General features: G+C 39.5%; 1 long non-coding RNA gene across 1 annotated transcript; it reads left to right on the top strand.

Moving 5' to 3' along the window:
- Nucleotides 1-6,157: 6,157 nt before the first annotated feature.
- LOC309660923 lies at nt 6,158-63,281 on the top strand. Its single transcript, XR_014263723.1, has 2 exons — nt 6,158-6,233; nt 38,427-63,281. It is a non-coding gene; the product is annotated as an uncharacterized lncRNA (long non-coding RNA).
- Nucleotides 63,282-121,896: the final 58,615 nt, after the last annotated feature.

Raw genomic sequence — 121,896 nt, 5'->3', positions numbered from 1 at the left:
GGCTGAGAAACTCCATCTTAGGGATAACGTCGTAAAGTTTCTAGTTTATTTGCTCCATATCTGGCCAGAGGCGCAGGGCTGTCCTCTTCTTTCTAAATTGAGAGCAGCTCATTCCTTTGGGCAGATTTGTACTTGGAATCCTTGCTCTTGTCCGAGCACTACTTGGAGTTAATGGTGCACCTGGTTTTATGGCCTTGAGCAGCCTGGCCAGGAAAGAATTTACATTTTTACTGCATTTTCACCTTTTCTTGAAAAGGATGTATTATGTAATCATGGGCAGATGCTTAGAAGATAATAAAAATGATCCAGAATTTGTCATTCAAGCTCACGTTGTTCTTCGGGAGTGGGAAGGAGGGTGTAGGTGGGGGGTGGGCTGGGAAGTGTTTAAGCGAGATCAGCTTATCAGTGTACCTGAGTTTCTTCCTTTCAAACTACCTTTATCCCCACATGGTAGTTAAGACAGAAGCCTCTGGAGTCATATACCCAAGTTTAAGCCCCAGCTCAGGCATTTACTGACTTAGTAACCTTGGAACTTATTTGTGACTCAGTTTCCTCAACTGTTACATGGAGCCATAGCCCTGCCACATACAATTTTGAGGATTAAATGATATGATACATAAGCCATAAAAAAGAGTGAAATATTGCCATTTGCAGCAACATGGATGGACCTAGAGGTTATCATACTAAGTGAAGTAAGTCAGGCAAAGACAAATATCATATGATATCACTTATATGTGGAATCTAAAATATGACACAAATGAACTTATCTACAGAACAGAAACAGACTCACAGACATAGAAGACAAACTTATGGTTACCAAAGAGGAAAGGGGTGGGGAGAGGGATAAATTAGGAGTATGGGATGAACAAGTACAAACTACTATACATAAAATAAAGAAGCAACAAGTATTTACCATATAGCACAGGGAACAATGTTCAGTACCTTGTAATAACCTGTAACGCAAAACAATCTGAAAAAAATATATAACTGAATTGCTTTGCTATACACCTGAAACTAACACAACACTGTAAATCAACTATACTTCAATTAAATATATTATTTGAAATAAAAGCTACAAAAGTTTTCTGATTAAAAAAAATTGTATGATGTATATAAATCACCTGGCACAAAATAGGTGCCCCCAAAACAAAACTGTTATCACTGTAACCTCCCCTGTGCCTTCCTCTTCACCCCCGCACCCCTGCCTCAGGTGAAGCCCTCCTCACCCCTCACCTGTACTGTTGCAATAGCCTCTTAGCTCGGTTCCTTGCCTCCACCTGCCTCAAATCTATCTGGCACATGGCCTGCCCTGCCGTCTTCTGGGCACACTGCTTTTATCAAGTTGTTTACCTGTTCAATCATCTTTAATATTTCCCTTCATCTGTTGCATTAGCCCTGACTTCTCTGCCCTCTTTCCCAATCTCCTGAGACTCAAAGTTGCCCAGACCTTAACTAGCTAAGGATACTTATCACTATTCACCCGCACGCACTCCATTTTTACCACCTCCCCATTTGATTGAACCCTGTCCCCCTTTTATCCCCTGACATATGCTTTCAACTTTCCAGTCTCACCACATTTGCAGGTGCTGCCCCAGCCTGAGTACAGGCTCTTCGCCTTCTCCTGTGTGATTATGTAAATCCGAACTCTACAATGCTGGTCTTGTCGACTCTAGTTAACTTCTTCCTTTGATTTTCAGCTGACACCATTGACTTTTCTGTGAACTGCACACTTGTTTAGGGCATGCTTATCTATGAACAAAGCAGTCCCCCTATCTCAGTGGCTTAGCCCTCAGAGGTTCTTATCTCACTGCTGTCACAACCTAATGTAGGTCTCTATCTACAAGTGTGGGGTCCCTGTGCCCCAGCAGTTACTTAGGGCTCACCTTCTTCCTTATGAAACCAAGGAGGACTCTGTGGGGTTCCTGGGCATGGAAACATTCTTGTCTCCCATTTCTTGTAGGCAAGACTCCAGCCTTCATGACCTTCCCTGAGTTCCAAAGGGCAGATTCGAACAGTTGCTAATCAAGGGAAGAGCAACCAAGAAACCACCTGAGGCAAGATTAAAGGGACCAAAGAAACTCATCAAGATTAGGAGACTGACCACCCGAGACTCTGCGCACACCCTAATCGTATCAGCAACCCTACCCTTGAACTATTGCTATAAAACTCCTCTTCAAAGCATCCCAGGCTGGGAAACACTGTTTTTCAAGGCAGGAGCCTGCTATGTCCCCCTTTGCTTGACAAAGCAATAAAGCTATCCTTTTCTAATTCACCCCAAACTCTCTGAGATTCGATTCAGCACTGGTGCACAGAGAAGCTGAGCTTTCGGCATCAGTGCTGCTATGGTCTGAATGTGTCCCCTCAAAATTTATATGTTCAAATCCTAATTCCCAATGTGATGGTATTAGGACTTGGGGCCTTTGAGAGGTTCTTAGAACATGAGGGTGGAACCCTTGATGCCGAAAACTTGGTCTCTGTGCACTGGTGCCGAATTGAATCTTGGAGACAGAGTTTTGGGTAAAGTAGAAAGGGATAGCTCTATTGCTTTGTCAGGCAAAGGGGTACATTGTGAACTTGTGCCTTTGAAAATTGTGTGTCCCCACCGGGAGGGATATGGTGAGGAGTTTTATAGCAATGGTTCAAGGGTGGGGCTGCTAATAAGGATCAGGGTGTGTGCAGGGCCTGCATTCCTTTAACCTAGCCTCAGGTGGTCTCTTGATGAGCTGTGGTACTCAGTGTTATGAAACTATGACCTTCTCTCTGGAATGAAGAATGTCTCATCAAGTAGTTCATCTTCCATTTGTTGGGGGTTTTAGTTCTGCAGAAGAGTTCAAAGATACTGTTATGTGTATCACTTGAGGTGGAACCAGGATCCTGTCCCAAGGCTGGACTATTGTCTCTTGACTGCTCTTTCTTTGTCTCTACATCCTCTCTGTTCCCAGATCAAAAACTGTTTGAACCTGCGCTTTGGAACTCAGGGAAGGTCAAGAAACGGGGGACACAGAAAGGCTTTCATGCTGAGGAGCCCCATAGGGTCCTGTTCGGTTTCATGCTCATGAATGGGGTAAGTGTTATTTATTTATTTATTTTTAAACATCTTTATTGGAGTATAATTGCTTTACAGTGGTGTGTTAGTTTCTGGTTTATAACAAAGTGAATCAGCTATACATACATACATCCTCATATCCCCTCCCTCTTGTGTCTCCCTCTGACGCTCCCTATCCCACCCCTCTAGTTGGTCACAAAGCAACAAGCTGTTCTCCCTGTACTATGCGGCTTCTTCTCAGTAGCTATCTATTTTACATTTGGTAGTATATATAAATCCAGGCCACTCTCTCACTTCGTCCCAGCTTACCCTTACCCCTACCCGTGTCCTCAAGTTCATTCTCTACGGCTGTGTCTTTATTCCTGTCTTGCCCCTAGGTTCTTCATTTTTTTCTTTTTTTTTTAGATTCCATATATATGTGTTAGCATATGGTATTTGTTTTTCTATTTCTGACTTACTTCACTCTGTATGACAGATTCTAGGTCCATCCACCTCACTACAAATAACTCAATTTTGTTTCTTTTTATGACTGAATAATATTCCATTGTATATATATACCAAATCTTCTTTATCCATTCATCTGTCGATAGACACTTAGGTTGCTTCCATGTCCTGGCAATTGTAAATAGAGCTACAATGAACATCGTGGTACATGATTTTTTTGAATTATGGTTTTCTCAGGGTATATGCCCAGTAGTGGGATTGCTGGGTTGTGTGGAAGTTCTATTTTTAGTTTTTTAAGGAACCTCCGTACTGTTCTCCGCAGTGGCTGTATCAATCTACTTTCCCACCAACAGTGCAAGAGGGTCCCCTTTTCTCCACATCCTCTCCAGCAATTAGTGTTTGTAGATTTTTTGGTGATGGCCATTGGGCCTGGTGTGAGTTGATACCTCATTATAGTTTTAATTTGCATTTCTCTAATGATTAGTGATGTTGAGCATTCATTGTTGGTGATCTGTATGTCTTCTTGAGAGAAATGTCTAAGTCTTCTGCCCATTTTTGATTGGGTTGTTTGTTTTTTTGATATTGAGCTGCATGAGGTGCTTGTATATTTTGGAGATTAATCCTTTCTCAGTTGCTTCATTTGCAAATATTTTCTCCCATTCTGAGGGTTGTCTTATTGTATTGTTTATGGTTTCCTTTGATGTTCGAAAGCTTTTAAGTTTCATTAGGTCCCATTTGTTTATTTTTGTTTTTATTTCCATTTCTCTGGGAAGTGGGTCAAAAAGAATCTTGCTGCGATTTATGTCATAGAGTGTTCTGCCTATGTTTTCTCGAACAGTGTTATGGTGTCTGGCCTTATATTTAGGTCTTTAATCCATTTTGAGTTTATTTTTGTGTATGGTGTTAAGGAGTGTTCTAATTTCATTCTTTTACTGTAGCTGTCCAGTTTTCCCAGCACCACTTATTGAAGAGGTTGTCTTTTCTCTAATGTATATTCTTACCTCCTTTGTCATAGATTAGATGACCATATGTATGTGCATTTAACTGTGGGCTTTCTATTCTGTTGCACTGATCTATATTTCTGTTTTTGTGCCAGTACCATACTGTCTAGATTACTGTGGCTTTGTAGTATAGTCCAAAGTCAGGGAGCCTGATTCTTCCAGCTCCGTTTTTCTTTCTTAAGATTGCTTTGGCTATTCAGGGTCTTTTGTGTTTCCATACAAATTGTGAAATTTTTTGTTCTAATTCTGTGAAAAATTCCATTGGTAGTTTGATAGGGATTGCAATGAATCTGTAGATTGCTTTGGGTAGTATAGTCATTTTCACATTGTTGATTCTTCCAATCCAAGAACATGGTATATCTCTCCATCTGTTTGTATCATCTTTAATTTCTTTTATCAGTGTCCTATAGTTTTCTGCATACAGGACTTTTGTCTCCTTAGGTAGGTTTATTCCTAGGTATTTTATTCTTTTTGTTGCAATGCTAAATGGGAGTGTTTCCTTACTTTCTCTGTCAGATTTTTCATCATTAGTGTAGAGGAATGCAAGAGATTTCTGTGCATTAATTTTGTATCCTGCTACTTTACCAAATTCATTGATTAGCTCTAGTAGTTTTCTGGTAGCATCTTTAGGATTCTCTGTGTATAGTATCATGTCATCTGCAAACTGTGACAGTCTTACTTCTTCTTTTCTAATTTGGTTTCCTTTTATTTCTTTTTCTTCTCTGATTGCTGTGGCTAAAACTTCCAAAACTATGTTGAATAATAGTGGTGAGATTGGACATCCTTGTCTTGTTCCTGCTCTGAGTGGAAATGGTTTCAGTTTTTCACCATTGAGAATGATGTTGGCTGTGGGTTTGTCATATATGGCCTTTATTATGTTGAGGTGAGTTCCCTCTTATGCCTACTTTCTGAAGGGTTTTAACATAAATAGGTGTTGAATTATGTCAAAAGCTTTTTCTGCATCTGTTGAGATGATCATATGGTTTTTCTCCTTCAATTTGTTAATATGGTTTATCACACTGATTGATTTGCATATATAGAAGAATCCTTGCATTCCTGGGGTAAAACCCACTTGATCATGGTTTATGAACCTTTTAATGTGTAGCTGGATTCTGTTGGCTAGTACTTTGTTGAGGATTTTGCATCTATGTTCATCAGTGATATTGGCCTGTAGTCTTCTTTCTTTGTGACATCTTTGTCTGGTTTTGGTATCAGGGTGATGGTGGCCTTGTAGAATGAGTTTGGGAGTGTTCCACCATCTGCTACATTATGGAAGAGCTTGAGAAGGATAGGTGTTAGTTCTTTTCTAAATGTTTGATAGAATTCACCTGTGAAGCCATCTGGTCCTGGGCTTTTGTTTGTTGGAATATTTATTTTTATTTACTTTTATTTTTTATTTTTTTAACATCTTTATTGGAGTATAATTGCGTTGCAATGATGTGTTAGTTTCTGCTTTATAACAAGGTGAATCAGCTATACATAAACATATATCCCCATATCTCCTCCCTCTTGCATCTCCCTCCCTTCCACCCCCCCCCATCCCAACCCTCTGGTGGTCACAAAGCACTGAGCTCATCTCCCTGTGTTATGCAACTGCTTCCCACTAGGTATGTATTTTACTTTTGGTAGTGTATATATGTCCATGCACTCTCTCACTTTGTCCCAGCTTACTCTTCCCCCTCCCCGTGTCCTCAAGTCCATTCTCTATTAAGTCTGCATCTTTATTCCCATCCTGCCCCTAGGTTCTTCATGACCATTTTTTTTTTTTTTAGATTCCATATATATGTGTTAGCATATGGTATTTGTTTTTCTATTTCTAACTTACTTCAGTCTGTATGACAGACTCTAGTTCCATCCACGTCACTACAAATAACTCAATTTTGTTTCTTTTTATGAATGAGTAATATTCCATGTATATATGTACCACATCTTCTTTATCCATTCGTCTGTTGATGGACACTGAGGTTGCTTCCATGTCCTGGCTATTGTAAATAGAGTTGCAATGAACAATGTAGTATATGAATTTTTTGATTTATGGTTTACTCAGGGTATATGACCAGTAGTGGGATTGCTGGGTCATATGGTAGTTCTATTTTTACTTTTGCAAGGAACCTCCATACTGTTCTCCACAGTGGCTGTATCAATTTACATTCTCACAAATAGTGCAAGAGGGTTCCCTTTTCTCCACACCCTCTCCAGCATTTATTGTTTGTAGATTTTTTGATGATGGCCATTCTGACTGGTGTGAGGTGATACCTCATTGTAGTTTTGATTTTCATTTCTCTAATGATTAACTATGTTGAGCATTCTTTCATGCCTTTGTTGGCAATCTGTATATCTTCTTTGGAGAAATGTCTATTTAAGTCTTCTGCCCTTTTTGGATTGGGTTGTTTGTTTTTCTGATATTGAGTTGCATGAGCTGCTTGTAAATTTTGGAGATTATTCCTTTGTCAGTTGCTGCATTTGTAAATATTTTCTCCCATTCTGAAGGTTGACTTTCTGTCTTGTTTATGGTTTCCTTTGATGTTCAAAAGCTTTTAAGTTTCATAAGGTCCCATTTGTTTATTTTTGTTTTTATTTCCATTTCTCTAGGAGGTGGGTCAAAAAGGATCTTGCTGTGATTTATGTCATAAAGTGTTCTACCTATTTTTTCCTCTAAGAGTTTTATAGTATCTGGCCTTACATTTAGGTCTTTAATCCATTTTGAGTTTATATTTATGTATGGTGTTAGGCAGTGTTCTAATTTCATTCTTTTACATGTAGCTGTCAAGTTTTCCCAGCACCACTTATTGAACAGGATGTCTTTCCTCCACTGCATATTCTTGCCTCCTTTATCAAACATAAGGTAACCATATGTGCATGGGTGTATCTCTGGGTTTTCAATCCTGTTTCATGGATGTATATTTCTGTTTTTGTGCCAGTACCATACTGTCTTGATGACTGTAGCTTTGTAGTATAGTCTGAATTCAGGGATCCTGATTCCTCCAGCTCCGTTTTTCTTTCTCAAGATTGCTTTGGCTATTTGGGGTGTGTTTCCATACAAACTGTGAAATTTTTTGTTCCAGTTCTGTGAAAAATGCCAGTGGTAATTTGATAGGGATTGCATTGAATCTGTAGATTGTTTTGGGTAGTAGAGTCATTTTCACAATGTTGATTCTTCCAATCCAAGAACATGGCATATCTCTCCATCTGTTTGTATCACCTTAATGTCTTACATCAGTGTCTTATAATTTTCTACATACAGGTCTTTTGTCTCCTTAGGTAGGTTTATTCCTAGATATATTATTCTTTTTGTTGCAATGCTAGATGGGAGTGTTTCCTTAATTTCTCTTTCAGATTTTTCATCATTAGTGTATAGGAATGCAAGAGATTTCTGTGCCTTAATTTTGTATCCTGCTACTTTACCAAATTCATTGATTAGCTCTAGTAGTTTTATGGTAGCATCTTTAGGATTCTCTATGTATAGTATCATGTCACCTGCAAACAGTGACAGTTTTACTTCTTCTTTTCCAATTTGGATTCCTGTTATTTCTTTTTCTTCTCTGACTGCTGTGGCTAAAACTTCCAAAACTATGTTGAATAATAGTGGTGAGAGTGGGAAACCTTGTCTTCTTCCTGATCTTAGTGGAAATGGTTTCAGTGTTTCACCATTGTGGATGATGTTGGCTGTGTGTTTGTTATATATGGCCTTTATTATGTTGAGGTAAGTTCCATCTATGCCTACTTTCTGGAGAGTTTTTATCATAAATGTGTGTTGAATTTTGTCAAAAGCTTTTCCTGCATCTATTGAGATGATCATATGGTTTTTATTCTTCTGTTTTTTAATATGGGGTATCACATTGATTGATTTGCGTATATTGAAGAATCCTTGCATTCCTAAGATAAACCCCACTTGGTCATTGTGTATGAACCTTTTAATGTGCTGTTGGATTCTGTCTACTAGTATTTTGTTGAGGACTTCTGCATCTATATTCATCAGAGATATTGGCCTGTAGTTTTCTTTCTTTGTGAGATCTTTGGTTTTGATATCAGGGTGATGGTGGCCTCGTAGAATGAGTATGGGAGTGTTCCTCCCTCTGCTATATTTTGGAAGAATTTCAGAAGGATAGGTGTTAGCTCTTCTCTAAATGTTTGATAGAATTCACCTCTGAAGCCATCTGGCCCTGGGCTTTTGTTTGTTGGAAGAATTTAAATCACAGTTTCAATTTCAGTGCTTCTGATTGGTTTGTTTATATTTTCTGTTTCTTCCTGGTTCAATCTCGGAAGGTTGTGCTTTTCTAAGAATTTGTCCATTTCTTCCAGGATGTCCATTTTATTGGCATATAGTTTCTTGTAGTGATCACTCATGATCCTTTGTATTTCTGCACTGTCAGTTTTTATTTCTCCTTTTTCATTTCTAATTCTACTGATATGAGTCTTCTCCCTTTTTTTCTTGATGAGTCTGGCTAATGGTTTATGAATTTTGTTTATCTTCTCAAAGAACCAACTTTTAGTTTTATTGATCTTTCTTTGGTGTTATTTCCTTCATTTCTTTTTCATTTATTTCTGATCTGGTCTTTATGATTTCTTTCCTTCTGCTAACTTTGAGAGTTTTTTTTCCTTCTTTCTCTAATTGGTTTAGGTATAAGGTTAGATTGTTTACTTGAGCTCTTTCTTGTTTCTTGAGGTAGGATTGCATTGGTATAAACTTCCCTCTTAGAACTGCTTTTGCTGCATCCCATAGGTTTGGGTCGTCATGTTTTCATTATCATTTATTTCTAGGTTTTTCTTGATTTCCTCTCTGATTTCTTCAGTGATCTTGTGGTTATTTAGTAGTGTATTGTTTAGTCTCCATGTGTTTGTAGTTTTTACAGATTTTTCCCTCTAATTGATATCTAGTCTCATAGCATTGTGGTCAGAAAATATACTTGATAAGCTTTCAATTTTCTTAAATTCACCAAGGCTTGATTTGTGACCCAAGATATGTTGTATCCTGGAGAATGTTCCATGAGCACTTAAGAAGAAAGTGTGTTCTGTTGTTTTTGGATGGAATGTCCTGTAAATTCAATTAAGTTCATCTTGTTTAATGTATCATTTAAAGCTTATGTTTCCTTATTTATTTTCATTTTGGGTGATCTGTCCATTGGTGAAAGTGGGGTGTTAAAGTCCCCTACTATGACTGTGTTGCTCTCGGTTTCCCCTTTTATGGCTGTTAGCATTTGTCTTATGTATTGAGGTGCTCCTATTTGGGTGCATAAATATTTGCAATAGTTATATCTTCTTCTTGGATTGATCCCTTGATCATTATGCAGTGTCCTTCTTCGTCTCTTGTAACAGTCTTTATTTTAAAGTCTATTTTTTCTGATATGAGAATTGCTACTCCAGCTTTCTTTTGATTTCCATTTGCATGGAGTATCTTTTTCCAACCCCACACTTTCAGTCTGTTTGTGTCCCTAAGTCTGAAGTGTGTCTTTTGTAGATGGCATATATATAGGTCTTGTTTTTGTATCCATTCAGCCAGTCGCTGTCTTTTGGTTGGAACATTTAGTCCATTTACATTTAGGGTAATTATTGATATGTATGTTCCTATTACCATTTTCTTAGTTATTTTGGGTTTGTTATTGTAGGTCTTTTCCTTCTCCTGTGTTTCCGTCCTAGAGAAGTTCCTTTAGCATTTGTTGTAAGGCTGGTTTTGTGGTGCTGAATTCTCTTAGCTTTTGCTTGTCTGTAAAGGTTTTAATTTCTCCATCAAATCTGAATGATATCCTTTCTGGGTAGAGTAATCTTGGCTGTAGTTTTTTCCCTTTCATCACTTGAAATATGTCTTGCCCCTTCCTTCTGGCTTGCAGAATTTCTGCTGAAATATCAGCTGTTAACCTTATGGGGATTCCCTTGTATGTTATTTGTTGTTTTTCCCTGCTGCTTTTAATATTTTTTCTTTATATTTAATTTTTGATAGTTTGATTAATATGTGTATTAGCGTGTTTCTCCTTAGATTTATCCTGTATGGGATTTTCTACGTTTCCTGGACTTGATTGACTGTTTCCTTTCCCATAGTAGGAAAATTTTCAACTATAGTCTCTTCAAATATTTTCTCAGTCCCTTTCTTTTTCTCTTCTTTTACTGGGACCCCTATAATTCAAATATTGGTGCATTTAATGTTGTCCCAGAGATCTCTGAGACTGTCCTCATTTCTTGTTATTCTTTTTTCTTTACTCTGCTCTGCCATGGTTATTTCCACTCTTTTATCTTCCAGGTCACTTATCCCTTCTTCTGCCTCAGTTATTCTGTTATTGATTCCTTCTAGAGAATTTTTAATTTCATTTATTGTGCTGTTCATTATTGTTTGTTTGCTCTTTAATTCTTCTAGGTTCTTGTTAAAAGTTTCTTGTAGTTTCTCCATTCTATTTCCAAGGTTTTGGATCATCTTTACTATCATTACTCTGAATTCTTTTTCAGGTAGACTGCCTATTTCCTCTTCATTTGTTAGGTCTCGTGTGTTTTTACCTTTCTCCCTCATCTGCTGTGTGTTTCTCTGTCTTGTCATTTTGCTTAACTTACCGTGTTTGGGGTGTCCTTTTCATTGGCTGCAGGTTCATAGTTCCCACTGTTTTTAGTGTCTGCCCCCAGTGGCTAAGGTTGTTTCAGTGGTTTGTGTAGGCTTCTTGGTGGAGGGAACTGGTTCCTGTGTTCTGGTGGATGAGGCTGGATCTTGTCTTTTTGGTGGCAGGACCACGTCTGGTGGTGTGTTTTGGGGTGTCTGTGACCTTATTATGATTTTAGGCAGTCTCTCTGCAAATGGGTGGGGTTCTGTTCCAGTCTTGCTTTTTGTTTGGCATAGGGTGTCCAGCACTGTAGCTTGCTGGTCGTTGAGTGGAGCTGGGTCTTAGCATTGAGATGTATATCTCTGCGAGATCATTTGTTGTTTGTTATTACATGCAGCTGGGTGGTCTCTGGTGGACCAATGTCCTGAACTTGGCTCTTCCATCTCAGAGGCACAGTCCTGACACCAGGTCAGAGCACCAAGACCCTGTCAGCCCCACGGCTCAGAAGAAAAGGGAAAAAAAAGAAAGGAAGAAAGAAAAAATAAAATAAAGTTATTAAAATAAAAAATTAAACATAATTATTAAATTGAAAATATTAAAAAGTATAAAAAGAAGAAAAAAAAATGAAAGAAAGAAAGAAGAGAGCAACCAAACCAAAATACAAATCAACCAATGATAACAAGCATTAAAAACTATACTAAAAAAAATAAACAAGAAACAAAAAGGCCAGTCAGAACCCTAGGTCAAATGGTAAAAGCAAAGGTATACAGACAAAATAACAAAAAGAAACATACACATACACACTCACAAAAAGAGGAAAAGGAAAATAAATATATATCTATATATAAAAAAAAGAAAGGAGGAAGAGAACTAACATATCAATTAACAAATCTACCAGTGATAATAAACTCTAAATACTAAACTAAGCTAAACATAAAGCCAGCAACCAATTAGATGCAGAAAGCAATCCCCAAATCTACAGTTGCTCCCAAAGTCCACCGCCTCAATTTTGGGATGATTCGTTGTCTCTTCAGGTGTTCCACAGATGCAGGGTACATCAAGTTGATTGTGGAGACATTACTGCTGGGAGTAATTTCCCTTTCTCTTCTTTGTTCACACAGCTCCTGTGGTTCAGCTTTGGATTTGGCCCCGCCCCTGCATGTAGGTCGCCTGAGGGCATCTGTTCTTCACTCAGACAGGATGGGGTTAAAGGAGCAGCTGATTAGGGTGCTCTGGCTCACTCAGGCCAGGGGAGGGAGGGGTACAGAATGCGGGGTGAGCCTGCTGGGGCAGAGGCTGGCATGACATTTCAACAGCCTGAGGCACGCCAAAACTGTCCCTGGATCATGGGACCCTGGCAGTGGCAGGCTGCACAGGCTCCCAGGAGGGGAGGTGTGGATAGTGACCTGTGCTTGCACACAGGCTTCTTGGTGGCTGCAGCAGCAGCCTTAGTGTTTCATGCCTGTCTCTGGGGTCCGTGGTGATAGCCGCGGCTTGTGCCCGTCTCTGGAGCTTGTTTAGGCAGTGCTCTGAATCCCCTCTCCTCTCGCACCTGGAAACAATGGTTTCTTGCCTCTTAGGCAGGTCCAGACTTTTTCCTGGACTCCTTCCCGGCTGGCTGTGGTGCACTAGCCCCCTTCAGGCTGTGTTTATGCAGCCAACCCCAGTCCTCTCCCCGGGATCCGACCTCCAAAGCCCGAGCCTCAGCTCCTAGCCCCTACCCGTCCCAGCGGGTGATCATACAAGCCTCTCAGGGCAGTGAGTGCTGGTTGGCACCGATCCTCTGTGTGGGAATCTCTCCGCTTTGCCCCCTGCACTCCTGTTGCTGCACTCTCCTCTGTGGCTCCAAAGCTTCTCCCTGCCACCCCCTGTCTCCACCAGTGAAGGAGCTTCCTAGTGTTTGGAAACTTTTCCTCCTTCACAGCTCCCTCCCAGAGGTGCAGGTCCCATCCCTATTCTTTTATCTCTGCTTTTTCTTTTTTGTTTTGCCCTACCCGGGTACGTGGGTAGTTTCTTGCCTTTTGGGAAGTCTGAGGTCTTCTGCCAGCGTTCAGTAGGTGTTCTGTAGGAGTTGTTCCACATGTAGATGTATTTCCGATGTATCTGTGGGGAGGAAGGTGATCTCCATGTCTTACTCCTCTGCCATTGGTAAGTGTTCTTTTAAAAGAGACCCCACAGAGCTTCCTTGCCCCTTCCCCTTCCATGTGAGGACACAACCAGATGTTAGCAGTCTGCAACCTGGAAGACACTGAATCTGCTAGCACCGTGATACTGGACTTAGTCACCAGAACTGTAAGAAATGAATTTCTCTTATTTATAAACCATCCAGTGTCTGGTATTTTGTTAAAGCACCTGACAGACTAAGACATATACTTTCCCAAACGACAAAATTCACTGATGATACTCTCTCAGGGCAGCATTGGCAAGAAGTGAGATGTGATCAGGTTTTCTTTACCTTGGATTCTACAGTGACCTTGGTTGGCATTCTTTGAGGACACAGAGGTGCTGTCTAGTCATGATGAAAATTACATCTGCCATCAGAGAGGATTTTGAGAGGGAAGTAAGGAGATAGATAGAGTGAATAAAGAACTTTACATGTTATCAAGATACAAGTGTTGGGATCTTTTCAAAATACCTCCCCCACAAAATATCTCAGGTCATTTCTGGATGCGTCTTTCTCTTCTGGCTAGGCGGAGAATACATCATGGGGAGTATTGTGGGTTAAATTATGCCTCCCCCAACACCTAATATCTGTGAATGTGATCTTATTTGGAAATAAGGTCTTTGTAGATGTAATTAAGATGAGGTCATATTGGAGTAGGGTGGGCTGTACATAACCCAGTGACTGGTGTCCTTATAAGAAGAGAGAAATTTGGATACAGACATTCAGAGAGGAGAATACAATGCGAAGACAGAGACACAGACACAGCGGGAAGACAGCCATGTGAAGATGGGGCCAAAGATCAGAGTAATGCAGCCAGAAGCCCAGAAACACCAAGGTTTGCCAGCAACACCAGAAGGTGGAAGAAGCAAGAAGGTTTCTTCCCCAGAGACTTCAAAGAAGCATGTCCCTCCAACACCTTGATTTCAAGATGTCTAGCCTCCAGAATGGAGATAATAAATTTCTGTTGTTTAAAGTCTCCCAGTTTGTGGTACAGTTTAATGGCAGCCCCAGGAAACTAACACAGAAAGGCTGTGTCCATTTCACTACGTTTATCCGCCCAAGCCTTGCACAGTGCCTGACTCATGGTCCTCTAGAGATGTTGACTAAACAATTAAGGGACATTCCTTAGGGGCAGGGATTTATCTTTCTCACCCCCAGGTCCCTCTTTCAAAGCACAGTGGAGCACTTGGTTCAGTGAGCTGGTTCAATCATGAGTTCTCCTTGACTGCTGATTGAGGTGAGCTGGGAATTAGGAGTGATGGGTTCCCCAATACCTAGGGATGCCAAACAATTAGCCTCCTCCCTCCGGGTGCCCATAGGTCTGAAACCAGCCTTTCTAGGATACCTGGGAGAGTGTGGGGGATGTAATAATCATGTCTTTTCATTCTATATTTTTTCCAACTTTGTTGAGAAGTAATTAACAAAGGCAATTTTATATATTTGTTCTATATATTTGATGTTTTGACATCCTGGGGCTCTGCTGACTATTGAGGGACTACCCTTCCCAGAGACAGCTAATTCCTAGAGATAACTGGCCTGTGAGTGAGTCTTTCCTATGCAAACCAGCCAATCCACAGGCTAGACCACCAACCATCCTCTTTATCGGGCTCTCACACTCCAGGCCACTTTCCCTGTGCTAATCACCCCAGATCAGGTACCAGATTACTACGGAGAGCTCTCATGCCCCAGAACCCACTGGAATTCTTCAAACTAGCCAGTCCTAAACCTGCTCACTCTGCCTCACTGATTCTTTCCTGTGGAAAGCACAATAGAGGCACTTGCCCACAGTCCCCCTCTCCCCTCTGCCTCCTGATTGGCTGTGGTGCTTCCCTGCATGGTCCTGTGTGGGTGCATGAGAATGGTGAGTAAACTTCCTCCTTCATGACAGTCATTTCTGTGTTGGTGTGTTTTGCCATATCTGGTCAAAAAAAATCCTGGGTACCCATTAAAAAAGAGGGGTTGGGGAATGCCTGGAATCCAGAAAGAATGGGGTCTGAGGAGAGAGCAGATTTGGTGAGAGGGGAGGCTGCAGGGATGATCAGGAATCAGATCCCTGATATGGCAGGGATGAGAGAAGATAGCCAGAGACCATCGGGCCACTGGGAAGCTCTATAGACAGAACCTGGGGTGATGAACCAGACACCTAGGCTGTGAATCAGCCCTGTGTGCAGGCATGACTGCTGTGGACATCTGTGTTTCTCCACAGGAGGCACATAAGACCCTTGTGCACATCTTTTGTGACAGCAATAAGGGGTGGGTGGGTTGTGGCTGAGAAGCCAGGGTCCCTCTCCACCAGCAGGTTTTTAGGGCAATAACTCAGAGAGAATGTGGAGGCTGACAGTACGATTTCAGAGAGAAAACCAGGCCAAGTCCTTGGAGAGTAACAGGAAGCCAGTTCGGGCCCCCTAAGCAGTTCTGGCAACCTTATCTGTCAAAAGAAGGCATCTCTGTGCTGCTAGAGTGGCAACCTGCCCTCCTGAGGGCTCTAAGCACTGCCCCCCACCCCCAAAATGAAAGGACTGGCCTGACACCTTCAATCAATTCCCCTTTACCTCTTCTCTTCCTTAGGGAGGAAAATCATCTGTTTTGCAGTCTCCCCCCATCCAGCTGCAGCATCCATTGATTTCTGTAGTTGTTTATGCAAGTTGATATAGGCACTGAAGGAGAATGACCCGCAACTCAGAAGTCCTGAACTTGAGAGAGGAGTTCAGACTCTTAAGAGTGACAACTTTGGTTGTCAGTTTTTAAAGGGCCAGGTCCTATAGGATACAGTGCACAGATACTGTTTGAGGGATGCATAGTTATTTTGATTTAATTCTTGTATGCCTTTTGTATCATCCCCCAAACAAAGTCCTCTTCCTGATTATTTATTCATCAGACTACATGGTGGCACAATGTTCCATCATACATCGTAGCTTATTTACAGGCTATTAAGAGAGGAAAGGTACAGACATAACAACAAGTAAAGGTCAAATCATAGCATCTCAGGTTTGGAATAACCATTATATAGGTTTTTGTGACTTATAAAACGTTTTCTCCTTTATTATCTAGTTCAATTTTTATATGGAATCAGACTTTTATGTATTAGGAATTTGAGCCTCAGAGAGAACATCATTCAGCAAATATCCACTGGGCATCCCCTTTGGGCCTGGTACTAGTCTAGGTGCTGGGGATCCAGTGTGACTGAAAGAGATGAGCTCCCAGCCTTCATTGGCACTTATTCACAGCTGAAAATGGACTTGAATCCAAATCTGCAACAGGATGGGTTTCCAAGGCTGTGTGCAGTAGACCTCTGCAACTTGCTAGCTGTGTGATTCTGAGAAAATTACTGAACTTCCTTGAGGCTCCATGTATTCATTTGTAAAATAAAGATAATTGTACCTGCCTCAGAGGTTGCTGAGAAGTTTAGAGATTATGGAGGTTAAATTCTTGGCCCACAGTAAAGGCTCTATACAGGACAGTTGTCATGAATGTGCACCAACAGCTATGGAGGTCTGGAACTGGCTGCACTCACTCATTTCCCACTTGGGGATGGGAGTAGAGAAAGCTTCTTAGAAGGGGTTGCCTTGGTCTGAGCAATGAAAGACAAGTTCTTATTCTTGAAAAGCTATCTTTCCCATCAGCTGGAAGGTACTTGATTGATTTCAGTCTGACAAATATTATATAATGAGCTTACTTCCTCACTAGAATTTTTTCCAAAACTTGTGAGTTTAAGTCTCAGCTCAGGGGCTGACCATAGGCTAGTCCACTGCCCATTCTGGGTTTCCATTTTCTCCTCTGTAACACAAATATTGGCAGCAGGCCTGGGTTCTTGGACTTTTCCTGTAGACCAGAGGTGATCCTGGAAGATGCTTCAGGTATTTTCAATACTCCAGGAAGCCTGCTGGATATCTTATAGGTAGATGAAATAGAAGTGCACAGCCTAGGAAAAATGATACTTTTCTTACCATGTCATTCCTTGCTTTAAAATCCTCCAAGCCTCTCCATTCCTTGGAGTGAAGGCATTGTCTTTCCAATGTCCAATGCAGCTCTCCACCATGTCTTCTTCAGCTATCTCTTTGCGTCATCTACAACTCTCTCCTTGGATTCTGCCCAGCTGTACCAGGGCTAGCTCTGCCCCTGACACTAAGCATGTTTTGATGTTCCTGGCTTTGCTTAGAATACTCAACCCCGATATACATATGGCTCACTCGTACTTCCTTTAACCGGCACTTTCTCCGTGAATTCTGGGCTGACCAGTCTATTTTAAGTTACCCCCTAACCACCCCCACCAATGTTCACCATGTCACCCCCATACATATTCATGGATATTGTGCTGACCTTGCTTTCCTTTTTCTAATAACACTTATGACCTTAGAGTACACAATATAATTTACTTATTATTTTCTTATACATTTGTCTTGACTTTACTTTTCCACTAGAATTTGTGCTAATCAAGGACCGGGAATTTTTAAAAACATTTTGTTCACTGTCTTATTCCAAATATCCCAAACAATACCTGGCACATAGTAGGCACTCACTCTAATCATGATCTTTGAATGAATACGTACATTTTGGCTGGGATTCTATTGATCAATTTCAAGTCGATCACTTGAAAGAAATGCTTTTTGGAAAATTTAAATACAAAATGGGGGAAACTAATTATTACTTAATATATATAGTTCGCTTGATAGACAGAATATTTCAAAAGAACATAGGTGAATATTAGTGAAATCATAGACTCTTGGTGGTGAATTTTGTAAATGGATGCTGAAATGGTGAAAAAACACCATTTGAGATCTAAAATGTCATAGAAGTGTGTGGAAGTGTGTTGTGAGAAGTGTCCAGGGGGGTCAGAAGTGGTGCTTTCGGGGGAGCTCATCATATTTAGATCCTATCATATTGAAGTCCCAACACTGAATTCAGTGTCATTGGAGTTTGCTAAGTAAATCTGTGGTTTTGTTTCAAATCAAGCATAAGATTAAAATATTGTCTTAAAATTTTTGTAAACAGAACTAAGTCGTTAAGGGGAAATATTTTTATTATTTAACTAGGTAAGAGAAGCCAGGGAGGCACAGTATTTATGTCCTGATTATCTCTCCCCACCAACTTGCTGCTTATCTCCATGGGAAAACTAGAGGCAATGATTAGAGAATTAAACCTCCCTTACTCACTCATGCGGTGCATACACTAACTTTCCATTTGGTATTTATTTTCCAGATGAAGGAATTTAATTTATTTTTCTTTCTTTCCCTGGGACCCCAATTACCTGACCTAGAGCAGCCTCCAGATTTGGCTGAAAGAAACCTCCTTTTTCATTCTCCTATGGGTTTCGCTCACCTTTGGACAGGTAAAGAAATCTACCAGAGCCTTTAATAAAATTTAATCCTGGGGGCTTCCCTGGTGGTGCAGTGGTTGAGAATCTGCCTGCCAATGCAGGGGACACGGGTTCGAGCCCTGGTCTGGGAAGATCCCACATGCCGCGGAGCGGCTAGGCCCGTGAGCCACAACTACTGAGCCTGCGCGTCTGGAGCCTGTGCTCCGCAACAAGAGAGGCCGTGACGGTGAGAGGCCCGCGCACCGCGATGAAGAGTGGACCCCACTCGCCGCAACTGGAGAAAGCCCTCGCACAGAAACGAAGACCCAACACAGCCAAAAATAAATAAATAAATAAATAAATTAAAAAAAAAAAAAAAAAAATTTAATCCTCATCCACCTTGGACAACAATGGATGGGGAAGCTCCCCATAGTAGGGAAGGGTTCTTTCTTATCCCAGAGACACACCCATCCCTTTGGCCTATTATTATTGTTGCTGCCAACAAAGCTATTTTCAGAGACTTACTTTCACATGTATCCAAGGTAGACCTAAATCCATTCCTTCATTTTCCATGGTTCAACAGAATCAGGCAAGAATGGCCAGCAGAGCTCCAAGGTCACAGAAGAGACTTAACCCCAGAGAGCAGTGCACCACCTGATATTTTGGTTTATAGGATACTTGTTATCTAACAGCAGCCATGGGCTCTTCACAGGCTGTCTCCCAGCTTTGCCCACATTCACACACTTTTCTGAGGCTATTGCCAATTTCTCCCACCTTCCTTCAAGTATGTTGAGATACATCAAAATCTTAGCTAAAGAGAGTGGGTTCAGAAGAAGATGAGCACCCTTTTTCTTGCCCATCTACACCTTACAAGGCTTGGTTTTCTGTACCAGAACCTGTCTCTTCCTTGATGTCTAAAACTGGGAAATATTGGACACTTTAGTAGTGATAATGTATTTATTTCCTCATGTATATGAACTTATTATCTACCCCCAAATAGCAATCTCTCCTAAACACAGTATAACAAGCCCTATCTTCATACACAGGATACTTTTCTGTGCCTCAATTTATCATAAGAAAAATGTAAAATACTTAGAAAAGTGCCAAGCATATAGTTAATGCTATTTAAATTTTACCTGTTACTATAGCTTTAAGATCAAGTAACCCAAATGTAAGCCAGGGCTTTATATGCCCCAGTCTTTGTGGGGAGTTGCTTTCAAAGTAGCACAGACTGCTAACTTAAAAATGATTTAAGATCATTCAGTTCTTTAATTCTGATCTTCAGAAGTGTCCAGAGAATGGAAATAGGTTACCATTAAAAGGATGGAGCCTGTGGTTGCCAAACACATTCTGGGACTGCTCACTGGGTATTGTGTATTCAGACAGCAAGTCCCAGAGCCAAGCTGAAGATGTGTGGTGCTGGTAGAGAAAATAGAAGACAAGTACAGAGACAGAGTAAACCATACATCTTGGAGTAAAGCAAAAACATAGTAATAGCCAACTTATATTCAATGCTTACTAAGTGCTAGATACTTATGCTAAGATCCTTACATGCACTATCTCATTTAATATTCACAGCATCACAAAGAGGTAGTTATATTGATAATATACTAGTAATGTGCTTGCTTTACAAATAAGAATGCTGAAGTTCAGAGAAGTTAACTTACTAAACCGAGGTCACACAGCTTCCAAGTGACAGGGCTGGAAACTCACTCTGAAAATATGTGTGTCGATTCAAGAATTCAATCACCCAGTTAAAAGTCAGGTCATTATAGCATCAACCAGATGCCAAACTCAAAGGGTTGAAGCCGACATAGGGTCAGAAATGGCAAGTATTCATTCATGTAGATCAAGGTGCAGAAAGATTCTTGAAGATGTCGAGTAAACTGTGTTTGCTTCTTTCATACTCATTTTGACATGCTCTTCTGATATTACTGTTGATTCTTAAAGCAGCAATACTCCATGCAATGGCTGGGAAAATATCTTGTAAGTCACAGTATTTGTCTTGTTTGTTTCATTCATTTGTTCTACAAACATTTATCCATATACCATCTATATATCTATTGTTTATTATGACTACAGATTTCAGCATTTTCCCTGTCACCAAGAATCTCGCAGTCCACTGTAGGAGACCAACATTTACAAAATGTAGTTTTTCATGAGAAGGGAAATTTGGTCTGCCTGAGTGTGTGAAGGAAGGCTTCTTGGAGGAAGTGATCCTTGAGATGATTCTTGAAAAAGGAGCAGGAATTTTTCAAGTGCATAAGGGGGAGAGAAGAAAGGATTCCAGGCACAGAAAACCACACTTCCAATATTCTTTCCCCAAACCCACATTGTTATATCCCATCATCTCAAAATGCTTGGTTATTTACTAAATATGCTCCTTGCCAGAGGCAATGATGATTTGCAAAGACAGGATTGATTGATTGGGTTTCAGATTCTCAGGAATCAGGAAGAGTGTGGCATCAATAGTATTTTCCTAGACTTCCAAAACACATGCTAACAATATGCTCCCTCTTCCTGGCTCCAATTCCTGCACAGAGGTAGTCTGACTCTCATATTTCCCTGCCTTGCTTTTGCCTTGGGAATCTAGGATTCAGTAGTTGCTTTTACTTCTCAGACACAATCTTCCTTGGAGCTGCTGCTCCTCTCCATTCCAGCTGACGCCCTTGTCAACTTTGGCAGCTGTCCAAGCTTCATTCTCCCTGCATGGAGAGGTCGAGCATTGCTCTGCAAATTATGCACCAGCCCCTTGATGTTTGGGGAGCTTGTGGACCCATTTTGCTGTGAGGAGGTCAATTATTTAGTGAAGGCAGTGTAAATGATTCACAGGTGATGGTGTGATGGTGTTCCTGGCTTTGGAACAGCCTGTCTTGGGAAGTGTGATTGACTCTGGCATATGGTGGACCTAACTCCCAGGCAGAGCTGGGCACATTTCACCTGTTCCTTCAATCCTGTGGATTCCATGTCCTGGTTCATCCTCAGACAGCATCCCACATTCATAGTCATTATAGTTGAAAATCTATCACCTCATTCGGTACTCAGCTTATTTCTGCATGGGGTGGGGGTTGAAATAATGTGGTCTAGTGAAATAAGCTGGATCCGGACAGATTTGGGTGTGAATTTTGCTTTTTAAACTTTTCTGGAGATCAGTTTTCTTTTATAAATTAGGGGTAATAAAAAAAAAACTTTGAATAGTTAATATCTCCATTTGAATATTTAATGGAAGGTACTTGGCCATGACAGACTCCTTGATGTCCTACTCCACCCCACCCACTGGAGTGGTGTTCCCCATCTTGGGAAATGAGAACCCCTTTTCTCAGCTACTCAGGACTAAGTCCTAGAAGTCATATATGATTCCCATCTCTCCTGCAGCCCCCATTGGTACTCTATTTACTAGTCCTTTCTGTTCTACTTCCAACATGCACCCCCTATTGGATCATCCTCACCAGCAACTCTATTATTCCCCAGCTGAAGCCTCCATCAGTTCAGTTGAGTTATTGAAAAGCCTTCTCATTCTTTTCCCTGCTACTGCCTTCACCACTCCAGCTCTATATCATCTCCACCCAGCAGTCAGGAAGGTCTTTTAAAACTAAAAGGAAATCTTGCCATTTGTGACAACATGGATGAATCTGGAGGACATTATGCTATGTGAAATAAGCCAGTCACAGAAGGAAAAACACTGCATGATTTCATTTACATGAGGTATTTAAAATAAGAAGCTCATAGAAGTGAAGAATAGAAAGGTGGCTGCCAGGAGCTGGGGAAGGGGAGAAGTGGGGAGTTGCTAATTAACAGGTGTAAAGTTTCAGTTGTGAAAGATGAATCAGTGCTACAGATCTGCTGTACATTGTGCGTTTTAGATAACAACACTGTATTGTGCACTTAAAAATCGATTAAAAGGGCAGATCTTATGTTAAATGTTCTTACCACAATTTAAAAAACTAAATAAAAATAAATAAATTGGATCTTACCACTCCCCTGATAATAACCCTCTAATGGCTGCCCCTTACTCTTAAAATAAAGTCCATTGCCTTTCTTTCACCTATAGACTCTACATGACTTGACTCGGGTCTACCTTTTCCTCCTTGATACTGACCACACTGGCCTTGGAATTTCAGGACACTCCAAACATGTTCCCACCTGAGGGCTTTTGCTTTTGCTCTTGCTTTTGCTGCCTCCTCTGCCTGGACTTGGCCTCCTCTGGCTTGGTTGGCTCCATGTCAACATCCAGCTATCTGGAAGAGCAGCCTCTCCTGTCACCATAGCTGGTTTATTTTCTTCATGTTGATTATCCCTACCTTCAGTGATGATGTTCAGCTCCCCACTGGTTTACTAGCTGTCCCTTCCACTAGGAAGGGAGCTCTTTGAAGACCAAATCTTTTGGTCTTACTTACCACGGTAGCCCAAGGGAAGACTGTCAGATAAAATATAGGACAATTTGAATTTAAGTTTGAATTTCAGTTAAACAACAAATACACTTTTAGTATAAAACAATTGCAAAGGGCAGGCTTATACTGAAAAAATTATTTGTTGTCTTTGTATTTTTATTTGCTAAATATGGTAGCCCTAGTCCCAGGGCTTGTCCCAAGGCTGTCACCTCTGTTGATACTTAATAAGTTTTTGTTGAAAGAAAGAAGGAATGAAAAAAAGGAAGAAAGAGAGAAATAAAGAAATGAAAAATGGTCATAAAACAAAACCTGCAGACTGAATTCCTTGTATCTTTGCTGTCATATTCTTAGCATCTTGTAATGCTTGACCTATGACAGGTGCTGAGTAAAAGTGTGCTAAGTGAATAAGGAAGAGTGGGGTATCCAGTGTGTGTTTTCCTTCCATATCACATTATTAGTCTCAATTTGCAGCTGGAGAAATAGGGTTAGACAGCAAGAGCCTTTTCCAAAGTCAAGCAGCTAGGGATAACTTTACTTGAATACATCAGAAAGCAGATCCTGGAAGGTGGCTTAAGTTTTTTTTTTTTTTTTAAATTAAATAATTTTTATTTATTTATTTATTTTTTGGCTGCATTGGGTCTTCGTTGCTGCACACGGGCTTTCTCTAACTGCGGTGAGTGGGGGCTACTCTTTGTTGTGGTGTGCAGGCTTCTCATTGTGGCGGCTTCTCTTTGTGGTGGACCACAGGCTCTAGATGCGTGGGCTTCAGTAGCTGTGGCTCGCGGGCTCTAGAGCGCAGGTCAGTAGTTGTGGCACATGAGTTCAGTTGCTCCACGGCATGTGGGATCTTCCCGGACCAGGGCTTAAACCCATGTCCCCTGCATTGGCAGGCGGATTCTTAACCACTGCGCCACCAGAGAAGTCCCAGTGTGGCTTAAGTTAATGGAGGCTTATTTGCTACTTCTATAAAATAAGCCAGTGTTGAAGTAATCTAGGTCTGGTATGATGGCCTTGAGACCAGGCTTCAATCTTTCTCCTCCATAATCCTCTACAGCCCACTTCTACCTTCAGGTTTACGGCACGGTCCCAAGATGGTTGCAGGAAAAACCAGTGGATGGACGGCCAGTCACCACATTCACATTCCAGGAAAGCAGCAAGCATCAGCAGGTAAGGACAAAAGATCACTCCCCCCTACCCACCCCTTTAAGAATCCTTCCTCAGAGTCCTGTATGACACAATCTCTTGCATCTCATTGGTCAGAACTTTGTCTCATGACCACTGTCAGCTGTAAAGGAGCTGGAAATGTTTTGATTCCAGATGGTCATATGTGCTTTGCTAAAAATGGAGTTTTGTTCTTTAGAGAAGAAGGGAATGATGTTGTAGAGCAAAGAACAACCTCTGTCGCAGCTGGAGAATAGCAGAAAAATTCCTGGCGTATCCTCAGTCTGCTGTACCATATGCTGCTCACCACCCTGTGATAGCTTTCTAAGTGTGGAGAGAGAGGTAGACCCCAGCCTCCTGGCCACAGGTTTTGGAGACTTCCCATATCCTTTTGCTACTGGATCTTCTGTGGCATGGACCAGTGCTTGAGGGGAGTGGGTCAGAGCCTGGGGTGTGGACCTTTGTGTTAATCTGAGACTTTTTCTGTGTTGAAGAGTTTGCAGCACATTCACAGTCTAGAGGGCACTGCAGAGACCCAGAGCAGTTCATGCCTCTTTAGTTTAGAACTAAAATACAGAGACAAAAGTAGGGACAGGATGGTGCTAGGGAGTTAGACCAAAGCAGAGGAATGAGAGGTACCAAGTGTCTGATCCACTGTCCCAGTTTCCCAATAGATCTCAACAGGTTGAAGCAGCAGTCTGAGGATAATAAGACAGAAATGAACAAGAATCAAATAACCTATGCTTGAGTCCCAAAGAAAACCAACAAGATAGACTGATGTGACTTAATACCAGCAGAATCATTGAGGTGTTTCATTGGCAGCAACTTGAGCCATGATGGAATTGGGAGATATTTTGTTCTTCACCGTGGTCAGTAGGAGCACAGAATTGGTGAGGGAGGTGAGGGTCATGCTCTGTTATGTACAGATTAGACCGCACCTGTAACCTTGATTTCGGTTCTGGGCTCTGTACTTCAAGGGAAAAAGATAGACCAGTTTTAAAAGATGAGCAACCAGGGTATGATTGAAGAGCTCCTCTGCCTGTCTGTTTAACATTTTTATCAATCACTTGGGTCATACCTGCTTGTCAAATTTGTGGATTACTCTAGTCTGACAGAGTCAGCAGATACTGTGACTGACAGAATCAGTCAAGAAGAACAATGGACAAAAGTCACCCTATGAAACTGAAAATAGATTAAGGTAAGGTACTGAATTTTGGTCAAGCAATCAACTAAGCAAGAAGGGGATGAAGGAAAGAGGGTCCGCTGAGGTACTATTGTGTCTTAGTGTGTCCAGGGGCCACTGAGTGGTGCCTGCCAAGGGACCTCTGGCCAGTATTGACGTTTGTGACTTTTCCCCAGCTTTGGGGATTCACATACTCCAAGTATTCCAGAGCCTACTGGACTTGGGGATGTGGACCCATGCTAACAATGCTTACAGAAGACTGAGGAATAATAATAACTAATGCAAAATACATTGATTTTCAACATGAAATATTTTTGTTAGGTACTCTATATCTGATATATATATATATATATAATTTTTCCCCCTTTGCAGGAAAACAATTAAGGAGACAAATAATACTCCTAAGGTTTTTTGAGGGAGATGGAATTGAAAAGAGGGATGTGAGTAGTGTGATTTGAATGCTTGATGACATCGTGTTAAAAGAGCCTGATGAATGCTTCTTTCTAATGTGGATGTTCCCACACTGGAAACATAGAGAGCCTCTAGATATGTCAGGTTGCAGGCAACTTTTATAGGCCTTGGAAATCATTTTGTCCTTTAAGGTAACTTGGCAGAGTTCTGTTTTGTCCTTTTATTGTTGATATATACTATAAGTCTTAGGAAACAACAATATTTCTTTCTTTCTCTAGACCTTGAGGTGCATCAGCTTGCCCTTTCTTTTGCTCTGAGGTCCCAGGGTGACCTGGGAAGAAGGACTGACCTTGAAGGGTTAAGCTCATTAATGCTTCATTGCTGTCTACCCCTGGGCATTTCTCTGGAGAAAAAAAAAAATTCCCTGCCCTCCAAATCTGCTATCTTTTAGGTGCAGACTCCCAGACACACTCAATCATTGCCCTGCGCTATTCCAGCCTCCTGGGCACAAATGCAAACAATCCCAAGGCATTGATTTTGACTCTTCCCCATGCTCTTAGTTCCCAGTGTGTGGCCATATGCATTCATTTACCTGTCCAAAGGGATTCCTCCTTCCATCTTCTGTTTATTGATGTTCTTGTCACATCTCCCTTAGGATGTCCCAGTGAGAAGCAGAGGGCACACTCACATTAGGGTAATCTGGGAGGAGTTTAATAAAGGACTATTTACAAAGCTGGGGCAGGGTTTAGGGAAACCACAAAGAATAGCCCAGTACCACGGGGCTATGATATCTATTGGCCATCATAGGTCCGAAGTAGTGGAGAGAGGAAAAAGAGAATCAGGAGACAGAGAGGCCTGTGTGAAATGGACCTTTCAACAAGATCCCTGGCCTTGGCAAAACCAGCCCACGGCAACCCCACAGCAATGGTAAGAAATGCCACACTCTTAACTGCTCTCTCTCTTCCTTCTCATGTTGGTGTGCAACACTGGCCAAACTCTGTTGCAAGTGAGTGGGCAAAGGAGCTCAATGGTGTACTCTGAGGAATTCAGCCTCCCAGGGTATAGCAGAGTGAATAAAAGTGGAGAGTGGATTTAGAGGGGCAAATGAAATAATCCAACAAACCACTGAAAGCCAGACTTTGTTATGAACATTTTTATTTTCTTGGTATCCCATCCTGCACGTAGTAGTTTTGCTATAGTTTGACTATGACTTTCTCTAGGGTGAGAGTCTGATCTTTTTTTTTTAAATTTTTATTTATTTATTTATTTATTTATTTATGGCTGTTTTGGGTCTTTGTTTCTGTGCGAGGGCTTTCTCTAGCTGCGGCAAGCGGGCGCCACTCTTCATCGCGGCGCGCGGGCCTCACCATCGCGGCCTCTCTTGTTGCGGAGCACAGGCTCCAGACGCGCAGGCTCAGCAATTGTGGCTCACGGGCCTAGTCGCTCCGCGGCATGTGGGATCTTCCCAGACCAGGGCTCGAACCCGTGTCCCCTGCATTGGCAGGCAGACTCTCAACCACTGCTCCACCAGGGAAGCCCGAGAGTCTGATCTTTGACTCCTATATTCCAAGGCTCAACCAGTGCCCAAAAGATGCTCCATAAGTGTTTGTGGGATGACTGGTGAGTGAGTCAATGAATGAATGAATGAGCTCAGTGAGCTCAGTGGGGACTTGCGCTTATTTTTAGTTCACTGCTGCAGTCTCTGGAGGCAGCCCTTCCCTGGTCTCACTTGCAGGCCCCTAGGACCAGTTTCTGCAGTTGAATTTCTGTATCACCCTCCTGTACCTGGGGCTGCCCCTCTAGTATGGTTTTGGGATTTTTGTTTCATCGTCGGAGTGCTGAAAAGCAGCCCTTGCCTCAGGCATAGCCTCTGCTCTCTCTCTTTTCAGCAGGCAGGCTTTCTGTGACAGATGCTTAGCTCCTGTCTTCCTACCAGGAAGGTTCCTTGAGGAAACCTTTTCTGCTCACTCTAGGCAGATGAAATTGTTTCTCCCTGACATACTCCCATTTATATGAACTGTTAAACAAACATCGATGTCCTCGTCTGTCATGTTCTAGGCACTGTCTAGGTGGATATGACATAGTTGGACATAAGGACAAAGAGTTGCAATCCAGAGGGAGAGAAGACAAGCAATAGATCATTATTACACAGTGTGATAGGTGATGTTGCAGGAACACAGAGCAGTGTGGGAGTACAGATGAAAAACATCTCATCCAACCTGGAGATTCCAGGAAGTCTTTCTGGAGGGGTTGGCACCTGACCTTGTATGATGGCAATGAGCTAGGCAATGGAAAGTGAGAAATGTGTTCCAAGCCAAGTGAAGACTATGATCAAAATGACAGATGCCTGACACAGCATGATGTGTGCAGGAAATATGAACAAATCTGTACTATTAGTGATAAAGCTGAGGTATGATGGACTGAGATGCAGGTGGTTGGAAGGGCAGGTAGGAGTGAGGCTTTGGAAGACTTGGTGTTATGCTAAGCTTAGGTGTTATCAGGACTGTGGCTAGGGCGAGGTGAGTGAGGCATGTGCTTCAAATGTCACATTTAAAGAGGCTCCAAAAACTTAGCAATCAAGATAAAAATATCAAAATTTTAAGTAAGGACGAATCAGTATCACTGGTTTTTTAATTTTGCCTCAGGATCCAATAAGGCTCAGCATGACACTGTTACTGATCTTGTCTTTATTGCATTAAAGCGTATTTATCTCTTCAACAGATGTTGCCCAAACAATTGTGTATCCACATGCAAAAGAATGAAGTTGGACCCATGCGTCATATCCTACACAAAGATTAGCTGAAAGTATATCTTCATAGTCCTAAATGTAACAGCTAAAACTCTAAAACTCCCAGAAGGAAACACAGGGAATAAATCTTCATGATCATGAGTTAATTAATAATTTCTTAGATATGACAACAAAACCACAAGTGATAAAATAAAAGATTGATAAGTTGGACTTCATCACGTTTAAAAACTTTTGTGCTCCTAAGGATACCATCAAGAAATTGAAAAGACAGCTCAAAGACAGGGACAAAATATGTGCAAATCGTATATTTGTTAAGGGACTTGTATCCAGAATATATAAGGAATGCTTACAACTCAATAATAAAAGAACAAATACCCAAATAAAAAATGAGCAAAGGATTTGAGTAGACATTTCATAAAAGAAGATATATGAATGGCTATAATAAGCATGTGAAAAGTTGCTCAACATCCTTAGTCATTAGCAAAATGGAAATCAAAGCCACAATGAGATAATATTTCACATTCAGTAGAATGACTATAATAAAAAAGACAGAGCATGATAAATACTGATAGGGATATGGAAAAATTGGAACTCTCCTACCTGGCTCATGGTAATGTAAAATAGTGTGCAGCAGCTTTGGAAAACAACTTGGCAGTCCCTCAAAGAGTCAAACAGAGAGATGTCATATGACCTAGCAATTCCATTCCTAGGTATTTTCTCAAGATAAATGAAAACATCTGTCCATAAAAAACTTGTACATGCATGTTGATAGCAGCATTATTCATAGTAAGTAAAAGATAGAAACAGCCCAAATATCCATCCATTTTGTTGAATGGATCAACAAATGAGGCATATCCATACAATGGAATAATATTTGGCCATGAAAAAAGAACGACGTACTGATACACGTTGAAACATAGATGACCCCTGAAAGCATAAGCTAAGTGAAAGAAGCCAGTCACAAAAGACTACATATTATATGATCCCATTTCTATGAAATGTCCAGAATAGGGAAATATAGAGGGGTATAATGTAGTTTAGGTGATTGCTTAGGGCTCGAGGGAGTGGCAAGAGTGCAGAAGAGTGACTATTAATAGGTACAAAGTTACTTTTGGGGTGATAAAACTGTTATAAAATTAGTTGTAAATCAACTATACTCCAGTAAAAATTTTAAAAAACTGCTGTAAAATTAGAAGATGGTAATGGTTGCACAATTTTGTAAATATACCAAACCATTGAATTGTACACTTCAAACAGATGAACTTTTTGGGATGTAAATTAAATCACAATAAAGTTAATATATTTTTCATTTTGATTACTGAGTGTTTTGGCACCTCCTTAAATCTTGTCCCGGGGGGAAAGTGCCTCACTTGTCTCACCCTAGTGCAGGCCCTGGGAGTTAGACTTCATCTTGTTTTCTATAGGAAAACTTTGAAGTGTTTAAAGCAGGGGATGGTCAGGTTTGCCTACTGGACATGTGGCTTTGCTGCAGTGTGGAGGATGGTTAGCGACGACGGGCAATGCCAGAGGCAGGGACCCATCTGGGAGGTAGCTGTGAGAGTTTCTCTCCTGACGCATGAATGTAGCACAGGGTATGTGTATGGAGAGCTGTTTAGGAGGGGAAATGAATGAGCCTGGATTGGGAAAGAGAGGTCTGGGATGCCTCTCAGGCCCCTGGGTTGGGTGACTTGGTCAATCTCAGTACTACTGACCAGCTTTGAACTTGGTTCAGTCTGGGCTGCTTGTGAAGTACCCAGGAGATTATAACCACGAGATCATTGGTATATTGTATTATCTCCTTGTTGAAACCTTGACAGCAGTCTACTGCTCTTAGAGTAAACCTCAGCCTCCCTGCCGTGGCCCCGCAGGCCCTGAATGGGACCTCTGCCCACCTGTCCAGCTCTATCCCATTCACACTCCCTCTCACTCCCTCAGCTCAGCCCCTCAGGCCTCCGTTCTGCTCCTGGAATACGCCAAGGTGAGTCCTCCCTCTGGGACTCAGTACTCAATTCTTCAGTCTGGAATCTTCCCCCAGCTGTTTTTATGGCTGACTCTTTTATTTTTTAGTGTTTCCCTGGACTGTTGTAAGTTCATGAGGCTCCTCAAAGTGCCTTCTCTACTTACCTTTTATATTGTCACTCAGTGTATTAATTTCCTATGGCTGCTGTAACAAATCTCTACAAACTTGCTGAAAATAATACAAATTTATTATCTTACAGTAGGTTGGAAGTTCAACATGGGTCTCACTGGGCTACAATCAAGGTATTGGTGGGTCTGTGTTCCTTTTTCTAAGGAAGAATCCATTTCCTTGCCCTTTCCAGCTTATAGAACCCACTCATGACTCCTTTCTTCCATCTTCAAAGCCAGCAACATTGCATCTCTGGCCATTCTTGTGTAGTCACATTTTTCTCAGACTCTCCTCTTCTGCCTCCTTCCTCCACTTTTAAGGACCCTTGTAATTATACTGGGACGACCTAGATAACCCCAGGTGAATCTATCTTAAGGTCAACTGATTAGCAACCTTAATTCCATCTTCAACCTTATTTCTCATTTGCCATGTAACCTAACATATTCGCAGGTTTTGAGGTTAGGGTGTGGATATAAGCTCATGGGAACCTTTAGCGTGTCAACATAGGTAAAATCTCGAGAGTGGATGAGAGTGTGGAAAAGAATGGTTCTCAAGCACATCTGTTCGTTAGAAGTTGTTCATCTGTTCACATATTTAACAATAAGCATCTCCTTAGTACCAGACACTGTTCCTTTGGGTTATATCCATTCCTTTGGGAGATATTAGACAGACTAAAGATGTTACCCTCCCAGGCCTTACATCTTTTGTAGAGCTTTAAATAATATAGATGCCTGGACCCCATCAGCCACTCTTACAGCCTAACCACTTTGATGAAGATGACAAATCATTAAATGGCAAGTTAGAATTATTTGAATCTAATTTTTCCTACATTTTGACCATCAGTCCAGAGGAAGAGTTTTTTTGGAACAGTGTTTCTAAAACCATCTGTGGTGAAAGACAAATTGGTTTTTAATTTCCAATCCATTTGTGATACTTTTGGAAAATACAAAAAGTAAAAATAAATCACTAGCAAAATGAGAGGTTGCTTGGTTGTCATGGTGTTGTCAAATGCCTGTAAAAGTTCCTAAACACTCTCAATTTCTATACTAATATTGTCATAAGCAAATGACAAATATTTCTCAAAGCAGCCCCAGTCCTGTGTCTCTGACTTAGTCTCAGTTTTTCGTCTGTAAAATGGGAAATACATATGGGAGAGTCATTATGAGGATACAAGTGCATAATGTAAATTACTAAAGTCATTGTCTGGCTTCATAAGTGATAGTTATTAATGCCCATAGATATTATGCTTTAATATTTCTTAATAATCCTGTAATATTCAATTTTTGGTGACATAAAAATCAAATTAGGCATCTTTGCTTCTCCAGCAGAAAGCTGCATCTTGCTGGTTCATCATAAAAACAATGTAGAATTTGAGTATGTGCTTGGGATTTGTTTTTGCCTACAAACAACAATACAGGCAAAACATGCCTTTGAATACTGTTGATGAATAATAATCATTGAGAAACCCCATTTGATTTTTAAACACTAGCCAGATGTTACCCTTCCCCATTGCAAACCGTGCCCACCCTCGGGCCCATTAGACAAAATGCTGGCTGTCACCAGCTGACAAGGTCTGGGGATTGACTCTTTTTAAATAGCCATAAGGTCAAGGGGATTAAACGCTCTCCAGGGAGTCACAGGAAAAGTAGAATGTCAGCATCGCCTTTTTCCCTTGAAGATGGCTCACTGACATTTTCAAAAAGGAAGGGCCATGGCTACCTGTCAGCCCTGAATGGGAAACACAAGGTTAGATGCAAAGTGAGAAGGTCACCCACCACCTGGAGATGCAGCTGTAATTTCATTCGGAGAAGTGTGGGGAATTCTTTTGAGGGCTGGAAAACAAGACAAAGCCTGAAAATGACAGGCGACTTGGCAGAAGAGAGACAGCAAGAACTTTGGCAGGACAGGGTCCTGAGTTTGAATCTCAGCCCCAGTGTTTGCTGATTCTGTGACCTCAGGCTCATTACATAGCCTCGGACAATGGAACCTCCTCTACAGTATCGTCATGGGTGTTAGTGATATAGTATATGAGTGTCTGGAACATAGTGAGTGATCCGTGGAGCCTAACTATTGCTGATCTTGCCTTGGTCACCCAAACAACAAGGTCCACCAAAAATTCGTGTAGCCTCCTTTTTCTGTTTGTCACATCTTTTAAAACCTTTGTACATGGATGACTCTAGTTAATGCTTGTGCGTTACAGGTGCCAGCTGTTTCCTCAATCACACATGCTGACTGTTTTGTCCCTATCTCTATCTAGATACAAAACTTACGGCCTTAACAAGAAATTCAAGTATGCCAAGCATCGTGTGTGTGTGTGTGTGTGTGAAAGACACACACTTCTGTTAAAGACATTGTATTAGGCTTTTGGTCTCCAGAGTCACATTGGGCTAAGATAGATTTAGAAAGCTCAGGTCTCTTCTTTGAGAAGAAAAATGTGGAATAAGAATCTGGTAAGTTTCTTTCACTGAATGGGAATGGCCAATGAGTCTTGCAGAGAGAGGACATAGCCTAATTGGACTTAATCATTTATGGAGGCGCAGTGCTCTGAATTGCCCTTCACTGTCTTGATAAGAAAGCAGAAAGATTCAAAATACTTATGATGCAGTGAGTTAATCAAAGCATGTTGTTAGCTGGCTAATCAGCTTGGGGCAAAGGTGTCAGGTGAAATTAAATTTGCCTCTGCTCTGGGCTCTGTCTCATGTTAGAGCTCAGATAAGAACCATCTGAACTCTGAGAGATGTCAATTGAAATAAAAAAAATTAAAAGAACTTGTTTTTGTGGGCATGGAATCTAACCCTGAAACCCTAAGGACTGAGTTAATACCAGTATTTGTGAAACATGGTTTGGAGAGTTGAAGTTATTGACACATCTATTGAAGTCACTGCCATATTTCAAAAAAATCTGAAATGTCACTGATTGTAAGATCCACCATTCTTCTCCTTACCTCTAAGAAAGAAAAAGAAAAATATTGCCAAGTAATATTAACACATCACCAACTGTAAGATGAAACCTGACTGCAGAGAGATTAAAGTATGAAAAAATATGTGCATCTTAGAATGGGTAAAAACTACTATAGTTTATGGATCCACAACTGAATCCACATAAATTGTTGTTGATTACTTAAGCTGTGAAAAGAACTCACTAAACTTATTTTAATTTGGCTCTACTATGTATTTTGTAGATTTTACCTTAGTCCCTTAGGTCTACTTTTTTCATCCTGCTTCAAGCTGCAGGCAGATAGAAGCTGTGACTTCCCTAGTTGATATCTAAATACTAGAGAAAGTTTTATCCACTGAAGTCCCATCACCTCTGGGATTTCCTCCTCTCTTTTCTCTATCCAAGGTGAAGGCTCATCCCTTCTAGGAATTTTCTTCCTAGGTTTCCTTTGGGGGAACTCCAAATACTTTATCTATTTATATTAAGCAGAGCAAGTTCTTCCTTCCCAGGTCACATTCTTAGATTTATAGAGCAAAGACACTAGGAGTTTAACGAAACAAAGTTCCTTCAGCCAGAAAAATCTATCTTCTTTAGAAAGCAGCAAAGTAAGCATCTAGCTTTGGTTGGGCATGTTCCTTTGGGTCTCACCCCTTAGCTGAAATGTCTTGTCTACTATTTATTCTCAAACAAAAATTCAGGGTCTTTCACAAGGGAGATTCCTGTAATAGCAGCTAAGATAATCTTTCTCCAATGTCATTGTCTCTGTGTATAATGCTATATGTATATGCGTATAAGATTGTGATCAACAAAAGGCAGTCTATCATCCACTTGGGGCTGGTGAAGTAGGGCTACTTGCTACTTTCCTACGTGTAGTGGGGACAGTTCTGGGGAGTAACATCGTTGATTGTTTCAACCTCCTCTCCTAAACCAAATAAATGAGGCTTGTTTGAAAGACAGAAACCACACTATAGTGCGAGGTCCTTTGGTCAGGATGTAGATTTGAATATGGGTAATTTTTGGCTTGACATACTACTGTGATTAATACCACTAGCAGTAAATAGGACTTGAGCCCTTTGTGTGTGTGAAACCCTGGATTATGGAGGAAGAAGCTACTTTAACTCACGTTACACACCAGAAAATAAAACTCAAGGATATAAGTAACCTGCTCAAGGTCACAAAGCATTTTGGAGAAAAATAATGATGATGATGATGAAGGTGAAAATTTTGGTCTTTGAAGACTGTTCTCTCATCCTAGAGTTTGAGTGACTAGGAAGGCCTGGGATTCCTCGCAAGTGGTTGTGAAACAAATTTTGAACAAATCCTGGAATCACAAACTGCTCCCGGAAACCTGGTCCACAAACTGAAGCCAGGTCACAGTGGCTGCAGAATGAAATGGCAGTCCAGGCTTTCTTCTTTGTCGACAATTTCTTCTCTGGAAAGCTGGGGACTCTCTGAGTGAGGAAGACTGACGTTGGCTTTCTGAAGAACTCTTTCAACACTTTGTTTCACTTTCAACTGCACAACCTAGCATAGAACATGCATAAATCCTTCCTTTTCTTTCACAACTATATAGCACATCTCATAATTTAGCAACGGTAAAAATGAGTAAGTACAATTAACGATGTAGTGCGAGACAGTGAGCTTATAACTGGTTATAAGTCAATTGAATCTCGTTATTAGGGAATATAATGACCCTAATTAATATCCTAGTTTTCTGATCTCTCCATAAATCAGGAGGCCATCGCCAGCTCCTTTGCATTCCCAGTTTTAGTGTCGGAGCTGATTCAGGGCTAGCTGGAGCCTACTTTGTTCTTCTTTCTTTCTTTTTTTTTTAACATCTTTATTGGAGTACAATTGCTTTACAATGTTGTGTTAGTTTCTGCCTTATAACAAAGTGAATCAGCTAAATATATACATATATCCCTATATCCCCTCCCTCTTGCGCCTCCCTCCCACCCTCCCTATGTCACCCCTCTAAGTGGTCACAAAGCACCGAGCTGATCTCTCTGTGCTATGCAGCTGCTTCCCACTAGCTATCTATTTTATATTTGGTACTGTATATATGTCAATGCTACTCTCACTTCATCCCAGCTTACCCTTTTCCCTCCCCGTATCCTCAAGTCCATTCTCTACGTCTGCATCTTTATTCCTGTCCTGCCCCTAGGTTCATCAGAATCAATTATTTTTTTTAGATTCCATATATATGTGTTAGCATACGGTATTTGTTTTTCTCTTTCTGACTTACTTCACTCTGTATGACAGACTCGAAGTCCATCCACCTCACTGCAAATAACTCAATTTCATTTCTTTTTATGGCTGAGTAACATTCCATTGTATATATGTGCCACATCTTCTTTATCCATTCATCTGTCAATGGACACTTAGGTTGCTTCCATGTCCTGGCTATTGTAAATAGTGCTGCAATGAGCATTGTGGTACATGACTCTTTTTGAATTATGGTTTTCTCTGGGTATATGCCCAGTAGTAGGATTGCTGAGTCATATGGTAGTTCTATTTTTAGTTTTTTAAGGAACCTCCATACTTTTCTCTATAGTGGCTGTCTTCATGCTGAGGTTAGTCAAGGGATTCCCTTGTGTGGTAGATAAAGAGCAATGGGGTGTGAGTCAGGCCCCCTCCATCCTGGCTGAGTCCCATGTGGGCTTGGGGACAGCTTGGGAACAGCTTGGGAACTGACAGGACCTGAAGACCAGGTGGAATTTGGGAGTAAGAACAAGGAGGAATGGAAATTGACTCTGACCTGGGAAAGTGGGTTTCAACGGGATTTTTGGAGAGGCAACAAAGGAGGAGGAGCAGATTTGGAGACCAAAAATCATGGTTTGGGGTGTTCGGAACCTGAGATATATCCTTTCTTTGTGATATTTCTGTGCTATGGACAATCAGCACTGTACCCTGGGAGAGAGATTTGGTAGGGATCTTGGGGCAGATGAGGGAGAAAAGATGAATGGAAGGCAAGTGGAAAACTTCATGGAGACTTCTGCTTAAGGCTCCTTAGGGTCTCACACTGAAGCCAAATACATCATTGAAAAGGCTGAACAGTGTCACCTCCTATATACACCTTTGTCTGCCGGAAATAATGAAATACACATTCACGATAATAGCCAAAGTCTTGTCTCCAAAGACCTACATTTTGTATTATCTCCTTTTCTCCTGGCAGGAAAAACAGCTCATTTGCTTAATAAGGAAACCATTCTCTCATTTGCCTAAAGACATAAAGCTTCAGGTAAGATGTAGGTTTTTCCTTTACTTTTTCAATATGCCCAGCTGTTGGAATTTGAGTGCCCATTTGGAAAATATGTGATCTAAGATGCATGAGTGTCATAAAAGGGTAGCTTATAGTCCAAAATTAGTAAAATAAAGGTGGGGTGGTTGATTTAGAATTTGTCTGAGTTGAGTGTTAGGGGAGTTAATAAGAGCTTCAGACTGTTTAAAGGTGAAAGTGTTTTAAAAGAAAAGGGAAAGGTCAGCCTGCTCTGCTCCAGTGCTTCTGGTCTCACAATTGTCTCCGAGTGCCTTCCCTTCAGTAGGTAGGGACTTTATCATTATCATTAATGTTAATAACTTCTTATACGTGTAAAGCACTTTATGTGATTTCTGTGATTACATATCCCATGATAATCCTGGGAAGGAGACCTAGCAGGTAATTATTAATCTCCTTTTAAAGGGGGGAAACAGACCCAGAGAGGTTAACTTCTTTGCCCAAGGACATGCATAGAGTAAGTGGCAAAGCTCTGATTACAGTTGTCATACCCCGCCCTTTCCACATCCAGTGCTATTGTTTTCATTCAAGCCTCGTTATTTCTCATTTGGACCATTATAATAGCTAGTAAATTGATGTCCCCACTTTTAGTCATTTGCCTCTTTGATTTACGCTGCAGTAGAGTCACCTTCCCATAACAAGGCTCAAATCATGTTTGTTTTCTTTTTTTGTCTTTTTAAAATTAATTTTTATTGGAGTATAGTTGCCTTACAATGTTGTGTTAGTTTCTACTGTACAGCAAAGTGAATCAGCTCTATGTATACATATATCCCCTCTTTTTTGGGTTTCTTTCTCATTTAGGTCACCACAGAGCACTGAGTAGAGTTCTCTGTGCTATACAGTATGTTCTTATTAGTTATTTGTTTTATACATAGTATCAACAGTATATATATATGTCAGTCCCAACCTCCCAATTCAACCCACCCCCCCTTTTCCCCCTTGGTAACCATACATTTGTTCTCTATGTCTGTGTCTCTATTTCTGCTTTGCAAATAAGATCATCTATACCGTTTTTCTAGATTCCACATATATGTGTTAATATATGATATTTGTTTTTCTCTTTCTGACTTACTTCACTCTGTATGACAGTCTCTAGGTCCATCCACATCTCTACAAATGACCCAACTTCATTCCTTTTAATGGCTGAGTAATATTCCAGTGTATATATATACCACAGCTTCCCTAGCCATTCCTCTGTTGAGGGACATTTAGGTTGCTTCCATGTCCTGGATATTGTAAATAGTGTTTCAATGAACATTGGGGTGCACGTGTCTTTTTGAATTACGGTTTTCTCTGGGTATATGCCTAGTAGTGGAATTGCTGGGTCATATGGTAGTTCTACTTTTAGTTTTTTAAGGATTTATTTATTTATTTATTTATAAACGTCTTCACTGGAGTATAATTGCTTTACAATGGTATGTTAATTTCTGCTTTATAACAAAGTGAATCGGCTATATATATACATATATCCCCATATCTCCTCCCTCATGCATCTCCCTCCCACCCTCCCTATGTCACCCCTCTAGGTGGTCACAAAACACCGAGCTGATCTCCCTGTGCTATGCAGCTGCTTCCCACGAGCTATCTATTTTACATTTGGTAGTGTATATATGTCCATGCCACTCTCTCACTTCGTCCCAGCTTACCCTTCCCCCTCCCCGTGTCCTCAAGCCCATTCTCTACATCTTCGTCTGTATTCCTGTCCTGCCCCTAGGTTCTTCATAACCATTTTTTTTTTTTTTTAGATTCCATATATATGTGTTAGCATACGTTATTTGTTTTTCTCTTTCTGACTTACTTCACTCTGTATGACAGACTCGAAGTCCATCCACCTCACTACAAATAACTCAATTTCATTTCTTTTTATGGCTGAGTAATATTCCATTGCACATATGTCCCACATGTTCTTTATCCATTCATCTGTTGAGGGACACTTAGGTTGCTTCCATGTCCTGGCTATTGTAAATAGAGCTGCAAAGAACATTGTGGTACATGACTCTTTTTGAATTATGGATTTCTCAGGGTATATGCCTAGTAGTGGGATTGCTGGGTCGATGGTAGTTCTATTTTTAGTTTTTAAAGGAACCTCCATACTGTTCTCCATAGTGGCTGTATCAATTTACATTCCCACCAACAGTGCAAGAGGGTTCCCTTTTCTCCACACCCTCTCCAGCATTTATTGTTTGTAGATTTTTTGATGATGGTCATTCTGACTGGTATGAGGTGATACCTTACTGTAGTTTTGATTTGCATTTCTGTAATAAATAGTGATGTTGAGCATCTTTTCATGTGTTTGTTGGCCATCTGTATGTCTTCTTTGGAGAAATGTCTATTTAGGTCTTCCACCTGTTCTTTGATTGGGTTGTTTGTTTTTTTGATATTGAGCTGCATGAGCTGTTTGTATATTTTGGAGATTAATCCCTTGTCAGTTGCTTCATTTGCAAATATTTTCTCCGATTCTGAGGTTGTCTTTTCATTTTGTTTATGGCTTCCTTTCCTGTGCAAAACTTTTAAGTTAGGTCCCATTTGTTTCTTTTTGTTTTTATTTTCATTACTATAGGGGGTGGGTCAAAAATATCTTCCTGTGATTTATGTCAAAGAGTGTTCTGCCTACGTTTTCCGCTAAGAGTTTTATAGTGTCTGGCCTTACATTTAGGTCTTTAAACCATTTTGAGTTTATTTTTGTGTATAGTGTTAGGGAGTGTTCTAATTTCATTCTTTTACATGTAGCTGTCCAAATTTCCTAGCACCACTTATTGAAGAGGCTGTTTTTTCTCCATTGTATATTCTTGCCTCGTTTGTCATAGATTAGGTGACCATAGGTGCATGGGTTTATCTCTGGGCTTTCTATCCTGTTCCATTGGTCTATATTTCTGTTTTTGTGCCAGTACCATATTGTCTTGATTACTGTAGCTTTGTAGTATAGTCTGAAGTCAGGGAGCCTGATTCCTCCAGCTCTGTTTTTCTTTCTCAAGATTGCTTTGGCTATTCGGGGTCTTTTGTGTTTCCATACAAGTTGTGAAATTTTTTGTTCTAATTCTGTGAAAAATGCCATTGGTAGTTTAATAGAGATTGAAATGAATCTGTAGATTGCTTTGGGTAGTATATTCATTTTCACAATATTATTTCTTCCAATCCAAGAACATGGTATATCTCTCCATTGCTTTGTGTCATTGTTAATGTCTTTCATCAATAGCATATAGTTTTCTGAGTACAGGTCTTTTACCTCCTTAAGTAGGTTTATTACTAGGTATTTTATTCTTTTTGTTGCAATGATAAATGGGATTGTTTCCTTAATTCTCTTTCTGATCTTTGCTGTTAGTGTATGGGAATGTAAGAGATCTCTGTGTATTAATTTTGTATCCTGCAAGTTTACTTAATTCATTGATTAGCTGTAGAAGTTTTCTGGTGGCATCTTTAGGATTATCTATGTATAGTATCATGTCATTTGCAAATAGTGACAGTTTTACTTTTTCTTTTCCTTCTCTGATTGCCATGGCTTGGACTTCCAAAATGATATTGAATAATAGCGGTGAGAGTGGACACTCTTGTCTTATTCCTGATCTTCAAAAAAATGTTTGCAGTTTTTCACCATCGAGAATAATGTTTGCTGTGGGTTTGTCATATATGGCCTTTATTATGTTGAAGTAGGTTCCCTTTATGCCCACTTTCTGGAGATTTTTTATCATAGATTGGTATTGAATTGTGTTGAAAGATTTTTCTACATTTTTTGAGATGATCATACAGTTTTTATTCTTCAATTTGTTGATATGGTGTATCACATTGGTTGATTTGAGTGTACTGAAGAATCCTTGCATCCCTGAGATAAATCTCACTTGAACATGGTGTATGATCCTTTTAATTTGTTATTGGATTCTTGCGTCTATGTTCATCAGTGATATTGGCCTGTAATTTTCTTTTTTTTTTTGGTGATATCTTTGTCTGGTTTTGGTATCAGGGTGATGGTGGCCTCATAGAACGAGCTTGGGAGTGTTCCTCCCTCTGAACTTTTTTGGAAGAGTTTCAGAAGTGTAGGTGTTAACTCTTCTCTGCATGTTTGATAGAATTCACCTGTGAAGCCATCTGGTCCTGGACTTTTGTTTGTTGGAAGATTTGTAATCACAGTTTCAGTTTCATTACTTGTGATTGGCCTGTCCATATTTTCTATTTCTTCCTGGTTCAGTCTTGGAAGGTTGTACTTTTCTAAGAATTTGTCCATTTCTTCCAGGTTGTCCATTTTATTGGCATATAGTTGCTTGTAGTAGTCTTTTATGATCCTTTGTCTTTTGGTGGTGTCAGTTGTAACTTCTCCTTCTTGTTTGTTTTCATCTTTAAAAACGTTTAATGTCTCCCCACAGCTTACCAACAAAGGTTCACTCTCCTTTCAAGGTGCTCAAGACCTTTTTTAATGTGGTCCCAGGTGAAGTACCCTAGATATTCTAGCAATATTGAACTATTCATTATTAGCCAAATATGCCTTCTACCTTCTTACCTCTCCAAGCATTTGCTTGTAGTATTCCTTCAGCACAAAACACTTTTCTTTCTTTTGCCTGTAACTTAAATCTTGCTCTTTGTTTAAGGTTCAGTTCAAATGCCACCTCTTTTAAGGAATACTCTCTGATCACCCTGGTCAAGATCAATATCCCCTTTCTTCTCTGTTGTTTTACTTCCTTACAGCACTTGTTTTACTCTACTTTGTTAGGTTCATAGTGCCCAGACCTGAACTTCTCTGCACTTTGAATTCTTTGAGGGAGGTCAGGAATTGCCTCATTCTTAACTCATGCTGTAGTAGATACTCAGTAAACACTAATGAATAAATTTGTTAATAAGACATGCCAATATCCCAGGAAAGTCAATAAGCGAGGAGAGATATTTAGTATTGGACTTGTAGAGAAATGGACTATTTAGGGCTCTACAAAAAAGTGGTTCCACAAATTGCTTGTGTCCTATACTTATCTTCCTGTCTGGCTGCATAATAATGATCTGGATTACTTGTTGAAAATACTGCTTCCTGAGCTCTTATTCCAGAGCTTTCCGTTTGGGAATATGTGCTTTACCAGATTGTTCAGTTGACTGTATGCTAAACCATGCTTGGGAATTACTGATGTAGAATGCCATGAATCTTTAGGAATGCCTTGATCCATAAAATGAGTCAAGTTGGCTGAAGATACGCTAAATACGTTCATGAGACTGGGACTAATATTTTTGAATACTTTCCTTAGTCATGAGTCCCTGAGTCTCAAAAATGGATTCTGGAGTGTTCTGTGTCCCAGCAGGAAAAATATAAATGGCTTCTTGACAGGGGCAGAAGGATGCTTTGATTTCAGTCTCATTGCAAATTTGACTTAATTTCTTTCTTTCTTTTTTTTTTTTTTTTAATAAATTTATTTATTTATTTATTGGCTGCATTTGGTCTTTGTTCCTGTGCGTGGGCTTTCTCTAGTTGCGGTGAGCAGGGGCTACTCTTCATTGTGGTGCATGGGCTTCTCATTGCGGTGGCTTCTCTTGTTGTGGAGCATGGGTTCTAGGCGTGCAGGCTTCAGTAGCTGTGGCACGCGGGCTCAGTAGTTGTGGCTCATGGGCTCTAGAGTGCAGGTTCAGTAGTTGTGGTGCACAGGCTTAGTTGCTCCGTGACATGTGAGATCTTCCTGGACCAGGGATTGAACCCATGTCCCCTGCATTGGCAGGTGGATTCTTAACCACTTCACCACCAGGGAAGTCCCTAAGTTTATTTTCTGATACCTCATCCTTTTGATTTCCTGTGTCTTGTTGGTTTTTCACTGCCTGTCATGTTTGTACATTTCTTTATCACCCTCAAAATGCCACCAAACAGCTAGTCTGATGAATATATCTCCTTCCTTCTCTACAAAGAACCCCCCTTTTTTTTCCCACTCTGGTGCATATTTCTCACTTCTCTTTTTGATCCATTGTTATCCAGGTCCTGGCATTTTTCCTGACATCCAAATATAGAGTAGGTGACTCTATGCAACCTCATCTGAATGTATTCAGAGTAAGATCTGCTGAGAGTGTTGCTTCATAATATTAGATATTTTATCTCCATGGTAGATTAAGCAATTCATCAGGGTAGGTATATATGAGTGCTTTGCACACTCATCAAGATACCAGAATTATAAATTGGGTTTTCTTGCTATTGAAGAAAGAATATATCCCTTGTTTTTATGTGTATAGTATGATTGACCATGAAGGATCATTTGCACTATTAAAAGTCCAATAGTAATTTTAACATTCATATTTTTTTATTATTAGTATTGGCATCAGTGTTAGTATTTATATTACCACTCCTACTTTTCTAGTATTCCTATCACCACCAAAATTTACTGATTGATTACAATGTTGGGAGTACTCACAAAGCACTACGAGGCAGGTATTACTACATAATGTTTATATTTGTGGAAACCGCAACTCAAGGACTTTGAGCATCTTGTGTAGGGTCATACAAATGGTAAGCAGTGGAGCTAAGACTCAAACTTGGTATGTCTAACTCCAGAATCCATATACTGCCCCTTTTCCATCCTATTCTCCATATAAATATAGAATTTTGTTTCTAGGGTTTTTTTTTTTTTATTATTATAAAGTTGTATCAGCCAGAATCTGTGTAAGATACAGAATTCAACTTGGATGATTCAGTTGAAGATACTTTAATGAAAGAATAACTTACAGAAGTGTGGGCAAGACTAAGAAAACAACATGGAGTGTGGAGGCACTTGGGGGTCTTATTACTATTTTCAGGACTGCAGGAACAAAAATATATAACATTCAAATCAGCAGATTTTTAAAATGCTATATTCTTGGGTAGAGGTATATTCATGACTTTTATAGTTTCTTGATTTATTGTTTGTTTTAGTAGCATACAACATTTTTCTTTGTCCCTCCTGATTTTTTTTTTTTTTTGCCTTCTACTCTACTTTGTGTGGTATTACATTATTATTCTCACTTTCTCTTGGTTCATATTTTCCTGACATATTTACTTTCAACATTTTTATTGTCCTTTATGAGGGCCTGTTGTATACAACTAATTATTGGATCTTGTTTTGATCCAACCCATGAGTCTCTGCCTCTTGAGATATGAGTTTATCTCTTAATATTTAATGTAGTCATTATATGTTTTTAAACATCTTTGGCCATGTTTCCTGTTTTTTTGTTTTGTTTTAAAATTTACTGTAGTTATATCTTATAAAATTGTATTTTATTTTCATTTAGAAATACTTCTCCAATTAAATTTTAAAGAGAGTTTTGTCTGATAGTCCAAGTGAAATCTTGTGTACCTAAAAAGACTTTTGCATCCAAATAATAGTTTTGATGGATATAAAATTTTAGTTTCAAAGTTTTTTGCATGTTATTTTTGCTGCTGAGAAATCAGATATCAACTGGACCCTTATTTCATTGTAGGTGACTTTCTTCTTTGGAAGTTTTTAAAGAATTTTTTAAGTGTTTATTGATGTTATTTTTCTCTTTGTTTTTAATGTTAATAAATTTCTCTAAAGTGAGTTAAAATATGGGTGGTTTCTTATATGTTTGTATTCTATAAACCTTTTCAATATTTTTCTAATTTGAGAAATTAGTCATTTACTTGTATAGGTATTTTTCTCTATTTTTTCTCTGAGTCTTACTATGCATATATTGGTGCTTATAATTCTATCTTCTAGATTTTATTTTTTCATACTTTTCATCAGTTATCCCTTTTTAATGCCATTCATAGCATTTCCGATCTAATCTTTCATGTCATTGATTTGTTTTGCAGCTATATTCATTTTCAATCCATTTATTGGGTTCTATAAGTATCATGTTTTTCATAATATAGTGTCTTTATTTTGTTCTTCATGTTCCTGCTTTATGTTTCTGATATTCTCCTTATTTCTTTGGAGATATTTAATAATTTGATCTTTAACTTATGTTTTATCTGATCAATTAATTTTCTTTATCTGGTGCAGATAATTCAATTTGTCATATTTTTGCCAGAAAGGCAGTAAAGTGTACTGGTAAAAGCATAAGCTTTGGAGTGTTAAAAAAGAGACAACAGACCCACAATAGAGTCACCTGTTCTAAGCCCATTCACCAAACCAAGACTTAATACTTAATTATAGTTTTAACCTCTCTGAGGAGTAGAATCTTAAATCAGTCAATCTGGAATTACCTGGTCATCACTGATACCGAGCAGGACCCTGTGGGGCACCTGGGCACAAAAGCCTTTCTGTGTCCTCCTTTTCTTGATTACAGGAAATAGGCTTCATTCAGCCTCCATGACTTTCCCTGAGTTCCAAGGACAGGTTCAAACAGTTGCTAATTAGGGAAAGGAGGGGATGTGGAGACAAGGGAGGAACAGTCAGAGAAACAATAGTGCAGCCTTGGGGCAGGGAGCTGGTTCCCCCTCAAGGCATATACATAACAATATCTTTGAGCTGTTTTGTAGATACTGAAACCCCCACCAGGTGGGAGAAGTTAACTGTGTGCTGCCCACAAGCACATAGACCCCAGACCGGTTGGAACCAGGAGGTTGATGATGCTGACTCCCAATTACCTCACCACTAACCAATCAGAAGAATGTCCACGAGCTGATCACGCCCTCCTTGAACCATTACTATAAAATTCCTCACTACCCCCTCCAGGTCGGGACAAACAGTTTTGAGGGCATTAGCTTACTGTGGCCCCCTTTGCCTGGCAAAGCAGTAAAGCTATTAGTTTCTACTTCACTCAAAACTCTGTCTCTGAGATTTAATTCGGTGTTGGTGTGCAGAGGCCAGATTCAGCTTCAGCACTAGTGAGGTAATCTGCCTGATAGACCCCTGTCATCTCCTAGAGGAAGGAGACCTTGCCACAAACAGTGCACTTGCTAATAACTTCCTTGTCCCAACTCCTTCTGCCTATAAAAGTCTTCCATTTTGTATAGGTCTTTGGAGCTCCTTTCTGTCTGCTAGATGGGACATTGCCTGATTCATGAATTGTTGAATAAAGCCAATTAGATCTTCAGATTTACTCAGTTGAATTTTGTTCCTTAGTGGGAGCCAGACTGCCTACATTCAAAACCCAGCTCTGCCAATGCCCAGCTGTGTAATCATGGGCAAATAACTTAACCTCTCTGTGCTTCCTTTTTGATACTTAAAATTGGGTTAACAGAGCAGTTGTGAGGATTGAATAGACTGATATTTGTAGCACATAGTACCATGTCTCACACACACTTAGTGTTGGTAAGCTTTTGCTAGTATTACTAGAGTCATTTAACTGATCAAATATTGTGTTATTTCCCCTTTGGAGCAGATATTTTCCTGGTTCTGTTAACACTGAAGGCTAAGTTGCAGGTCTTGGCTGCAGCTTCTCTTGGTGAGTATAGGGAGGAAGGGAAGGAGTATTACATCTCAAGACAGAGAAATTTTACAGTTACAACCCTACCACTTCCCTGACATTGATGCTCTTTAAGATTGTCTTCTCCTTCTGTTGAAAATGCCTGGCTTTTGGGTACAGAGGTGTGGGAGGAGGAAGATTTTAGTTGGCCTGCATACGTTGTTAGCTGCTTCCACTTCAGCTGGCCCATATGCCAACCTGATGTTACCCTGTTGCCATTGCCTTGCAGTGGTCTACCCTGGACATCTTCTCCTCTGGGTTGTTGTCTTTCCTACATCCTCCACCACCCGCCTCCCAAGGGATCCAACCACCTTCTCTTGGATTCACACAGTTCTTATGGTAGTTTAATAGATCTGTCAACTTCTCTTTCTCTGTTTTGGGAGTTTCCAGTGTTAGATTATGTGAAGGGAGCCAGCAATTTTTGCTACTTTTCTATCTTGTCAAGATATAAAAATCATGATTTGCCCTCCAGTTTTATAAAGGAAGAAATGGAAGGTCACCGTGGGAGGGGAGCTGATGCTTATTGTATTCCTGTAGCATGTGAGGTGTAGGGTCTAACACCACAATGAAGATGATGATGATGATCTTCCTTTCCCTTCCCCCTACCTGGCATGAAACATGGTATATTCTTGATTCCAAATCCTCATAGCAATTCCTTCAAGAAAGGCAACATTATCTTTTGCTCCCAAGAAGATGATGAAACTCTGAGAGGTTAGGTAACTGGCTCAAGGACACAGAGCAGATAAGTGGCAGAAGCTACAAGTTATCCTCTGCTGTAAAAAACAGGTCATGCTCTTTTCTCCTTCTCTGCTTGGAGCCCTTTGGGTGTGAAATGCCATGCCCAAAGCACAGAGTGAGCTGGTGGCAACCCTGCCAGATCCGAGTCCAATGACTCCTGACCCTCTGAGCTCTCTGCCACACGCTCCACTCCGATCCCTCTTCTCTTCCTTTTCTGTGTCCAAAGATGTGAACCAGTCCCTGGAATATGGTCTTCCAGCTACTGAGTGGAAAAATACCATCAGAGAACCAGGGAAGGAAAAAAAAAAAGTGAAGAGGAGAGGCAAATACCTTATTTATCACTCTTGACTTCATTACAAAAGATCTGCAAAGCTCACAAAAAAGTCAACTAGCAAATCATGTTATGGTTAATAGAACAGTAATTTAAGCCCCCCTGGCTCTACCTGCAGTGTCCTGAGGTACTCACAATGCCCTTTCTGTGCTTTATTTTAGGGCTCAGTACAAAAGGTTTTCACCTTAACGTAATTAAGTTTTTATCATTAAGATTCTGAAAAATTGAATTGTATTGGACACAGGTCACCGTAATGAGAATTTAATGGCTACGTATTACAATGCAAGCTAAGCTTTGAATACGTGCTAGAGGCGTCACATTGCTACTGACCTATGCAAATTTCCATCTCAGTGGCCCTTATTCTTCCCACTGTGGCATCCGGGCCCCCACTCCACTTTCCTCTCACCTCCTTAAACAATGATTCCCTCATTTTCATATTAATTGCATCACTTAACTGAGATAATGCTCCCTCTGAAATGAGCAAAGGGATGAATCACTGAAACGGGCCATTATTCTTTTTGCTTAACCAATTTCACAGGCCCCGCACAAAGCACTGCCTTCATTTGGCTTCCTATAATTGCTTATCATTAGGCCCAGCCGCCCCACGAAGTACCTTTTTATTTATTTAAGTCTCATCTCTGACGGATGGAAAATGAATCACTTGCATATCTGAGGAGCCCAGACAGTTCCAGGCAAGGGGGGGAGTGGGATATCCGGGAGAACTCTAAAGGCAGAAATCAAGAAGCATCCTGGGTGAATGGCCCCGCCCCTTCCCCTTTCCCACGGAGATTCCAGGGGCAGCCACAGTTATCAGGTGACCTAGGGGCATTCAGCAGCAGCCCCACTGGCTCCTGATAACCTAACCAGATAACCCAGAGGAGGGAGGGATTGACCCACGTGATGATGGCAGCTCGGTACTCATAGGGAAGTGTATGAGGTTGCCCAGGTGCCCACTTCGCCAGGGAAGGCAGTCCCCCCTCCACGACTTGGGCAGGTGAGAGGCTGTGTCCTGGCCTTGACTTTCTTATTCTGGACCCATCAGCATGAGATGACTTAAGGAACACTGTGAAAAATTGCTATTCATTCATTCATTCTCTCTCTCTCTCTCTCTCTCCCCCTTTCTCTCCTGTAGGAAACAGAAAGGCAAAAGAGAGAGGGAGAGAAGGAAAGGACATTTTCCGAGGGAAATTAGTTTGTTATCAGCCACAGACATACTCAGAAAGGCATCAAGAAAGAATGGCTCCCTCGCCATGAAAAGGAAAAACTCCTATTAGTCAGTCAGGAGATCTGGGCTAAAGCATTCCCTGGAGGTTTACCCAGAGCACGCCATGTACTTTTGTTCTGGTGGATAAGAGGGCCTGTCTCAGAGCTAGCTGTCAATGGCCTTGGGATCCGTTCCGTCATAATGTCGTTTCTCAGATATCGCTGCCATGACTCCCGTCGCCTCTCTGTTTGGTGGCTGCTGTAATTTGACCTGTAAGTCTCATCCACCTTTGTGCTCAGCCCTCACCAGGGCTTCTCAGCCTGGCACCGCTACCCTCACATTAACCCATCAGGAGCTTGGGACAGGGGACAAATAGCTTCTCTGAGAAAGAAAGGACAGTTTCCTGACTCATTCTTTTTGTTTATTTGTTTGTGGTGTTCCTGGCTGATAATGGTGGAAATCCAGCCCACACTGTTGTCCTTCTTGACACGTAAGGGAGATGACCTTGTGAGTATACCTGAGGCACTTGGTTTAGGGCAGGGGTAAGCAGAGAACGGTTGTTCTCAAAATGTGGTCCTCCAACCATCAGCAGCATCACCTGGAAACTTGTTAGAAATATTAATTCTCAGTCCCCACCCCAGACCACTGAGTGGGGAAATCTGAGGGTGGGCTCAGTTAATAAATGATTGTATTATTATTATTAGGAATTAAAATAAGAGGGGTATAAAGACTGATATATATCTCAGCTCAACTATTCAAAATGATGAGATCAGCAGACCTTTACTGAGCTCCTCCTACATGTTATGGTTTGAACCCTGGGGTCCTCTCACAGGTATGAGACAGGGTGATGGGCAAAATTTGTAAAAACTGAGAGGGCTGGGAATGGGAGAGGAGCATTTTCTGAGGTGACTGGGGTGGCAGAGCTGGAGGGGGGACTCAACTGTATTCAGGAAGAGGCATTAACCTTGAGTTAGGAAGATAGAACCCAGAAAGGTAAGACCATATCTTGGATGATAACAGAATTAGGCAGGTGGGGACGTAGTCTGTAAAGGAGAATCCTGTAAGTCATTCGGGGCCAGATCAGAGAGTCATGGGTGGTAATGGAGCCCCATTTATATGTGGGACATGCGGATGGTTTGATGGTTTCAAGAGCTTAGGAGGACTCTCTGCTGTGCTAGATGCCACAGCAGATTAAATATTTTTTTTTTATTAACATCTCTTTTTTTTTTTTATCGGTCATCAATTTTATACACATCAGTTTATACATGTCAATCCCAATCGCCCAGTTCAGCACACCACCATCCCCACCCCACCGCGGTTTCCCCCCCTTGGTGTCCATATGTTTGTTCTCTACATCTGTGTCTCAACTTCTGCCCTGCAAACCAGTTCATTTGTACCATTTTTCTAGGTTCCACATATATGCGTTAATATACAATATTTGTTTTTCTCTTTCTGACTTACTTCACTCTGTATGACAGTCTCTAGATCCATCCATGTCTCAACAAATGACTCAATTTTGTTCCTTTTTATGGCTGAGTAATATTACATTGTATATCTGTACCACAACTTCTTTATCCATTCATCTGTTGCTGGGCATTTAGGTTGCTTCCATGACCTGGCTATTGTAAATAGTGCTGCAATGAACATTGGGGTGCATGTGTCTTTTTGAATTATGGTTTTCTCTGGGTATATGCCCAGTAGTGGGATTGCTGGATCATATGGTAATTCCATTTTTAGTTTTTTAAGGAACCTCCATATTGTTCTCCATAGTGGCTGTATCAATTTACATTCCCACCAACAGTGCAAGAGGGTTCCCTTTTCTCCACACCCTCTCCAGCATTTGTTGTTTGAGATTAAATCTTAATATTGCATTTTTGAAATGATATTGAGAACTATTGCAAGTGAACTCTTTTCCTGTCTCCTGCAATCACAGGGGAGTAGGAACATAGGAACATTTGCAGCCTCCCCTCACCCTTTCCTAGGAGAGAATGTGTGGTCCCTGGATTGGAGGTACTTCCTGTGGGCCATGCCTGGGAGTTCACTCCTTGGAAAGGTCTTTGTCTGTGTGGTGGGAAATAAGGCTGAGGGCAAAGTAGGGCCAGATTCTGCAAGAGAGTTTTGAAAGCCAGGGTAAAATACAATTAGGGAGTCATTATAAGTTTTTGAGTTTGGGAACAAAAGAATAAAGTAGTGCCTTACAAAGCCAAATTGAAAGTGATATTTGGATGGATCAAGTAGGAGAGACTAGAAACCTTTACCAGTGATGCTCTGTAAATGGCAGACAGGCTAAAAGAGAAGGGCCTCCCTGGTGCTCCTAAATCACGCCGTATTACTTAGCTCTCTGGGTTTGTTTCCTTGGTTGTAAATGAGAATTACCTATTTCATAAACTGCCTCTTTCACAGGGTGTGACTAGCTTGTTTCTTGCATCAGATCATTCCAAGCTTGGATAATTGGTGTTAGGAACCACTGAATTTTCTTGATTTAGAATTGCCATGATAAAAGCTACAGTTTAATAGAAATTGTAGAATGGCAACACAGAGATATTTTCATTATGGTGAACATATTATTAAAAGGAACAGGTTGGCATATGTCACAAAAATTAAACTGGTAGAGAGCTGAGCTTAGAATAATAATACTGAAGAAAAAGAATCCTTTCCAGTTGCAGAGTACATTATGATTTGTATTAGTTTATGTGGGCTAAATTGCTGCAAGAAAGAAGCTAAAAATGTAGCAGCTCAAACACGATGAAGGCTTGATTTCTTCTCTCCTAAGAGTTGAGCAGGGATATCCCAGGTCAGCAGAGGTGGTTGGTGTGGGGGAGACAATTTCTGCTCCATGGAGTATTTCAGGGACTCAGGTTGGTAGTGGCTCTGCCATCTTCAACACATGGCTTCCACTGCTATCCCAATGACCTTCTTGGTCTCTGACCACACAAAGGAGAAGAACACGGAAGAGTTTGGAAGTTTTTGTGGCCGAGATCTTGACAAGGCACACATCACTTCTACTCACATCCCATTGGCTCAGACCCCATCACATGACTACATTGCATGACCCCATCACGTGACTAAATGGAAAATGCAATTTAGTTCTGTACTAAGGAAGAAAGGAAGAAGAGATTTAGTGGACAGTTGGAATTCTTTTTGTAGGAAGTCTTACAGGTACTCTATAATTTCTATTTTACTGAAGAAGTCAGTGAAACTCTTGTTAAGTGAATTCTTTGAGAAAATTTTGGCTACCAATGCATGGATCTGGGAAAATTTCAAGATCATTTTATCACCTCTCTATTTATATTCCAGCCCCAAAGTTAATTATTCATAAAACCAAGGATTTATAGAATATCTACAATGTGCCTAGTTCACTGTCTCTATATACTTGGAATCCAGTGGTGGTCATAGTTCTACTAGCTTTCTGACTGAAGAGTGATTTCTTCATATATGAATGAACAATAAAATTCTCTTTACTTTTGATATCTGAACACTATTTGAAACCATAGTTACATATCTTATTTTCAAGATGGGTCACATTTTCTAGATAACATACATCACATATTAAATAGCCCTACATGTTCATCATGCTGTAAGTTTCTCAAGAGGAGAGGAAGTAAAATTTCTTGCTGTTTTATAAAATCTTTGTAACATCTAGCATAGAGTTTTAGAACTGGACAAGAAGAGGTTTTACTCTCAGTTCTGTGTGGTTAGCCAGTTCATTTAACCTTTTAAGTCATGCTTTCCTTTCCATAAAGAAAAGGAAAATATCTACCCTGTTCATCTTGCAAGATGGTTGGGAGAAGTAAGTGATAATGAATGTGAAAGGAATATGATATTACAAAATTTGGTGGAGACATAGAATCATTATTATGATATTCCATCAGTACTCTGAATTTTGTCAGATTACTGAACACACATTTGCTATCATAAAGCATTTACAATGTTGTATGTGAGGTAGGGTTTACTGTTGTCGCCATTTTGCAGAAGAGAGAATTGAGATTCAGAGAGGTTAGTGGCTACTTCTTTGTCCACAGTTGGTAAGAATGAGGCATTACGTGTAACATTAAGGAAAGAGCATTGGCTCCTGAAGGTCAAAGACTTGTATTTTAGGACCATCTCTGGTAAATATTAGCTGTGTAAGTTTGGAAAAATCACTTTCCTCTCTGAGTCTATTTCCTAATCAGAGAGAAGAGTATCTTTTTCTCCTTATAACCTTACAAGGTTCTTACCAAGATCATAGAAATAATGTATCAAAATTCTCTCAAGATATTTTTAATGGCTTTGATAAAAGTCAATCATTCTTGGCTTTGCCTCTCAAGTCACTCTGTGACAGCAGGAGCCATGTGAGTTGAACTTTATGCTGTTGCAGGTTGGCTTATTATTCAACTGAGGTCTGAGGCGAGATAGAGTGCATGAGACTCAAGCTTTCAAAGAGGGATCATTATATTATGGAATGTTAACATTGGAGGACTTTAAAGTTTAATCTAGTACAAGCTGTCATCAAACATAGAACCCCACTAGATGGTATCTTTGAAATATTCTTTCAGCTTCAGTTGTAGTAATTCTACAAATGAGAACTGACTTATAATAAGGCACTTTCTATTTGGGTATTTGGTTTAACCAATATTTATTGAGGCAGTCACTATGCTAGTGGGCTAACACAGAGGACTGGATTGTCCAATCTGACTTACATATTCAAAGATCTTACCCCACACCAAGATTTACTAGTAATTTCAGGGATAAAAGCAATCAAGTGGCATAGGCGAAGCAGGGAGAGGTCTTGGACATTCTGTATGGTTCCCCAGGTCTTTTCTTCCTGCCTCAGATATGAAATCTCTGGCCAACCATGATAGGTAAAGTCTCTACCTATCATGAGGCTTTGCAGGTTACTGTACACGGAGGAGAGTGTTTGGCTTATCTCCATTTTGTACTCCAGATAATTGTACAACTTAGGTTAGGTGCCCTGGGAAATCATTAAATCCATAGATTCTAGGTTTGTTTGCCACAAGCGATTCTAAACAACGGACATCCTGCTAAGGACATTTCATAAATAATTACCCTCTTCTGGGAAATACAACTTTAGTTGTCAGGAAGGACTGGGACTTTATCCTGTTGACATGGAGTAAGGTTGAGATACAGTCACTCCAGGGCCAGTCAGCTGTGACTGCTAGAAGTTTTTTCTCTCTCTCTTTTTTAACCAAAGTATAGTTAATTTACAATGTTGTGTTAGTTTCAAGTGTACAACAAAGTGATTCAATTATAGGTTATTACAAGATATTGAGTATAGTTCCCTGTGCTATACAGTAGGTCCTTGTTGTTTACCTATTTTATATAAGGTAGTTGTGTATATGTATCTTTTTTTTTCTCTTTTTGAGATTAAATCTGCCCACCTACTCTGTCAAATTGATTTTACTCCTGCCCTTAGAGCTAGTGAGGAAACGTGTAATTTCTCTCTAAACCGATGGCCCTCAGGCATTTGAAGACAGATCTCATGTCCCCCCAACCCCCGCCCCCGAGCTTCTCTAAGACTGGTGTCTTCATGTTATATGGCCTCCAGACTCCACACCATTTTGGTGTCCCCTTGACTTCAGCCTCTCCCAAGTACCAGAGTTCAGTGAATGGCTGAGGGATACTACTTTCAGGGTTGCTGGAAGGGAAGCAATTCAGTCTTGGATGCCAGGAAATTGGATGCTTCATTCCAGCTAAGCCTCTATTAAATTCCCATTTTCCATATGAAATTCAGTTCCTTGCTCCTTTCACATTCAGATATGATTTGCTTGGCACTTCACTGATTCCAAGGAAATGTTCAAAATCCTCCATAAAGTTTCTACATAGTCTTTGGAATTACCTTTTCATGATTCTCCTGTTTCCTGTTTCTGCAGTTATGTGGGTTGCCTTTGAATGGCTATGTCAGATTAGTGCCTAGAACAATGCTTGGCACTTGATAGGTGCTTACTAAATATTTGTTGAATGAAAGAATAGACCCACATTCAGGCAAAACTCAGCATCTGTCTTGGTTGCTCCCTTGCTTCAAGCACTTCTTAAGTTGAGAAGAATTTACTGAAGATTGATGGTCACAACACAGCAAGGCTGCAACTTTCTGCTCTTTGTTTCTTTTCTCTATCCATGTACTGAAGTAACTTTTCTCTAGGAGCCGCAGATTCTTTTCTCTCTATCATGCGTAATAATTCAGATCTGCTTATCTCACATATTTAGTCACATCCCCTAAGAACATTGGTACACTGGTGAATGTTTAACAACTGGATCTCCAAAAATTCCCACCATGGCTGATTTCAAAGTTCCAAGGTGAAGCCATTGAAGGTAGAGTTGGGAAGAGATGCACATGGCCAGCTCTTGGGGGTATAAGCTGGCCCTTCCAGTCACGGTAGTGGCTCACAAAACAAAGGCTCCACCCTCCTTAGAGGATGGTTGAGATCATAAACAGTTACTTTTTTTCTCTTACTACATTCAAATGAACTGTTTAGCATAAATTAGACTTTCAAAACTAGACTTTCTAGACTGTAAAACTAGTGCTCAACCTTTTAAACCAGTGGTACCAAACTGTGAGAAGTGCTGCCCCCCAGAGGGCATTTGGAAATTCACGGGGCTATTTTTGGCTGTAACAGTAACTGGGATTGCTATAGGTACTTAATGGACAAAGGTCAGGAATGCTGAATGTTCCGCCATGGGAAAGACAGTCCTGCACAATAAAGAATTTTCCTGCCCCCAAACTCTATAGCACAATCCTTGGAAAAGGCAGTTTTACACTGTGCCTCCCACAAGTTGGCTTTCTGCCAGATGGTAGTCCTTTATATTCTGCTAAACTTTTGTGAGCAGAGTAATCATACCCTGCTGCTTACAGGAAAAGGAAGTCCTATGCTTAGTGACAGATGCTTATTTTATTCCTAAATGAGTGAAATAAAATGCATTGGATTGAAACTTTTTTTCCCTATTAACCTTTAGCAGCATTTATAATGACCACGTTAAATCAAACCTCATTACAATGTAATGGGGCCTGACTGAAATACTGCAGGTATGATGCGGAGTAATTTCATAAATTATTAAACGATAATTGAAAGTAATATGGCAGAATACGTTCTATTCCTGAGGGGGAAAATACGGAAGACTCTGGAGGGAAATGAAGTTGGTGAAAATATAGCATATAGAAAAGGGTTGGAAGAAAGGTGGAGAAGGGCGATAGAAGATCTGAATATATCCTTTAATTTTTGGGATTGGGTTAAAATATGTAATTTTGATACTGGTGTTATGGTCCCTGCTTAAAACACTGCAGACATCTAGACTCCTTTCTCATTTCATTTGTTCAGGCATGCTTCAGGGCAAAAGAATCAAATTCAAATTATTTTTTAATATTAAAAGTCTCTTGATGCCATGTGTTTATTTCAGTTCACTTCCAGCCGTCACTTGCCTAATAGCTTTTCAGAAGCTTAAAAAAATCCCAATCAGCAAAGTAATTGTGTTTGTTGTGAAAAAACTAAAATAATACAGACTATAGATTTGGAGGGAAGTCTCATTATCACACATAGCCTTCACCGTAGGTAGTGTATTCTTTCAGATCTGCACACATTATGCTTTATAAGTTTACTATTCCAACATAGGCTCATACAATAGGGACTGTCCTACAACTTGTTGTTTTCATTTAATATTATAGCTTGGGCATCTTTCTATGTCTATACATGCAGATCTAAACTTAAACATTTATTAATTTAATTTAATTAATTTAAATTGAAGTATAGTTGATTTACAATATTATATTAGTTTCAGGTGTGCAGCATACTGATTCAATATTTTTGTATATTATACTCCATTTCAAGTTACTATAAAATAATGGATATATTTTCCTCTGCTGTACAATATATCCTTATAGCTTATTTATTTTATACATGGTAGTTTGTACTTGTGAATCCCCTACCCCTATCTTGCCCTTCCTCCCTCCCTTCTCCCCCCTGGTAACCACTAGTTTGTTCTCTGTATCTGTGAGCTGGTTTCTGTTTTGTTGTATTTATTCATCTGTTTTATTTTTTAGATTCCACATATAAGTGATAACATACAGTATTTGTCTTTCTCTGACTTATTTCATTAAGCATAATACACTCTAGGTCCATCCATGCTGTTGCAAATGGCAGAATTTCATTCTGTTTTATGGTTAAGTAATATTCCATTGTGTATATATAAACATATATTATATAATATATATATATATATCACATCTTCTTTATTCATTCATCTGTTGATGGACACTTAGGTTACTTCCATATCTTGGCTATTGTAAATAGTAATGCTATGAACACTGGGGAGCATGTATCTTTTCAAATTAGTGTTTTCATTTTCTTTGGATATATACCCAAGAGTGGCATTGCTTGATTATATGGTAGTTCTATTTGTTAGTTTTCTGAGGAGGCTCCATACTGTTTTCCATAGTGGCTGCACCAATTTACATTCCCACCAACAATGTACTAGGGCTCCTTTTTCTCTACATTCTCACCAACATTTGTTATTTGTAGACTTTTTGATGACAACCATTCTGACAGGTGTGAGGTGATATCTCATTGTGGTTTTGTAAACTTTTAAAAAATTAAGGTATACTGTAAAATGCACAGAATTTTAGTGTAGGTCTTTATGATTTTCCTAAATGAATGTATCCATATAGTCACCACTTAAATTAAGATATAGAATATAACCACTGTCCCTGATTTCTCTTTCTTATCCCTCCCAGTCATTTTACTCAACATTACTGAATGTAATCACTCTTCTGAATTCTATCACCATAGATTAGTTTTCCTTTTTCTTAAGATTAATATAAATTGAATCATTTAGCATTAACTTTTTTGAGTCTGGATTCCTTTGCTTGTATGGTTGTGAAATTTTTCCACTAATGCATGGAGTAGTAGTTCATTTTTATTGCTGCAGAGTATTGTATTGTATGACTGTAACATAATCTATTTGTTGTGCTTTGATTAACTTTTAGATTGTGTTGTTTTAGGGCTATTGTGAATACCTTTATGCCTATCTTTATACCTACACATGTCTTTTGATGAATATATATACATTTTTCCTGGGCACATACCTAGAAGTGAAATTGCTATGACATAAGTCATGTGCATATTTAGCATTAGTTGCTGCTGCCAACAGTTTTTCCAAAGTGAGTGTAAGAATTTTTATTTCCATAGTCATTGTATTAGGATTCTAGCTGCTCTACATCTTTGCCAACACTTTGTATGGTCATTTTTAAAAAAAATTATCTTTCAGCCAATTTTGTGGCTTTCTAGTGGTAATTTATTGTGTCTATTTCACATTTCCCTTATGACTAAGGGTTGAACACCTTATGAATCAGTTGGTCAATTTCTTTTGAGAAGTGGCTGGACAAGTCTTTTGCTTTAATTTTATTGGGTTGTTTGCCTCTTTCTTGCTGATTTATAGGAGTTTTTTATAAATTCTGAATGTAAGTTGGATGTATGTGTTGCAAATATCTTCTCCCACTCTGTGTTTTGCTTTTTTGCTCTTTAAGTCATCTTTTAATGAAACTGAGTTATTTGTATTTTCTTGTATTATTGTTAGTGTTTCCTGTTTTCTATTTAGGAATTTTTTGCCTACCCCAAATGAAGCTGTTATCTTATCTCCTGTGTTACTGTTTTATCTATCACAATTAGATCTATGATGCATCTAAAATTTGTTTTTGTATATGATGTGAGGAAAGGGGTAAAGTTATTTGATTTAGCATCATTTATTGAAAAGACCATGCTTCTTTCACTACATATCATGGTCAAACTTTGTGATAAATCAGAAGTCTGTATATTGTTGGAACTGTTTCTGGAGTCTCTTCTATTTCTTTGTTTTATTGTATATCCTATCACCACTACCAACTTAGAATTGTAGTTTTATAAGATTTGGTATCTTGTTATGTAAGTCATTAAGCTTTGGTCTTCTTTAGAATTGTATTCACTATTCTTAACCCTTTTCATTTTTATATTCATTTTATAATCATCTAATCAATTTCCGTGAAGTTTTGGTTGGAAGCAAACTATACATTAATTTGAGAAGAACTGATACTTTTAGAATATTGAGTCTTGTAATCCATGAACATGGTGTAACCCTCCATTTATTTAATTCTTTAATTTTCTTTTAGTAATATTTGTGTTTTTCTGTGTTGCAATCTTGCCCATTTTAAAAATTAGATTTATTCCTAGGTATTGATGTATTTTAAGGGTAGGTATACTAAAATCTGTAAATTTTATTTCTAATTGTTTCTAGAACATAGAAATACAATCAATTTTTATATTGACTTTGTAATTAGAAATCTTGTAAAATTTACTTATTTATTTTCAGAATTTATTTGTAGATTTTTTTGCATTTTATATTTATATTGTCATGTTCTATGAATAATACTACTTATTTCTTCCTTTTATTTAATTTTTAACTTTATTTACTTTCTTTTTGTATCTTATTGCACTCATTAGACATTCTATAGCAATAATGAATAGAAGAGGTGATAGCAGTGTAATGAAAATAATTATTCATGACTTTTGTTGAAACTGTAAAAGATAATCATGGTAGATGCAGGGACTGTCACAGGATTTTACAGTACAGGAGAGAGATTCAGCTTGACTAAGAATACAACAAGGAAAAGTAAAGATTTATAGCCAAGGATCAAGGGGAGGCGGTGTTGATGAATGAAAAATTACTCTGAGGGTAGGGTAATTCTTTGTTAAATTGACCTAATAGGATTCTTGCTGAAGGCAGGCAGGGTGATCAGATATTACCTGGGAGATGGTGGGAGATGAGGACTTTGATCAAATATCAGGGTAATAAGATTTTGAGGGTGGGGATTCTGACTAAACAGATAGCAGGATTCTTGCTAAACCTGGACCTACAAGGATAGACATGGAAGGTCACAGTTTGGGCTAGGTGAGCAAAAGGCTCAGAGGATCTTGACTAAAAGTTTGGCAGCAGAGAGAATCTCAGTCTGCACATATTCTTGTTTCATTCCCGATCTTAGGGGAAAAGTTTCTAATATTCCATCACAAATATTATGCTTACTGTAGGTTTCTTTTTTTTTTTTTTAAAACCAGATAGTCTTTATCAGATTAGAAAAGTTTCCTTCTATTTTTTCTTTTCTAGAGTACTTTTTTTAGAATCATGAATGCATGATGGATTTTATCAAATGCTTCCTCTATACTAATTTAGATGTTCATGTGGAGTACTTATTCATTCTGTGAATGTGGTGAACAACACTGATTAACTTTTAAAAATATTAAACCAACTTGGCATTGCTGGAATAAACCCTACATTCCTACATTGTTACAAGGCATTGTCCTTTTAGGTATCACTGCATTTGATTTGCTATTACTTTGTTTCAGACACTTGTGTGTGTGTGTGTGTGTGTGTGTGTTCATTAGGATTGATCTTTAATATTTTGTTTTGTAATTTCATTGACAGATTTTGGGGTTGAGGTTGTGCCAATATCATAACAAGAGATACCACACTTTTTTTTTTTTTTTTTTCATTCCTGGGAAGAATTGATGTAAGTTTGGCATGATTTCTTATTTCTATATTCAAAAGAATTCCCTGGTTAAGCTATCTTGGACTGAAGTTTTCTCTGTGGTAGGGCTTTTACTTATGGATTAAATTCCTAAGAGATGCAGGAATATTCAGATCTCTTATTTATTCTATGTCAGTTTTGGTAAGCTGTGCTTTTAAGGAATTTGTCTATTTATTCTAAGCTTTCAAGCTTATTGGCAGAAGTTGTTAATATTATCTTTCTATTATCTTTTTAATCACTGTACAAGCAGTGATAATGTTCTCTTTTGCTTTTTGATATATGTTATTTGTGTCCTTTCATTTTTTTCCTTAGAATTACGAGAAGTTTAAAAATTTTATTAGTCTTTAAAAATAACCAAATTTTTACTTTGCTGATTTTTTACAGTTTTTATTTTACTGATTTTTCTTTTATATTTATGATTTTCCTTTTTCTACTTCCTTGAGTTTTATTTACTGTTCTTTTTCATGCTACTTCAGATAAATGTTTGAATCATGAATCTTTAGCCTTTATTATTATTTTTTAATATATGCAGTTGTGGTAACTGAAGGGAAGAGGATGTTCACATTAGGAAGGTAGACAGGTATACAAAGACCACATCATGAAGGGTGTAGAGAGGCTTATAAAGTAACATAAACTTGAGAATTTAGCTAGATTAGTGAAAGGCTGATGGGTTTTATGCTCTAGAGAATGGTTTGTAAGTGGGGACAGGTAGCAAACTAAAATAAAGTGTGACTACTTGGAAGATGGTTAAGGAATCCAGGTGAGAGGCAAATTAGCTGGACTGAGTGTTGTCAGAGAGGTTAGAAAAATTGAATTTTGCAAGGAATTTAATAATTAGAAATTTGCAGGGGTGATGAATTAGGTGTGGAAGGAGTTTGCCTTCCATTCTACCAGACATATTTTATCATACATATTCCACCTGTCTCATGTGCCCAAATATGTCCCATGCTGACTCAGTCCTGGGTCTTTAGGAATAATATTCACTCCATTTAGAGTACCCTTTCTCTCCCTATCTACCTGAATAGCTAATGATTCCTCCTCATACCAATTCAGAAGTCATTTCATCCACGAAGATTTCCTTGAATCCCTGACTGGGTTAGCACCTCTGCTACATGCTCTTATGACAGCCTGAACGTCTATCCTCACATGGCAATTAACACACTTGATTATTTACTGTTTCAAATTTACACTAATAAATGTTGAGGTTAATGAGAGCAGGGGAAAAATATAAACATTTAAAGCTATACATTTTTCTTTTTTTTTTTTTTGAGAAGGTCAACATTTATTTTAAAAATCTTAGAATGTTAGAAATAGGGATCTTTTAACTTAATTAAGTATATCTATATGAAACTTGCAGCAAAATATCACAGTGAAAGGTGAGGAATAAGACAAGGGTCTAAACACTGATTTATCCATCTGTCACAAACTTTGGAATAATGTAGTTTTATTATAATTCAGTTCAAAATGTTAAAAAAATTTTTCATTGTGCTTTTTTTCTTTTTACCCTTGTGTTGCTTACAAGGGCATTGCTTGATTTCTTAAATCCCAACACTTGTGGATCTTTCTAGTTTTGTTTTTGTTATTGATTTCTAGCTTAATACCATTGATGTCACGGAACATATTTTGTCATAATTATTCTTTGAAATTTACTGATATGTTTTATAGATCAGCATAAGATCATTTGGTAAATATTCCATGTATATTTGAAAAACATGTTATTCTGCAGTTGTTGGATGCCATACTGTATACAGGATCATTTAGTTAAATTGGTTAATCATGATATTCAGATCTGTGACATCCTTACTGATTTTTTGAGGGCTGTTTGTTGTACCAGTCACTGAGAGAGCTGTGTTAAAATCTCTAACTACACTTATAGATTTTTCTTTTTGTCAATTTTTAGCATAAATATGTTGATACTACATTTTTTAATGTTTGGAAATTTAGGATTTTTATATCTATTTTTGATTTACTCCCTTATCATTATAAAAACTATTTTTAGTAATACTTCTTACCTTAAAGCTATATATAAGGTCAATATAGATATATTAGTTTTCATTTATTTATTTATTTATTTATTTATATTTTTGGCTGCGATGGGTCTTCATTGCTGCGTGCGGGCTTTCTCTAGTTTTGGCAAGCGGGGGCTACTCTTTGGTGTGGTGCGTGGGCTTCTCAACATGGTGGCTTCTCTTGTTATGGAGTACAGGCTCTAGGCACACAGGCTTCAGTAGTTGTGGCATGCAGTCTTCAGTAGTTGTGGTGTGCGGCTCTAGAGTGCAGCCTCAGTAGTTGTGGCACATGGGCTTAGTTGTTCTGTGGCATGTGGGATCTTCCTGGACCAGGGCTCAAACGTGTGTTCCCTGCATTGGCAGGCGGATTCTTAACCACTGCGCCACCAGGGAAGCCCCATATTAGTTTTCTTTCAATTAATTTTTTGCCTGATATATTTCTCTATTCTTTGATTTTTCAAACATTTTTGTACCTATATTTAAGATATGTTTCCTTACTATCCCAGTGTGACAATCTTTGTTCTTAATGGAAAGATTTAGTCTATTTACATTTAATATAAGTTGTTTGTTTATTTAAATTAATCTTGCCTTCTTATTAGTTGCTTAGCCTATTTGTCTTATTCACTTCTATTTTTTTCTTTCCTGTAGGATTAAGCATATTTCATAAATTATATTTTACTCTATTAGTTTATTTCATATATATATATATAGATACACACACACACACACACATGCATATAATACACAATAAAATTTTATTATTCTTTTTGTGATTACCCTAGAGATTGCAAAATGCATCCTTGACTTGTTAAAGTCTAATGCAAGTTAGTATGTTTACCATTTTATGGATAATACAAGGACCTAAGAATATTTTAATTCATTTTAGCTCTCTACCAACTCATGTACTATTGCTATTGTGTATTTTGATTCTCTCTATATTTTAAACACCCAAATGTTTTATTATTTTGTTTTATGTAGTAAATATTCATTTATCATTCCACATATTTTCCTTTACTGTTGTATTTCATTTCTTTTTATGTTAATATGCTTCTATCTGGGATTACTTTTCTGCCTAAAGAATTGCATTTAGTATTTCCTTTCTTATAGATCTGCTGATCACAAATTCCATTTTTATTTTTCTGAAAATGTACTTGGCATTCATTTCGAAAGATATATTTATTTTATTAGAGAAAACATTCTAGCTTGGTAAGGTTTTTTTTCTTTGTTTGTTTGTTTTGCTTTTTGTTTGTTTGTTTTTGGCAGCAGTTTAAAATTCATTATATTGTCTTTGGCTTCCATAATTCTTCCTAAGAATGATGAGTTGTTTTTCTTTTTTTTTTTTTTCTCTTTCTTCTTTTAAGATTTTGACTTTGTTTCTGTTTTTCAACAGTTTTTCAATGACGTTTCTTTTGTGATTTATTTCCTTGTATTCATGTTGTTTGGGTTCCAAGATATTCTTGAATCTTTAGTTTGTTGTTTCACCAGTTTCAGAAAATCTCAGCCATTCTGTCTTTAAGTACTTTTCTGATCAATTTTCTTTTCTCTTCTCTGCTCTTTCCTCTTCTTACACATATATTAGACATTTCCTCCATGTTACAGAAACCTTCACTTTTTTCTCTATACTCATCTTTCTACCCTGTGCATCAATATGGACATGTTTTTTTACTGATCTGTTTCAGTTCATTAATTCTCTCCTTTGTTTTCTTTAATCTGACTTTTTATTCTAATTTCAGTTATTATAATTTTCAATTTTAGAATTTGTATTTGGCCATTTTTATAGATACCAGTTTACAAATGGTAAAACTTTCCACCTTATCCTATATTTTATTGAATTAATTAATTATAATTTCTTTAATGTTGGTCTGATATATTCAATTGTGAGATCACCTTTGGGAAAGTTTCTATTCTCTGTTTTTTGTGTGTGTGTGTGTACTAAGAACTATATATATATATATATATATATAGTTACCTTCTGCTTTATAACAAAGTGAATCAGTTATACATATACATATGTTCCCATATCTCTTCCCTCCTGCATCTCCCTCCCTCCCGCCCTCCCTATCCCACACCTCTAGGTGGTCACAAAGCACAGAGCTCATCTCCCTGTGCTCTGTGGTTGCTTCCCACTAGCTATCTATTTTGCATTTGGTAGTGTATATATGTCCATGCCACTCTCTCTCTTTGTCACATCTTACCCTTCCCCCTCCCCACATCCTCAAGTCCATTCTCTAGTAGGTCTGTGTCTTTATTCCCGTCTTGCCACTAGGTTCTTCATGACATTTTGTTTTTTTCCCTTAGATTCCATATACATGTGTTAGCATACTGTATTTGTTTTTCTCTTTCTGACTTACTTCACTCTGTATGACAGACTCTAACTCCATCCACCTCACTACAAATAACTCCATTTCGTTTCTTTTTATGGCTGAGTAATATTCCATTGTATATATGTGCTACATCTTCTTTATCCATTCATCTGATGATGGACACTTAGGTTGCTTCCATGTCCTGGCTATTGTAAATAGAGATGCAATGAACATTTTGGTACATGACTCTTTTTGAATTATGGTTTTCTCAGGGTATATGCCCAGTAGTGGGATTGCTGGGTCATATGGTAGTTCTATTTTTAGTTTTTTAAGGAACCTCCACACTGTTCTCCATAGTGGCTGTATCAATTTACATTCCCACCAACAGTGCAAGAGGTTTCCCTTTTCTCCACACCCTCTCCAGCATTTATTGTTTCTAGATTTTTTGACGGTGGCCATTCTGACCGGTGTGAGATGATATCTAATTGTAGTTTTGATTTGCATTTCTCTAATGATTAATGATGTTGAGCATTCTTTCATGTGTTTGTCGGCAATCTGTATATCTTCTTTGGAGAAATGTCTATTTAGGTCTTCTGCCCATTTTTGGATTGGGTTGTTTGCTTTTTTGTTATTGACCTACATGAGCTGCTTGTAAATCTTGGAGATTAATCCTTTGTCAGTTGCTTCATTTGCAAATATTTTCTGCTATTCTGAGGGTTGTCTTTTGGTCTTGTTTATGGTTTCATTTGCTGTGCAAAAGCTTTTAAGTTTCATTAGGTCCCATTTGTTTATCTTTATTTCCATTTCTCTAGGAGCTGGGTCAAAAAGGATCTTGTTGTGGTTTATGTCATAGAGTGTTCTGCCTATGTTTTTCTGTAAGAGTCTGATAGTGTCTGGACTTACATTTAGGTCTTTAATCCATTTTGAGTTTATTTTTGTGTATGGTGTTAGGGAGTGTTCTAATTTCATACTTTTACATGGACCTGTCCAGTTTTCCCAGCACCACTTATTGAAGAGGGTGTCTTTTCTCCACTGTATATGCTTGCCTCCTTTATCAAAGATAAGGTGCCCATATGTGCATGTGCTTATCTCTGGGCTTTCTATCCTGTTCCATTGATCTATGTTTCTGTTTTTGTGCCAGTACCAAACTGTCTTGATTACTGTAGCTTTGTAGTATAGTCTGAAGTCAGGGAGCCTGATTCCTCCAGCTCCATTTTTCGTTCTCAAGATTGCTTTGGCTATTCAGGGTCTTTTTTGTTTCCATACAAATTGTGAAATTTTTTGTTCTAGTTCTGTGAAAAATGCCATTGGTAGTTTGATAGGGATTGCATTGAATCTGTAGATTGCTTTGGGTAGTAGAATCATTTTCACAATGTTGATTTTTCCAATCCAAGAACATGGCATATCTCTCCATGTATTTGTATCATATTTAATTTCTTTCATCAGTGTCTTATAATTTTCTGCATACACGTCTTTTGTCTCCTTAGGTAGGTTTATTCCTAGATATTTTATTCTTTTTGTTGCAATGGTAAATGGGAGTGTGTTCTTAATTTCACTTTCAGATTTTTCATCATTAGTGTAGAGGAATGCAAGAGATTTCTGTGCATTAATTTTGTATCCTGCTACTTTACCAAATTCATTGATTAGCTCTAGTAGTTTTGTGGTAGCATCTTTAGGATTTTCTATGTATAGTATCATGTCATCTGCAAACAGTGACAGCTTTATTTCTTCTTTTCCAATTTGGATTCCTTTTATTTCTTTTTCTTCTCTGATTGCTGTGGCTAACACTTCCAAAACTATGTTGAATAATAGTGGTGAGAGTGGGCAACCTTGTCTTGTTCCTGATCTTAGTGGAAATGGTTTCAGTTTTTCACTATTGAGGACAATGTTGGCTGTGGGTTTGTCATATATGGCCTTTATTATGTTGAAGAAAGTTCCCTCTATGCCTACTTTCTGCAGGGCTTTTATCATAAATTGGTGTTGAATTTTGTCGAAAGCTTTCTCTGCATCTATTGAGATGATCATATGGTTTTTCTCCTTCAATTTGTTAATATGGTGTATCACGTTGATTGATTTGCATATATTGAAGAATCCTTGCATTCCTGGGATAAACCCCACTTGATCATGGTGTATGATCCTTTTAATGTGCTGTTGGATTCTGTTTGCTAGTATTTTGTTCAGGATTTTTGCATCTATGTTCATCAGTGATATTGGCCTGTAGTTTTCTTTCTTTGTGACATCTTTGCCTGGTTTTGGTATCAGGGTGATGGTGGCCTCGTAGAATGAGTTGGGGAGTGTTCCTCCCTCTGCAATATTTTGGAAGAGTTTGAGAAGGATAGGTGTTAGCTCTTCTCTAAATGTTTGATAGAATTCGCCTGTGAAGCCATCTGGTCCTGGGCTTTTGTTTGTTGGAAGATTTTTAATCACAGTTTCAATTTCAGTGCTTGTGATTGGTTTGTTCATATTTTCTATTTCTTCCTGTTTCAGTCTTGGCAGGTTGTGCATTTCTAAGAATCTGTCCATTTCTTCCAGGTTGTCCATTTTATTGGCATAGAGTTGCTTGTAGTAATCTCTCATGACCGTTTGTATTTCTGCAGTGTCAGTGGTTACTTCTCCTTTATCATTTCTAATTCTATTGATCTGAGTCTTCTCCCTTTTCCTCTTGATGAGTCTGGCTAATGGTTTATCAATTTTGTTTATCTTCTCAAAGAACCAGCTTTTAGTTTTATTGATCTTTGCTATTGTTCCCTTCATTTCTTTTTCATTTATTTCTGATCTGATCTTTATGATTTCTTTCCTTCTGCTAACTTTGGGGTTTTTTTGTTCTTCTTTCTCTAATTGCTTTAGGTGCAAGTTTAGGTTGTTTATTCGAGATGTTTCCTGTTTCTTGAGGAAGGCTTGTATTGCTATAAACTTCCCTCTTAGAACTGCTTTTGCTGCATCCCATAGGTTTTGGGTTTTCGTGTCTCCATTGTCATTTGTTTCTAGGTATTTTTTGATTTCCCCTTTGATTTCTTCAGTGATCACTTCGTTATTAAGTAGTGTATTGTTTAGCCTCCATGTGTTTGTATTTTTTACAGATCTCTTCCAGTAATTGATATCTAGTCTCATAGCGTTGTGGTCGGAAAAGACCCTTGATACGATTTCAATTTTCTTAAATTTACCCAGGCTTGATTTGTGACCCAAGATATGATCTATCCTGGAGAATGTTCCATGAGCACTTGGAAAAATGTGTATTCTGTTGTTTTTGGGTGGAATGTCCTATAAATATCAATTAAGTCCATCTTGTTTAATGTATCATTTAAAGCTTGTGTTTGCTTATTTATTTTCATTTTGGATGATCTGTCCATTGGTGAAAGTGGGGTGTTAAAGTCCCCTACTATGATTATGTTCCTGTCGATTTCCCCTTTTATGGCTGTTAGTATTTGCCTTATATATTGAGGTGCTCCTATATTGGGTGCATAAATATTTACAATTGTTATACCTTCTTCTTGGATCAATCCCTTGATCATTATATAATGTCCTTCTCTGTCTTTTATAATAGTCTTTATTTTAAAGTCTATTTTGTCTGATATGAGAATTGCTACTCCAGCTTTCTTTTGATTTCCATTTGCTTGGAATATCTTTTTCCATCCCCTCACTTTCAGTCTGTATGTGTCCCTAGGTCTGAAGTGGGTCTCTTGTAGACAGCATATATACGGGTCTTGTTTTTGTATCCATTCAGCCAGTCTGTGTCTTTTGGTGGGAGCATTTAATTCATTTACATTTAAGGTAATTATTGATATGTATGTTCCTATTCCCATTTTCTTAAATGTTTTTGTTATTGTAGGTGTTTTCCTTTTCTTGTGTTTCTTGCCTAGAGAAGTTCCTTTAGCATTTGTTGTAAAGCTGGTTTGGTGGTGCTGAACTCTCTCAGCTTTTGCTTGTCTCTAAAGTTATTAATTTCTCCATCAAATCTGAATGAGATCCTTGCTGGGTAGAGTAATCTTGGTTGTAGGTTTTTCTCCTTCATCACTTTAAGTATATCCTGCCACTCCCTTCTGGCTTGCAGAGTTTCTGCTGAAAGATCAGCTGTTAACCTTATGGGGATTCCCTTGTGTGTTATTTGGTTTTTTTCCCTTGCTGCTTTTAATATGTTTTCTTTATATTTAATTTTTGATAGTTTGATTAATATGTGTCTTGGCATGTTTCTCCTTGGATTTATCCTGTATGGGACTCTCTGTGCTTCCAGGACTTGATTAACTATTTCCTTTCCCATATTAGGGAAGTTTTCAACTATAATCTCTTCAAATATTTTCTCAGTCCCTTTCTTTTTCTCTTCTTCTTCTGGGACCCCTATAATTCAAATGTTGGTGCGTTTAATGTTGTCCCAGAGGTCTCTGAGACTGTCCTCAGTTATTTTCATTCTTTTTTCTTTATTCTGCTCTGCAGTAGTTATTTCCACTATTTTATCTTCCAGATCACTTACCCGTTCTTCTGCCTCAGTTATTCTGCTATTGATCCCTTCTAGGGTATTTTTTATTTCATTTATTGTGTTTTTCATCATTGCTTGGTTCCTCTTTAGTTCTTCTACATCCTTGTTAAATGTTTCTTGCATTTTGTCTATTCTATTTCCAAGATTTTGGATCATCCTTACTATCATTATTCTGAATTGTTTTTCAGGTAGACTGCCTATTTCCTCTTCATTTGTTAGGTCTGGTGTGTTTTTACCTTGCTCCTTCATCTGCTGGTGTTTTTCTGTCTTCTCATTTTGCTTATCTTACTGTGTTTGGGGTCTCCTTTTCACAGGCTGCAGGTTCGTAGTTCCTGTTGTTTTTGGTGTCTGTTCCCAGTGGCTAAGGTTGGTTCAGTGGGTTGTGTCGGCTTCCTGGTGGAGGGGACTAGTGCCTGTGTTCTGGTGGATTAGGCTGGATCTTGTCTTTCTGGTGGGCACGTCCACGTCTGGTGGTGTGTTTTGGGGTGTCTGTGGCCTTATTATGATTTTAGGCAGCCTCTCTGCTAATGGATGGGGCTGTGTTCCTGTCTTGCTAGTTGTTTGGCATAGGGTGTCCAGCACCGTAGCTTGCTGGTTGCTGAGTGAAGCTGGGTCTTGGTGTTGAGATGGAGATCTCTGAGAGATTTTTGCCATTTGGTATTATGTGGTGCTGGGAGGTTTCTTGTGGACCAGTGTCCTGAAGTTGGCTCTCCCACCTCAGATGTACAGCCTTGATGCCTGGCTGGAACACCAAGATCCTTTCATCCACACGGCTCAGAATAAAAGGGAGAAAAAATAGAAAGAAAGAAGGAGGATAAAATAAAATAAGATAAAAGTAAATAAAGCTATTAAAATAAAAAATAAGACAAAAATTAAGAAAAAATTTATTAAGAAAAAAATATTTTAATTTTTTAAAATAAATTTTTTTATTTTTTAAAATAAAAAATAAGAAAAAAATTATTAAGAAAAAATTTATTAAGAAAAAAATTTTTTTAAGTAAAAGAAAAAAACAAATGGATGGACCGAATCCTAGGACAAATGGTGAAAGCAAAGCTATACAGACAAAATCTCACACAGAAGCATACACATACACACTCACAAAAAGAGGAAAAGGGGAAAAAATAATATATCCTGCTCCCAAAGTCCTCCTCCTCAATTTGGGATGCTTCGTTGTCTATTCAGGTATTCAACAGATGCAGGTACATCAAGTTGTTTGTGAAGCTTTAATCCGCTGCTTCTGAGGCTGCTGGGAGAAATTTCCCTTTCTCTTCTTTGTTCGTACAGCTCCCGGGGTTCAGCTTTGGATTTGGACCCGCCTCTGCGTGTAGGTCGCCTGAGGGCGTCTGTTCTTCGCTTACACAGGACGGGGTTAAAGGAGCAGCTGCTTCAGGGGCTCTGGTTCACTCAGGCCGGGGGGAGGGAGGGGTACAGAGGAGGCGGGGCGAGCCTGCGGCGTCAGAGGTGTCGTGACGTTGCAGCAGCCTGAGGCGCGTGGTGCGTTTTCCCAGGGAAGTTGTCCCTGGATCACGGGACCCTGGCAGTGGCGGGCTGCACAGGCTCCTAGGAGGGGAGGTGTGGATAGTGACCTGTGCTCGCACACAGGCTTCTTGGTGGCGGCAGCAGCGGCCTTAGCGTCTCATGCCCGTCTCTGGGGTCCGAGCTGATAGCCGCGGCTCGCGCCAGTCTCTGGAGCTCCTTTAAATGGCGTTCTTAATCCTCTCTCCTCACGCACCAGGAAACAAAGAGGTAAGAAAAAGTCTTTTGTCTCTTCGGCAGCTGCAGACTTTTTCCCGGACTCCCTCCCGGCTAGCTGTGGTGCACTAACCCCTTCAGGCTGTGTTCATGCCACCAACCCCAGTCCTCTCCCTGCGATCTGACTGAAGCCTGAGCCTCAGCTCCCAGCCCCCGCCCGCCCCGCCGGGTGAGCGGACAAGCCTCTCGGGCTGGTGAGTGCTACTCGGCGCCGATCCTCTGTGCGGGAATCTCTCCACTTTGCCCTCCGCACCCCTGTTTCTGCGCTGTCTTCCGTGGCTCTGAAACTTCCCCCCTCTGCCACCCGCAGTCTCCGCCTGCGAAGGGGCTTCCTAGTGTGTGGAAACCTTTCCTCCTTCACAGCTCCCTCCCACTGGTGCAGGTCCCGTCCCTATTCTTTTGTCTCTGTTATTTCTTTTTTCTTTTGCCCTATCCAGGTACGTGGGGAGTTTCTTGCCTTTTTGGAGGTCTGACGTCTTCTGCCAGCGTTCAGTGGATGTTCTGTAGGAGCAGTTCCACGTGTAGATGTATTTCTGATGTATCTGTGGGGAGGAAGGTGATCTCCACGTCTTACTCTTATGCCATCTTGCCCAGACCCTATTGTCTGTTTTTTTTCTTTTGGTTCTGGTCATTTGTTATTTTGTCCTGGCATGATTTTAATTTCTTATTAAATACCCAACATTGTGTATGGAAAATTTTAGAGGCTCTGGATGACATTGATTTCCTGGAGAGAGGATTTACTTTTCTATTGGCAGCTATGTAAAGTATGGGAATTGATCCAATTAAGCATGAGTTTCTGGTTTTATTAGGACTTATCTTTTTATGTGTTCCCTTACTTTTTGAACATAGTTTGTAATGTTCTCAACTGAAAGCTTAGGTTTCTACAGGGCCTTCTTCCATGATGGACTCTGGACTCCAATTTATTGCTCCCATCACCATAAGACTGCTTGAATCTTTGCTTAGATTGTAACCTCTTAGCAGTTGATTTCTGCTATCAATTTCATTATCTAGCTCCATAAATGCACAGTTTAGGATCAGGGAGTAATTTGGGGACATTGCATGAGTAATTTTGGGCTCACTTTTCTGTGTGGCTCTTTACTATGTGATCTGGGCCCCTCTAGTCCTGGCTGCCTTAATCACCCTTATTTCTAATTTTTGTCTCCCTTTTTCAATGAAACTACTGCAAACTCTCTGTCACTACTTTCTGTTTACCCTTTGTACCCCTTGCTGCAGATTGGCAAAGCCCCAAAGGACAAAATCAACAATGGAGTAAATCTCATCTTAGTACTTTACTTTCTCTTTGCTGTTCTAGCTCCTTGATTCTCATTTGCACTGGTTGCTCTCTGATGCCTTCAAAAGTGTCTTTTTAAAATGTATTTAATCCAGCTTTTAGTTTGTTCTCAACAGGAGGATTAGTATGTCACAAGCTACTCATAATAATTGAGACTATTTTATTCATTTTGGAGGCTGTATACAATTCCAAGTTTTGGATATGCCAATTAATTATTTAGTAGTACCCTGTTGGACTTCTGGTTTCTTTCTAAGTTTTCACTATTATGAATAATGCTGCATGAACATTTTTGTAATATAATTTCATGCAACTGTACAAGCATTTCTTAAGGATAAATTGCTGATAGTGAACGGCTAGACATGGCATATATCACTTTGCCCATCTTTTTTTGGCCAGAACTCAGCTTCATGGCTTCAGCCAAATTGCAGCGTAAACTGGAAAATTCAGATTTTTTTTTTTTTTTTTTTATGTACAGGAAGAGGAGATGTTGTGGCAGACACAGAATTGTCTTTACTACTACTTCCTAAGTTGTCTTTCTAAGTCTAGACTCTTCTTCTATAATCCATATACTACATTATTACTTGACTTGATAGCCTTAAATACCACTGAGCAAGACTCACCAATAAATTAAAATCTTTTAGGGTCTATCTTTTGCTTAGAGGATTAATTTGTGACTTCTTACAAATGTATTAAGTAATAGAAATTCAATAGAGGACAGTTTTGCTTTGAATTTCTGAATCTAGTTCTCTTATCATCTTACTGTGATACTTTTTTTTCTTTCTATAGCGGATGGAAAGGGTTCAAAGGGGCTCTGGTTCACAGTTGCATAGAGATGATCACACTTACTGAGGCAAACTTGAAATTGAGGGCAGTCATCAGTTAGATTCCTTAAATTACAACTTGCTTAATAAATAATACCCTCTAACTTGCCTTTGCCAGTCAAGCTAACCTTAAATGTTCCTGCAAATTGCATACGTTCCAAGCTTCATGTAGCTTAAACAATATATTACAAGACTCCTTTAACTGTCCCCTATGGATAACACCTCTGATGTATGGGTCACTGTAATAAAGGTTGCTTAAGTTGTTTCTCAGGATCATGAAGCTAGTCTTGCCCAGTTCAAACCGGTAGAGGCCACTGACCATTCAACTGGGCCTGCATGAGTATCTGACGGATGATCTTTTGACATCAGAGGGCCAAAAACTCCAACCTCAGATCATGCTAATGCCATCATTTTCTCAACATGGTCCCTATGAAGAAGGATATAACTCAGATACACCTGCACATAACACTGATTACTTTACTTTTTTCTTACCTCCAACCACCTTTCCCCATGCTTCAGATCACCCCGCTTCTTTATCCTGTAAATATCCCAAGGCCCTCATATTCAGGGAGGTGGATTTGGGATTTGTTTTTCCATCTCCTTGCTTGGCTGCCTTGTGAATAAACCCTTTCTCTGCTGCAAACCTCAGCATCTCAGCATTTGGCTTGCTGCGTGTGGGGCAAAAGAACCTGGTTTGGTAACAAGCTCTTCCCAAACACTATTGTAGCTACAAGAGCAGAGACAAGGGAGACAGGAAAATATGGGATGGGCATTTCTTCTTCTACATCCAGCAATATGACCTTGGGTGAGCTACTCAATCTTTTTGTGCTTTTCTGTTCCTAGTTCTGATGATGGGATGAAACTGAAGCCCTGTTATTGTGATCCACCAGTCTCCATTTTAAAAAAAAATCAGCAGAAAGGACAAGGTTTTCCTTTGGGAAAGACAGGAGTCTGAGCAATAAGGCAACCGTAGGTGATTGTGTGTATGTGGTGCTTGCATCCAACGTCTCAAGCCTGGAAGCTGAGGACACCTTCATCTCCAGCTCATTGTTATTTATTTGGAACCACTTAGATCAATCATCCTAAAAGCAGCAAACACTTCAGGGACATGACTTTAAGTGTTAAGTGCCTCCTCAGCTTCCTTGCCAGAAAATCTAGTTTAAGGCTTCATAAGTGGGTCTCTTGAGAGTTATTTGTTTTTAATCTGCAGTGAGAGGAACAGCCTGGGTCAGAGCCCTGCAGCCCTGGTGTTTCAGCTTTTCTCTTTAGGAGCAGTCTATTAAGAGTCTTCTGTACATTATCTGGTTCTGTTCCAGTCATTAGGTTGTCCTTTCACAGGCAGGGGGTAAATGAGCCCAGTGGTAGGACCCTAGTGTGGGCATAATCCCTGAGTACATTCTCTTAAATAACACATCAACCACAATAAAAAAAAAAAATCACTGCTGTTGTTGGCAATCAGACTATTCTTGATTTGAAAGTAGATATCAAGAAGCAAATTGCCCAGCTAGGATTCCATTTCTGCTATTTATTAACTCTGTGACCTCAGGAACATAGCTTAAACTATCCCTGTCTCATTTTCTTTGTATATAAACTTAGAAGAGTAACAGTACTATGTCTAAAGGTCCCTGTGAGGATTAAATGAGATAATTAATGAAAAGTAGTTTGAATAGTGGCTGGCACATAGTAAACCCTATATAAATGTTAGGTAGACTTATTATACATAATTATTAATTATACCATTATTTAATTATTTAATTTAATATAACACCCCTTAAGGTAGATATTTTAATTTATTCCCCTTTTACAGATGAGGAAAGTAAGACAAAATTGTCAAGTAAATCATCCAACCTACCCACATTTAATAGGCTGTAAAATTGGAATTCAAAACCAGGCAGTCTGGATAAAAAAGACCAAATAATGAGGGGGATGTGGTATCCTGTCCCACGGAGAATTATACTACAACACAGCCCTTGGGCACTCCAACATCATGTGATTGTGGTTTCTGCCTACCTTCTTAGCCTCATCAAAGTATTGGGGATTGATAAGGGCTCCATAATTTGGGGGTAGAACTTAGGATCTTGAGTCAGACAGTTTTGGATTGAAACTCAAATTTTGCCTCTCAATAGCTGTGGGACTTTCAGCAAGTTATTTAAGTTGTGTAAACTCACAAAATCCTAAAAACACTGTTGTATATTAATGTATGTAAACTACTTAGCACACATCCTAGTATATGGTTTTTTTTTAATAGATCTTTATGGGAGTATAATTGTTTCACAGTACCGTGTTACTTTCTGTGGCACAACAAAGCGAATCAGCCATATGCATACACATGTCCTCATATCCCCTCCCTCTTGAGCCTCCCTCCCATCCTCCCTATCCCACCTCTCTATGTCTACCTGAAGTTTGTTTTTTTGCAGTCAACAATACTTTTTAGAGATCTAATATTTATAGAGTTACTTCATTGAAACAAAACAAGGCAAAACATTTCTGCTTATACATTCCCCTATTGATGGACATTAGATTGCTTCTTAACTTTAGTTATTGTTTCACATGATGATATAATAAGCATCCTTGTGTATTGTGCATGACTCTCTGGACCCATGTGGGAGTGTTTCTCTAGGGAGGATATCCCTCAACAGATCTGTGTGTCTCTGAAAATTCCCATGTCCCTTTAAATATTTGATTTGACTCTCCTAGAAATAGTTAATTTAGTGATGGTTTGTTAATTTAGGACTAAAGTCCAAAAGCTATAGCAATTATGCACTAGGTGATGATGAGGAAGAATTTGCTGGTAAATGGGCTGACTGTCAGATGACCACCATTTATTTCTGTCTAGAGGAAAACATTCTATTTTTCTTTATAAGTTATAAGATAATTCAGAAAGTAAGATTTTTAGAGAGAATGAATACAGTTAATGTTGTGATTTTGCAACTTATGGTCAAGTTGTTTGTGTGTTTTAAATATGAGCATGTGTGTTTGTGTGCGCATGTGTGTGCATACACATGTATGTGTCTGCATGCAGGTGTGCTTACACACATAGGATAATTTTTATTTAAATATGAGGTATCATATTCCCCAACCCTGACAAGTTTCTTTCCCAACTCCGGCAAGTGCTAATCATAGAATAAGTATGTATTAGTCAGCTCAGGCTGCTCTAACAAAATGCCATAGACAGGGAGGCTTCAACAACAGACATTTACTTCTCAAAGTTTGGAAGGCTGGGAAGTCTAAGATCAAGGTGCTGGCTGATTCAGTTCCTGGTGAGCATATTCCTGGCTTGAGGGAGACCACCTTCTCACTGTGTTCTCACATGGTAGAGAGAGAACTCTGGTATTAGGACTTAAAAATATGAATTTTGGGGAGACACAAATATTCAGCCCATAAAAAGTGGTTACCTCATCTTCATCCCAAGCTCTTAGGAGAATGATACTTCCTTTCATAACATGTGCACAAAGATTTTCTGGTGGGTCACAAACTTGTAGTTGATGATTTCTTGCTGCAGTTATTCTTTTATACATTCTCTTCTCCCACCCAAGATAGCTATGGAGCAGTGTTCTATAGCTATCTTGGGATTTCCTTCTTAAGATGCCAAAATGATGTTATTGCCAGGTGGTTCATAAATTCTGACTGGATCTCAGGGCATTGATATTTATATGTCTAAACAGTTACAGGTAAGAATCACAGACACCAGGGCAAATTTGCTTACCTAATCATAGGCTTATCACAGATCATCATTATTCTTTACACAGGACCTATTCTCAGGAGAGGAAGCCCAGAGCAATCCTGACCCTTTATTCTTTATCTTGCTCAGTTTCTTAACTTCAGGTGATTGTTTCTGCAGGTAGTTCTCCAACCTCATACATATGAAAAAAAAAATGATCAGGTTAAGTCCAGGGAAGATGTATGTGATTAGCAGTATTTCTTGCATGAGGGAAAGGAATTGAGGTCAGCTGCCATATATTAGCTTCCCTGCACAGTTACCTTCTTCCTTTTCTTCTTGACACTCTGGCCACATATTCTCTCTTCCATTGGTATATTCATCACAGTTCTGTCTCTCCTTTCTTTCCTCTTAAGTCAGTTTCACAGTATCACTACTCTGGAGTCATGGTAACATCAATGACAATCATTTATGCTGATAATATTTGCCAAGTGACTCCTTAGTTACAGGACCTGCATGTTTACATTTAATTCTCACACCAATCCTAAGAGATTAGCCCTAAAATTATCCCTATTTTATAATTGAGAAAACTGAGACTCAGAAAGGCTGTGTAGGGGCTTCCCTTCCCTGGTGGCGCAGTGGTTGAGAATCTGCCTGCCAGTGCAGGCGACACGGGTTCGAGCCCTGGTCTGGGAGGATCCCACATGCCGCAGAGCAACTAGGCCCGTGAGCCACAACTACTGAGCCTGCGTGTCTGGAGCCTGTGCTCCGCAACAAGGGAGGCCGCGATAGTGAGAGGCCCGCGCACCGCGATGAAGAGTGGCCCCCGCTCGCCGCAACTAGAGAAAGCCCTCGCACAGAAACGAGGACCCAACGCAGACAAAATTAATTAATTAATTAATTAATTAATTAATTAATTAATTAAAAAGAAAGGCTGTGTAAGTTTCCCAATGTCTTACAGCTGGGAAATGGCAATGCCAGGAGTTGTACCCAGGCAGTCCAACTTTATTCTTTTAATTACTACTCTGTTCTGCATGAACTGGAAATTTCACTTTACATCCAATATTATATAATTCTCATAACAATACTTTAAAGTTGGGATGATAAAACCCATTTTTCAGATGAAATCACCAGCCTGAGCAAAGTCAGTTGCCCCAAGGTCATCAACAAGTGGAGGAACCAGCAGAAACCTTTCCTCTTCAAACTGCCTCAATTTAATTCATCCTCGTTGAATTGAGTTGAATCAAAGTCTTAAGGTTTTCTGTCCCAAGCCAGAAAATGAACTGTGAAACTCAAAATATTTCTGTTTCGTTGACTTTTTCTTGTTCTTTTCTTATTTTCGTGACCTGCAGGTCCTGTTACCATCTCCCCTTCATAGAATGTGGTTCAACATTGCCCTCTGGTCTCCCTGTCCCCTGCTTCTGCCATGAAGCTACAGAAAGACCAATTTACAACTTAAAGTTGTCTCAAGTTATATTCAAATCTCCAGAGTCCTTGCAGCTTTAAGGAACCCTAAATCTAATTTTAAAATGATTTATAATTGCAATCTGTGCTAATATCATTATAAATCATCAATTTACATAGACTGAAGATCTGATTAATTCAAATATATTCATTTATTTTAGATTAATATGCACCCACCGACTAACCTCTGTATTCATTTATACACAAGATTAAAAACAGATTATTACATCCAAATAAGTACCTACACCAAGGAGTTTGAGTAGAATTGTCCATTTCCAGTACTGTCAGGGTAGCTCAACAATTGCCTTTGCCTCACATCTCGCATATCATCATAACAACAGACCTTCGACTTCGACTCTTATATTGTCACTGTTGCCTGCACTGCCTTTGGGGACTTTGACACTTTGTCAGCCCTGACTTTCCTATCTATAGAGACATAATGAATATTCAAAGAATGCTTACTATGTGCTCAGTCATGACATAGGGTTTTTTGATGCTAACTCATTTAACCTTTACAACAGCCCTATGGGATAGGTACTAATATTGTCCCATTTTGCAGAGGGGGGAACTGAGGCTTAGAAGAGATTTGGTAACTTGGCTCTGGGTCCATGCTCTTAGCCACTTTGTCATGTGGCTTTAGGATCAACCAGAATCATGCAAAAATTGAACAGATCCTTAGAGATTTCTTCCAAACATTTCTAATGTTAATTGTTGCTACAGACACTCTGAGGGGCTGAAATCATGTCAAACAGTTCACATGAAATCCCAAGTCAGTCTAGTTTTAGGCAAAAGGCATTTGCTCAATAGATATAAGTTTCAATTAGCTATTGATTACTTCCCCTCCATAATGGAATTATATCTTTAGGGTGAAAGTATTTGATTAATGCTCTAGAATTTTGGAGTTGTAAGATGTGAGTTTGGTTTCCATTTCCATCCGTTCTTAGTTCAGTCACTGTGCACACAGTCCCTGGGGAACCTTGGTCTCCTGCTCAGTAAACTGGTCATCTTGTTTCCTCGACCGACTTCTTCAATAAGATCCATGAGCTCCCATGATACCCCAGCCTATTCCACAGTTCAGTTTCATTGGCAGTCCAGGTCCTCAATAGCCTGGACCTGAGGTGCTAACCAATGCAGTTTTTCCCAAGTGCTTCCCTCATGAAGGAGAGTCCAGGAAACCAGTCACCTGTTTCCAATCTGTTAGAAGTTTACAGGCAAAGGCATTGGGTTGACTTGAAGCACAAAATATGATTAATGATTTGAAGTACTAATGGAATGTTGGCCCTGCAAAAATGCCTTTCATATATATTTCTAAAAAGACCTTTTTATCGAAGACCTTGAATTTTAAATTATATTCCTAGGTCCACTTTTTATAGCCTAAACATGTCTGTCGGCCACCGATTGTATGAAAAACATTTTGCCTGGTGGGAGAGGTATGATGCTAACAATAATAAATACATCATAAACTTGTAGAGCAGATTTTTTTTTCAAAGTACTTTCATGTACTGCATTGTATCATTGACAGAGCAGTGAAATAGAAGACCAAGATTTGAATCCAGGCTTTGTCATGATGAAGTCACCTTAGATAAATCACTGTCCTCTGGTTTGTCCAGATTAATTTCCAGTGTCAACTATATATTCTTGGGGAAGTTAGTTAACTTACCTTGCTTCATTTTCTTATCTATAGATTGTTATGAAGATTAAATGCAATTATCTATGCTAAGTCCTTCTCATAGTACCTGACTTATAGCCATCCTCAAAAATCAATATTATCACTATTACTTGTCATATGATCAGCACCATCACCATTACCATAATTATCATCACCATCAAGGAAGTGAGGCTGGAGTGATGGACAAGTTCTAGATGTCACTCATGCTGCAGTTCCTTGTGTCAGCCAGGCACCAGCACATCAATCCATGCCTGTTGAATTATTAAGACCATGAAGTACTTGAAACTCTAGCACAGAAGAGACATCAAAGGAAATTAGGTAGCTGAGCCTGGTGAAGGGAGGTGGCATATATCCATATATTTTCAAGTTTGTGGAAGAGGAATTCGGAATATTAATAAAAATAATGCTATAACAATAGTTGTGCATCTACTTCTATTACTACTGCTATTACACCTGTGAAGACAGGCACTGTGAAAATTTAACAGTCTTCAGCTTACTTCTACAGCCAAAGAAGAGAGCCAGTGAAAGGAAATGGAATGGAACACACCACCTTGCATGTCTATCTAGCTTAGTCTTCCCAGCAACACTACACTACTGTTTTCTTATCTCCCTTTTATGTCTGAAGATTCTGAGGCTTACAGAGTTGAAAATGGCAGAGCTCAAAACTCTTCTAAGGCACAGTGTTCTTTCTCTGTGTTTTTGTTCACCACAGGAAGCTCTTGCTAACAATATCATATGTCCAACAAGGCAGTGATTGCCTTAGGACACAGGGAGATCCCCATCACAGGAGTCATTTAAACTGAAGCTAATGTGTTGGGAGGATTTAAGCATTTGAGGGGGGCTGGGATGAGATGATGGTTAAGATTCTTCTGAGGCTGAAAGTCTAAGCCTTTGTGAAATGCTGCCCATGGCTGACAACCTTGGAACATTATAGGTTTGTTTTTATTCAGGATTGTATAAAAAGTTCTCCTTTGCCCGTTGGAAACCCAGTGCTACACCTTGAATAGAACCTCCAGTTTGTGAGTGTGTTTAAAAATACACTTGTGTAGTTAGTTAGTAACCTTTATCTATAAATCCCTTCAATGAAATTCCAGAGCATTAATCGGCCATGAAACTCCACAGAGGGGCATTTTCTTTAGCTAAAGTCAGCATTTTCTAACTTCCTGTAAATATTCACACACATGAGGCAGTTAATAGATTTCCTCATGCAGAACATTCTTGGCCACCAATGGAAAAGTTTGCTAAAAGATGGATTGCTTTCCTGTGTCCTTATGATAACTGCTGGTCAGAATCTTTATACTGCCTGACACCCCCAGTTAACATCAAGCCTGGAAGTACTGATTCCAGGGCCAAATGAAGACAGATCCATGAGGGGTCCCACTTTATTGTCTTATCAAGCCTTGCCTCCATGCTGGGCACAAGCCTTGGGGTTTTCCATGCATTATAACATTCAATCCTCAAAGCAACCTTGCTTAGAATGTACTTTATAGCTGCCATTTTACAGATGCAGGAGCTGTGGCTCAAGCAGGCTGGATCTGAGCTGTGGCAATTTATATTTACATTTATAAAAATTAAAATTCATTAAACTTAAAAATTCAGTTCCTCATCGCCCTAGCCACATTTCAAGAGCTCATTAGCCACATATGGCTAGTGGCTGCCATACTGGACAGTGCATATTAGAATATTCCCATCATTTCAGGAAGTCCTTTTGGATAGTGCTGGCCTGGAAGGTCATTTGAATGGTAGAACTGGGATTGGAAAACCACACCTTTGATGTTCTTTGTGCAGCGTTGCACTTCAGAGAAAGTCACGTGAGATCTACAGCAGATGCTCTCAAACTGCTTAAGTAGGATGAATGAGATTAGCAGGAGTATCACGGTGGAAATGTGAGTGTTGTGGGATAGTGAGGGGTGAGCACTTAAAGTAGGCTTCTGGATGTCACCAGATATAAACCAAGTTCACACCATTAAACAGTGTCAGGGCTTAGACCTGGGTCCAACTCCACAGCCCTTCCCTTCAAAAACCAACTCTGCTTCTCTAGCTGACTTAAAAACCCAGTGTATTTCAAAATCGTTCTGCCCAATCATTACAGGTAACTTGCCCATTGACTGTTGGATTGTAAGTTACATGCTTGATGTTGTAAACTGATCAGTGATCATGTGAATGTCCCAGGGACATTTCCTGGAGGTGGTCCTCAGAGCCTCTTTTCTATCCTGGTTCTCAGAACCTCTTTTCTACTCGTCTCCTCCCGCAGCAGCAGCACGCAGTTCTTCTGGAATCCTCCTGTAACACTTCTGAAGTTCAAAGCTGTCTCCAAACTGTGTAAGAAAAGCAGATGGAATATTTAGTGCAGTTGCTGGAGCCATAAAAGAAAAAAAATTAACCAAGCTTATTAGGCTCCCAGTTTCTTCTCTCCCATAAAGGGAGCAATTGGCAATAAATGCCATTCTGCTTTTTAACAGATGAATGGCCCAGTTGTGATAAATCCACTAGCATTTTCAACGGGAAATATATTTTACTTCTGACAGTTTTAGTAGCGGGACCATAGTTTTTAAAGGAGTGGTGAGGGCGCTTTAGCGAGGGTTAAACTTTTCAAACCAATGTGAAGGCTGGGCCATGAGTGATCCACCACCCTTGGGGTTGGATTCCAAAATCAGGGAGCGGTCCGTGTGTTCCTGGGTCTTTCCCTTTCTCGGCAGCTGGCGGGCAGAATCTTCATTTCTCAACACCTCTATGCTTTTACTTGATTTACATTTCTTCCTGGAATTAGGGAGTATACATATATTTCCTTTGTTTTTTAGATAAGGGAAGTGAGGTTCAGAGAGAATAACAGGTTTACTTGAGGTTCTTTGCCAAGTGAGTCAGGAATCTAGGATTTGGACCCTAGGACTTCTCTTTCCTATTCATTTAATTCAATTTAGTTCTTGTTTGGCAGAAGAGGAAGAAAGTGCCTGAGACTTAGGAAGTCTGGGTTCTAGCCATGGTTTTGCAACCTGCCGGTATTCCAGACAACTGGGCAAATCATCTCCCTTGTCTTTTATTTCTTTTGCCCTACATAGTGGGTTTTAACTTGCCTGGGTCTGAGGAGTTTTCCATGATGTGGGACTTTCAGCCCAGAAAATTTCAAGCACTCTGGGGTGAGCTGGCCACCCCAGTCCATTTTTATTCTCTATAATCTCTCCTTGGAAAATCTCATGTATTCATTCCACTGACTTCCAATTCTTCACCCATTCTGTGTGTTCTTTCCAACAGCTCCCCTTAACTTCAGTCCATCTGCTGACAGACATACTCACTGAGACATACACGGTTATCTCTACCTCAGCGTGTCTCAGACTGCTCTCATCCCTTCCCTCTGCCATCCATCCGCCTCCCCACTTCCCCAACTGCATTCCCTATGCTGTCAGTGGCACTGCCATCAGCCTTATTACCCAAAGAGCAACTAGGGAGTGGTCCTAGTATGCTCTACTCCCTCACTCCCATCTCAGAAGTCTGCAGGTATTATCAATATCCTTTCAACTATTTCTATCTATTCACTCTACCTCTATAATGCCTGCCCTAGTTCAGACCTTCATCATTTTTGCTTGGACTTTCACACCAGACCCTTGGGTTTCTGGTAGTATTCCCTTCTCTATTAGTTCCACCCTGCACCATATTTGATCAAATAACTCCAGGTTTCCTTAAGGGTCTATTTTTTGGGTGTAGTTTTTGGGATGTGTAGCTCCAAGCCTGGTTCTCCAGTGCTCCTTAAGATTCTGTTAGTTGTCAATATTGTTTCCTACATCCCTTTTCTGTCTAAAGTGACCAGTTGCCTCTTCTGTTACTGGTATCTAAGAACTCTGATGAATACATTATGCAGTAATGAGCGGTAAGGTCAGCTCAAAGACAAATCTGAGAAGGATAAAGCTTGGTGTGGCAGACTAAAGTGGGAGTTTGTCATCTGAATGAGCATATCAAAACCAGGATGAGATATTTACTTGGGACTGCAGTTTCTCCAAAATGCTGACAACACTTTGCCGTGTTGGAAAGTGTCCTTTAGGCATTTTTAGGCACACACAGCTGGAGTGGTGCTGGGTCATTAGGCCTGGGTTCTGATCTAAGTGAGCCACTTGCCTGAGCTTTGCTCTAGGTAGGTGGATACTGCGTGTTTGTTCAACTGAACATCTCTGGAAAATCAGCCAACCTCTCCAGCTTTAGTGTCCCCATCTGTACATGAGAAACTGATATGTATTAAGAACTTACTCTTTGTAGTGTGAGGGAAGAATTTCTATATAAAATCAGGCTGCAGTCATTTCTACATTCTGGATATATAGGGGTCAATGGCAGAATTCATGATTTTTATTATTATTTAATGAGTCTTTAGGCTATAAAAGATAAAGCCCCTGAGCCTACTTTAGAATGGAAAGATAGATCAAAGAGATCTAAAATTGCCCTATATAATACAATAATAGGATTTTTAAGGTTCTTCCTGGAGATTATAGAGACTTGGAGGGTGGGAGACAGTGAATTAGATGAGGATGATGGCTGTCACCTGGTTATTGAGTTGGGAGCAGGTGATGGGAGAAACGATCTGTTGTGAGAATGCAGGTCCCAGTGACTGGGTAGGAGGTATATACCCAGGAGAGAAATGTCCTGGGAGGGATTGATTGATAAACTTTAGAAACAGTGATGACTGAAAGCAAATTTCTTTCCTATCTCATGCTGCAAATCCTGAAGCTTTCAGGAAAATCTGTCTCACAGAGCAGCATTGTGTGTGGGGGCTTTGGGGAATCAAAGAGAGACAGCTTCATCCATGATTGGGGTGAAGAAATACATAGAGAGAATAGTAGTCAACTAGCAGAAGCTAAAATGAGATGACTACAAGGCTGGAGGCATTTGGAATGGGAAGTGAGAGGCCATACGCATCAGAAATTCCTTCTCCCCAGTCCACTCCACAGGCACGTTCAGGAGGGGCCTGCCTTTCCTGCAGAAATATGCAGGATGGGGACATGAGTCACTCTATTTAAATATTAGAGGAAACTGTGAGTCCAGAAGGAGAAATAGAAGTTACATTTGTGCTAGGTAGTTTACTGATTTACAAAAGATATATTGAACGTCCACTATTTCAGATTTTTACGTATGTTATTTCATGGGATCCTAGCCTAGCAGGTGAAGATTAGTATTACAATTACCACCTGACAGATGAGGAAACTTAGCTTTGTGAGATGGGGTGACAGTCCTGGTTCTGCCTCCTCATGGATTAATGGGCAGCTTGCATTTGATGATGTATGAGAAGGTGCTAGGTCACCTCCATCTCATCCCTTCTACCTATTATAGGCTGAATTGTGTTTCCCCCTCCTCCTCCAATATGTTGAAGCCCTAACCTCCAATATCTGTGAATGTGACCTAATTTGGAAACAGGGTCTTTGCAGATGTAATCAGGTTAAGATAAGGTCATAGGGTGGGTCCTAACCCAATGTGTCCTTATAAGAGGAAGAGACAGAGACACACAGGGAGAAGGCATGTGGGGACACAGGCAGAGATTGGAGTGATGCAGCTACAAGCCAAGGAATGCCAAGGACTGCCAGCCACCACCAGAAGCTAGAAAAGGCAAGAAAAGATTCTACTCAGAGTCTCCGAGGAAGCATGGCCTTGCTGACACCTTGATTTTGAACTTCTGCCCTCCAGAACTATGAGACAATACATTTCTGTTGCTTTAAGCCACTCAATTTGTAGTACTTCGTTACAGCAGCTGCAAGAAACTAATACATTACTCTAAGTCACATCAGGCTGGCAGAGGTCAACTCCTGAGTGTCTCATCAATTTTCTGCAACCATCATTGATTCCCATTCATTCATTCACGTGCATGGCTGTGGTAGGTATTTTACAAGAAATACAAACCCAAGTCATGTTCTCAAGTTAACTTCAATTTGGGGAAATAACAAATTCACATCAAATGTTGGAATAAATGAGATGAGATGGTGAAGAAACTGTCTCTGGGCCAGTCCTTAGCACCTGGTAGGCACTCAGGGTCAGAAGGTGTTATCATGAATAATTAACACCAAGAGAAGTAGTGAAAGCTCATGGACCCGAACCAGATTGGTGGAGTTGGAATCATGGCTTCTCCAGTCAACATTCACTGTCTGTCTAGAGCAGCCTTTCTCCTGTCTCACCCCACTGCTAGATCACATTTTCCTATTTATGTTTTCAAGGCCCTCAACAGTTCCCAAAATGATATTGTGTATTTATGTATAATTTGAGGGTTAACCTTCTCAACCTTGGCATTCATATTTTGGGCCCGATCATTCTTTGTTATGAGACTGTCCTGTGAGGTATACGATGCTTAGTAGAATCCCTGGACTCTACTCACTTAGATGCCCGTAGCATCCTCCCAGGCACGACAATAACGTATGTTTCCAGACACTGCCAAATGTTCCCTGGGGGAAAATTGCCCTCAGTTGAGAAGCTCTGTCTCTTGAAGGTATGGCTCCTGAAGCAGGCACATAATCTGCCTTGTTTTCTATCATTTCTCCAGCCCCTAGAACAGTGTGGTTACATAGTGAGTGCTTTGTAAATGTGGGTTAACGAGCTGGCTGGAGAGGGGCTGCAGAGTGAGGTTTGCTGTTTTGTAGGAACTCAGAGGAAAAGTACCTCATCTCTGATTGGAAAACACACCCAGGGAGGCAGCTCCGAGGAGGTGGCATGTGAGTGGAAACTTGTAGCATCAGCAAGCTTTATCTTGACCAGTTGTAGAGGGTGGGCATCCCCAGAAGAGTGAGTGGCCCTGGAAAAGAGGAGGTGGGATGGGAAATGGGATGTTGGTGTAACACTGGGGGTGAGGCTGGGGTGTGGGATGAGCAATGAAGAGAGGCTGCAGGGGTATAGGGTCGAAATAGTAAGGGCCTGGACTAAGGCAGTGGCCAAGGGATCGAGTTCCACTTTAAGATGTCTGATTAGTAAGAGAAGGTTACTCTGAAATTATTAGTATACACGATTATTCCCTAGATTTGTGCTTCTTGCTGATAGATTTGTGCTTCATGAAATGCTGTTACCCTTATAGCTCATATTTCTCTATTTTTATTTTTACTTAGCAACCATCACTTCTGATCATTTTTACATTAATTGTATATAACACTACTTTGCTTTAAACATATTTTAAAACATTTTGTTTTACAGTTCTCTTCACAGCTTGAAATTCTGCAGACAGTGGTCATAAATCTCTCTTGAAAGAAAATGGAAGTTGTCTGTTTTAATTTCATATCAATTCCTGACTGCCTGGGAAGAGGGATGGGAGACACACATACAAAAACCTTTTTTCAGCACTTGCAATTGTCCATGTTCTACTGGTGGGTTGCTGTTTTTAAGCGGAATAGGTTACTTTCAAAATGTATGTGTTTGAGGTTAGCAGTTGAAGACATGTTGTGGGATAAGGTGCAAGATTTTGATTAGAAATTGCCATTTAATTTTGGGGTGTGACCAAAAAGGTGGAAACAATGAGACTGAAGAAATAGCACAGGTTCTGGACTAGAGAGATTTTACTTGAATTCTGGCTCCTGTACTTCCAAGCTCTGTAATCCTGGGCAAGTTATATTAATCTCTGTCAGTCTTCATCAGTTCACCTATACATTGGTGGGGGGGAGAGTGTAACATATCACTACCCCTCCACCCCCGCTAAATTTAGTGCCATAAAAGATCAACAACAATCAGTTATTTTGCTCAATCAGTTATTTTTTTCTTTTAGTCAGGGCTCAGTGGGGACGGCTTCTTTCTGCTTCTCATGGTTGCAGCTGCAGTGAACAGACTGGAGTTGGAGGATGCTTTTTCAAGGTGGTCCACTCACCTGGCTGGTAAGTTGGCACTGACTGTTGGCTAGGAGCTCTGACAACTAAGTTTGACAACTAGAGTGCCTATATGTGGCTTCCCAGTGTGGTGGTCTCAGAAGAGCTGGGCTGTTCACATGGTCAGACTTCCCCCAGAATGAATGCCCCAATATAGCTAGTCAGAGCTGTGTGGCTTTTTATGACTTAACCTCAGAAATCAAATAGTGTCACTTCTGACATATTCTATTGTTTGAAGCAGTTGCAAGCCTGCCCAAATTTAAGGTGGGGACATAGACACCACTTCTTTTTCTTTAATTTTATTTTGTTTATTGCAGAATAGTTGATTTACAGTGATTCAGGTGTACAGCAAAGAGATTCATATATATATGTATATATGCACATATTTATATACTTTTTAAGATTCTTTTGCATTATAGATTATTACAAGATATTGAACATAGTTCCCTGTGCTATGCAGTAGGTCCTTGCTTCTCTCTATTTTATATATGGTAGTACATATCTGTTAACCCAAACTCTTAATTTATCCCTCTCCCCCCAACCTTTTTCCCCTTTGGTAACCGTAAGTTTGTTTTCTATATCTGTGAGCCTGTTTCTGTTTTGTAAATAAGTTCATTTGTATGATTTTTTAAAAGATTCCACATATAAGTGATATCATATGATATTTGTCTTTCTCTGACTTACTTCACTTAGTAAGGTCATCTCTGGGTCCATCCATGTTGCTGAAAATGGCATTATTTCATTTGTTTTTATGACTAATATTCCATTGTATATATGTACCACATCTTCTTTATCCATTCATCTGTTTTTTAAAATTAATTTTTATTGGAGTATAGTTGCTTTACAATGTTGTGTTAGTTTCTGCTACACAGTGAAGTGAATCAGTTATATGTATACATATATCCACTATCTTTTAGATTTCCTTCCCAGTTAGGTCACCACAGATCATTGAGTAGAGTTCCCTGTGCTATACAGTAGGTTCTCATCAGTTATCTATTTTATACATAGTGGTGTCTATATGTCAATCCCACTCTCACAATTTGTCCCACCCCTCCTTCCCCCCCCTTGGTAACCATAAGTTTGTCTCTACATCTATGACTATTTCTGCTTTGTAAATAAGTTAATCTGTACTATTTTCCAGATTCCACATATAAGTGATATTATACAATATTTGTTTTTCTCTTTCTGACTTACTTCACTCTGTATGACAGTCTCTAAGTCCATCCATGTCTCTGCAAATGGCACTATTTCGTTCTTTTTATGGCTGAGTAATATTCCATTGAATATATGTACCACATCTTATTTATCCATTCCTCTGTTGATGGACATTCAGATTGCTTCCATGTCCTGGTTATTGTAAATAGAGCTGCAATGACTATTGGGGCATATTTTGAATTATGGTTTTCTTCAATATATGCCTAGGAGTAGGATGGCTGGGTCATATGGTAGCTCTATTTTTAGTTTCTTAAGGAACCTCCACACTGTTCTCCATAGTGGCTGTACCAATTTACATTCCCACCAACAGTGCTGGAGGGTTCCCTTTACTCCACACCCTCTTCAACAGTTACTGTTTCTAGATTTTTTGATGATGGCCATTCTGACTGGTGTGAGGTGATACCTCATTATAGTTTTGATTTGTGTTTCTCTAATAATTAGTGATGTTGAGCATCTTTTCATGTGTTTGTTGGCCATCTGTATGTCTTCTTTGGAGAAATGTCTATTTAGGCCTTCTGCCCACTTTTGATTGGGTTGTTTGTTTTTTTGATACTGAGCTGCATGAGCTGTTTATATATTTTGATTAGTCCCTTGTCAGTTGCTTCATTTGCAAACATTTTCTTCCATTCTGAGGGTTGTCTTTTCATCTTGTTTGTGGTTTCCTTTGATGTGCAAAAGCTTTTAAGTTTAATTAGGTCTCATTTGTTTATTTTTGTTTTTATTTTCGTTACTCTAGGAGGTGGGTCAAAATGATCTTGCTGTGATTTATGTCATAGAGTGTTCTGCCTATGTTTTCCTCTAAGAGTTTTATAGTGTCTGGTCTTACATTTAGGTCTTTAATCCATTTTGAGTCTATTTTTGTGTATGGCATTAAGGAGTGTACTAATTTGATTCTTTTACATGTAGCTGTCCAGTTTCCCCAGCACCACTTATTGAAGAGACTGTCTTTTCTCCATTGTATATTCTTGACTCCTTTGTCATAGATTAGTTGACCATATGTGCGTGGGTTTATCTCTGGGCTTTCTATCCTGTTCCATTGATCTATATTTCTGTTTTTGTGCCAGTACCATGCTGTCTTGATTACTGTAGCTTTGTAGTGTAGTCTGAAGTCAGGGAGCCTGATTCTTCCAGCTCCATTTTACTTTCTCAAGATTGCTTTGGCTATTTGGGGTCTTTTGTGTTTCCATACAAATTGTGAATTTTTTTGTTCTAATTCTGTGAAAAATGCCATTGGTAATTTGATAGGAATTGCATTGAATCTGTAGATTGCTTTGGGTAGTATAGTCATTTTCATGATATTCATTCTTCGAATCCAAGAATATGGTGTATCTCTCCATCTGTTTGTGTCGTCTTTGATGTCTTTCATCAGTATCTTACAGTTTTCTGAGTACAGGTCGTTTGTCTCCTTAGGTTGGTTTATTCCTAGGTATTTTATTTTTTTTGATGCAGTGGTAAATGGAATGGTTTCCTTAATCTCTATTTCTCATATTTCATTGTTAGCCTATAGGAATGCAAGTAATTTCTGTGTATTAATTTTGTATCCTGCAACTTTACCAAATTTATTGATGAGCTCTAGTAGTTTTCTGGTAGCATATTTAGGATTTTCTATGTATAGTATCATGTCATCTGCAAATAGTGACAATTTTACTTCTTCTTTTCCAATTTGGATTCCTTTTATTTCTTTCTCCTCTCTGATAGCCTTGGTTACAACTTCCAAAACTATGTTGAATAAAAGTGACCAGAGTGGACATCCTTGTCTTGTTCCTGATCTTAGAGGAAATTCTTTCAGCTTTTCACCATTGAGTATGATATTAGCTGTAGGTTTGTCATATATGGGCTTTATTATGTTAAGGTATGGTCCCTCTAGCCCCACTTTCTGGAGAGCTTTTAAATCATAAATCATTTTCTAACTTTGTGAAAACTTTTTTTTGCATCTATTGAGATGATCATATGGTTTTTATTCTTCAATTTGTTAATGTGGTGAATCACATTGATTGATTTCTGTATACTGAAGATTCCTTACATTCCTGGGATAAATCCCACTTGATCATAGTGTATGATCCTTTTAATGTGTTGTTGGATTCTGTTTGCTAGTATTTTGTTGAGGATTTTTGCATCTATGTTCATTAGTGATATTGGCCTGTAATTTTCTTTTTTAAGGTGATATCTTTGTCTGGTTTTGGTAGTAGGGTGATGGTGGCCTCATAGAATGAGCTTGGGAGTGTTCCTTCTGCAATTTTTTGGAAGAGTTTCAGAAGGCTAGGTGTTAACTCTTCTCTCAATGTTTGATAGAATTCAACCGTGAAGCCATCTGGCCCTCGGCTTTTGTTTGTTGGAAGATTTTTAATCACAGTTTCAATTTCAGTACTTGTGATTGGTCTGTTCATATTTGCTATTTCTTCCTGGTTCAGTCTTGGAAGGTTGTATCTTTCTAAGAATTTGTCCATTTCTTCTAGGTTGTCCATTTTATTGGTGTATAGTTGCTTGTAGTAATCTCTTATGATCCTTTGTATTTCTGTGGTGTCCTTTGTAACTTCTCCTTTTTCATTTCTAATTTTATTGATTTGAATCTTCTCCCTTTTTTTCTTGATGAGTCTAGCTAAAGTTTTGTCAATTTTGTTTATCTTCTCAAAGAATCACCTTTTAGTTTCCTTGATCTGTGCTTTGTTTTCTTTGTTTCTATTTCATTTATTTCTGCTCTGATCTTTATGATTTCTTTCTTTCTACTAACTTTGGGTTTTGATTGTTCTTCTTTCTCTAGTTGCTTTAGGTGTAAGGATAGGTTGTTTATTTGAGATGTTTCTTGTTTCTTGAGGTAGGATTGTATTGCTATAAACTTCCCTCTTAGAACTGCTTTTGCTGTTTCTCATAGGTTTTGGATTGTCATGTTTTCATTGTTATTTGTCTCTAGGAATTTTTTGACTTCCCCTTTGATTTCATCAGTGATCCATTGATTATTTAGTAACATTTTGTTTAGCCTCCACGCGTTTGTGTTTTTTATAGTTTTTTCCCTGTAATTGATTTCTAATCTCACAGCATTGTGGTTGGAAAAGATGCTTGATATGATTTCAATTTTCTTAAATTTACTGAGGCTTGATTTGTGGCCCAAGATGTGGTCTATCCTGGAGAATGTTCCATGTGCACTTGAGAAGAAAGTGTATTCTGATGCTTTTGGATGGAACGTCCTATAAATATCAATTCAATCTATGTGGTCTAATGTGTCATTTAAGGCTTGTGTTTCCTTATTAATTTTCTGTCTGCATGACCTATCCATTGGTGTAACTGGGGTGTTAAATTCCCCCAATATTATTGTGTTACTGTTGACTTCCCCTTTTATGGCTGTCAGCATCTGCCTTATATATTGAGGTGCACCTATGTTGAGTGCATATATATTTACAGTTGTATGTCTTCTTCTTCAATTGATCCCTTGATCATTATGTAGTGTCCTTCCTTTCTCATAGCAGTCTTTATTTTAGTCTATTTTGTCTGAGTATTGTTATTCCAGGTTTCTTTTGATTTCCATTTGCATGGAATTTCTTTTCCTACCCCCTCATTTTCAGTCTGAATGTGTCCCTAGGTCTGAAGGGGGTCTCTTGTAGAAAGCATATATATGGGTCTTGTTTTCATATCCATTCAGCCAGTCTGTGTCTTTTGGTTGGAGCATTTAATCTATTTACATTTAAGGTAACTGTTGATACACATGTTCCTATTGCCTTTTCTTAATTGTTTTGGGTTACTTTTTGTGGGTATTTTTCTTCTCTTGTGTTTTCTGCCTAGAGAAGATCCTTTAGCACTTGCTGTAAAGCTGGTTTGGTGGTGCTGAATTCTCTTAGCTTTTGCTTGTCTGTAAGGCTTTTGATTTCTCTGTTGAATCTGAATGAAATCCTTGCTAAGTAGAGTAATCTTGTTTGTAGGTTTTTCACTTTCGTTACTTTAAATATATCATGCAACTCCCTTCTGGCCTGCAGAGATTCTGCTGAAAAATCAGCTGATAATCTTATGGGGAGTCCCTTGTATGTTATTTGTTGCTTTTCCCTTGCTGCTTTTAATATTTTTCTCTGTATTTAATTTTTCTTATTTTGATTAATATATGTCTTGGTGTGTTTCTCCTTGAGTTTATCCCTTATGGAACTCTCTGTGCTTCCTGTACTTGATTGACTCTTTCCTTTCCCATATTAGGGAAGTTTTCAACTATAATCTCTTCAAATATTTTCTCAGACCCTTTCTCTTTCTCTTTTTCTTCTGGGACCCCTATAATTCAAATGTTGGTGCATTTAATGTTGTCCCAGTGGTCTCTGAGACTGTCCTCATTTCTTTTCATTCTTTTGTCTTTATTCTGTTCTGCAGCAGTTATTTCCACAGTTCTAAATTCCAGCTCACTTATCCATTCTTCTGCCTCAGTTATTCTGCTATTGATCCCTTGTGGTATATTTTTCATTTCAGTTATTGTATTGTTCATAACTGTTTGTTCTTAATTCTTCAAGGTTCTTGTTAAACATTTCTTGTATCTTCTCAATCTGGGCCTCCATTCTTTTTCTGAGATCCTGGATCATCTTTACTATCATTACTCTGAATTCTTTTTGAGGTAGATTGCCTATTTCCTCTTCATTTATATGATCTTGTGGGTTTTTACCTTGCTCCTTCATCTGTAACATATTTCTCTGTCATCTCATTTTGTCTAACTTACTGTGTTTGTGGTCTCCTTTCTGCAGGCTGCAGGGTCATAGTTCCTCCCACTGAGCACCTGCTGAACATTAGCAGAGGACCTCAGACACCTAAAAGGACAAGAAAAGATCCCAGTGTAAACAAGTAGGATGAAAGAGAGAAAGGGAAGAAAAAGAAAATAGGAAATGGGATAGGATCCATACCCCTGGGGGTAGCTGAAGGAGAGGAGAGGTTACCGCAACTGGAGACACCCCCTCACTGGCAGCGAGATACGCTCAAATAGAGGGTGGGCTTTGGGGGCTAGCAGAAGAAAGTACAGAGGCTGGTCCATGGCAAGCAGGACAGAGCGAGACTTGCACGGACAGTCTGTGACACAGCCCTGCACGTCCCAGCCTGAGACTGGTGTCTGCTGATGCTGGCTGGGGCTGGGTGCTGAAGCATGGTGTTAGGAGAACAAACCCAGGGAGAGGGCTGCTGTAGGCTGCATGGAGACAGCCTGAAGGGACAGGAGTGAGGAGCTCAGCTGTGAATTTTTCCATTTGTAGATGTATTCTTGATGTACGTGTGGGATAGGTGAACACAGGTCGTCCTATTCCACCATCTTGACCTTGACTCCCTTCTGATTCATCTGTTGATGGACATTTAAGTTGCTTCCATACCTTAGCTATTGTATATAGTGCTGCTATGGACATTGGGGTACATGCATCTTTTCAAATTAGAGTTTTCATCTCTTCTGGATATATGCCCAAGAGTGAGATTGCTGGATCATATGTAACTCTATTTTTAGTTTTTTCAGGAACCTCCATACTCTTCTCCATAGTGGCTTCACCACTTTGCATTCCCACTAATAGTTGACACAATTTCTTGATGGGAGAGGTGGCGAGGTGGCATTGTAGAAGAGTATGACATATTGTTGTGAAACTCTTGGGAAAATAAAGTCTGCAGCAATGGTGAATATAAACTGCAGTGCATTGCATAGATTCTGTCACATAATAAAAACTTAGTAAATGGTAACTATTACTATTCTATTAATTATAATTAAGTGCTATCTAAATCAAGCTTAAGTTAGGTATGAGTTCTATCCTTGCTTACAGTTCAAGATCTTTCTCCTAAAATCTGGTTTTCTTTCAGTGTCCCTTACTATAAAGGCTCATTGTTCATCCTGTAACATCCAGACACTTAGAAATCATCCCTGACACCTCCCTCTTCTTCCACAACATATATTTGACTTAACACCAAGTTCCATTGATATGGCTTTTTTTAATTTTAATTTTAATTTATTTATTTTTGGCTGCGTTGGGTCTTCATTGCTGCGTGTGGACTTTCTCTTGTTGCAGTGAGTGGGGGCTACTCTTCATTGTGGTGCACAGGCTTCTCATTGCAGTGGCTTCTTTTGTTGAGGAGCATGTGCTCTAGGCATGCGGGCTTCAGTAGTTGCAGCATGCAGGCTCAGTAGTTGTGGCTCAAGGGCTTTGTTGCTACGCGGCATGTTGGATCTTCCCAGACCAGGGCTGGAACCCATGTCCCCTGCATTGGCAGCCGGATTCTTAACCACTGAGCAACTATGGAAGCCCTGATATTGCTTTTTAAAACCTCACATATCTATTCTCCATCTCCACAACCACAGCCTTAGTCTGAGTTACCATCATCTTTTGCCTAAAATGCTCATTTCTCTGTCTCCATTTTGACTTCCCTCCAATCCGCTCTCTGCATTGTAGTATCTACTGGAAATCAAATCTGATCATGTCCTCATGATGTTATAAAACATTCCATTGGCTTCTGACATTAAGACTAAAACCTAAGTCTTAGTAGGACCTACATATAGGATTGGCTCCTCCTATCTCTCAACCTTATCTTGTAACATAGCTCACTTTTCCCCTTCCTGAGCTTCTGCTGGACATGATTTCTTCACTTCCTGGATGAGAACTTTATTCCCTTTGCCACAGACCTTTGCTGTTGCCTCAGTCTGGATGCTACTTGTCATGAATGCTACAACTAGGACAGTTACTCCTATTCATTGCTTCTTTGGTATTATTACTTCAGATAGGATGACCTGGGCTGAACTATCAGAAAGACACTTTAAAATGCCTTATATTATAAGGATATGCATTATCTCATATAACAGTATGTCCAGAGGTAGAAAAGCCTACAGAGTTGGTTGTTTTTGGTAGCTCAGCCATAGCAATGACCTCTCTGTGACCACGTTCTTTGAGTTTTTCCATGATTTGTTCCCTGCATTACCTTCAGTCTAAAATATGAGGTTCTCCTCATGTTCACAAAATGGCTGCCAGCAGCAATGGAGCCAGCCTTCTCCTTGTTTCCATTTCTTCTAACCATGGAATATTAAAGCTTTAGTTCAATGTGATTGATCCAAAATATTTCATGTACCAAAGCACTCTTCAGACCAATAATAGTTGTCAGAGTGGTATCATGATGTGATTGTCTTGGACTAATCAGGATCCACGGATAAAGGTAGAAAAGATACTAGTATCTCCTGAGTCACCTGACTCTGTGGGGGAGAAATGGACCCCTAAACAAATATGGGTTATATTATGAAGGAGAGAGTGGGGAATCGATACTGAGTGGCAACTAACTGTGTCCACTTAAACAGTATAACTCTCCTTGTTAGTATTTACCCTAGTTTGTAATTTAAAACATTTTTTTCTAATTGTGGCAAAATACACATAACAAAATTTACATCTTAACTTTTTTTTATCTTAACTATTTTTAAGTGCACATGTGAGTGGCACTGGGTATATTCACATTGTTGTGCTACCATCACCACCAACATCCATCCACAGAACTCTTTGCATCTTACAAAATTGAAACTCTGTGTCTGTTAAACAATAAGTCCCCATTTCCCCCTTCTCCAGCACCTCACAATCACTGTACTACTTTCTGTCTTTATGAACTTGACTATTCTAGATACTTCATATAAGTGGACTATACAGTAGTTGTCCTTTTGTGACTGGTTTATTTACCTTAGCATAATATCCTCAAGGTTCAACCATGTTGTAGCATGTGCCAGAATGTTCTTGTTTTTCCTTTTTAAGGTTGAGTAATATTCCACTGTATGTATTTATCACATTTTGTTTATACATTCTTCTATCAGACACTTGGGTTGCTTCCACTTTTCAACATCTGAGAATAATTCTGCTATGAACTTCATTTGTCATTTACAGGTATTCGTGGATGTCTTTGGTGTGTGCTCTGTCTCCTGAGGTCTCCCCATGTTGTGAGTTCCACCAGGCAAAAACCCACCTTTTGTTTTCCCTTGACACTCTCTCTTAGAACCCAGGACAGTGTCCAGTGGAGAAGAGACACTCAATAATTGTTGACTAAGTGAACGGACAAATTTAATTTGGGATATCTTGAAGATTATCTTATTTCTCTATGGTCACATTTTATTTTCCTTAAAACCTCTAATTATGTGAAAATATATGTGAATGTGTAACTTGAAACATACCTGGGGAGAGGAAAAAAAAAGAATCTTTGCTAGGTCAAAATACTCTCCAAGGGGCTATTTGCCTGCTTTTGATCATTTGGGACAGTCATACATTGATTTTTGTGGTAATGTGGGATCATATTGTGTAGCTATTTATAGTAAAATCTGAAGAGATCTTTTTAAGTCAGAACTTTGTGAAGATGATACAAGGAAAATGCTTTCATGGAAATCATACACTATGTTAGACTGTTACTTTCTGCATAAGGACCCTCTGGTTCTGATATCAACTTCAGACTCATCTCACTAGGGCACTGGGGAGAACTCTGCCTGTTCCATGAGGGAAATGATTGACTCAGAATGGCTTCTTCTTCACTTTGAGTGAAGTCCAATGGTATTTTTGTCTAATGCTATTCATTCTGAGGTTGGTTAGTATTTTAAAAATTATTATGGAAAGTTTCAAACACATGAAAGAGTAGAGAGCATAGTATAATAAATTAACCCCGTGTACCCATAATGCAACTTAGCAATTATCAACTCATGGCCAATATTATTTTGTCTGTGTCTCCATCTACTTCCCCCTCCCCTCTGAATTATTTTGGAGTGAATCCCAGACATGATATAATTTAAAATACACAGATTTCAGCATGTATTCAATAGGTAAGTACTCTTTAAAGAAACAGGATGCCAATACTATTTTTACTCTGAGTAATTAAAAACAATTACTTAGAGTAATGAAATATTGACTCAGTGTTCAAATGTTTCTAATTATTTTCTATTATTTTTATAGTTTTTCTATCAGTAGTCAAATCAGTTTCATACACTGCAATTGTTAGATATGCCTCGAGTCTTTTTCAATCTCTTTTCTCTCCCTGTAATCTTTTTTTCCCCCTTGTAATTTATTTGTTGAAAAGCTACCTGTTTGTTCTGTAACCTTTCTTGTTTTCTGGATTTTGCTGATTGAATCCCTGTAACATCATTTCACATGTTCCTCTGCCCCTCTATTTCCTGTAAATTGGTAGTTAGATCTTGAAGCTTGATAGATTCAGATTGGAGTTTTTGGCAAGAACACTACTCTCTTTAGATGATGGTGTATTTTTCCATCATGTCTAGTGGACTCTCTCTTTGTGATGTTAGCAGCCATTCATGATCACTTTCTAGATCCATTATTTCTTTAGGGTTCACAATATGTGGGTTTCTAATTTTACTATTTTTCATTTTTATGTTAAGCTGGAATACTGCTTTAAAGAGAATCCCCTCATTATGACTTTGAATACTCTCAGATATGTGTGCACAGAAAAGCCTTGGTTACTTTTACTTCTACTTACCAAATTTTCCAAACAACAAGTGATCAATGAGATTTTTCCCTTCATTCTTTTTTTTTTTTTTAATCTTTATTGGAGTTTAATTGCTTTACAATGGTGTGTTAGTTTCTGCTTTATAACATAGTGAATCAGCTATACATATACATATATCCTCATATCTCCTCCCTCTGCGTTTCCCTCCCACCCTCCCTACTCCCTATCCCACCCCTCTAGGTGGTCATAAAGCACAGAGCTGATCTCCCTGTGCTATGTGGCTGCTTCCCACTAGCTATCTATTTTACATTTGGTAGTATATATAAGTCCATGTCACTCTCTCACTTCGTCCCAGTTTACCCTTCCCCCTCCCCATGTCATCAAGTCCATTCTCTACGTCTGCGTCTTTATTCTTGTCCTGCCCCTAGGTTCTTCATAACCATTTTTTTTTTTTTTTAGATTCCATATACATGTGTTAGCATACGGTATTTGTTTTTCTCTTTCTGACTTACTTCACTCTGTATGACAGACTCTAGGTCTATCCACCTCACTACAAATAACTCAATTTCGTTTCTTTTTATGGCTGAGTAATATTCCATTGTATATATGTGCCACATCTTCTTTATCCACTCATCTGTCGATGAACACTTAGGTTGCTTCCATGTCCTGGCTATTGTAAATAGAGCTTCACTGAACATTGTGGTACATGACTCTTTTTGAATTATGGTTTTCTCAGGGTACATGCCCAGTAGTGGGATTGCTGGGTCGTATGGTAGTTCTATTTTTAGTTTTTTAATCCCCTGCATTCTTTTATTCCTTCTTCACCCTCCTTTTCCTTCCTCCCTTCTTGCCCATTATTAACTCTTTTAAACATATTTTTAACTATTTTATAACTAAAACACCTTAACTAACTTTAACACATTTGATGGGTTTCAATAGGATTTGTTACTTTTTAGAGCCTTTATTTCTATTTGAGGAAAATCATTATATTTATGTACTTTAAGTGTCAATTCTTCATCAATTGGTTATTATCTCTATTCACCCTGTAGTACGCCAATGAATATAACATAAGCAGAAATCCACTAAATGAGGCTGCCAAATAAGCTAATATTTTCCTGATAAAATAGACAGATTTAGTTAGTGCATAATTTCTGCCTTTCTCCCTTCATTCTTCTTCTGACCTGGGATGTGGATGCAATGACTGGAGGGGTAGCAGTGATCATGCCACAGAGGGGATGAACATTTACATACATACTCAGGTAGAAGCAAAAACCGAATTGGTACCCAGTTCCTTGATGATTTTCTCACAGAATTGCTCCATTCTGAGATTATTGTTTCTGACTCCTTTTTATATGAGAAAAACAATCCCCAGTTTTTTTAGCCACTATTTATTGACATTTTTTGTATTTGCAGCTGCATGTCTTCCATGATGCATTTGTATAAAGTCATGTACATAATAAGTGGGAGAGCTGGGTTTCAAATCCAGATTTGTTAATATCTAGATGCTTGTGTTCTCTTATGAAATGATGTGTATAACCATGAGCAAGGAATACAGCTGAATACTTCTATGAAGAGCACACCCTCATTAATTCTTTGATTACCCTCAGATATGCTTTGTACAGAAAAGGCAGGATATATGCTTGATTTGTAAACCAGTCTCCTCCTGTCTAAAGCCATGCAGTTTTCTGAACAAGAGCCCAGGATTAACACACATTTTCAGCATCTCCTCATGCAGGGAATGAGATGCTCTGGCTCCATGTAATGAGCTGATGAAATATACAACTTTTTCTTGCTTCTTGTCAAATGATTTTCAAACTTTCTATACCAAAGAGGTCTCTTTTATTAACTCCCTGCAAAGTATAACATGTTTAGAAAGATTTTGTCAAGCAAACTGCACTTAATAATAAATATTTAATTCACTTTCCCATTTAAATTTAATCAAATGCATATATAACCTCTAATCATATTTTCTGATCTACATGCCTTGTGTTAGCACACTGAGTTGGTGCTAATTTCAGTGAGAAACAAGGATATCTTGATTAACCTGTACAGCTTTAAATTCTATTAAGATTCTAAGGATAATAGAAATGCCCTGTGAATCCCCTGGTCACCTTTGAAGACTCCTGTGGGTCAGGGGACTCTGCTGGGGACCCAGGTTAAGAGTTCCTGCTCTAGAGTCTGGTGGTCCATATTCCAGTAAGCTGGTTCATTCCCACTACAACAAAAAGCATAGAAGAGGCTTCAGTCAGAAGATGGATTTGCTTCTGTTTTGGGTTCCTCTTGGTGCCACATACTGCTTCTGAGCTAGGGTGACTCTGAGTTAGCCTTGATGGTCCTGAGCCCATTCAGCTTCTGATGCTGACCATTTCCCACTTGTAGTCTCAACCAGGATGAAAACCAAATTCTGGAGTACTTTAGGAGTCCCATCCACAAGGGTAAGTAGGATCTAGAAATGGTCTTGCTTAGGTATCCAGTCTGTCTGCTTGGTGCTCTGTAGATTGCTCTGTAGCTTTCCTCTTAAGCCCTTATCATGCTTATTATGTTCATCATAGATGAGTTCTGTCTCAAAAACATTTATTGAGCACCTGCCATGAGCTAGCATGGTATTAGATGCCAGATTATACAGATAAATAAGATCCTGTGCTTATGATTGGGCTTCTGCATTGATTTCAGCTTTTATCCTCATTTGAAAACTTAACCTGAACAGTGTTTGTGAGACTCTCTGTAGCTAATGCTAAGTCTCCTCCAACTTCTACTGGAGTTGGACTCCTCTGATGGGGTCCACTGATGGGTTCCTGCTAGAGCCCAGGTGAGTCATCCTACATCTCAACACTGTAAGTCCTGCCCTTCCGCAGAGAGGGGCCCTGTTGCTGCATCCCTCTTACCAGATTGAGTTCCTATGTGTCCTTCTTCTATGTGATTCTCTCCTCATAAGCTCCTTGAAGGCAGGGACTGTATTCACTTTGGTATCCTCAACACCATGCCCAGTGCACAGTGAATGGTAGATGCTGGTTATTGTTTGTGGAATGATGAATGGAAGTGAGTGCTGCATGGAGAGGGGAGGAGAGACTTTGAGATGAGGGAGCCATGGATCTGAGAAGTCTGGTGATCATACAGGCTTATCATTGTGAATGTGCAAGTGACGTGGGATGATGTGGGATGAAGGGGAGTCTATAGGCTGGATACCACCATCACCATTAGAACATCATTTAGAGCATTGGCGAATGAGTAATGTCCAAGTGGTGGTTAGGGACAGCATGGTGGGGGCAGAGGCTGAGGTAGCTGGAAGACCTGAGCTTCAAGAGGAGGGGGGACTTTGGCATAAGTACATATGCAGCTGGTGGTAGCACTGGGAGCCAGCATGCTGACCACAACTCTGAGGAATGTATAGGGACATGTTAAGAATGGGCAGGTTCCATCTGAGATGACTGCAAGGAAATCATGTTACCAGGGGAAAGCCGGTTCTCAGTTAAGGCAAGGAAGTGATGGGGATGCTTGGGGAAGAGATTGTAGGTGTGTGGAGGTTGGTTAACTGCATTGCAAAGACTGCACAGGGTAACACCTTTTCTGGATCAGTCCCCAGGGTGGCTGCCTGTCTCATCTCATCCACTCTCCTCCCTCCACCGCCAAGGTCTTGCATGCCTCATGGGAGTGCTGACGGCTTTGGCTTTGCTGCAACTTCCTGCCTCTCCCCATGTTGTCTTCTGGCCAGCCTTAGCCCTGAGTTTTGTCCTTGACAATTGCCTCTCTCTCTGGTCTCAGTCTCCTTCCTGTCCTCTCTCCCCCGGGGAAACTAGATCTGAAAAAGCAGCTCCTGCAGCTCGTCACCTCCAGTTATCTCCCCAGCCAGAACTTTTGCTTAATTTGCTTACTGACATTTCACACTGATAAATGGGGAATTGTCAATCGAGTTCCAAGTGTTTGCATGACTCACATGTTTTTGAAGAATATGTGGAAGAGGGAGGAAAGGAAAAATTAAACCAGGGAAAATGAGAGGGAGAGGATTTTAGTCATGTAAGTCATTAAAGAACCTACGAGGCTTGCTTTGGTTTTGTTTGTTTTAGAAAATGACTGGAGGCAATAAAGTTTGAACTTTTCCATTGTCAAGTCTGCTGAGAATTCAAGCAGCGCCAACCCCTGGAGACTTCTCTTTCTTCAGTTTCCGAGGTGGAAAAAATGAAAATCTGAATCTTGTTAAGCAGATCCACAGGACCTGGATTGAAAGAAATATGAAAGCACAATTTTGTGTTCAAGTCTGTGAAGAAAAAATAATTTCAGAGTGAGCTGGACATACTCTGTGACTCCTTGAGTGACTACTCAGCATGTGTGTGTGTGTGTGTGTGAGTGTGTGTGTGTGTGTGTGTGTGTGTGTGTGTGTGTGTGTGTGGTGTGGGGGCAGTCATCTTCTGGCTGACAAACTGGTTCCAAAATTTTCACAAGGAGGCAATATTTTGCTACCAAATTGGCAGGAAAAATGTATCAAATGATGTTTTCAGAAGGAAGTTACTTTTTATGAAATGGGTCACTGTGACACTTGCTCATATGGGGCCTCTGCCAGGAAAGCCTTCTCTGCCTCCAGCTTCCCAATCGTACATATTTCAGGGTGCAACCCATCTGTCTTCCTTGATCCTTCCATCATGCAGCATTCTCTCCCTTTTCAGGACCTGCAAAACGCTTATTGTCTGTGCCTTTAATCAAAAACAAACTGCCCTGCTTTCCTGGGATTGTGAGTATTTTCAGGTTGCCTCTGGTTTACACAAGTCTGCCTTTCCTTGAAGCTGTGACCCCCTCAATATTGCTTTTCCGTAAACACAAGCTAGGTCTGTCCTTTAATTCTCTAGAGTGCAAGTTCTAGAACATTATCTGAAAGCTTGTGAAATAAGAAAGAAATTACAATACAGGTGAATATTATGAGGTACGGCCTAAGCCCAAGTTTCTCCGTAGAGGAGCCCTGCGCTGCTGTGCTCTCCTGAGCCTTGAGAGGGAGAGCCCTGAATAGGTGGATTTCTCCTAACCTGAGCCCAGCCCTCAACCCTCTGGAGGCCTTGAGGGAGAATCACCAAGCCTCCTTCTAAAACTTTGGTCCCAAAACGTCTCACAGATGTAACTGTTTTCTCATTTTTATTTCAGAAGAGGATCTTACTTTACCCTTGTCTATTTAAAATGCCCTGTATTTTTCCCTAAACAAAGGCATTATCTTCCCTCATGGAGAATTTGAGCCTCCATCTCCAAAGAAGCAGAAGAATTACTGGCAGTTTTCAAATGTCAGAGGCATGTTTCTAACTGTCAAAATTTCACAACATGTTTACATGCAGTTTCAGCTAGAACATCCCAGCACATATGAAGTACCTTCTCCCTCTCCTGGCTCTATTCAGTTTCCCCTAGAATTAACTTGCATTAGCATGGTGCATTTGTTAAAATTAAGGAACCAATATTGATAATTTATTATTAACACAGTTAACAAGTCCACAAGTCCATAGTTTACATTAGGATTTATTCTTGATGTTGTACATTCTATGGGTTTCTGACAAACATTTATTGTCAAGTATCCACTATTTTAGTGTCATATATAGAGTAGTTTCACTGCTCTAAAAATTCTCGTTGAAGAAGAACAAAGGTGGCTATTCTGAATCTTCTACCTTTCCACATAAATTTTAGAATCAGTTTGTTGATACCTATAAGATAACTTGCTGAGATTTTGATTGGATTATGTTGAATCTGTAGATCAAGTTGGGAAGAACTGACGTATTGACAATATTGAGTCCTCCTATCCATGAATATGGAATATCTCTCCATCTATTTAGATTCTCATTGATTTCTTTTATCAGAGTTTTGTGGTTTTCCTCATATAGATCTTATACATACTTTGTTGGATGTGTACTTAAGAATTCAATATATTTTTGGTGTTACTGTAAATGGTGTTGTGCTTTCAGTTTCAAATTCCAACTGTTCATTGCTTGTATATAGATTTTTTTACTTTTATCAGAAAAAAATCTCCAGGCAGGCTCAGAACAAGTCTCCAAATCATCTCAGTGCAAATGACATCTCACAGAAGATTGAATACAATTTTTTAACCAAAGTCTGATTCCTATAGTCCCATCAGGAGTTTATTTATCCTATGCTTGAATATTGTCTGTGATAGGCAGCTCACTATCTCACAAAGCAACTCATTGTCTTTTAGACAACTTTGCTTTTAGACAGTTTTTCTTTGTACTGGATTCCTTGTGGATGAGTTACAGCTTAATTCTAAAATAGCAAGGGTATTTGTGGTCCAAGTTAGTGATTTTATCTACACTATTTTATCTCCTCAGGATAAATGTTGAGTCAGGTTTTTCCCAGCATTGGTGAAGCAGGGGTGTTCTGTGTGCAGTGAGATTCTGTGTGTGCTGAGGAGTCATACTCTAGGGTACTAACTGGTAGCTAAACACATGACTGCAGGTCTGGATTTGTTACTTATTAGCTGAGTAACTTTTGGCAAACCCTATTATTTTCCAATTTATTGATTTTTAAAAATGGGAAAATCAGTACCTTCACAGGGCTATCATAAGAATGAATCAAGATAGTGAACATGAAAGCAATTTTAAACCAAGCTGTTCAGTGGAAACATAATTTTAACTTATTATCCTTCATATCATTGTCACCATACAGATCCATGAATCAACAAATAGACCTAAGAAGAAAGGGAGAGGGAGAAGCAGAGTTGAAATGCTCAAGGTAAACCTAGGGAGACATGATTTCCAAGCTTTGAATATCATGGCTAAAGAGAACTTAAACATAATCTAGTCTAACCCCTTCATTTTGTAGAATGAGGGAACTGAGTCCTGAAGAAGAAAGTGACTTGCCCAAGGTCATGAGCCAGGTTAATTAGCTGCCGAACTATGAAATGATCCAGTCTGTCTAAGACCAGTGCTCATTCTCTCAACTTCCTTGACAAAAGAATCATCTGAAGTTTCCCTTTCAGGTTTTGCCCTCTATGCTTTCCTGCCTCTTTCCTGATCATGGAACACATGGCTTTTCAGTTACAGCACTCATCATAAGGAATTTGGGAGACGAATTACACAGTGGCCGTTCCTTCTCCAAGAAAAACAACTGACTGTGCATCTATGAGGCAGGGGACATTTTTAAAGGCTCAAACAAGTTAGGAGGAGCAAAGGACCTCAACTCAAACATTAATTTCCTCTGATCAAAAGAACAACGTTCCATTTAGGTGTGCAAATAAGAGTTTCTTAGGTATCGTGGTGGACCTGATGAATGAGAAATGAACGCTTTGCAGAAATTAAAATTCAAATAACCTTTTGAAAATTAACAAAGGATTTTCTGGGAGGGAACGGCCAGATCTTCATGCAGCAAACATTTACCAAACATTTTTTCTATATCAGGCATGGTACTGGGTGAGGGGTTTACAAAAATGAGTTCAATGTGGTTTTTGGCTTTGAATTTCTCATGGGCTGCTGCATTTCATAAACATCTACTACCAAGGGCTGTGCATCCTTGGGCTTGATGACTCAGTTTATCATCTCTAAAATAGGGATAATGATGGTGTATACCTCATTGGATAATGATATGGGTTAAAGGAGAAGATATCTATAAACCCCACAGCACAGAGCCTTGAAGAATGTAAGGAATGGTGCTATAGCAGGTGTTCAAATGAAGGTTTGAAAGCTCATAGACTTTAGGTACTGGGATCAGATATTCATGTGGAGCCATGGGCAAGTATAGCAGACACTGTTGGTTGTTTTTCCTAGAGACATCAACTTCATCAATTTTCACTTGTTTCTTCCTCAGTGATGTTCAGGTATTTACTCTCCTCTTCTAGCCACATGCTGCTTTGGGGAGATTGGTCCCTTTCCCATGCTCTAGGGTAGGTCCTGATTGGTCTAAGCTGATCATGGTGGTGCCCATTCCCTTTGGTAGTGATTGGCTTAGGCTTGGGCATATGATGCAATTCTGAGCAGTGAGATATAAGAAGTTGACAAGTGGGCTTTCAGGAAAGGTTTTCTAGCTCTTAAAATAAGACACTGCTGTGGGTTGGATTTTGTCCTCCTAGCCCCCATACCTGAGAATGTGACCTTATTTGGCAATAGGGTCTTTGCAAATGTAATCAAGTTAAGATGAGGTCATACTGAGTGGGATGGGCCTTAAATCCAACATGACTAGCGTCCTTATAAGAAGGGGAAAAGAGACAGAGGAACACACACACAGGGAAAACGGTCTCTCAGAGGCAAAGATTAGAGTGATGTGTCTACAAGCCAATGAGAACCAAGGATTGCTGGCAACCACCAGAAGTCAGGAAGAGGCAAGAAAATATCCTTTTCTAGAGCCTTCTGAGAAAGCATAGCCCTGCTGACACCTTGATTTCAGACTTTTGGCTTCCAGAACAGTGAGAGAATACGTTTCTGTTGTTTTAAGTTACCTGGTATGCGGTACTTAGTTATAGCAGCTCCAGGAAACTAACAGAAGCTAAGAAAAGATGTGCTGTCAGTATCATCACTGGATTATTGTGTCTCGATGAATCATTGAAACTTTGCTGCAGCTCTGAGGAGACCCTACCTGACGACTAAGGGACTGACAGAGTGAAAGGTTACAAATAACCCAGGTATGAAGTTACAGAACTGACCAGTCTTGGAGTTGCTTCTTTCTGTTTTTCCTGTTGTGTTAAATAGTATGGTTCCCTCATTGTTTAAAACACACCGAGTTGATTTTTCTGTTACTTTCAGATAAAATTATTCTAAACTGATTTAGCAAGTCATTCACTCTCTCTGTTCCTTGTTTCCTCATTTCTAAAGTAGCAAGGCTTCTAGTCCGTACCCCACAGGATTTTTGTGAGAATTAAATGAGATGGAGAATGATAGCGATTGTGTTTTCTTTTTACCTATTTTTTGTTACAGGGCATAATAAATTCAATACATGTCAGCTGTTATTATTATTCTGTGTCCCTTCAGCCCTAACACATAGTAAACATTCAATAAATATTACTTTCAAAGGAATGAATGAGTGAATGAGGTCAGTCTAATGCAAGAGGGAACAAGGGAATGATAATACAGGACAAAGCATATTGCTATAGGAAATGGAGAGATTCAGTCTGGACCTTGGCTCCAAATCAAGATCTCGGGGCCACATACGGCCTGGGCCAGGTTGGCAAGGACTCGCATCCTGGAAGTCTGGTGTTTTTATGCAGAGAGCTTTGAATTAAAGAATACTTATAGGGGTTTGCAGGTAAGCTGGGGTGCAGGAGCAGCAAGAGTAAGTGAAGCTCAGGGCTTGCCTTCGAAGGTTCCCGAGGGTGCAGCCTTACCCCGGGTGCACAAGGATTAAGGCAGGAGTTGAGAGCTTTGTTAGGTCTCAGAGTTAAGGAAAAGCTCTTTCATTTTGCCTGAGGGAGAACAACTGACTGTTTTTCCCAAAGACCTTGTTTGAAATTAAGGTCTTGGAACACTGGATTCAATTAACTACAGGTTAGGAACCTTGGGGAATCTAACTTGCCGTGTGCTTCGTTTTCCCTTACAAATCACCTCCTGTTTTCTCGCCATCATATTTCTCCCACCTACAGAGAATTCTGTTCTTAGGACTGGGTCAAGACAGCTTCTTTTTTCCTGGGTTAAAAGAGGGAAATACTGGTCAGGCTTTGCCATCAAAGTCAATTGGCTGTCAACTTGGCCTAGAATCAAGATTGTGTGTGTGTGTGTGTGTGTGTATACACATATATGTATGTATATATACATGTATATGTGCATGTATGTATGTATACATCTATCTAAATAGCAGTTGGCAGAGAGTTAATTGTTCAATTTAATATAACAAACATTTTTTAAAACAAGCCCTATTTTAGTCTCTATTCTAGGACTATGCAGAATCATAGCTGAATTAGACAAAATCTTTGTCCTAGGATTTCACAGTCTAGCTGAGGCAGACACACCAATAAATTGATAAATGCCTCAATATTGGTAGGTGATATAAATAACTGTGGTACTGAAGCCTACATGAAATTGGGAGAACATCAAAGGGAGACTGGAGGGTGGTTAAGGATGGGTAGAGTCAAGCCAGGCTTCACAGAGAGGCAATGTTTTGTTCAGCTAAATCTTGTAGTGTGCAGGAGTTTGCCAGCATGGATCTGGATAAAGATACAGGGCAACTAAGCAGGGCCCTACTCTATATGACAGGCACAAAATATCTGTAGAATAAATTGGAATAAGGTGCCGATTGACTTATATTTCTACATGTGGTTCCTGCTGTGTTTGGAGGAAAGTAACTTGGTCTCCCTCTTTATAATAAAACCCTTAGTTTGAATTTAATATATTATAAAAAATTAGAGTTCCTCTTTGCTACTTATAAACATAATTTTCATCATCGTTGTAGAAGGGGGTACGTGATTTGGGGAGCTGTTATTTTGGGAATGGGGATGGGGAAGAGCCGGGAGAAGACCCAGTCCTACTGTGGCTAAGAAAAGATGCCTCTAAGCCAAGACTTGTAGCATGGTGCCGTTTCCCATAACGTGCTACGTTCTGTGCGCTATAAATGCCCCCCTCCATCTTCTCTATGAAATGTTGAGTAGATTCACCTTGGTCACTCACTCATATACTTACAGGAGTGGCATTTTGTTTTAAAGGAGTTTAAAGAAGAAAGTGAAGTGGTAAGTGATACATTATTAACTGACCTAAAGAAGAATGTACTTAACATCTTAATTGATAGAAAAGTATTTTCTCTCCACCGATGCCAATAAATATTGAAAAATGTTTAAGAATATCAGCTTGGGGCTTCCCTGGTGGTGCCGTAGTTAAGAATCTGCCTGCCAATGCAGGGGACACAGGTTCAAACCCTGGTCCGGGAAGATCCCACATGCTGCGGAGCAGCTAAGCCCCTGCGCAACAACTACGGAGCCCGCATGCCACAACTACTGAAGCCCATGAGCCTAGAGCCTGTGTTCTGCAACAAGAGAAGCCACCGCAATGAGAAGCCCTCGCACTGCAACGAAGAGTAGTCCCCGCTCATTGCAACTAGAGAAAGCCCGCGCAGCAACGAAGACCCAACGCAGCCAAAAATAAATAAATAAAATAAATAAATTAAAAAAATAAAAATAAAACTTCACCTGAAAATATTTAAAGGAAAAAAAAAAAAGGAATATCAGCTTGTAGGAAGGCCAACTGCCTAGTTTTATCCAAGTGGAGGGAGTAAGATGTCTGAAGCCTGAGAGGTGTGGCTCTGCATTTAGAGACTAGTGAGTGATCTGGGGGAGTTGGAAGAGAAGACAAGTGTCTAGAATGGGTGGAAGGTGATTGAGGAGAGATGGGAAGGAGCTGGATCATGAAGGTGTTTGAATGCCTTGTAGAGAGGATTCTGTTTATCCCAGTAGTGTCTTGCAGATATGGAGAGCTATTCAAGTCTTCTTTATTTATCCAGTAGGGTATATATTATAGATCATGGAGAACTACTAGGAAGGTAGGTATCTATTCAAGAGCATCTTATAGATTATGAAGAGCTACTGCAAGAAACAATGTAATGGGCTCATGTGTACTACTCTGATTATTGGAAAGGGAATCTGAGATCTAGAGTGTGGACATATTCCTGCCCAAAGGCATTCAGTTAAGTGTGACAGAGTTACTTATGTTGATCTAAAATTTGCTTCGCTGTAGTTCCTTCCTGTTTATTCCCTATTGTAATTTACAGAAAAGAGCCTTAAGGCATGTTATAGTGAGGGCACAACCTGGGGAGCTGGAGGACAGAGTTAGGCTGATATGGGTTTGAGTTCCAACTTCATCACCTGTTATCTGTGGGACCTCAAGTGAGTTTCTCAATCTTTCTGAGACTCCTGAATAATGTGAAGTTTTAGTTGAAAAAAATGAGAATATTAATACCCGTAATAGTGTAGAGTTTTTGTAATAATTAGATAAGATTGCATATATAATTATTTATCAATGCCTAGTACATAATACATCCAAATTTCAGTCCACCTATTAGCTGAAGTTCTGTCTCTTAGAGTCACATAGACTCCTTCTTTACATACGATCATATTTTAAACATTTGAAGATACCTCTTGCCCCCTCCCCTCTTTAGTCTTCTCTTATACAGAGTGAACATGATTATTGATCATATAACTGGATGTGCATTCCTTCCCCATATAAAGTCTGCTTCCCTCCCTTTAAGTTGGAGCAAAGATTGGGTAGAATGGTGCCAGGAGGGGACTGACCAATGCTGAACAAACTCAAAGGACAATTCTCTCATGTGTACTGATAAATAAAACACTGATTCTCTGAGCATCTTTCCCCTGTCCAACACAGATGCTCCAGGAGGGTCAAATTGGTCTCTGAACGTTGCTGATGAGCACAAAGCAAGAGGCAGTAGACTGGATATTAGGTGTGGACAGCACAATTTTCCTTCTCTGTTCTGGGAAGGAACCCAACAGTTCCTTCCACTGGGTCAGACCCTGTAGGCAAATTTTTCAGTGAAAGAGGAGCCTTTCCTCAAATTTCTTGTCCAGACTTGCAGACCTGTTATCATATTAACAGGTTCCCAAGATGGACAGAAGGACTTAGAAACTCCAGCATAACTGTCTTGCTTGAGTCTGTTAGCTAACTTTTAAAATGGAAAACTTCCTCATGGAATTTTTAGAGTAATACCTTATTACTCATCCTAAAGAAGCAAATACCATCAGTAGGGGTCAATAACTGCTTGCAGAATATATTTTAGCAGAATGAATGTTATCTGGGAAGATACCCAGAAAAGGCAAATTTCACATACACACTTGCCTTAACCTCCTGCTCTTTCCCCACATACCGCTCTTCACAGGCATTGATGCTCCAGGCAAACTGAACAATGAGCCCTCTTCCACATCTCCTGTTTTCCTTCCTTTGTAATTTGCTGATGATGTTCCCTTAGCTTAGAATACCTTTTCCCAGTGTTGCTTATTCAAATTTTACTTGTCCATTAAGAGTAACCTCAAATTCCACTATTTCTAAGGAGACTTCTCTCTTTCTCCAGTAAAGAAGTAGTTTCTTCTTTCTCCACATGTTTCTGGTAGTTCTTCCTGAGTCTCTCTTAAAGCACTTATAGGACTCAGCTTTCCTAAAATCTAAGCTTCTTGAGGTCAGGACTTGCATCTTAACATCTGGATATCTTACATCTTTAGAAGGCAATATAGCATATGGTCAGGGGGTATGGGTTGTAGGTCAGGATCCTGGATACAAACTGAGAGTTTCTACTGAACAGCTCTGTGATCTTAGCTGATTCCTGACATATTGTAATCACTCAACAAATGTTCCCATTTACTATTTATATTCTTCATAACACACAGGACAATACGTGGTATCCGTTCTGTGCTCAGTGAATGTTTATTGAATGAATAAATGAAAAAGCAAACAAAAAGTAGTTTGCTGTTGAGTGTTTGCTAAATGAATGAATAATTTAATAGATTTGGAAGAAAATTTGTCAAGCATCCTGCTTTTCACTGAACCAAAAGATATTCTACAAATGCTATGCTCAACCTTCTCCTGGGTCTCTCCTCGAAACATTATTCCGTTAAGCACCCTTCCCTTAGAACCATCTAACAATAAGATGATACATCAGGTATAATATTTTATTTTGTTTGTTTAAGAGTGACTACTTTATGCTAAAGAGCTGCATCAAGTTTTGCAGATGGAAAGAAAAGGATTTCTTTGTTTGCCTGTGGATCAGGCTGGTTTCTCTATAAAAGCTGAGCCGAAGAATCTTCGCTATCATTAGAATCATGGATTTTCTGAGTAAACAAGATCCAGATGAAATACAGGAAGGTTCCTAGGCGTCGTGGCTCTCCTTTCAAAATGAACTTTGAGGCCGCTAACCCTGTATGATGTAGGATATGGGGACATTCTGCTCCCTCCTCTGTTCTCAGCAAACAAGAGAAGTTACACAACTTGAGGGGCAGCTGGATCACAGTTTATACTGCCCCCAGGATATATCTTTCATCGTAGTAGTGCTTATTCAGCTGTGGGGATGCACTGGTATCTAGCTGATTCTTGAAAAACTGCAAAAGCCTATTTAAAAACACAGCCAATTCTCTTTTTGAGATAGGGGAGGGAGAGGATGAGGAAAATGTCCATATTATTTTCTGCTATTCTTTGCTCTGTATGGGAAGATTTCCAGTGTTGCCTGCAGGTGGTTTTCCAAAGCCTCTTTCTGATCAAAGTTGATAAAGCTCTTCTCCTATGTAGGAAGAATGTTTTCTTTTTTTGACTACCTTCTTAATTTGTGCTTTCTTATGGAGACAAGTTATCTAAAATCATATAGCAACAGGTTCTTATCTGCCAGAGTCTGCTATCATCACAAATAATACCTGTTTTAATCCAATAACCAAGTGATTTCTATATGCCAGGCACTGAGATAGCTGGCACAATTAGATGCCTTAGATCACTCATGAAGGCATGATGTTTGGGCTGAGCTCTTTGATATTAGCTGCCAGAGAGAGATGGTGTAAAGGAGGTGAGGCCCATTGGGAAGAGGAATTGGTACAACAAAAACAGGGAGACAGAAAGGCCAGGTCAGGTCCTGCAAAGACTTCTGTGTCATTGTCCTTTGGACCATAACAAGAGAGAAGTTTGGATTGGTAGGTAGACTTGATAAGATGAAGTGAGGCTTGGAATACCAAACTATGCCAACAGGGTTCATTCTTAAACACTTGGATTATTGCTGTCACCAACTGTAATATGGATTAATTATAGGTAGAACTGAGTTAATAAGAATAATCAATCAAATAATACATTGGTGTTTTTTATTGTTTTTCTCCATTGTAAGAGCACTATGTGCTCTTCATAAACATTTTGGAAAATGCCCAAAAATAGAAAGAAAAAGAGTTGACCTTTGAGTCACTTTCCAAAGCAACTACTGTGCACATTGGGTCTATTTCCTTTCAGTCTTTTTTTTCCTTCCCTTCAAAAGATGGGGTTGTTCAGTAACTTTTTTTTTTTTTTTTTTTTACATGTTATAAGGCCTTTAAAAACATACACTTTAAAGGCTATAATCTACTGATTGGACATAGCACACTTTACCTAAACAAGGCCTTGGAGTTTCATATGCAGGTGTTGGAGTTTCATATGCAGGTTTTGATGTTGATAAGTAACATTTTGATGAGTATCTATGTGCTTAAAGATTTACTGACAGTTTAAATGATATCTATGGGATGAATTTCCAGGAGTGGTGCTACCAGATTAAAGGTTATGTGTGCTTTTCTGTCTTCCATCAACTCCAGTGCTTTTTTTGGGTATCCTTACCCATTTATATGCCTGTTGTATTTTCTTCTCCCATCTCTTTCACATACATAGGATCTCTCATAAATCTCAAGTAAACATAGCTGAGATTGAAATTCCTGTGCCCTAAGGGAGACTTAAAACTGATTGGAGTATCTGTTTTGCTGGAAAGGAACTTTGTTGAAAACAGGGAAGGAAATCCTGTGCATTCTGCTGAGCAACTTCTCACAATGCTATTGACCAAAATGTTTTCATCTTTTAATAAGAAGAATGCACAGCTTCTGCAGAGTGTGTCTGCAGCCACCCCCTGCCCCAGGGGAATCTGAGAAGTTGGTGCTTGTTTAAGGATTCTATAGGTGGCTGAGGCTCTACTTAGAGGATTAGGAATACATGATCTAGAATACTTATTGAATGACTAAGCCACCAGCATCACAAAGCTCACAGATGACTAATAATTTTTCTCATTCTGCACTGTGTGGTTTGTGAAACAATGTAAGCAAGGCCTCTGCCCTTTTGTTCTGTGATTCACTCCTGTGAGATACTCAGTGGGAAGGCCGAGAGAGCATCAGGACACCAGTCAGTTCTCCCTGCTCTTCCTCCCTGCTTACTTTATCCATTCACCCCTCCCACAATGCCCCAGCCCCACTGAGGCTGCAGCTCCATGTTAAAGGCTTGAGGAAAGCTGTGACGTGCACCAGGGAAAATCAGACTTTGGATTTAATACAGCAGCTTCACATCCAGGCTCCAACATGCCCCAGATGTGTGACAACCTTGGGCAAACAACTTGGCTTCTCTCAGCTCCAGTGATTCTCATAACTTAGGTTGAGGTAAAGAAATAATTTATAGAGTTGTTATGGGAACCGGCAGATATAAAGTGCTTGGTGCAATGCCTTGGTACAGAGTGAGAGCTCAAGAAATGATACTTATTATTAAGATGAGCTACAAGATTTCCCCAGGCCATCTCCCAAGAATGAAATAGCTGTATGATTTGGGAACTTTTCTCTGATCATTTGTTTTTTCATCTTAAAAACCAGTTATAATAATTTCTACCTTGCAGTTGTAGGGGAAATAGAACAAGATATGGCAAAGTGTCTGGCACAGTGTAGCTGCTCAACACATATTTTTTTCCTTTCTCTATCCATGGTTGACTGAAGAGTCCCTTGGTGTGTCCAACCTCCTGAAGCTTCTCTCAGAGATCCTTCAAGTGGAAAGCTATTGTTCTTAAGCACTAGCCCCAGAAGAATGATTCTAAACACTGGCTTATACACTGGCACTGGGTACTTCTCTGACTTGGAGAAGAAAAGGATTTTGGGGCTTCTGGAAATGGCAGAGCCTTGGAAATGGCCCCTAGGGAGGTCAGCACAGTTTAGGGATGACACAGACAGAGTGAAGACTAGAGGTCCCGTCCCCAAATGTTCTAGACCAAGAAGTATGATAAGGCACATGTACAGCATTAGAGAAAAGGAGGGCTCCCCAATAATAACTACTGTTGAGCTCCCTGCCACTCTGTCCATTGGGGGCTCCTAGGTAGACTTCACTTGATTTAGACAAACAAAATGATATGGCATTTCTTGTATGCTAGTGTGATATAAATTAACATTGCCCACATCTATAAGCACCAAGGATGATAAGGCGTAATCAGCAGGGCTTAATGAATGACAGCCAATTCTGTTTTTACTCTTGTCTGCCAGCGAGATGGGGTTTGAGGAATAAAACGCAGATAAGAGTGTGGATTCTGGAGTCAGGGCAAGAGCAGGATCAATCATTTACCATCTGGGGACTCTTGGGAAAGTCATTAAACTGTCCTGATCCTGTTCCTTCATCTGTAGGGTGCAGATATTAAAAGTACCTCTCACAGAATGCTGTTGGTAGTAAGAGTTAAATGGTAAAACCATGTCATCTTGAATAATTGATCAAGCATTGATAGCTGTTGTTAACATTAATCATGATGGTGTGGTAACTGTTGAAGGAAGTTTGTGCTTCCCCACTATCATTCCTAAAGATCAGTGTAGAAAGGTACAAACTCGAGGCCATCAATTCTACTTACATTATGCTTATTAATATTTATTCCAGAGGGTTCTGGGATGCTTTATGGCCAATTATATGTAGGTTTAAAAAATCCTTTGCGAATAGCTATGTGTTTTCATGTAGACACCCTTCAACCTGAAGAACTCTGCATGTTTGGAGAAAACCAAAGACAAAGATAGGGACATAGAACATTTGGAGAAAATTTGCCATGGAGCTGTGAATGCTTCTTATTCAGGACTTAGACAAGCTGAAGGAAGAAATCCAAGGAGCTAGAGGAGCTGCAGGCCCTGGTTCTGCTTCACACCAACAAGGTGAGCTGCAGTGACAATGTGTGCAAGCTGCCATAGTCCCCTGTGCCCAAACTTCAAGGAGCAAAAATTGGTCGATGCTTCACTGCAGCCTTTTATTGGGTTGGCCAAAAAGTTCGTTTGGGTTTTCCTTACCATGTTATGGAAAAACCTGAATGAACTTTTGGCCAACCCAATATATCTCATGTACGTTTCTCTTATAGCTCTCCAACCTCACACGAATTTTGGAAATTGGCTTTCCACTTAACTAAGTTGACAAATAAAGCCACCAACCCTCTAATCTCTTTATAGGGTCCTAAATAGCAGTTAGAAAGTGAAGGAGAATGAGATCAAGGTAGCAAGTCAGAGTGAAGAAACTGACCTTGTAACCACTATGTCCTTCCTCATCCAGGTTTCCCAGCCGGAGGCAGGTGTGAGCTGCAGGGAGGAAAGAAACTTTAAATTACATGAGACATTGTATGAGACTAGACTGGTTTTTGTTATATGTGAAAGTGAGTAGAGAAATGATGAAAACTGCGTGAGATTTCACAGGTGTTGGGAAGGGAGGGTCACAAGATCAGGGAAAAATGGTAGGGGGTGTTGAAAAAATTAAGTTCCTTTTTGTTGTATTTTGCTTTGTCCAGATTATGTATGTATATATATATAATATATATATTTTATATATACATTATATATAATATATATTTCATATATATATATTATATATATTATATATATATAGATATACACATGTGTGTGCCTGTGTTTTAGGTTTATGGAAGCATACCAACTTGCTGAGTTACAAAAATCAAAGGATTTTCCCTCTAGCCACTGTGCCCCCAGTTATGCTTCCCAATGATGTGTGTCAAATCTCTTTTATCCAATGGGTAGCAGATTCCATAATTTCCTATTCCCTTTTGTTATAATGAGTTTTTCTAGTTTAAAAAATCACCCTCATCTCTTCTTCCTTCAGTGCTATCCAGGCTTGAGACTTGGGGCAGTGTGAGTGGGAAGGACCTAGCCTGATCTTTTTTAAAATTAATTAATTTAAGAGAGAGAGTTGTATAGTTGACTTGCAATGTTATATTAGTTTCAGGTGTACAACATCATGATTCAATATTTTTATAGATTATGTTCCATTTAAAGTTATTATAAACTATTGACTCTATCCTCTGTCAATATCCCTGTAGTGTATCCTTATTTTATTTATTTTATTCATAGTAGTTTGTACCTCTTAATCCTCTACCTATATCTTGCCCCTCCCCTTTTCCCTTTCCTCACTGATAACCACCAGTTTGTTCTCTGTATCCGTGAGTCTGTTTCTGTTTTGTTATATTTATTTGTTTGTTTTATTTTTTAAATTCAACATGTAAGTGATAACATATAGTATTTGTCTTTCTCAGTCTGACTTATTTTACTTAGCATAATGCCCTCAAGTTCCATGCATGTTTTTATAAATGGCAAAATTTCCTTCTTTTTTTAATGGCTGAGTAGTATTCTTTATAACATATACCACATCTTCTTTATCCATTCAGCCATCGACACTTAGGTTGTTTCCATATCTTGGCTATTGTAAATAATGCTGCAGTGAACATAAGAGTGCTTATATCTTTTCAAATTAGTGTTTTTGTTTTCCTCAGGTAAGTACCCAGAGTTGAAATTGCGGGGTCATATGGTAGTTCTATTTTTAATTTTTTGAGGAGCCTCCATACTGTTTTCCATAGTGGCTGCATCAATTGACAATCCCGTCAACAGTGTATGAGAGTTCCCTTTCCTCCACATCTTCACCAACACTTGTTATTTCTTGTCTTTTTGATGATAGCCATTCTGACAGATGTGAGGTGATATTTCATTGTGGTTTTGATTTGCATTTCCCTGCTGATTAACGAAGTTAAGCATTTTTCATGTGCCTGTTGGCCATCTGTATTTCCTCTTTGGAAAAATGGCTATTCAGTTCTTTTTAATAAGGTTGCTTTTTTTTCATTTTTGATGCTGAGTTGTATAAGTTATTTATGTATGTATGTTATATATGTATATTAATCCCTATTGGTCATATCACTTGCAAATATCTTCTCCCATGCAGTAGGTTGTTGATGGTTTCCTTTGCTGTGTGAAAGTTTTTAAGCTTAATTAGATCTCATTTGTTTATTTTTGCTTTTGTTTCCTTTGCTTTAGGAGATGGATCAAAAAAATGCTGCAATTTATGTCAAAAGTATATAATAAGTTCTTTATATATTTTGGGTATTAATGCCTTATTGGACATGTCGATTGCAAATATATTCTCTCATTCATTAGACTGCCTTTTCATTTTGTTGATGGTTTCCTTCACTGTGCAAAAGCTTTTTAGTTTGAGGTAGTCCCATTTGTATATTTTTGCTTTTGTTGCCCTTGCCCGAGGAGACAGATCCAAAAAATATCACTAAGATCAACATCAAAAAACATACTGCCTGTATTTCCTTCCAGAAATGTATGGTTTCAAGTCTTACATTTAAGATTTTAATCCATTCTGAGTTTATTTTTTCTATATGGTATGAGAAACTGGTCTAGTTCATTCTTTTGCATGTAGCTGTCCAGTTTTCCCAACACCATTTATTAAAGAGGCTGTTTTTTATTTCCCATTGTATATTCTTACCTCCTTTGTTATAGATTAATTGACCATATAAATATGGGTTTATTTCTGGACTTTCTACTTTGTTCCATTTATATAGGTCTCTTTTTGTGCCAGAACCATACTGTTTTGATAACTGTAGCTTTGTAATATAGTTTGAAATCAGGCAGCATGTTACCAGCAGATTTGTTCTTCTTTCTTAAGATTGCTTTGGCTATTTGGACTCTTCTGTGGTCCCATACAAATTTTAGGATTATTTGTTCTGTGAAAAATGCCATTGGTATTTTCATAGAAATGGTGTTGAATCTGTAGATTGCCTTGGATAGTATATGGACATTTTAACAATATTAATTCTTTCAATCCACAAGGACAGTGTATCTTTCCATCTGTGTAATCTTCAATCTGTTTCATCAATTTCTTATAGTTTTCAGAGTACAGGTCTTTCACCTTCTTGGTTAGATTTATTCCTGTGTATTTTTTTTTTCTTTCTTTCTTTTTGATGTAATTGTAGAGGGGACTGGTTTTCAAATTTTTCTTTCTGATAGTTATTAGAGTATAGAAATTCAACACATTAATTTTGTATCCTGCAACTTTATTGAATTCATTTATTAGTTCTAATAGTTTTTTGGTGGAGTCTTTAGGTTTTCTATATACAGTATCATGTCATCTGCAATCAGTGACAGTTTTCCTTCTTCCTTTCCAATTTGGATCCTTTTTCTTTTTCCTGTCTGATTTCTCTTTACTTTTCCTCCTTCATTTCTCTGAGAAGAGTTCTCTTTGCTCCTTCAGATAGGGGACAAGTCTGCTGGTATGGGGGGAGTGGTGGAAAGAGAGGGCAAGGACAAACACTGAGTATTGAGCTGGCTGCTATTGCAGTTCACTCTGTTGGTTATCATAGTTTCTTTGGTTCACACTGATGGGACCTCAGGGCCCTCTCCATGGCAGAGTCCCCTCTTCATGACTCACTACTGGTGGGTGCATTGTCAATTTTCTCAGGTTCCTCTGAGAATCTAATGCCAGATGACAACTTCCAACTCTCCCTTAGATGCCCCCCTTGGAGCTTCACCCTCAGCCTCCTGCTTCTCAGGTTCTCTTTATTGGCAACCCATTCTTTTGGGTGGAGGGCTAGGAAGTTGGGTCAAAGCTATATTTTATAGTGTCCATTTGACCTTCAGAAAGTTGATGCATCTTTGCCATGACAACTGGAGGAATGGGCTGCTCCACAGATGTCCTCTCTCTGCCCTGCTCTCTCACTATTCTGTTTTTCTACTTAGGCAGGAACAGAACAAATCAACAAAGCTGCTGTCTCATGAGTTGGCCAACCAAGGAATGTGGTGATAGTAGTCCCTTCTTGCAAGTGTTCTCAGTATTTATGAGTTATTTCCTTGGAAAGTCTCTTCCATATCTCACAGACTCCCTATTTAGCTCTTGAATATGCTAGAGCCCAACATTTCCACTCAGCAGTCATATTGCCCCTTTCTCTTCAGGCTTCCTTTATTGATGGGAAGGGAGGTGCTGATGGTGTTGGGTGATGGCTAATGGGAGCAATGTCAATTTAGCCACTTCTTGGTAAGGCTTGAGAGAGGTGTTTGGCTCTATTTAGACTATGTGGCACTTACTATTTCTCTGTTCACATTTTTATTTGCTAATTCTGGAGTAATAAGAAAAGTCCCACTTACTTTTTATATATTTACAACACACATACAGACATACACGGATACCTGTACCCCACAGGTGAGAGATCAAGAGAGAGTGAGCAAGAGAGCAGTAAGTTCTCCACCAAAATGTTAACAGCAGCTCCCACTGGGTGGTGGTCAGATTAGAGATAATTATTGTTTATCCCTCTGTGCTTTACTGCCATGCTCCTCATTTTCTCCAATGAAGTTATATCACTCTTGAAATAAGAAGATGAAGTACAATAAACAGGATTTTAAAACTATTTCTGAGCTGCAGCACCGTTCAACTGATGAAGCAGATGTGAGGGGCAGGGGCCTGGGCTTTCTGACCTCCCAGGGCTCCCTGCAGGCTCGTGATTTGATAAAACATCAGCTGCTCTGAATTCCTACAGCACCTGCCACAACAAAAGGAGACCTTTTCCTGAGCATACTAATGCAGTTGTACATGCCTTTATAGAACAAAGAAACCAAAATAAGGATGTCATTAAGCCTCCCTTGGACACTGTCCATCCCACCCTAGCCTGAGCCCTCTGGGGGAGGTAGTAGTTCGCCTGCAAGGGAAGGCGGCCATGTCCAGAGTGAGTTCCCGCCACCTTCCTTTTGTCCTCTCTGGTGGTCTCTTCCCTCCTTTTTCTGGTCCCCTGCCTCCCACTTGGCTCACACCTCAGCTCCTGCCTCATTCTAAGAACCATTTAGCATCTGCTCCTCTGATAATGCCTCTGTATTCCCTCATGGACCCAACTCTGATCCACACACCACAGCTGTGCCTAAGAGACAGGTCAACTTCCCAGGAGGCAAAGGCCACACTGAACTGGCTGTCCCTCAATCTTTCTAGCTTCTCTCTGACCATGTTCTCACATTCCCTGCTGTTTTCTTGACCAGTCCTCAAAATTAGCCTCCCTCTACTCGGCCACAGAGAGAAGGTATGCTGATGTCCATTTCTTTATATTTTTTTCAAAGGTTAAGTGACTTCTGTCCATTTTCCCATGTGAGGAACACTAAGAAGGGGGAATATGCCTCTCTCCCTAATCCTTTCCCTAATCCTCTCCCTAATCCTTCACTCACTTTATCCCACAGGGAGAGGAATGGCCAGTGTGACTGGTCTAAGCATGTTTGCTAGTGGACGAGTTCACTGTGCCTTAAAGACAGGGTTTCAATCTCCACTCTTCCTTGTGCTGGGGCATAATATGCCCTCTTCCACATTTTTCTCTAATGTAGTAAGCAACCCCTATTAAGGATTATCTTTCCTCCCCAATGCAAGCTGTGCCTACTGAATTCTCTCCTTTGAGCAGTGGAGTGAAGCAGGCCTGTTTTTCTCACCTACACAGTCGGCTGGCTAAATGCATCAAGTCTTTTTGTTGACCATTTGTATATATTCCTTTCTTCTCTAGCATCCCTGAGCATGCTCCTCTCAGGGCTTCCAGTCTAAGCCATGATCTTGAATCCAGCTTTCACTTGGGTTCTGCATTAGAACAATCACAAGCCTGGAGACCTATGACTCCAGAGGTAGGTTTCCATTTGTCCGTTGCCCTTTGTGTGTAAATGTCAAATGGAGGTGAGAAGGGAGGCCGCTGGACACACCCTAAAGAAGGTAGATATTGGACAGAGAGTCTATTTAGGGGAACTCAGTGTCTTTCCACAGCTCGACTTTGGAATGAGCTGCCATTCATTCCTCTGGTCACACACACCCATTGATCCACATCAAGGTACTTCTGTAGGAACTCAATACTTTTGCAGTAATATGGATGGGATTCTCATACCTTCTCTCCGGTTCACAACCAGCCTTTTTTTCTGACCAACTCTAGGGAATTACACAAAGACTTATTGGTGCCCATGTGAGCGAGCAAAATACACCATGCATTGCATGGAATCCAACTGGCCCAAAGAAGAATGGAATCTATGGTCTCATTTGCAGTCACTCTAACAAAGCCTGGGATATTCTGATGGGAGCTGGTGGAAATTATACAGGATGGGAAGTTCAACAACCTGCCCCCACATCCCTAAACCCCTTGTCCCTAGAGGAAAATAACCCAAGAAGCTATATGAACTTGGATCCTTCCTTTCCAGTGTCTGATGAGAAGATGCAGGGCAGAAGATAATGTTTTTTTGCTTTAAGAAAGTAGTTATTATTTGCCGGGGTATCATGGTTTAGTGATGGAGACCCTCTGGGTTTAAGGAACGGGGTGCATACTAGTGGTTAGAAACATGGGCTCTGATTCAGACAAACTAGATTTGAAATCTGACTTGATTATTTACTAGCTGTAAAACCTTGGACAATGACTTTATCTCTCTTAGTATTTTTCTTTTTTTTAATGGT

The sequence above is a fragment of the Balaenoptera physalus genome, assembly GCF_965194825.1.
Source record: "Balaenoptera physalus genome assembly, chromosome: 5".
NCBI classification, from domain to species: Eukaryota; Metazoa; Chordata; class Mammalia; order Artiodactyla; family Balaenopteridae; genus Balaenoptera; species Balaenoptera physalus.
Note: the sequence above shows the minus strand (reverse complement) of the source record. Positions and strands in the feature narration are given on the sequence as shown.